At 59.3% G+C, this 137,513-nt stretch overlaps 2 protein-coding genes and 2 long non-coding RNA genes across 9 annotated transcripts; 3 read left to right on the plus strand and 1 right to left on the minus strand.

Moving 5' to 3' along the window:
- Positions 1–6,273: 6,273 nt before the first annotated feature.
- Positions 6,274–37,036, plus strand: INTS1 (integrator complex subunit 1). 6 transcript variants are annotated; one of them, XM_036932876.2, is made up of 47 exons: positions 6,276–6,594; positions 7,116–7,406; positions 9,678–9,874; positions 10,025–10,162; positions 10,464–10,623; positions 10,724–10,829; positions 10,941–11,127; positions 11,246–11,391; positions 11,484–11,625; positions 12,534–12,710; positions 13,623–13,731; positions 14,327–14,447; positions 14,871–14,948; positions 15,644–15,801; positions 16,205–16,301; positions 18,693–18,784; positions 19,000–19,060; positions 20,200–20,397; positions 20,671–20,800; positions 20,942–21,121; positions 21,199–21,348; positions 21,787–21,963; positions 22,046–22,150; positions 23,134–23,301; positions 23,377–23,488; positions 24,579–24,740; positions 25,337–25,483; positions 25,746–25,871; positions 26,103–26,227; positions 27,143–27,397; positions 28,056–28,215; positions 28,475–28,615; positions 28,974–29,145; positions 29,222–29,345; positions 29,984–30,114; positions 30,539–30,626; positions 30,719–30,942; positions 31,123–31,246; positions 31,971–32,104; positions 32,636–32,828; positions 33,400–33,527; positions 33,887–33,999; positions 34,795–34,908; positions 35,594–35,664; positions 36,150–36,241; positions 36,387–36,496; positions 36,609–37,036. In XM_036932876.2, exons 1-47 carry the CDS (start codon positions 6,537–6,539, stop codon positions 36,722–36,724), a joined length of 6,588 nt encoding a protein of 2,195 aa, XP_036788771.1. In that variant the 5' UTR covers positions 6,276–6,536; the 3' UTR covers positions 36,725–37,036. The 6 variants fall into 6 exon arrangements, with proteins under 6 accessions (XP_057343452.1, XP_036788771.1, XP_057343450.1 ...); XM_057487467.1 differs by having other exon boundaries at positions 27,212–27,397; XM_036932878.2 differs by having other exon boundaries at positions 25,773–25,871.
- Positions 37,037–46,470: 9,434 nt separating this feature from the next.
- MICALL2 (MICAL like 2) lies at positions 46,471–66,634 on the plus strand. Its single transcript, XM_057488005.1, has 17 exons — positions 46,471–46,711; positions 54,241–54,289; positions 56,026–56,167; positions 57,096–57,283; positions 58,017–58,120; positions 58,286–59,305; positions 60,447–60,688; positions 61,639–61,732; positions 62,511–62,662; positions 63,121–63,273; positions 64,019–64,083; positions 64,176–64,299; positions 64,394–64,484; positions 64,577–64,650; positions 65,382–65,496; positions 65,984–66,030; positions 66,402–66,634. The coding sequence occupies exons 1-17, from the start codon at positions 46,569–46,571 to the stop codon at positions 66,494–66,496; spliced, it is 2,898 nt and encodes a 965-aa protein (XP_057343988.1). The 5' UTR covers positions 46,471–46,568; the 3' UTR covers positions 66,497–66,634.
- Positions 66,635–80,664: 14,030 nt separating this feature from the next.
- LOC118936134 (uncharacterized) lies at positions 80,665–82,159 on the plus strand. Its single transcript, XR_005034139.2, has 3 exons — positions 80,665–81,000; positions 81,282–81,411; positions 81,551–82,159. It is a non-coding gene; the product is annotated as an uncharacterized LOC118936134 (long non-coding RNA).
- A 2,134-nt stretch (positions 82,160–84,293) lies between these two features.
- On the minus strand, positions 84,294–85,073 carry LOC130685163 (uncharacterized). The gene is made up of 2 exons (XR_008999539.1): positions 84,981–85,073; positions 84,294–84,474 (listed from the first exon to the last, which is right to left on the minus strand). It is a non-coding gene; the product is annotated as an uncharacterized LOC130685163 (long non-coding RNA).
- Positions 85,074–137,513: the final 52,440 nt, after the last annotated feature.

A 137,513-nucleotide genomic window follows, 5' to 3' on the forward strand; every position in this document is an offset into this window, starting at 1 on the left:
CCCTCCCCAGGTGTGCTCCCCCAGGTATGCCTCCCCCTCCAGATGCTCACCTCTCTCCCAGGTGCACAGGCCTCCCAGGAGCACTCCTCTCGTCGCGGGTTTTTCTTGATCAGGATGTGAGCATGATGGATCACATTGCTGGCGTTGGTGATGGGACAGTCTCCGGCCACTCTGCCCTTCCACAGCCTGAATGCAGGATGAGTGGTCCCTCCCTCTAGTCCTGTGGTCCGTTCCTCTGGCGACTGGCCCCCGTGCCGGCCCAGTCACCTCATTAGCATGGCCAAGAGGGGCTCCTGTCTCTCAGGGTGTTCTTGCCGCACTGTGTGACATGGGACAGCTTCTGCCAGGCCTTCTGTCTTAGAGCCTCCTGCCCGGGAGCCCCATGCTGGGCGTGAGGAAGCCCAGCATGCTCCTGCTGCCATCCCAGCCCACCGCCAGCCTCATGAACGAGCAGGAAGCTGTGGGATCCTCCCACCCAGGCACTCCTAGCCCCAGCTGCACGACAGACGCCCCACTAAGAGCCACCCAGCTGAGTCCAGGCCCCCCGACCGGGGGAGATCACAGAGAACAGGGTCAGTGAGCAACGTTGGCTGCAGTAATTGATGCCCTGACCTGTGTCAAAGCACTCGGCATGTGCTGGCCTTTCCTCAGCCTGGGAACATCACCTTGGACCAACCCGGCCTGGGAAAATCTGTTCCTGACCGTAATTTCTGTCCAAAAGTCAGGATGCACAATGTACTGTTTGTGGTGAAAACACCCCTTTTCCCTGAAACTCACCCCTGGGAACCGTGATTAGGTCACAGGTTGGAATTTCTGGGACATTTATTTATTTCTAAGAAAATTGCAAGAGGGTATTTTTCTAATTTCAAGCATGTGCTCTTTGCAGGAAATCTGAACAAGCCCAAACAAGGGGGAAAATGCCTTCATAGCCCCAGGCAGTGTTGGGGACGCTTGGATGCATGGAGCAGGGGGAGACAAGAGCCGTGAAATCGGGCTCTGCACCCCCACTCCCAGCCCTACCCGCCTCAGGGAAGCACAGGCCACCAGGCTAGCCAAAGGTGCTTACTCTGCCCCCAGAGGAAGCTGTGCATGGGAGGGGAGACCCCCCCCCATCCAGGTCCTGTTCAGTCTCATCCGCTGTTGGCTATTACCTCAGTCCACCCAGCTCCATGCCCTTGACGTCGGCCCTCTGCTCCCACTCCAGCTGCCTGGTCACCAAAAGAAAGCAAGCTTATACCCACTCCTCAGCCTCAGCCGTTCTGGGAGCATCCAGAACTGGGATGAGGAGCTGGTGGGAGTGTGGAGCTAGGCTCTGGGATTCTCAAACCATGTCCCCCAGACCCCAGGGTCCTAAGGCAGAGAGGCTCTGCCCTGCTCTTGAGGTGACACCACTGTTCTACCCTGTCTTTCAGAGGCATGGAAATCCCACCCGTATCAGCACATCAGGGTTGTGGGTACCCGCCCTTCTCCCCTGCCTCCATCCTGGAGCCCAGAGGTGGCAGGTGGATGCAGCCCCCCTGGGGCCTGGAAGCCTGGGTGCTGGGTTGGGAGGTCTCCAGAGTACAGGCTGCTGAGGCATGTGGCCTCAGCACTGATGGGCCTTTCAGAGCTGGGGCCCGACCCTGTCTGAGCAGAAAGGGACACAGAGCCAGCCCAGGGAGCAGGTTGTCAGATGGACAGCATCTTGCCTGTCAGATCATTGCTCAGCCCACCAAGGCCTGGAGGACGGACTCCCTCCGTGTGACAGCTTTTCCTCCTGGCGGTGTGTTTGGTAGAAAGCACCTGCACCCTGTTCTTTCTCCATTCTCCTGGACATCTGGGGTGCCAGCAAGGTGACTCAGAGCACACGGTCCCCTCCCTGCTAGGCAGGCTTCTGCTCCCCTGCTGCTTTCCCTTGTCAGGGGCTGGCTTCCTCATGGGCAGCCCATGCTATTTTCAGACAATTGTTGGAAGGCGCCTCTCCGGGTGTCCGCTCGCTGGCCGGTGTCTGCACAGCAGCGCCTCAGGTATCTGCTCCCAGAAGACGGCTTCAGGCCCAGGCTGCTGGGGCACCAGTCTTTCTGGGCCTGGTGATGAGACGTCTCTGTCTCCTGCCACTACCAGCCCAGTCACCTAGTGGCACCATGTCCAGATTCCAGTGCTGAATGCTCTGTGAGGGATGTTCACTGGCAGAGGGGGTTCCCCAGACCTGCACTTGAGCACTGGGGCATCACCAGCGCCCCCCTCAGGACATGGGCTCCCGAGTCCTTCTAACCATGGACTCTCGGCTTTGGGACTCAGTTGCAGGGCTGACATGGTTTTCAGCAAGAGTGAAGCAGCTTCTAAATTTAGTGACAGGGCAGCTGGGACGTGCCAGGCCCTGCAGGGTGCCCTGTGGCCACTGCGTGGAGCACATACATCACGTCACACTGCCCCCACCATGAGTGCTGGGAGGTGCCAGGCCTGGCTGGGGATGCTGGACCTGGGCAGAGAGACCTGGACCCCAGAGAAAAACCACCCACTGTGAGCCCAGCTTGGGGCCCAAGCCACATGGACACAGAGGACCTTAGACTGCACACAGCGACGGGCCTGCTCTCCTCTGTGTCCCCTCGGGGGCTAGGCTGGGCCAGGCCCTGCTCACCTCTGTCTCCACCTGTGTGCCCCCCCCAGCTCCTGGCATTGGTCTCTGCTTCAGGGACCTCCCTCCTTCCCTCCCACTGTGGTGCCACAGGGGGCCCAGGGGGTGCTCGTTCACCGTGGTCGCTGGGTCAGCGCCTGGGGGGAAGGCTCTCACTGTGGCTCTGAGGTCACCAAAGATGACTTGGGGTCAGAGGCCTGGGCTTGCCCACCTGCTCATCTCTCCAGCTTATAACTATGGGCACTTCCCTGTCTGGGACCTCCCCCAAGCCAGGCTGTCCACCCGTCCAGCCCAAGCTTGCTGAGTGTGGCATGAGGCCTGGATGCAACAGAGCTGCTGGCAGCCTATGTCAGGCAGGGAGGCAGGCCACTCGGGCAAGTGACAGGTCCTCGTGGGTGACCTCCTGAAGATGCCAGCCAGGTTCCATGGGGGCTGGGCCTGGTCACAGGCAAGGAGCACGTGGAGCAAAGGCAAATAAAGGGGAGGGGCACAGGGTCCTGGGTCCCTGACAGGCAGCCTCATGAGAGGTCCTGGGACAAGAGTCTGGCTCAACTTCTCAGGGAGAAGGCTGAGCTGCAGGACTGGTCCCCAGGGGGGTGGGCAGGTCGCACTGGGGTTGCACAGGTTGCGCAGGTGGGCAGGTTGCGCAGACCCTGCGGGCCTCAGGATAGGACTGCATAGCCTCCACGGGGACCCTCTGCATGGGCCTTATGTGGATCTCGAGATGAGGTCATCCTGGGTGACTGGAATCCACCGACAAGCAAGCAAGGAGGTAGATAGATGGATGGGCTGTGAGGAGGGACAGCAGGAAGGCAGCCACACAACCAGGGGCGCCAGCAGCGCCCAGCCGGCAGGGACAAGGATGCATCTCCCGCAGCCTTTGGAGGGAGCATGGGCCTGCTGACCCCTCTGGACTGGGAGGGCAGCCCTTGTTGGCCGGTGGCATTTGTTACAGCGTTCACGGAGCTGCACAGAGAGGTCTCCAGGAGGGCTGAGGGCCTGCATGGAATGCGGATTCCTGGGCCTGCCGACCCCAGATTTTAAAATCAGCCCTGCTGCCTACCCCACATCCTTGGGAGCACTTATTGTCTGGCTGAACTGGGTGACGTGGTCACTTTTCCCCTCTTGAGTCCATCAGAAAATATTCTCTGGACCCCTATTCTGGGCCTTCCCTGAGGACCTGGATGTGAGCCCTCCCTGATGCCCAAGAGCTCATACCTGAGGGAGCCCAGCCCTGGGGTCCCAGGAACCCCAGTGGGCAGGGGCTGAAGGGGACTGGGGGGACAAGGGATGCCTTCCAGGAGTCCTGTCCTTTGGCACACTGGGCTGCAGGCAGGCATAGCCTGAGCTCTCGGCTGAGTCTTGGTGGCTGGGTGACTGCGAGGCCACCTGCTCCAAGGCCCCTGGTCAGCTCTGCCCTGTGAGGGTCATGCCCAGCACCCAGGAGCCTAGGAACGAGGTCTGCATGCCTCCTCCCAGGCCTCAAAGCAGATGAGCGTGCACTGAAACAGGCGCAGAATGGCAGGGGTGGACAGGCTCTTGGCTCTGGCTGCAGGGACAGACCCAGACAGGGCTCAGATGCAGACAGGGCTCCCCCGGGTCTGCGGGCTGCGTGCTGGCAGGTTCCATGTCTGCTGAGCCCCCAGTTACTAGTTCACAGACCGGGGTCTTGCTGTGCCCCACGTGGTGCGGAGCCAGAGGGGAGGGGACAAGGAGAGGAGAGCGCGCTCCTGCCTCCTGCTATGGAGCACCAACCCCAGCATGAAGGCTCCACCCTCATAACCTAACCCCTCCCAAGGCCCCCAGCCCCATCCCCTGGGTCAGGCGCCCACATGTGGGCAGGGGCCCTCCTCAGTCACTGCAGGGCACCCTGATTTCCTCTCTCCATCCACCCACTGGGCTGCAGGCCCTCCTGCCCTCAGCCCTGCTGCCCCAAGGACTGGCCTCATCACTCCACAGGGCCCCACAGGCCAGTGGCTGGAGCTCTTCTCCGGCCTCCGTTTGCCTGGCTGACAGCTGATCGCAGCATGCTGCCAGCCTGCTCCTGCAGGAGCTACTGCTGAGCCTTGGTCTGGTGGAGGACCCCAGCTTTGAGGCTGTTGCTGCCACACTTGTGCCTGTGCAGGCCCCTGCCCTGGACTTGAGATGCCACCTGCTGGCAGCAGGTACTGGCCAGCTTCCTGGGGTTCTGGTTCCGAGCAACAGAAATGACCACAGCAAAGAGCAGCCACTGTGGGGTCTAGTGGGTGGGGGTTTTCTGATTTAAATCCTTACACTGAATCCCCCAAGGTGGCCCCACCCGCCACAACAGGGGCACGGCTCTGAGTGAGGCCCTCTCCCTGTGATGAAGGGGCTCCCTCCTGCCCACCTGTCCTACCAGTAGCTGCTCACAGAGGGACCCCAGATGGGGAGCTGCCCAGCCCCCCTCAGCCAGTGAGCCCCCTGCTCTGTCTGCCAAGACAGTTTCCTGGGTCCCAGAACATGATCATCAGGATGGGATACCTCCCATCGCTTGGGGAAGGTTCGTGGATTTGCCCACCGCCAGCCTGCAGGCACAGCGGGTCTAGCGCATCCCCATGGCCATGTTTTGTAGGTTTCCAAAACAGCATAAAACCTAAATGTGATTTATTCCTACCAGGAGGTTTAAAACATTTTAACAGTAAGGTATTAACAAAGGGCCACGTGGTACAAGCTGCTCAGGCTGAGAGTGGGTGGTGGGAATTGATAAGGGCCTGGCTATACCTGTTGGAGCTTTTTAAACTTACCAGTAAGATTAAGACAAAAACATAACTGGCTTAGGCGACGTTGGGGAAAGAATGTGAACCCTCTAGTACTCAGCCAATGAGGAACCAGGGGAGGGACTCGCGCACTAGGAGATAAATTATTGGCGCCAAATTCTCCAGGTGTGTCTGCTCACCAGACACCCGATCTTGCAAGACTGTCGTTAAAGCCTCACTCCGCTGTTCTCTTTGTCTCCGTGTCCACTTACTGAATTTGGACCAGTGAGTGTGTTTCTCAAACACCTGAGCCCCACTCCCTCCTTCTCCCTTAAAACTCGGCCCCTTCCCAGACTGTACTCGGCCCTGGACAACCTGTGTGGCCCGGCTCCAGCGAGGGCCGGCCTCGCGTACCTGTGACTGCTGCCCACTGGAGCACCTGGCCTGTGAAGCATGCTACGTCCTTGCATGCAGACGTGTCCCTTCATGCAGGGCCCGCCCCGCCTAACCCGGCCTGAAAGCGTGGGGCGGTGGGCCGGGGTGAGGGGGTGGGGTGGGGCGCCAAGGGGTCTCCTCCTGCTCCTGCCGGCTTCTGGCTCCCTCCTAGCTCCCTCCACGGGGACCCCAGGACCTGCCCTTCCACAGGTAAGAGGGAGAGCAGGACTCTGAAGGCCCCGCACTTGTGGATCAGACCCTCACACCACCCTTCCCAGCTGGTGTCCTTGGGCATGTCACTAGGAAACGTCGGCCTCATCTGCTGGACTGGGATGGCAGCCCACCTGTGCGGCGGTTTTAAACAAGAGCCATCGGCGGTTGCGCCCTACAGCCAGAGGGCGCTGCAGGCACCGAACAGGCGCCGCGGGCCCCTCTCGCCTGCTCCACCGCCTCCCTGATTTCCTTCCGGTTGTTCCGGAAGTTGGGGCTCCCAGGGCGGTGAGTTTGGCTTCTGGTTCCGGGGCGGCAGTGCGGCGGCGGTACACTGTTGCTAGCGGTGGGCGGTGAGAGGGTCGCGGTCGAGCGGCACCGCGCGTCACCCGCGGACCTGAGTAGGGGCTCACTCGGCCGCCGGCAGTCGCTCCGCCCTGCTGGCCTGGGCCCGTTCGCCCATTTCCCGCACGGTCCGGGCGAATGAATGAGCTTGCGAGGTGACGACGCGGCGCCAGCCCTTCTCAGTGACACCTGCGCAGCGCGGAGCAGCGGGGATGAACCGGGCCAAGCCGGCCGCCGTGCGCAGGCCCAGCGCCGCGGCCAAGCCTTCAGGTGCGCACCGCCCCCTGGGTCCCGGGCGACTCTGCGGGGACTCGGCTGCTGTTCGCAGGACGCTGCCTGCTCGTTTCGGACTGTGCATCCGAGGCAGCGGCAAGTAGCGGAAGGGGCCGGGCCAGGAGGCAAAGGGCCAGAGACCGGGGGCTGCCTGGCCTCAGGTCCGGCCTGGCCCTCCTCGCCGTGTGGCCGTGGCATGTTCCCTGCGCTGTGCGTCGTCTTCCTCGTCTGTAAAACTGGAGGAATAATGCTCTTCTCAGGAACTTGTTGAAGATTAAGTGAGCCAACACATACTTTAGAAGCGCCTGGTTTGTAGTAAGCGCCATGTGACCGTCAGCCGTGGTTGCCGGCATCCTTCCAGTCCGCCCCCCGCCCCACCCGTGGCCGTGCTGGGTGACTTGTTTCTTGCCTCCCTGACCTTTGTTGAATCCAATAGTGAGAGGCTGGAGTTAGTCTTTCACATCCTTCCACCCAGGCCGCGTGTAAAGGTGCACATTTCCCACCTCCCTCCTCTGCAGGGCACCCTCCACCAGGAGACTTCATTGCTCTGGGCTCAAAGGGTCAGGCCAGTGACTCCAAAACGACGTCCGCCTTGCTGAAGCCTGCCCCTTCCGGCCTGCCTTCGGAGCGCAAGCGGGATGCTGCGGCCGCTTTGGCCGGTGCCTCCGCCCTAACCGGCCTCACTAAGCGCCCCAAACTCTCCTCCACACCCCCGCTGAGTGCCCTGGGGCGCCTGGCTGAGGCCGCCGTCGCAGAAAAACGCGCTATCTCTCCTTCGATTAAAGAACCGTCTGTGGTCCCGATTGAAGGTAAAGTCTGGCCCTGGGCTTCCCAGAGCCTGCCTCCCCCACCAGGGGATTGGTAAGGGCGGCTTCCGCACACCATAGGCGGGCATTGGTTCTTTGGAGAACAGATGAGGGGGTCGTCTGTGAGCTTGTTCTTCAGAGCGCTTTTCACACAAGTGATACCCCCCACATTACACAGGTGCGGTTACCTGGCCTGCGCCTTTGAGCCCAGTGCGGGAGGGGAGGTGCTGATGTGGCAAGATGGCCCCCGTGGACCTGGGGCCCTGGTGTGCTGCTGCCATGTAACAGGAGCAGTTGTTGACACTGGCATGTCACCCCAGTGAGCCTCTCTGAGGTCAGAACGAGATGGTGCTCAGGGTCAGTGCCAGCGAAGCAGACCAGAGTGGTCACAAACTGGGAAGTGGGCTTTGGGTGTCCAGCGGCTTTGCCCCCCGTTTGTCTCTGCTTTTGGGGAGGGGCTGGCAGAGTGTCCAGGTGGACTGCCAGCGACTGTCCTTTGGAACTGGGCTGTTCCTGTGTTGTTTGAAGGGTTTGCTGAGCACCTCCTTTGTGACGGGCTCTGTTCTGAGCTATGGGGTTGGCGGTAACTGAGACGGAAGGATCCTTCTTCTCCTGGTGGGCATTCTCTGAGTCCTCTCTTTCCTGGGATGAGGAGGCTTGAGCCTCCATAAGCATTTCTCCCCAGTTACTAACACCATAGAGTTTACTTCCCTTCTTTTGTTTTTAGCTGAAAGGTAATCAACATTAAAGACAGTAATGAAAGATACAAAATTTATTCACAACCCTGCTTTTTGCAACAAAGCTGTTTAATTCTGCATGCATCTAAAATTGCCTTGCATTTCTGCATCACCTTCCCTTTGGTTATTTCTAGTGGCTCCAGGATATCTGTTAAATGTCAACTGGTCCCAGTTAAATGTCAACTGGTCCCAAATGTTGAGCACATGGGTATTCACATGACAGCATTGGGAAAGAGAAGGTACATCCAGGAATTGTAACGTGGAATGGAGCTTTGGAGGGTGGATAGATTTTGACAGGCAATTGAAGATGTTGAAGAAGCAGAGGCCTGTATCCTGGAGAAAGGGGCTGTGCTCGGAGGTTTGTGGGGGGAGGAGGCTTATGCCCCGATCAGGAGGCAGCGGGGAGCCGTGGAGGCATGTGGAGCAGAGGACATGGCTGGAGCTGTGCTTTGGGAGATGAGTCGGGCAGCAGCTGCCCCATGTACCTGGCCAAAATCAAGGCTTTTAGTTCAGGGGCCCTTGCCTGGCGGCTAGTGCTGGCAGAGGCCGACAGAACTCACAGGGCCATGATTTTCTCTGTTACTAGCTGTGGGCTTTTATTTTTTTAGCATCACCTCCTATAAAAAGGTGGTTGGGGAGATTCAATGAAGCATGGTTATGAGAAGGATGTTCTGAATGATAAAGTGCTTTGCAACTGTCTTTAGCAGAACAGAGAGGGTGCGTCAGCTGTTTGTAGCGTCTGGTGTTCAGTAATTCCAGACTGTCCATCCCCGGCACCTAGAGGGTGTTGGGTAAATGCTGTGGAGCCCTCCAGGCTCTGTGCAGGTCACTTAGAAACCAAGGGCAGTGCCTTCCCAGTGCTCAGATATTTAATAACAAGGCCCTAAAATCCTTTTGGGTCAAAGGTGTCGTAATGGAAATTAGAAAATGTCTAGAAATGAGTGATAAACAGATGCAGTGGGAGTACTGTGTGCCAGGGCACTTCCAAGAGGGGCACCACGAAGCTGGGCGAGCTGCTTGGGAGGGCAAGCTTAGGCTCCAGTCGAAGCAGGACAGCATACGGTGGAGCCAGAGCATGGGGAGGAAAGGGGACTAAAGAGAGGGTGGGAGTGAGCAGCATGGGGAAGGGCAGGGCCCACAGTGGGCACCAGGAGGGGGGCAGCGCGGTGGGCAGTGCCCGGAGGGACAGCCTCGGGCGCTGCAGTGGCAAAGGGAAGGCTAGGGATGCGCTTGTTAACTTGAAAACTTAGAAAAAGCTGACCAGTTTGTAGAAGGAAGTGCTGCGGGACCAGATATCTCCGGGGTAGTCCGGAGGTCTGGGGGTGACATGCCGTTCCTGCCTGTGGCCTGCCATTGTCTTGGTTGTTGCCAAGAGCCAGGGCAGGACCCATGGCTGTTGTCCTCCTTGGGGGCTGCTGCTACACACAGCCTGGGACCCATGCTTGCTGGGTTTCTGGTGGTGTGCTCTGCTGTCCTGTGGCTTTGTGGCCTCTGCTTGTGGCTGCCTGCTCTGACGGGCCCTGCCTGCCTGGGCCAGTTCCACCCACAGTGCTGCTGGATGAGATTGAAGCTGCTGAGCTGGAGGGCAATGATGACAGGATCGAGGGCGTGCTGTGTGGGGCAGTGAGGCAGCTGAAGGCCGCCCGGGCCAAGCCCGACAGCACCCTGTACCTGAGCCTCATGTACCTGGCCAAAATCAAGCCCAATATCTTCGCCACGGAGGGAGTCATTGAGGTGAGGGCCAGGGTTGCCTCCTCCGTCCTGGGATGGGTGGGCAGATCCTGGGCCCTGTCTTTGGCTTCTCCCTCCAGTTGCCTTCCAGAAGCACACTGGCTCTGCCTGCGTGCCCGTAGGCTCCCTGGCTACATGCATGGTCTCCTGCAGGCTCTGTGTGGCCTTCTGCGCCGGGACAACTCCATCAATTTCAAGGCCAAAGGGAACAGCCTAGTGTCCGTGCTGGCCTGTAACCTCCTCATGGCTGCCTATGAGGAGGACGAGAACTGGCCGGAGATCTTTGTTAAGGTGAGTTGTTGTTTCCTGGGAGGCTCAGAGCGGTCTGTCCCTTGGGGTGAGGAAGGCAGAGCACCACAGCAGAGGGGACAGCCCCTGGGCACCTGGAGGGAAAAGAGGAACTGAGAGGTGTCTCCAGAGGGCTATGCCTTTGGTGGCCCAGGCGCTGTCGGCACTGGTTGTTGGGGAGGTGCCCTTGGGAGCCCCACTCTGGGCAGCTGGGACAGGCCGGAAGTGCTCATCTAGCTCCTTCCCGTGGCCCAGCTGGGGATCTACCCGGCGGGATCTGGAGCACAGACTCTGTCACCCGCAGGTGTATATTGAAGATTCCCTAGGGGAGCGCATCTGGGTGGACAGCCCCCACTGTAAGACCTTCGTGGACAACATCCAGACGGCATTCAACACCAGGATGCCCCCTAAGAGCATGCTCCTACAGGGGGAGGCGGGGCGCAGCGGGGGGGACCTCAGCGCTGGTAAGGGATGCCAGGGGCCGGGCTGGGGTCCCCTTGCTCCCCAGAGCCTAGTGTTGTGGGGGTGTGGGTACTCACGGGACAGGTGGTGGGGTGTCCACAGGGAGCAGCCCCCACCCCTCCCTCACTGAGGAAGAGGACAGCCAGACAGAGCTCCTGATCGCAGAGGAGAAGCTCAGCCCTGAGCAGGAGGGCCAGCTCATGCCCAGGTAGGCGTGCAGTGTGGCACACAGCTGGCATGGCTGTGTGGCTGGGAGCAGGTGGGTGGGCCCCAGGAGGAGAGCCAGCCTGCCTTCCCTCTCCTTCCCCCGCTGGTCTAGGTATGATGACCTCACAGAGAGCGTGGAGGAGTATGTTCTCGACATGCTCCGGGACCAGCTCAACCGGCGTCAGCCCATCGATAATGTCTCACGGAATCTCCTGCGGCTCCTCACTTCCACCTGTGGGTACAAGGAGGTGCGGCTGATGGCGGTGCAGAGGCTGGAGATGTGGCTGCAAAACCCCAAGGTGAGGGCGGGGGTGCTGTGCCTGCAGTGTACTCGAGGGCCTCCTGGGTCCTGCTGTGCCAGGTCCTGCCGACCAGCCCTTAGCTGCCAGGCTGACAGGTCATCTGGGCTCCCTGCAGCTGACCAGGCCCGCCCAGGACCTGCTGATGTCTGTCTGCATGAACTGCAGCACGCATGGCTCTGAGGACATGGATGTCATTTCCCACCTGATCAAAATCCGCCTCAAGCCCAAAGTTCTCCTTAACCACTACATGCTCTGTGTCAGGTGCAGCCCAGGTGGGGAGTCTGGGGGATGGGGGGTGACATGGAGGAGGCCCTGGTCCGCATTAGTGCCCCATGTGCTCTGCTGGTGTTCAGGGAGCTGCTGAATGCGCATAAGGACAACCTGGGCACCACCATCAAGTTCGTGATCTTCAATGAGCTTTCCAATGCCCGGAACCCAAACAACATGCAGATCCTCTACACTGTGCTGCAGCACAGCTCAGAGCTGGCGCCCAAGGTGGGTAGTCCCTGTGGCACACACTGCGGGCTGGGTCAGGCCTGGGGCCCTCCCTGGGTTTGGGGTGCCCGGCTGGAGAGGAGTGTGGGGCGTCACTGCCCTGCGTGGCGTTTGGATGAAGTGGTGGGACAGTGCGTGCCTGGGGGGGGGGGTCCCTGGAGGGCGGAGGAGCTGTGCCTGATGGGCCTGAAACACTGGCAGTTCCAGAGCGGGTGCCCCCGTGCATGGGTGTCTCTCTCAGAAACTACAGCTACGTCTGCTCAGGAGGGAGCTGCAGTGGGCCCTGAAAGGCCCCTGTTTTCCCAGCTAGGCTGGCCCAGCCATCCTGAGGGGTGGCCCTCCTGCCACTGGCCTCCCAGCTTCGGAGTCCCTAGCGAGGGAGAGCTGAGAACAGTGCTCCCATTGCTGTCCACACAAGCTGGGCTGGTAGACGGGGTGCCTAGCAAACTCAGGACCAGTCCCAGTGGTTGGCCCTCTGACATCTTGTCCCCTGGCCTTTTAGGAGAGGTAGTGGTTTGGCTCTCTGACTTGAGGTGGGGCTGAGCCAACACATTCAACCCTGTGGCCTGGGTGCCCGGAATATAGCCGCTGCCCAACCCCCCAGCCAGTGTCTGTCAGTTCTGTCCCTTTGGTCAGTGAGGACCAGCTCCCTGCCAGCCAGTGCCAGGAGAGTGGAATGAGGTGTTGCCCTGCTGTCAGAGAGCTCAGGCTGTGGAGAGAGTGGTCACACCGCTGTCCGGGTGTAGCCAGCCCGTGAGTGGCCGGTTGCTCATACACCTGTGTGCCTGGGGTGCTTTGGGGAGGCTGGTGGGGTGCTTTCCCAGAGGGCTTCCTGCAAGGCCCAGTGAGGCCCTGATGGGTGGCCAGAGACGGTCCCAGCTGCTCCCTGCCTGGTCTCTCTGCCCCAGTTCCTGGCCATGGTGTTCCAGGACCTGCTGACCAACAAGGACGACTACTTGCGGGCCTCGCGGGCCCTGCTCCGGGAGATTATCAAGCAGACCAAGCACGAGATTGACTTCCAGGCCTTCTGCCTTGGGCTCATGCAAGAGCGCAGGGAGCCACAACACCTGGACATGGAGTTCAAGGTGCCACGGCCACCCTGGCCCCCCTCCCCAGCTGGTCCCACCCTTCAGCTGCCCATCCCCACCCTGGTCCCCCTCAGCCCCCATGCTGCACCCCACCTCTCCTGCTGTCCTAATCCCACCACCCCTTGGCTGCCTGCCCAGCCCCAGCTGCCCTTCAGCACCCCCCTCAGCCGCCCCAGCCCCTCTGCCATCCCCAACCTCGGCTGCCTTGCCCCCTGCCCCTGAGGTTCATGCAGGAGTGCAGGGAGCCACAGCACCTGGGCATGGAGTTCAAGGTGCTGCGGCCGCCCCCCAGCTGCCCCTCTGCCGCCCATTGCGCCCCTCTTAGCTTGCTGGGCTAAGTGGTTGGTGCCTGGTGTGGGCAGTGGCCAGTCCCAGAGGGTAGCTGGGCTCCCTCCAGAGCGAGGACTGAGGGGCAACTGGGCACCCCCAGGGAAGTGGGCCCCTGGCTGGGTGTGGAGGTGGGGCAGCACTGTAGCTGGTGGGGCTAGGGGAGCCGAGAGGCGGTGCAGGCAAGGAGCAGGGCCATACAGATGTGTGCGGGAGGGCAGGCATCTGCTCTGGGTAAGATTTTCTGCAGGGAGAGAGAGGGCTGGAAGGGGAATTGGGACAGATCCTCAGGGATCACAAGTGCCCTACGGACAGGTTGGCAGGTGGCACCGTACAGTTGTCCAAGTCTCAGGAAGATGGGCTTTGTTCAGCTTTCTTGGCTGAGCCTCCATCCTGTGGGACTTGCTGCCCCGGCTCTTGTCCCAAGACCTCCTCCTGCCCTGTTCTCTCCTGCCACAGTAGTCCCCGGGTGCTGTCAGACCTGGTGTCCTCCTGTGCAGCTGCTGGTCTGCTCAGGGCCTGAGTATAGCCTGGGGCAGCCCCTCTGGAGTGCAAACCTGCAGCGCCCGGCTCTGCTTACAGGAACGCTTTGTGGTACACGTCACAGATGTGCTGGCTGTGTCCATGATGCTGGGCATAACCGCCCAGGTGAAGGAGGCCGGCATCGCCTGGGACAAAGGAGAGAAGAAGAGTAAGGATCTGGAGTGCTGCTCAGGTGTCCTGGGGCAGGTGGCAGGGCCCTGGCTGGGTGGCAGGGGCATGTCCATGGCTGCAGGCCATCCCCCCAGGCCCAGGCAGTGCCCCAGAGATGGGGAGCTTCTGGAAGCTGCTGTTTCCTGTCCCCTTGGCCCCTTCTCTGCTTGGGTCATATGCTCACTCAAATTGTGGTGCCCCTCATGGCAGCATTTCAGGCTTATGGCCCTTCAGCCAAGGGTGGGTGGTGGAAGAAGGGAGATGGTGTTTGAATTAGCACACTGTGGTCCCTTACAAGTCCTGCTGGAAGGCCTGGTTGCAGAGGACATTCAAGCAAGGGCTGGAATGAAGTTGCTTTGAATTTGAGGGTTTAGCCTGCCCCGGCTTTCCTCCACCCTCGTGAGGGATGCCCTATGTTGCTGTCCCAGCTGGGTTGCGGGCCCCATGCATGTTTGTCCTCCATCATCCTTGTGCACAGGTGGGATGTCCTGAGCACCTCCCACTTGGGCTTGGGCTTGAGTTGGACCCGGAGAGGCACTTGCTTCCCCCGGGCTGCCGTGCAGACATGCAGGTGACCTGCTTGTTTCTTTCAGACTTGGAGGCGCTGCGCTCTTTTCAGAACCAGATAGCAGCGATCCAGCGGGATGCAGTGTGGTGGCTGCACACCGTGGTGCCATCTATCAGCAAGCTCGCACCGAAGGACTACGTGCACTGGTAGGGTGTCTGGGGGACAGGCGGCCGCTTCCCTGTGGCTTATGACAGTGAGTGGTGGGGCTCCCAAGTGGGAGCACGTCACCTTGGGTGTGGCTGCCGAGTGGCAGCCCCACAAGAGCCCATGCTGTGGGACATGGGGCCCCCTGTGGGTATCAGAGCCTCAGGCAGAGCCCTCCCTTTTGGGGGCAGAAGTGGGGGCACAGGGGGCTGGGGTTGAGGCTTTGTATATGTGCTCGGTCATTGGCCAGCCCTGGGCTGTGGGGACTTGCTGGAGGCTCTGCAGGAGGTGCCGGGAGGGCATCTGGATGCAAGCAGCCCCTGCCTCTGAGAGTACAGCTTCTAGTCTGTGGGAGATGGTCTCTTTTGGAACTAATACAGTGGAGAGGGTCGCCTGGGCCCCTGACGGCCTCTCTTCCCCCGCAGCCTCCACAAGGTGCTCTTCACGGAGCAGCCAGAGACCTACTATAAGTGGGACAATTGGCCCCCCGAGAGCGACCGCAAGTGAGTGCCTGTGCTGGGGCCTGGGGCGCGCCGTGCAGGTGGGGTCCTCCGCTCGTGAGGGTGGGCAGGGGCCCGCCTGGCGCTGCTTAGCTCTCCGTGCTCCCTTCCCTGTCCCAACACACAATGCTGTGCAGGCCATCCCACATGCCTTCTGTGAAGTTGCCTCCACTCCCGGGGTCCCCAGGCTCTCCCTCCCCGAGCTTTCAAGCAGCCGCATGCACATGCCTTCCGCCCTTGGCCAGCATTTGGCCCTGTGTCCCTGAGCCAGGGTCCCCTGCCCCTTGCCTTCTGAAGGGTCACTCCTGTCTGTCCCCACCCCTGGGCCTCTGCTGCTAGGTTCAGCCTGCTTGTCTCTTCGTGTCTTACTCACCTGTGCTCTGTGCCCTTCACATGCCACTGTTTGGTGGGTGGTGCGTTGTGACGGGTCTCTGCCCCCGGCCCTGAGCTCCCAAGCATGGAGCACCTTCTTGCATTCCTTTTCGGGATGGCTGAACCTCGTCTGAGGGGCCACAGGAGTGGATGACCACGGGTCAGGATGGGTGCTGCCCTCTGCCCAGTGCAGGACAGACTTGCAGCTGGGACATTCCCTGCACACAGGAGGTGACAGTCTCCGCCTTTGGCCTCAGCCCCACCCAGCAGGCCCCTCTGGGCTTGGGGTGGTCCTGTGAGCCCGGCTCCTCCCTCCCTGCCCACAGCTTCTTCCTTCGCCTCTGCTCAGAGGTGCCCATCCTGGAGGACACGCTGATGCGCATCCTGGTCATTGGGCTGTCCCGGGAGCTCCCGCTCGGCCCTGCAGACGCCATGGAGCTCGCTGACCACCTGGTGAAGCGAGCTGCAGCCGTGCAGGCAGATGGTAAGGGTCTTAGGGACCCATTGCCAGTCTCCCTGCCCCACAAAAGCTGTTTTGGCCCTGGCACATGCCTTTGGACCTGCCTCTCTGCCTCGGGCAGCATGTGTTTCCCCATCTGCTCATACCTGCATGTGGTGATACTGCTGTCCCTGACAGGCCTGTGGGCTCGCACACCCACCACATGCTTTGAGGTGAAAGCCTGTGTCAGTTTCCCCAGCCCTGCCCATGATGCTTGTTGCGGTTTGTCTGCACCTCTCTTGGCACAACTGTCAGCCTCCCACCCATCCTCCACTTCGGGAGAGTGAGGCCCCCCTATCACTGTCTGTCCATGCCTGGCTCCTCAGCCTGGACATCCAGCCAGTGAGTTGGAGCAGCTTCTAGAACCCGTGTGTGGCTCTCGTTTTAGATGTGGAAGTGCTGAAGGTGGAGCGGGTCCAGCTCATCGACGCCGTGCTGAACCTGTGCACGTACCACCACCCTGAGAACATCCAGCTGCCCCCTGGGTGAGAGCATAGCCCGGCTCCCCCTACCCTGCCGGGCCCTCCTGGTGGCCTGTCTAGGGACACCTGTGAGACTAAACCATGCTCCGCGAAGGAGCTGTTTTCTGCTGTCACCTGGGTTTTAGTGATACTCTTCCCTGCTCCCTCCTTTTCGGTGTCTTTTTCATAGATTCTTTATCTTCTGTGTTAATTAATGCCCACACTGTAGTTTGGAGACAACAGCATGTTTGTGTTCAGTTTTCTTAACTGCTTTACTGAGGTAAGTGCACATTCGTTTCACCCATTTAAAGCTGTGATTCCCTGTCTTGGTGAATTCACAGCGTTATGCAGTCACCACAGTCTGAATTAGGGCATTTTATGCTCCCAGAAAGACACTCACACTGGTTAGCTGTCACTCCTGCTGCCCTGGCAGCATGGATCTTCCGTCCGCCCTGCAGATCTGACCTTGGACGTGCCGTGGGCATAGACTTGCACAGCATGTGGCTTTTCACATCTGGCCTCTTGCTGAGCAGGTGTTCTCACAGTTCACAGAGGTGCAGCACATTCTGGACTCACTGGGTTTTGTGGCTGAATGGTGTCTTTTATATGGACACATCATGTTTGCTTCCTGGCTGATGCACATTTGGGTTGCTTCCACTATTGGGCTATCATTCCTGCTGCTGGAACACTCATGAGCAGTCTGGATAGACGCGTTTCAGCTCTCCTGAGTGGATGCCGTGAGCGGCAACTGCTCTGTCCTGCACTCCCAGCAGCAGCGCCCGGGGCCTGATTCCACCGCGTCCTGGCCAGCACCCCCTCTGCTCTTCACTGGAGCCACCTTTGTGAATGTACAGTGGCCGCTCGGCGAGCCTGGCTTTGCACTTCCCTCGTTGCCATCTCTCACGTGCTCACTGCCATTTGTACATTTTCACTGGAGAAACGTCTATTCAAGTTCTTTGCCCACTTCTAAGTTGGCTTTTTGAAGTCTTGTTGGATTTTCAGAGTTTTTTCTCTCTTCTGGGCACTACACCCTTCTCAGATCTGTGATCTTTGGATGTTTGCCCCACGGTTTGGCCTCTCATCACACTACAGTGTCCTTTGAGACATAGTCATTGACTTTGATAAAAGTCCAGTCCATCTGTTTTTCTCTCGTGTCTGTATTTTTTGTCAGATGTAAGAGACCACTGCTTAGTCCAGGACCACAAAGATTTACTCTTGTTTTCTCCTGAGAGTTCTGTAGTTTCGATGCTACGTGTACGTCTTTGAACTGTTTAATCTTTGTGTACAGAGTAAGGCAGATCCAAATTCTCTCCTCTGCGGGGATGTCCAGGTGTCCTGGCCCTGTCCTCCCTTTGAATTGTATTAGCCTCTCCTTGGTGGCCAGGCAGCAATGTGCAGGTGGGTCTCTGTGTGGACTCTTAGTTCTAGTCCAGTGCCTCTGGGTCTGTCCTGACACCATGATGGGACAACTCTCATCGCCGTGCATCTTGGCTGAGTCTGAAGTTGGGAAACGTGAGTCCCCCAGCTTTGTTCTTTTCCAAGATTGTTTTGGCTGTTTCAGGTTCTTACATTTTCATATGAATTTTAGGGGTCATCTTGTCAGTTTTCAGCAAACAGCCAGCTGGGGATTACATTGAACATGTAGATCAGTGTGGGAGTATTGCTGCATCTGCAGTGTGGGACCTTCAGCCCCTGACTGGGGGTGGGTGGGTCTCCTGTTCATTTAGACCTTTCATTTCTTTCAGCAACGTTTTGTAGTTTACACTGGATAAGTCTCACGCTTCTGTTAAGTTTACGCCTAACTGCTATTTTCTCTGAAGCTATTTGTCATATGGAATTTGTCTCTTCATTCTTCTGTGGGTTGCCAGTGTCCTCTGTGCTCAATCACTCATGCTGGGTAGCCGATCTCACACTTTCCAAGTGAGGATCTCAGTTTACCTTGTTCTGATAGCTATGTTCTGTTTCATAGAAAGAGTATTTTCGTCATAACTATACTGTATGTGGATTTTAAGTATCACTACGATTACATGTTGATGGGTACTGGGGTGGATTTCTGGTCTGATGGAAAGAATAGGAGCGTAACTAACCCTTATCAGCATGGGTTACTTTGATTAGCTCCATTCCTGTTTCATAGGCACAGAATGGTGAGGACGTGCCCAAGGGCTCAGAGCTGGTCCATGGCGGGCACTGACCCCACCCGGGCTCTGCGGCATGGTGGCTAAGGCAGGCACTCCTGGGGCACAGGTGTCACTGGAGGGGACAACAGGACAGAGGAACCGACGGCACAAACCTCTAAAGCAGGCTCCACATCAGTCACCACAGGATTGTCTCTGTGCTGTGGCTGCCTTGGCCGAGGCTGGTTCTTGTCACTGGCTTCAGCACAGTCGAAGCTAAGTCAGTGCCCTTGCATTTCAGGTACCAGCCTCCGAACCTCGCCATCTCAACCCTCTACTGGAAGGCCTGGCCCCTCCTGCTGGTCGTCGCTGCATTCAACCCAGAGAACATTGGTGAGCCCCCTCTTTCCAGCACATGGTTGTCTCAGCTGGAAGTCACTGCTTCCCTTGGGGTGTTTGGCTCATCGGGACCTGGAGTAGAGCCTGGCTGGGGCCTGGACGATGAGCCTGGAAGGAGCTGGGTTTTGGGCCTGGTGCTCCACGGGCTGGTGCTGGCCAGGCAGGAATGCTGTGTCCCAGCCACCACCTTCCGTCTCCTTGCTCCCTAGGCCTGGCCGCCTGGGAGGAGTACCCAACGCTGAAGATGCTCATGGAAATGGTGATGACCAAGTAAGTCAGCTCAAGCGCTGCTGGGGCCAGGACCCCGAACGGGTGGGCCGACTCTTGCTGTGCTGGGCAGCAGAGCTGACTCGAGTTTCCAGACTGCTCTGAAGGCCGCGTCCTCTGCCGGGCTGCCTCCCAGTGTCTTTTACTCACAGGCTTGGGTTTCTGAGCCTGAGTCTGAGGAGCTTTGTGCCCTGTGAAGAGGTTCCTGATGGGATTGGAGTGGGGCCCTGGAGCTCTGGGGCCCCTCATACTGCGATGGGGTACGGCTCAGGCTGATACCCATCATGCTAGGAGGGATACAGCGGGAGATTCAGGATCCAGAGGGCTCACCGAGTGTCAATGGTGGGTGCAGGGCAGCAACATGTGACCCACATCTGTGCACAGAGGGTGTGGGACTCACACCCAGTGGAGCACTGATGCCATGGCTGGCATGCCCACACCTTGCTGTGTGCCAGCAAAGCAGTGTTAGTGCCTATAAGGTGCCATGACGCTGTGACAGGAGCTGGGTCCCTCTGAACTGGCACAGCCTGAGCCATGGCGTGTGTGGATTTGGCATGTGGGAACCAGGCACACGTCCGGGCAAGGCTGTGGCAGTGGGAACCCAGCGTGAGTGGCTCGAGTCTGGAGACCCCGCTGCTCCTGTGGCTTCTCTGAAAGTCTGCCCTGTGGCTGACAGTGGACAGGCTTTGGGGCTCTCAGGACAGCCCTGAGACAAGTGGTGTCACGGGCAGATAGATTTGATCTTAGGGTATGGGCTTGTGCCTCCCACCAAAGCCATGGGAGCCTCTGGACGCCAGCCTGGGGGCGCCCTTGCCGTCTGGCATGTTGGAAAGGGATCTGTGGAGGTGGGCTGGAGGAGAGGCTGTCCTGTGCACAGCGGGGCAGGGTGCTGACCCTGTGGGGCTGGTTTTGGATGTCCTGCATGCTGTCTGCAGGAGAGCAGGTAGCAGCTGGGGGCTCTGTGAAGACAGGCCTGATGCAGTGTTGCTTATGGCCCCATTGGGGCTTCCTAGCTCCTCCCAGTGGAAGCCCTGTGCAGGGCAAGGGCCTGTGGGTGGGTGCTGACCCTCCCTGACCCCGCGTTGTCAGGGGGCAGTGGGCCTCTGACAGGCATGGAAACAAGTTCCCCTTTTGGCCCCCAGTAATTACTCCTACCCACCATGCACCCTGACGGATGAGGAGACACGGACAGAGATGATCAGTCGGGAGCTGCAGATTTCCCAGCGGGAGAAGCAGGAGATCCTGGCATTCGAGGGCCACCTGGCGGCTGCCTCTACCAAGCAGACCATCACTGAGAGCAGCAGCCTCCTCCTGTCTCAGCTCACCAGCCTGGACCCCCAGTAGGCACTGCACCCGAGCCCCCACTCACCAGCTCCAAACCATGGTGGTGGCCCAGCCCAGACTGTCAGGTGGTGGGGCAACAGGCAGGGTACACCCTGAGACATGCCCGGCCAGGCCACTGTCCCGGCTCTCTGTGGAGCCAGGCCCCAGGGGCAGCCACAGTGCCCACAGCGGGCAGGAGGGACTGCTCTCAGATGGGGCAGCGGCCCCCCACCCTCAGCGCCACTGTGCCTGAAGGCTTTCTGACACACTTGTGTCCCCTGGGCTTCCAGAGGACCCCCACGGCGGCCACCCCCCCACATCCTAGAGCAAGTGAAAGGCCTCAACCAGTCCCTCCGCTTGGGGCACCTGCTGTGTCGGAGCCGGAACCCCGACTTCCTCCTCAATATCATCCAGAGGCAGGTGAGCCCCCACAGCTCTGGGAGGGCGAGTCAGTGCAAGGGCAGGTGGGCACAGCACAGGCTCTCGGGCACATGGGCCGGGCAGGTGGGGACAGGGCTGCGTCAAGCTGGACGGAGCTGAGGGTGCCGTTGCCCTGCCCAGGCCTCTTCGCAGTCCATGCCCTGGCTGGCCGACCTGGTGCAGTCCAGCGAGGGCTCCCTGGACGTGCTGCCTGTACAGTGCCTGTGTGAGTTCCTGCTGCATGACGCCGCCGACGACTCCGCCTCTGGCGGCGAGGAAGAGGAGGGCGAGAGTAAGGAGCGGAAGGCCAGGAAGCGGCAGGTCAGTGCCCCCACCCACCAAGCCCCTGCAGGCCCACCCTGAGGCCTCTCCGCAACCCTGAGGCCCCCTCCCCGCAGAGGCAGCAGAAGCAGAGGCAGCTCCTGGGCCGCCTGCAGGACCTGCTGCTGGGCCCCAAAGCCGATGAGCAGACCACGTGTGAGGTGCTGGACTACTTCCTGCGGCGCCTCGGCTCCTCCCAGCTGGCTTCCAGGGTGCTGGCCATGAAGGTGAGGCTGGGGAGGGGCTGAGCTTTGTGGCCCTCAGCACTCTCACTTCCCGGCAGAGCTCTTGTGTAATTGAAGTGGTATGTCACCCACCTGGACGTGCAATCTAGCTGATCTTTGTGCACAGAGGAGATGACGCTGATGAACTCTGCTGGCCCCAGGGCCCTTTCTCGCTGGTCAGTGTTCCTCCCCGGGTACTGATGCCAACATCTGGGGGTGACTTGGCAGCTGTGTCTTTGAGCTACTTAACAGCAGTTTTGTAGACACTGGCTCAGGCTGCTGCTTCTGGAGCTCTGACCAGATGTGGTGTCAGTCAGCTGGGCAGCTCACATCCCACCCAGGGCTTGGAGGGACTGTAGCAGCCCCAGATTTGAGAGATCCGGGCATGCACTCTGGGCGAGGCACGTCTGGAGGTGGCCCAGCACATGCGTCTGCTTGCAGGGCTTGTCCCTGGTGCTCTCGGAGGGAAGCCTACGGGATGGGGACAAGGAGCCCCCAATGGAGGAGGACTCAGGGGACGCGGAGACGTTGCAGGGCTATCAGTGGCTGCTGCGAGACCTTCCCAGGCTGCCTCTGTTCGACAGTGTCAGGGCCACCACCGCCCTGGCACTGCAGCAGGTAGGGGGCTGGCTGCCGGGGGAGGGGCAGAGTGGCAGGAGCCAGCCTGGCACCAGGGAGTTACACAGCCCTCCTTCCCCAGGCCATCCACATGGAGACTGACCCGCAGACCATCAGCGCCTACCTGGTCTACTTGTCCCAGCACACGCCCGTGGAGGAGCAGGGCCAGCACAGTGACCTGGCCCTGGTGCGGGGCAGGGCCCCAGGGCAGCTCCCAGGCTAGGGCGTGGGCACGTTCTGCCCAGAGTGGGTGTCCAGGGCGTGAGGCCCAGGTGCCACTTGGTGCCAGAGCCGCCACAGCCTCGCTGCCTTCGTCACTGTCTGCCCTCGGCACTGGCCTGGGCTGAGGGAGGTGGGGTTTGGCCCCCTGGGAGGACTTGGTTGGGGGTGGGGAGTGTGCAGTGGGGCGGTCCTGCAGGCCAAGGATTCTCCGCAGCAAGGCCTCCACGCTGCCAGCCCCTCCAGGAAGGGCATGTGCCCTGCCCCTTCCTCTTTCTGGTCAGCTCTGCCGGCCTTGTGTTCCAGGGCTTGCTCTCAGCTCAGTGACCTGGTGCGGTTCCTGTGGGCCCGGGTCTTTGTGGAGTGGATGAGGGAATGGCAGCCAGCAGAGGTCCCCTGAGGGTGGGGTCCTTGCTGAGGGGCTGGGAGGAATAAAAGCTCACGCTGTGAGGCCTTGTTCTGAGCCTGGTCTGGTGGCAGCCTGGGGAATGGCATGTGGCCAGGAGCCCAGCATGATGGCCGCAGGTTTCAAGTAAATACAGCACCTGGTTGTTTGCAGACCCCATCCCTGAGGGCCGTGGCACCTGCACCCCTATTGCTCTTGGGGTGGCACAGCGTCTCCTTGTTGGCCCTCTCCGAGCTGGGCTGGTGGTTACAGGTGTGGCCACTGTCAGAGCCATGCATGCATCCTCCTGCTGCTGCCTCAGCCGTGGTTCTCTGGGGAGTCTGTACTTCCTCCCTGCTGCTCCCAGCCACATGGTGTCCCTGTGGCCCAGGGCACCCTGCACACAGGCCCTCCCTCTGTTGCTGGCACATCCAGCCTTGGAGCTGGTGGTGGCACAGGGTGCCCTGGGCACGGCCGTTGGCTCAGCGTGGAGGACGAGGGATGGAGGGGCTGGTGAGCATGCTCCCCCAGTACCTGTGCTCTGACAGAGGTGTCCCCACCCCCAGGATGTGGCCCGGCTCATCGTGGAGCGCTCCACCATCATGTCCCACCTCTTCTCGAAGCGCTCCTGCAGTGCCGAGTCAGATGCTGTGCTCGTGGCCCTGCTTTCCATCTTCTCCCGCTACGTGAGGCGCATGCGCAAGAGCAAGGAGGGGGAGGAAGTCTACAGCTGGGTAAGGTGTGGCCTGGTGCCCGGGTCCTGGCCCTCAGCACCCCGCAGCCTAGCCAGCCCTCTGCTTTCCCTGCAGTCAGAGTCACAGGACCAGGTTTTCCTCCGCTGGACCAGTGGGGAGACGGCCACCATGCACATCCTGGTGGTCCATGCCATGGTCATTCTCCTGACGCTGGGGCCGCCCCACAGTGAGTACCTGCTAGTGCAAGGAATGGCTCCCCCCACTGCAGCCCTGCCAGTGGCTTTGGGAAGGTCACCATCCCAGCTTGGTCTCTTGAGGAGTAGATAGTCTTTCCTTCCTGTGGAGAATTTTAGATGAAGCATGTAAGAATCTGTGTGGCACGGCAACACAGACCGTCAGCGCCTCAAATCGATAGGCCTGTGATTTTCGGTGATTTGTCCCAGCCCTGGCCCCATGCTGTCCTGTTGTCTGTGATGCCTGTGGGCAGTGCCTGCCCCTCCTTGCTCTCCCGGCCCAGCCAGGGAGACGCTTGGTCTCTGGAGGTGGAGGCACACATGGGGGGCTGCCCACGAAGGAGATGCTTGAGGGCCAGAGCCATGAGCCCCTGTTCTCTGCAGGCCTGGGGGCAGAGCCTCACCTTCCCATGGGCTGTGTCTGTAGCAGGGTGGCCCTCCCACTGGCTGAGCCCTCTTCGGCCTGGCAGCCTGCCTGCCCCCTTTCTGGCTGATGGCTGTGGACTCTACCATGTATCCATGTCCAGGAGTGGGAGGAAGGGCTGGGTCCCCTTGCTGGGACTGGGCCATGTGGGCTGTGCTGGAAAGGTGAGCCCTGTGGGAGGGCGGCTACAGGGCACGCCTTGGTGGGAGTGCCTCCAGGGCAGGATTCTGTGAGGAAGAGCAGGGAGGAGAAGCTGGCCTCACACGGGCCTGAGCCCACTGGGCTTCTGCGGACTTTGTGGAGCCTGCAAGTTGGAAGGTAACTGGTTTGGCCAAGTACAGACATGTACAGTGCAGGCCAAGGGTCACACACAGTCCCCTGGGGCCACCTGCCCAGCTCTTCAATCCTTCTGCTTCCTCACTGGCAAGCGGGTGGCACAGCGATGGGTTGGCCGTGTCGGCCCCACAGTCTTGGCATGCAGGGCACACTCTGTGCCGAGCTGCCCTGTCCTCCGGAGCCTCCGTCCTGCCTGTGAATTAAGGGCTCTGGTGCTTCCAGCCCGGCATTTGGGCTTTGGTGGGGCCAGGCCCCTCGGGTGGTGAGGTTCGGGAAGCTTCCCTGAGGTGCCCCAACTGCTTACCCCATCATCTCTCCCCAAGCTGATGATGGCGAGTTCCAGGCTCTGCTGGACATCTGGTTCCCGGAGAAGAAGCCTCTGCCCACGGCCTTCCTGGTGGACACCTCAGAGGAGGCTCTGCTGCTGCCCGACTGGCTGAAGCTGCGCATGATCCGCTCAGAGGTCCCTCGCCTGGTGGATGCTGGTGCGGGCACGGTGTGGGAGGGTGGCCAGGTGCCACTGGCTGTTGCAGATCAGTGAGGGCAGCTCAGGCTCCCTGATGGCTGTTCATGGGCATCGCGGTGTGCGTGGATGCTGTGCTGGACTTGATGGGGGGCAGCAGTGCCTACACTGACCCTGCCATGAGTTTATAGCCGGGTGGCAAGGCTGGGCAGTGCCAGAGAGGGCAGGGTGAGCGGTCTGGGAGGTGGGGGCAGGAGGGTGGGCCTCCTCGTTGGCCCTGCAGATGGAGTGGGATTAGATACTTGCAGGGAGGAAGGGTCCTGGGCACCTGCGTTGGGTGGAGGCTCTGTGCTGGGCAGCAGGGTTAGTGCAGGAAGGATGCATTCGGAGGAGCCAGGATTTACCATGAGCCACAGGGAGCCTTGGTGATTCTAGGAATGCTCAGAGCCCAGAGGGAGCTGAGCACACAGCCTGAGAGCAGGGCTGGAGCCGGTCATGTGCTGGGCATGTGGGAGCTGGTCTGAGGCCCGACCACCCTGTGGCCACCTGCCTGGGCGCTGGGGAAGCTGGAGGCAGGTCACACCGCTGCACATGCTCATGGTGTGCGGCCATCCCCAGCCCTGCAGGACCTGGAGCCACAGCAGCTGCTGCTCTTCGTGCAGTCCTTCGGTATCCCCGTGTCCAGCATGAGCAAGCTCCTCCAGTACCTGGACCAGGCAGTGGCCCATGACCCCCAGACCCTGGAGCAGAACATCATGGACAAAAGTAAGAGCCAGGGATCCTCGGTTGGCCGGCAGACCTGGGCCTATGTGCATGGCTGGACGGCTGGAGCTCCACAGGAAGGTTGAGGCTGGCTGATCAGGAGAGGCCAGTGCCCCCGACCCCAGCTCGGTTGTCCTACCCTCTGGGGGGTTCTGAGGATGGAGGGAGCGGCAGGAGAGGGCTCTGTCACTACCTGGGCCTTTGTGAAATGGTCTGGAAGGCTTGGCATATGGGGCCAGGACCATGTGCTTCCTGTTGGGCCCAGGTGCTGAGCCCCGGCTGTGGTCCACAGATTACATGGCTCACCTAGTGGAAGTTCAGCACGAGAGAGGAGCATCCGGAGGCCAGACGTTCCACTCCCTGCTCACAGCCTCCCTGCCCCCTCGGCGAGGTACCACCTGCCCCTGCTCAGAGAAGCCTTCCAGTCGGGTAGTGCTGGCCACTGGCCGGTGTTTGAGCCCCTTGTTAAAGACCCTGCCCTAATGCCTCAGTAGGCCTCAGCAGGCTGGAGGGTCCCTCTTGTGGCCGCTGAGCCGCCTCCTCCCTGCCTTGGTCTGTGCACTCCAGATCCCATAAATTAACTGGGAAGAGTTACCAGCTGCCCATGCTCCCTTTCCTGCAGACAGTGCAGAGGCGCCAAAGCCCAAGAGCAGCCCAGAGCAGCCTCCGGGCCAGGGCAGGATCCGGGCCGGAACTCAGGTGCGGGTGCTCAGCCCTGAGGACGACCTGGCCAGCATGTTCCTTCAGGTACTGCCTCCACTTCCAGGATGGGCGCCCAGGGCCTCCATTTCCCCCTCTGCCCAGAGTTAGGTGACCCTTGAGAGCTATGCAGCTTGCCTGTGCCTCAGTTTCTTCCTCTGCAAAGTCGGGCTTGGGGCAGTGCCCCTTGGTGGGTGATAAGACATGCTCCAAGTTGAGAGCAGAGCCCAGAGGTGCCATCATGCCCGCCACCACCTTGCTTTTTACCAGCCTGGCGGCAGCAGCCCAACCACAAGGGAACTGGCACTGTCGGCACCTGGGCCTGGCTGTGTGCTGTGCAGAGACAAACTGTGTGTGGCGGGTCCCCCACAAACAGCCTCCCACATTATCTTTGCCCTGCTGATCTGTGTGCTTTTCACACAGCTCGTGTGCCAGGCAGCCAGCCTGCTGGGGCCTGCGATTTCAACTCTGTTCCACCTTGCTGCTGCCGTACACGTGTGTGTGCGGGACTCTGCAGCCCTGGTGTTGCATCCACATGTGCTCTCCCCCTTCTCACACACAGTGGTATTCACTGCAGAGCTGGTGTGATGTCCTCCCAGGATGCATGCACACTTACCACACGGGCAGGCACACATGCTTTCTCAGACAGTTTCTCTAGGGTCTAGGCCCATGTTTGGGGAGGGGCTGCCCTCCATGCACTGGCTGCAGGCAGCACACACCCTTCAAGTGTAGAGGCCAAGATTTGCAGGGCTGTGGGCTCTCTGCTGTCTCCAGGGCCAGGGTCCCACACGCCCCTCTCCAGGGTTCCTGGTCGCTACCCCACCTCCCCTAGAGTGCAGTATGGGTGTGTGTGCACACTGGGGCCAGCTGCCCTGTGCAGGTCTCATGCCAGCAGAGATGGCAGAGAAGGCTGGGGCTTCACCATGCTGTGTGTCCTGACTGCTGCCTTGTGCTCTGCTCCAGATCTTCCCGCTGAGCCCCGGCCCGCGGTGGCAGAGCTCCAGTGCCCGCCCTGTTGCCCTTGCACTGCAGCAGGCCCTGGGCCAGGAGTTGGCGTGTGTCCGCCAGGGGAGTCCTGAGGTGACAGGTGTCACAGTGCGCCTCCTGCAGGCCATTGCCACCCTTCTTAGCTCCCCGCATGGCAGGGCCTTGGCTCTGGCCATGCACCGAAGCCACTTCCTCGCCTGCCCTCTAATGCGCCAACTTTGCCAGTACCAGGTGGGTGTATCTGTGGGTCCATCCTGCAGCAGAGTCCTGTGCCCCAGGGAGGCCACGCGGAGGAGGGGTTGCTCCCTGTGTACTGGAACGCAGGGCTCCACCTGGCCTGATGGGGCCCTCAATCCTCAGTCTGGTGCACTCTGAGCCCAGGGCTTCTGTGTGTGAGCCTCCCCCAGCCCCCCTCCTGACTGGGATTCCTGACACTGTCCTGGGGGCCTTGGTTTTGGCCTCTTAGTAAAGGGAGTACCCCTCCCATCCTTGGTGCTGGTGGTAGAGCCCCCACCTTTGCATCCAGAGTTTTCCAGGGAGCAGAGAGGGTGAAGGGTGTATGTGCCCAACACCTGGACTCATCAGTGCTGCTATGTCTGCCTTACCTGCTCAGGCCCGTGTGAGTGTGTTTTGTTACTGGAGGGGCACACGTGTGTTTCTTTGATACTTCTCCCCTGAACCATATGAAGATAGGTTGCAAACGAGAGGGTGTCTGGCCAGCTGTGGGGCCTGGGAGGATCTCTGGGAGGCCCCAGTGCTCCCAGGCACTGTCAAGCATGGCAGGTGTGGGATGTTCCCAGCTTGCAGGGCCTGTGGTCTGGTCCCGGCCCCACTCTGGCCGCTGGGCAGTCTGAGTGCGCATGGCCACGAGCTGCTGGTTGTCCCACAGCGCTGCGTGCCCCAGGACCCTGGCTTCTCATCGCTCTTCCTCAAAGTGCTCATGCAGATCCTGCAGTGGCTGGAGAGCCCCGCTGGGGAGGGTGGGCCTCTGCAGGCCCAGCTCAAGCTGTTTGCCGCCCAGTACTCGGCCCGGCGCAGGATCAGTGACGGTGAGGGACAGGAGCTCGCCAGCTCCTGCTCTGCCAGGGAGATGGCGGCCTTGCACAAGGGGTCTGTCGATTGTCAGTGGGGATATGGCCGAGCGGTTTGGTGGTTAGGGCAGTGGGGAGTGAAATAGGCTCCTGAGGGAGGACAGCAGCGTGCGTGGGACCTGAAGCCCGTGAATCGGCAGTTCAGGGACTGTCAGATGTGCTGGCAGGAGCTGGGGTAGCAGCCAGGCTGGCGGGTCACATGGACACTCCCTTGCAGTGCGGAGCGGTTTTGTGCACCTGGCAGAGGCTCTGGCGTTCCGCGGGGACTTGGAGGTGGTCAGTTCCACGGTCCGAGCCATTGTCGCCACCCTCAGGTCTGGGGAGGAGTGTGGCGTGGAACCCGAGCTCATCGGTGAAGGTACCTTAGGGCTCCAGGCTGTGAAGACCCCCAGCCTGGCTGCCTAGTCCTGCTGCCCCTCTCCTGGGTGTCCCAGAATGTGGCCTGGGGAGAACAAGCTGCAGGGCCCTGAAGCCTCCACCCAGCAGCATGGCCTTTGCCTGGGCTCTGCGTTTGGGGTTTCATGTACGTGGGGAGCCACACCAGTGACAGACTCACCCCTGTGACCTCCCACGACCCTCCTAGCCGCTCACACTGGCTGGTCCCAGTCTGGGCATGCCCGGGCCTCATCAGCCCCTGGCCTCAGGTGGCCTGGGGGCCCATGTGTCCTATCCCCAAGCTACAGCGATGTGGACCGCCCTTTCTGTGCCTCACACAGTGCTCCGGGGCCTGATCGAGGTGAGGTCGCCGCACCTGGAGGAGCTGCTGGCCGCACTCTTCTCTGCCCCCTCTGCCTTCCCAGCCTCACGGCCCACTGCAGTGGTGAGCTCGCTGCTGCTGCAAGAGAAGCAGGCATCCCCAGCTCCCGGGGAGCAGGACAGCAGCCACAGGTGCGCTGGCAGGGTGGTGGCCGGCCCGCTGAGTGGCCCTGACTGGCCTCTCTGAGCCCACCCACCTGCCCTGCAGCCTGGAGGCCGTGCAGCTGGGACCTTGCTCTGGGCTCCTTGTTGACTGGCTGGAGATGCTGGACCCTGAGGTGATCAACAGCTGCCCCAACCTGCAGCAGAGGCTCCTGTTCTCCCGCAGCAAGGTGGGCCTGAGCGTGGCGGGGCTCTCCCCTGCGTGGTGTTCACAGTGCAAGCGGCAACCCCCACCGCCGAAGCCATGTGTCTGCTAGCAACCCCAGCGGAGGGCACACTTCCTGTCGGTTCTGGCAGAATCCCTGGCCTGACTCTTCATCAGCTCCAGCGGGTCCCCCGCTCTCTCTGAGCCAGTCAAGGCTGGGACAGTTACAGGGACAACTGGCTATTAGAAGGGAGAGCAGAGTCCACCATCCTTGATGAGGGAGGGGTCTTCTGAGGAGCCCGAGCCCATGTGGGGCCCACAGCCCCTGCCCACGAACCCATGGTGTGTGAGAGCTGCCATCGCCTGCTTTCCATCCGTGGTGCCGCTGCAGCTTTTCTGGGGCCCCCTGGGCTCCAGGAGCTGGGGGAGGTTGTCTTGGTTTTGTTTACTTGTCTGCTCGCATGCATTCCCTATCTCTGAGGAGCTATTTCCACTCAGCACCTGTTCATCTGTGGAGCTCATAGCTGGCCCAGTGTCCACATAGCTGAGGCTGCTTCCCAGCCAGGAGCTGCAGGCCTTAGAACGGCCCGTCTCCTCTGCTTTCTGGTGGCCCGAGTACTGACTCTCTTCAACAGAGGCCATCCAAGTATCTTTCGTCCCCAGGGCAAAGGCCATCCTGGCCCCCAGGTGCCGTCTTTCCGACCTTACCTCCTGGCCCTCCTCACACACCAGTCCAACTGGTCCACGCTGCACCAGTGCGTTCGTATCCTCCTGGGAAAGAACCGTGAGCAGAGGTGAGCCCCCAGCCCCAGCAGGCCTGGCAGCTCCAGGCTCACCATGGGCACTGTGCTGGCTGCTGCCCCAGGTAGCTGAGTTCGGATGGCAGCATTGAGGGGACCTGCTCTGGGCGAAATGGGATGGCCCACTCTCCCCAGGCCATGTGAACGGTTGTTATCCACGCTGTGCTTCAGGGGTGCCAAGTGCCCCTCGGCATGGCCAACAAGCCTGGAGGGTGGCAGGGCCGATGTTAGTCTTGTCACCATGAGGTCAGGTGAGCAGGCTGGTCCATCTACCAATGGCTGCCCCAGGCCCTTCTCTGGTGAGCTCCCAGGGAGAGGTGCTGACGGCACCCGCCTGTCACAGGGAGCGCTCACCTGGCCTCTGCCCCACCTCCCTTTCACTCTGTGCACTCAGCCAGAGCCCCATGCTTCCTTCCAGGTTTGACCCTTCGGCCTCTCTGGACTTCCTGTGGGCCTGCATCCATGTGCCCCGTATTTGGCAGGGGAGGGACCAGCGCACCCCTCAGGCAGGTCTTGGGGGTTGCCTTGCCTCGCCGTATGGGTGCGTGTGTAAACCTGAGCCTGTCCCAGGCTGACAGGTGGGTGTGCCTGGTTGCAGAAGCAACGGGAGGAGTTGGCGCTGCGGGTCCAGGCCCCAGAACTCATTGGCCTGGTGGAGCTCATCCTGGCGGAGGCTGAGACCAAGAGCCAGGACGGGGTCACTGCCTGCAGCCTCCTCCAGGCTAGGCTGCCCTTGCTGCTCAGCTGCTGCCGTGGAGATGACGAAAGCGTCAGGAAGGTGACAGCGCACCTTACAGGCTGCATCCAGCAGTGGGGCGACAGGTGAGGGGGTGACGCGTGGGGTTTCCCGGGCCCACCCTGTGTCCTGCTGATGTGCCCAGAGGCTGCCCTCCAGTCAGAGTGCTGCCATGGGGAGCCCCAGCAGCGAGAGGCACCGTGGCCCTCTGCTCTGAGGAGCAGCTGCTGTGCTGGCCCCCAGCAGCCCCAACTGCTCTCTTCCAGTGTGCTGGGCAAGCGCTGCCGAGACCTGCTCACGCAGCTGTACTTGCAGTGGCCTGAGCTCCGCGTCCCTGTGCCCGAGGGCCTGCTGCACAGCGAAGGTGCCGCTAGTAGCAGCACCTGCAAGGTGAGGGGCTGGGGAGCCCAGGTGCTGCCGAGAGGGCTACTTCTGTGCTTTTGAGGTAGAAAGCCAAAGTAGGGAATGAAGAAATGCACTTTTCAGATTCAAAAATAGGAAACTGGCGAGCGGAGCTCTCTGCTGGGCATCTTTGGCTCAGTGTAGTTATTTCAGAATCTACGTGGGCAGCATATTTCTTTCTGTGGCTACATGGTGTTTCACTGTGAGGCTGGACCTGCCTGCTGGGAGGGAGGCACGGGGGTCGTGTGCAGCATGGGGCTGAGACAGGTGCCGCAGTGGGCGCTTGTGTGCAGGTCTGCGTGGCATCTGCCCACCTGGGCAGCCAGCGGTGGAGCACCGTCTGGCAGGCCTCGAGAGGACCTGCTGCCGGCCCCACTTCCCAGTACCACCGAGGGAAGTTGGTTTTCTCCAAGCCTTTCCTTCTGTCTGTTATTCTGCATGTTCTTCATTTAACAGCTGTCTTGGCCCATAGCCTTGAGGGCTTCTGTTGTATTTGTGCACGAGGTTGACTCCAGATGCCAGGTGTGCAGATTGTGTGGGAACTGGCCATGGTCTCTGCGTGACCAGGCCCTCAGGAATGGGGACCTCAGCCTCAGAGACCTGCACGTTGTCCCTGTGGAGCATTGTTGCAGTCCGCCGGGCAGTGGACTCAGTCTCCACGAGGCCGAGGGCTATAGATGGCCCAGGGCCTCTGACCCCCACCTTCCCTCAGCTGGACAGTCTAATCCACCGTTTCATCACCCTCCTCGCGGACACCAGCGACTCCCGGTCGTCTGAGAACCGAGTGGCTGATGCCAACATGGCCTGCCGGAAGCTGGCTGTGGCCCACCCCATCCTGCTGCTCAGGTACTGCCTGGCTGTGCTGCCTGGAGCCCGGGTGGCCTGATCATACCCCAGGGTACCACAGCACCCTTCCCAGCCCAGCCCCAGCGGACTTCATGGGTCCTCAGGTCCTGCTCACCCAGCCGCGTGTTTACAAATCGGTTGTGCAGCTTTTGCGGGGCTATGGTAGCTTTCCGGGACAGTTAGATCTTTGGCTTCTTCCTATCGAGCTGAGCTCAGGAGGAGGGCCAGGTAGGCCCCAGACGAGAGTGGGTCAGGCAAATCCCCACCTCGTCATAGACCCAGAGCCAGGTAAGATGGAAGAGGCCCCTTCGGTGCATCCTAGGACGGCAGCCTCAGCACATCTGGGGCCCGGACGTCAGGGCTGCAGCCCAGCCAGTGGGTGGCCATCAGCTCCCGGGGACAGGTGCAGAAGCCTGGGGAGCTCAGCCTGAATGCCTTTTGGAGCAGAGGGTCAAAGGTGCTGGTCTCAGGCCCCCAGTGGGCAGTCAGCAGCTCTGGGCAGAGGGCCATGAGTGCTCTCATCCTCTCCAGGCACCTGCCCATGATCGCTGCTCTGCTTCACGGCCGCACCCACCTCAACTTCCAGGAGTTCCGTCAGCAGAACCACCTGACCTTTTTCCTGCACGTGTTGGGCCTGCTGGAGCTGCTGCAGCCTCAGGTGTTTCAGAGCGAGCACCAGGGGGCGCTGTGGGACTGCCTGCGCTCCTTCCTGCACCTGCTGCTGGTGGGTGTGCCCGCTGCGGGGCCCACCCCTGGCCTGCACTCGCCTCCTGGCCCTAACTGGGGCTGGTGGGTCTGTCTCCCTTTCAGCCTGAGGCCCTCCATGAGGGCAGATGCAGCATGCGGGACCCTGCCGGGGAGCGGGACCCCACTGGGGAGCAGGGATCGACCTGCATTGCAGCTGGGCTGCCCACCAGTGGCTTCTGCCACATGCCTCAGGGCCAGCTCTGCCCCTGGGAGGCTCTGGCTCCTTCTGAGGCTAGGGAAGCCCACACTGGGGCTCAGTGGGAAGGGGTGCCCTCCATGCAGCTGCCCTGCCTCTGTCCATCCTGTAATCCCTTGTCACTCTTGTTGGGCGCCTGTCTACCTGGACGCTCACAAAGGACAAGGCCGTGTTTGACCCTTTAGAACCCTTAACATAGGCCTAGTGGCCAGCAGTAACCAATGGTAGTGGTGGTGCTGTGGGGGCCCTTTGTGAGGTGAGGCCCCCAGGGGAGCAGCGTGGGTGGGACGGGGTGGAGGGTGTCTGGCTGTCCCTCAGCTTGGAGTGTGGCGTGGCTTGACCTCTTTTGCAGAACTACAGGAAGTCCTCCCGCCACCTGGCACCCTTCATCAGCAAGTTCGTGCAGCTCACGCACAAGTATGTCACCTGCAATGCCCCAGCAGCCATCTCCTTCCTGCAGAAACACTCGGATGCGCTCCAGTGAGTGTGCTGCACGTGCGTTTGGCTGGTCCTCACAGGCTCCTGTCCGGCCGGGGTCAGCCTAGGGGCTGCAGGGAGGGTTGTGCAGAAGGCCACACGTGTGCTCAGGTCTGGAGCTCCCAAGGCAGGCTGGCCATCAGGAGTCAGTGCTACAGCCCGAGCCAGGGCCAGCTGGCGGTGGCTGCAGTGTCGTGGGCCTGTACATGGCAGTGCCATGGTCGGTGCTGGGCCTGCTCCGGGCTGTTCTGAGCTGACTGTGACCGCTGACCTCCTCCCACACCCGTGATGGCCCCAGCATCCTGCTGCCCCACCCCCCTTCCAGTCTGCAACATCTTATTCACAATCTCTGTTCTTCCCAGTGACCTGTCCTTCGACAGCAGTGACCTGGTGATGCTCAAGTCCCTCCTTGCAGGGCTGAGCCTTCCCAGCAGAGGCAGCAGGGCCGACCGAGGCCTGGACGAGGAGGGCGAGGGTGAGTGGGCCCCTGGGCTTCTGCTGGGAAGGGCTGCAGGCCTGGCGGTCCTTGGGACCAACCTGGTGTCCCATGGCATCACCCCAAGGTTTATAGCACACGTAGAGCACTAAGAGGTGCACTGGCCAGCATGGCCGAGCAGCACCCTGCCTTCTGCAGTAAGCCAGCCCAACCCCCTCTGCTCTCTGTTCTTGCTCTGCCTCCATCCTATGGACCCGGTAGTGATCTGGTGCCCACAGGCAGGGCTGCTGGGTGCTCAGCACACCCAGCTAGCCAGTGGGTGAAATAGTGAGTGAGCCGACTGACCCAGGTCCAGGTCAGTTGCCAGTCCCTTAACTGTTCGGCTGTCCGGTTTTGCCTGATCATGTATTTATTGAATGGGGTCCTAGCAGTCCCCAGATCGCTGGCCTGTACTGCCCCCCTGTTGTGTGTGGGGCCACGGTGTGCAGGTGAGCAGCTGGAGGGGAGACACGCCAGTCTCCAGGGGGGCTCCCAGGTAGCTCCCAGCAGGCTTGTGTCATCACATGGTTGAGCAGCCACTGTACCAGGTACTGTGCCCAGCAGGATGGTAACTGCATCTTCCAGACTTGTGCGTGATTGTGGGGCTTCTTAGCAAGGACAGCCCTGACTTAAACCCAGATCTGGGGCCTTGGTGCTGAGTGGGCAGGGCGTTCCCCTAGCAGAGGCCTGAGGCACAACTGCTCCCCTGGGCAGGCTGCTCCATGTCCCAGATGGGTCCCCCTGGAGTGGGCTGTCTTCGTCCTCAGCCCAACTGCACTGTTCCCTGTCTTCCAGACGAGAGCTCAGCTGGCTCCCTGCCTCTGGTCAGCGTCTCTCTCTTCACTCCTCTGACTGCAACTGAAATGGCCCCCTACATGAAGAGGCTTTCCCGGGGCCAGACTGTCGAGGGTGAGTTTGGGAGCCTGGTGCCCCAGGCCAGGTTGGCCCCTTGGTGGGCTCCATTCTTCCCTGTGAATGGGACACCTGAAGAAGGGAGGCCTGGCTCTGGGCTGGTGGGTGGCTGAGGGGCCTGGCGAAGTCGGGCTGTGGAGTACTTCATGGTGCCGGAGTACCTTGAAGAGGGGAGCCATCTGGGGGGTCATGTGGCTTTGGGATGCCTTCAGGGCAGCTGGGAACAGGAATCGGGGAGCATGGTATAGATGCAGATCACTGGTTCCCCAGATGTGCAGGAGGGTCTGGGTGGAGGGCGTGCCTCCGAAAGCTTTCTAGGCAACCAGTGTCTGCAGTTTGGGTCTGCTGGCCTGGTGGAACTGGGAAGCCACCAGAGTTCCTGGGGTCTCCATCCTGAGGTGCCAGTGGTCGGTTTAAGGGGACTTCAGGCCCTACCAAGCACTAAAGATGGTGTGGAAGGTTTCAGAAGGCACTGGCACCGGTGTTCTCATCCTCCATGCTGCTCTGGGAGAGCCTGGAGTCCCTCTGCCAGAGCCGGTGTGGAGGCTACACCTGGATAAGTCCTTGCCTGGGGAGTGTGGTGAGGGGCAGTGGGACCTCTCCTGCCCTGGGTTGCTGGGAGCACGTGCTCACCCAAGCCCAGCACTGTGGCCTGGCCCTCACATGGCCTCTGCCCTCCCAGATCTACTGGAGGTGCTGAGTGACATAGACGAGATGTCCCGGCGTAGGCCAGAGGTCCTGGGCTGCTTCTCGGTGAGTGCACGGGCTGTGGAGTGCGGCAGGTCCCAGCCGCCGGCCTTCTCACAGCAGTGCTGGGCTCCTGCCAGCACTTGGAGGACCCCGGGTGGATGAGAGGCTGGAATGGGTGGAGAGGCCCATGCAGGCCTTTGGCGGGAAGCCCACCCGTGCCCTCGTTCCCACTGGGGGCCTGCAGAGCCTTCAGTGGGCAGGCTGCAAAGCTGGGGGCAGCTTGTGTCTGGGCCCAACCCTACCGCAGGTGCTCATGGAGGGGCAGGGAGCCAAGGCAGGCCAACCCCTCAGCTCTGGGCTGGACTCACTGACAGTGTGTGCTTCCTGCCCATGGTCCTGAGGTCCAACACTGTCCAGCGACAGGGCTAAGGACCAGGGAAAAGTCCCTTGCCAGCCCTCCAGCCAACCCAAGGCCAAGAGCCTGAGGTCTGAGGTTCGAGTCCTCAACCGGGGTCACCCTGGTAACACCCCCACCCCGACCCTGGCAGACGAGCCTGCAGCGGCTGATGAGCTCCGAGGAGGAGGCCTGCCGTACCCTGGCCTTCACCCTGGCCCTGCGCTCCGTCCAGAATGACCCCAGGTGAGCCTGGCGCCGCCACCACCTACCTGGTGCCCTGGCCAGGCTTTCAGCTGTGCCTGTCCAGGGGCCCTAGGAGAGAGTCTGGGGCCCTTGGCCATCTTGGGCCCAGGGTGGAGGTGCCCACCTGAGCGCACGGCTCTTCCAGCATTGCAGCAGACTTCCTGCCCACGTTTATGTACTGCCTGGGCAGCCGGGACTTTGAGGTGGTACAGACGGCCCTCAGGAACCTTCCCGAGTACACCCTCCTCTGCCAAGGTGAGTCCTGTCCACCCTGCAACCCAGGGGACCTGGGGCCTCCAGGAGCCTTCGTGCCTGTGGGCGGGCTCTCGCCGCAGCTCAGGTACCACAGGTCCTCATCTGCCCCCAGAGCACGCGGCCGTGTTGCTGCACCGGGCCTTCCTCGTGGGCATGTATGGCCAGATGGACACCAGTGCCCAGATCTCCGAAGCCCTGAGGATCCTGCACATGGAGGCGGTGATGTGAGCCCGTTGACAGCTTCACCACGTGCCAGCCTGAGTCCCTCAGCAGGTGGGCTGGGCCCCAGGCCAAGCCCAGCCAGCGTCTGGTACCCTGGTAGCCTCCCCTGGGATGGGGACACCGAGCTGCCCCAGGGTAGGCAGGCACCACCCAGCCCATGGCCAGCAGCTGGGTGCAGGGTGGTGGGGAGGGGGCGCTGTCTGCCCTGGGGGCTGCCCTGCCTGCAAGTGACGGGTCTGTGGCCCAGCCTGGAGGAGGAGCTGTGATGTTGTGGCTGAGGGGCTGCTTTTCAATAAAATGTGCTGAACCTCTTGTGTGCTGGCTGCCTGGTGGTTCCCTCCCTTGAGACTGGGACTTGAGCAGTACCTGGGGCGGCGTGAGCCTGCCTCTCCCCGACAGGCCAGCCTGTTCCCTGTGGGCACATGGGTGTGACAGGTGTCCGTCTCGAGACAGGAGAACTCCTGCATGGATGTGCGTGGTCTCATCCCCTTCTCCCTGCTGTCCCCCCATTTTCCCTATAGGCAGAATGAGAAGGGAAGGGAGGTGACAGTCCCAGGGCTCCTCCCTGGCGGCCAAGTTCCCTGCCCACAGTCTCTGCCTCAAAGTAGCCATGAGGCCTCATCAAGCTACCGAGGGGTTCTGCCGCGGAGCAGCCCTTCAGGGCTCAGGCAGACCAGGCTCCCCTCCCAGCCCAAAGTGGCCATAGCCCTAAGACTCAGCTGTGGTTATCTCTGGCGCACCTCGGTGCACTCTAGGACGGGGCCTGAATAGTTCCCACCCACTACGAGTGGGGAGCGTCCCCAGCAAGCTCTGGTTGCTCATGTGAGTGGCTCTGCCCTACACTTGGCCGCGGGGACTGGGGCAGGGTTGGGGGACGGGGTTGGTGCCCAGGAATCAGCCTGCATGAGTACCTGGCCGCATGGATGTCTCCAGACCTGCTGTCTCACCTTTTAAGGTGGACAAGGCCCCAGAGGCACTCTGGCACAGAGTTCGAGCAGCAGACTCCTGTGTCCCTGGTGCTCCTGCCCTTCCAGAAGTCAGGTGCTGGCCACCCAGGCTCCAGTGCACCCCCCAAGCAGGCTCCCTCTATGCCCAGCCCTGCTTAGCTCAAGCCACCAGGGGGCGCTGTGTCCAAACTCTGGCTCAAGCCATCCTGATGGGCGGCTGGTGGCCTGGCTCTGGGAGCCTGTGTGGGGTGGGGAGAACAGGAGTCCTCTCCAAGTTCAAGAGGACAGGACTGTGCTCCCCACTCTCACCCCAGAGATCCAGTGATGGAAGCAGGGCCCTGCCCATGGCCTCCCCTCCCGGGAGATGCAGGGAAGCACCCTTCAATCTCCCCCACTGTGTGCAGTGGCCCAGGGCACCCCTCCCTCCCTGAGGCCTGCCTTTCCCAGGCTCTCTGGCTTTCACCACCCAGCCTTCCCAGCCCCTGGGCAATGCCCCTGGTGTCCAAGTCTGCCCATTGCTCATGTGCTGCCCCTCTCACCCTGCTGGCTTGAACTGCCTCACTGGGGTACATGGAACTGGCCTGATAGCCCCTCCAGGGTTCGACTCCTGGCCCCCACCCCACCCAGAGCAAGATAGGCCCACGCAGGCACCCTGTGGGCACCAAGCTGGCCACCAGGAACTGCCACAATTGGAGAGCCCCCTTTAGATCACATGCCTTAGGATTCCATGGTACCTCCCACCTGAGTTGGGTAACCACCGCGGGGGACAAGTGCTCTGAAGTGCTGCAGCCATACCTGGGCCTGCACCCAGCAGGTGAGTGCTGCTTTCCCACATTGGGGTTCAGGGTCCAGGAAGGACCAGGTTGGAGCATTTGGCTTCTTGACACTGGGTGTGAGGGCCCAGTGGGCAGAGACAGCCCCAGCAGGGAGCCCTAGGACCCCCAACGCCAGGGCTGAGCCCTAGGGAGCAGAGGCCAACCACATCCTGGGCCCTGTCCACCTGGGCCTGCCTCCCTCACCCATGTGTGAACAGCTGCTCCGGCACATTCTTCCCAGGTCAGGAGGGCAAGGGCCAGGGGAGTTCCAGCAGCCCCGAGGCCCGCCTTCACCCAGGTGGGCAAGGACACACCCTGGCAGGGGTCTGGGAGGCACGGCCCCACACGGAGCAATTAGCAGTGCCTACAAAGGCCACACTTGCCAGCCTGGGTGCCACAGCATTTGCGAGGGGCAGGCCACGGGTGAGTCGTTGAATGAGTGCCGAGTGCAAGGCTGGGCCTGCTTGGAGCAGCACAGGCTCCATCACCCCAGTGGGAGTGCCTGAGATGGCCTCTGTTGCCCTGAGCCCGGCCCTGGTACACTCTCTGTTTGATGCCAGGAGACAGTCTCAAGGAGGTGGACCCCAGGCCCCAGCTGGTACTCAGCACAGCTAAGGTGTAGATGTGGGGGCACCAGAGTCATAGTCTGCGCCTCTCATGCTGGCCATGCCTGCCCAGCCCTGGGCCTTGTGGTGTGTGGGGAGATGGGGCCCAGCAGTTGGGCAGGTGGGTGCCTCCCAGCCAAGGTGTAGACAAGGGAGCATGTAGTGTGGCCGAGTGAGCCCCATCGGTGTCCCCATACCTCTCGGTGTGAGATCTGGTACAGCATGAGTCAAGTCCCTGCTCTATGCCCCTACCAAGCTCCAGGCCTGAACTTAGAGCTTCCGCCCCCACAGGCCAGCTTCCCTGCCCGCACTGCCAGCTCCCACTCCTGAGCTCTGCTCCACATCCCCTCCACCCCAAGGCCAGGTGCCTGTTTCTTGCTGGTCACTCCCTGCCAGATTGGGGCTGCTGGGGGGACCTACGTGTGCTGAGCATGTGAGGGAGGGAATGAGGTCCAGTCTTCTAGAGCCCCAGCCCAGGGCCTGGGGAGGGAGCACACTGTGGCAGGACCTCGCCGTCAGCCCTTGAGCCTGGGCTCCCCCCTGGGGGCTCCCAGTCCTGGCTCAGAGCAGCCCGTGGCCTGCTGAGTCCCATGAAGTTGGCTGGGATCGTGGACTGGGTATGGAAAGGGAATCCTGGAGTGTCAGGAAGGTGATGAGGCGGGATGGGGGATGGAGCCCAGTGGGGTTCTAGCCCAGAGCCGGTGACCCTGGGCCTCGGAGCTCCCCTCTCTGGGCCTCATGTCTCTTGGTAAGGGGCTGCACTGCCCTGCTGACATGGATACTCAGGTCATGTGGGCTGAGGTGTCCCAGGTGAACACACTGGCGGGGTGGGCGGCTGGATGCGCTGGCCTGTCCCAGGTGGTGATGGGCATCCCGTCGTGCCGGTACAGCGCTGGCACACACCAGGCTGCAGGAGCCCTGCCATGACCCCTGGAGGACAGAGCCAGCTACAGGGCAGAGTGGGCAGCCCCACAGAAGACATGGGAGGCCTGTTTTGGTCCTGGACAGATCCATGGGTAGACCTGGAGTGCATGCAACAGGCGGCCTGTGGAGGCAAAGGTGTGCAGGTCTGAATGACGGTGCTGGTCCCAGCAGGGAAGGGGAGGATATGGATGGCCCAGTGGCCCTGGCTGTTACCCGTGCCCTGCATGCCCTCTCTGGTCGTCTCTGATTGCCTCAGCTCCTCACATGTGGCCAGCCCTCACAGAGCCATTGGACCCAGGGACCAGCTATGGGGAGGGGACACTCAACAGGACCCCTAAGCAGGGGTTCCTGCCCTTCTGGGATCATTTCCCAGTGGTGAGCTCTGGACAGCTGGGTGGCCCCAGGGGGATTCCCATGCAGGCCTGCAGGCCCCCTTCTCTCTGGGAGAGGGGAGGCCCGGCTGTTGCCAAGGCCAGGCAGCCTCTGGGCTTCCTTCACCAGGTGGGGAGGGGTGGGGACAGGTGAGGTATTGCCGTGGTGATGAGCTCACCTGCTTCTTACAGCCTCAGAAGAAACACCTGTCTTCATTTTCACTTCTGGGAAGGGGTAGGCCCTAACCTTCAAACAGGCCAGACTGCCTGCAGCCAGGCAGAGGGCTGAGAGAAGCACAGTCAGCCTGGGACCCTGGGGCCCTGGGTCTCCCCATGAGAGCTCCCCAGGGCTGGATGCCCACGTTCCCCCCAGGAGGCTTCTGTCCCCTTTGTGCCGATGAGGGCAAGAGGCTCTGAGTTGCCCTGAGATACACAGGGTGGAGCTGTTCCCTCTGACCTGGTTAGGCTGGGACAGGTGGAGGTGGAGTTATTTCAGGTGTCCCAGCAGAGTAGGTGTGGCCGAGGCCTGCTGGCCGCTGCCTTGATGAAGAAGGGCCTGTTAGGAACACTCGGGACCGCTGGCAGCTGGGAGTACAGTTCTCACTCAGAGTCCTCGGCAGTCCAGCCCAGGCTGGGCCCCCAAGGAACCGAAAGGTGGATTCTACAAGGCCCATGCCTGGGGAAGTTGGGAAGTACTGTTCAGAGAAAGTGGAATGTCAAGTGCATCTTGAAGGATGAATAGGAGTTTTCCAGGTGAGGACTCCATTCATCAGCCTGCAGTTGGGGGCACAGGGCTCTCATCTGCCATCGTGTGGGTGGTGAGCCCAGCCCTAGTTTCCTGATGGGGTGGTCCTGGGAAAAGGTCTGGCCTGGAGGGGACTGTGAGGCTTGGTGGGAGCAAGGGTGGGCCTGGCACAGTGGGGTTTGGTGGGTGTTTGTCTGGTGGATGGTCTGGTCCCAGCTGCCCCTGGTAGACAGCAAGCCCCAAGAGGAGGAGTTGTGGGGAGCCACTCCACCACCCAGGGAAGTTTGGTCCCCACCCAGCAGCCCAGGGTTATGTGGCCGCACAGGGAGAGGATCTGGGTTAGGGAGCAGCTGACCCTACCTGCTGGGTGTGCTTGGGCTGCTGCTGTCAGCCTCCTGAGGATGCCGAGTTGGCTGGGGTGCTGTGGGGAGGTGGCTGGGTCTCAAAGACCCCTCAGGCCCCTCAGCCCTGGTCAACACTAGAAGTGCCACATCAAGGGCCCACTGGCCAGAGTTTCAGCCAGGGGAGCCTTTGGGATAACAAAGTGCAGATGGAGGAGCTGAGGGGCCACCAGGTCAGAGGCCAGAGTGCAGGTCCCCCTCCCTGGGTTCCCCTTGGAGTCTTTGTATTCCACCTCTTGGAGGCCCCATTCTGCTCCCTTGAAGGCTGGGGCAGCCTCATCTGACTTCTCACTCCCAAGCTAGGGATGGGGAATACAAAATACAGATACGCCAGGGTCTGAGGCCAGCTTGGCACTCATTACCGTCTCCAAACATGTTTCCACATCTGTAAAATGGGCATGAAGGTAACATCAGAGTCTCGGAGTAGTGTCAGCACTGGCCCACACAAAGTGCTCAGTGAGGGGCAGCTGTCACCATGGCCTGTTTGTGTACAGGGGGGCTGTGATCTGGCCAAGGACACAGCCATCAGAGGTGGGACTGGGCTTCTGTCTGCCCTGGTCCTGCTGCCTGGCCACCCCCCAACTCCTCACACTGTTTATCAGGAACAGGTAGGGCTGGGCCCCCATTACAAGGGGTTTCTATAAATGGCATGAGGAGGATTAATAATGTATTTATAACACATCGTTGTCGTAGCTGAAAATGATCTATAAATGTGCAGTAAATGTTTTATAATGTTTTTGTAACCCGTTATAAATGATAAATGGCAGACTATAGATGCTGGATCAAATATTTATAACGCATTGTGTGCAACGTTGGGCCGCTACAGTTCAGGAAAGCCATTAATAATAAAGTGGATGGAAATGTAAAAGTTACCGACATGCCCAGCAAAGCCATTTATAATGAAATGTAAAATTTGGCTGTTGGAAGAAACCCATGAGTCCCAGCCGAAGCACCAGCCAGGTTCTCCTGGAGTCTGGGAGGAGCGGGGTCGTGAATTATTTGTGAGGTATTCAGACAAGAATGTATACTATCCATAGTGTGCCATATAAATATGCTATTAATATACCCGAGGCTGCATACATTATTCATCAGGCCTAATTAATTAATGGGTGGCCCCTCAAAATGGGGTGTCACTGCTTCCAGCTCCCTGCAGGGATGGCTGTCTGAGGGAGCCATTGGCAGACCTGGCCATGGCCTTGGAAATTGAGGGAGAAGACATTCCTTGGACATTCTGTGGTGAAGCCAGTGTGACCCCCATCCATCCTTCCTGTGTAGGTGTTGAGGGGACTGTTGTCCAGTCTGGGGGATTCTGCCCATGTCTCTGGCTACCGTGATGGGCTGGGCAGGGAGCTGAGTTTCCACAGGTCAGCCTTGGTGCCATCATCCCTAAATGCCCAGGGACCAGGGCCCCATCAATAGTGAGGATGAGGCTCAGAGAAGTGAGGAGGCCTCCTTAGGGTCGCAGGGCAGACCAGTGTCTGAGCGAGGATTCCAGCTTGGTGCACTGGTCAGGGCCTTTGTGTGAGCCAGGGCTCCCGGTTCTGTGCCATGCTCCTGCAGCAAGGGTTCTGCAGACAGGCTGGTTTGGGACCCCTGTGCCATGTGACCACTCCCTTCAGAGTCATGGTGTGAGGCAGGAAAGCAGCCTCTCAGAATCCTGCAGGACAGGCCGCATGGGCTGGGGCCCTCCCTTTATTCTCCACCCCCTTCCACTGCCACCCCACTGCTCTCCCTCTCCTGTTTCTCCCTCTGTGCCTCAGAGGCTCAAGGCACCACCAGGTCTGCTGTGTTTGGGCATGTGACCCTGATTCTGCTCCAGCTTGGTCCATCAGCCTCGGTCAAATAAGTTACTTGGGTTTGAACCCACCAGAGGAAGGATCTTCAGACCCCACCCCTCCACTGTGAGGCCTTCCTAAGGGCCCAGAAGACATCATGTTCTCCTGGAGCTAAGCCGATGAGCAGAGCTGGCTTTTTTGATGAAAATCAGTGATGCCTCCCTGGGTCCCCAGCACTGTCCCTGTCAGACTGACTCCAGGAAGAGCCCCTCCGTCATCTCAGAGGGCCAGAATATGTGCTGGAGCAGGAGGTGGGGGGATTGACACTGCCTGGCCTGGCCTGAACAGCCTGCCCTGGATGGGGCAGCCCCTCAGGCAGGGCCCTGGCCTGGGCCGACCTAGGCTCCATGGGCCCTCACCCTTTGGCAGGGCTGGGCTCCTCCATTCTAGTTCTGCCTGACTGACCAGCTGGTCTCCTCTCTGCTCAGGACCTCAGTTTCTTGAGCTGCAGGGCAAGTGGGGTCCACCCACTTTTAAAAGGGTTGTTATAGAGGCTGGAGTGGAGCCCGGCTGGGCCCTGCCCCTCCCCAATCCCTAAATCCCTCTGCTGCAGCCACGTGCCTTTCTTCATCCCTCAGTGCTCAGCTGTGCCTTCATTCCCACCACAGGGCCTTTGCATGTGTCTTCCTTCTGCCTGGGAAAGTCTCCCTTTCCTTTGACAAGTTGATCCCCACTTATCTTTCAGGTCTCCATTCTTAATGTTCCCTCCTCGGCCTTCTGGATGGCACTGCGGAGTGTCCCCTTGGAGTGCTGTCACATTTGTGTATGTGAATCAGTCAGGGTAAGAATACTGGCTGGCTGCCGGAACAAATATCCCAAAGTTCCAGCAACTGAGCCCAGTCCCCCTTTATTTCTCACTCACTCCACCTCCACCTGCGGCCTGTCACCTGGTAAGTCCTTGGCATCCAGGCAGCAAGCCAAGGAAGATGAAGAGTCTGGAGGTGTATACACCAACTTCATTGGCCAGAACTCAGCCACATGGCCCCACCTCCTGCAAGGGAGGTTGGCAGATTTGGTCCAGGCAGAGAAATGGAGTGCATAGGTCCTGGGGCAGGAATGTAGGTGTCCAGGGCAGTCATAGGAGGGGAAGAAGAGGAGGTACTGACTCAGGGGAGGGTTGGCTGGCCCCTTAAAAGAACTGCCTTCCTGTGTGTGTAGTGGGGGAGGATCTAGAGAAGGCGTTTGAGCAGGGGGTGGCATGCTCCCATTCCTGTTATTAAAGAGTTTGTGTTGAGAACAGGTGGCTGGGCAGAAAGAGAAATGCAAGCTTACACCAGGAGGTAGCCCTGGAGGTGGTTCCTGCCAGATCGGATGTGGGCAGTGAGAGGACAGGGCAGGAGCACCCCCAGGCTTGTGGCCCAAACATCTAGGAGGAAGGAGCGGCCATGGAGGACTGGTGGCTGGCTGTGGGTGGGGCTGACTTGGGGTCATGGAGGAGGGGGTGAGTGCAGGGGCAGAGGCTCTGAGGCCAGAAGGGGCAGTGCTGGGATGGGTGGGAAGGGCGAGGCCAGGGAGCAGCAAGGGCAGGTAGGGCTGGGAGGCATGATAAGGGGCCCGGACTTTATTCAGAGTGCCTCAGAGGCCAAGCAGGGAAGGGCTTGTCTGACTGGCTTTTCCAGAAGGATCCCTGGGCTGCTGCAGAGGAGTGTACTCTGGTGACCAGAGAGCAAGCAGTGGGAGAAGTGGGCAGGCCAGGGTGTCCTTGCTTGGGGGCCCTCGAGGGCAGCACAACATGCCGTGTGTGTGGTGCTGATGGGGACACCACCCCACATGCTGCCTCCTAGGTCACTGTCCCCAGAGGCCATGGGGTGGCTGGTAGGAGTGAGAGTGAAACAAATTCCTAATCATGGAGCTCCAGCCCTTGCTCCGCTGTTCCCTGCAAGGAAGGTGGGTTGCCAACCCTGTCTGCCTCTTGTTCACCCTGAGGCCCCACCACCACTGGTTGGTCTTTCCTCACTGGCTTTTCCAGTTCTCTGAACTGCTGCCCTGGGGGGTCAAGCAAACCCAGCTGGTTCCTGGTTCTGGGATCAGCCACCAGCCCGGATGAATGGCATGACATCGCCCTTCATCCTCTTGCTGGGAGCCCCCAGCAGGTCAGGACAGCGACCATCCCAGGTGACCCCTGCCTGTCTAGCCCCTGCTTGCATGTCCCCTGTGATGGGGAGCTCATTGCCTGCTCCCAGGTCTCACTCACTGTGGGCTGCTGGCCACTCCTCAGGCCCAGCTGCAAGAGAGAGCTGGGCGGCCCTGTGCTGGCTTTGGGCTGGGAGGCCTGCTCCAAGGGGGCATGGAGCAGCTGCCCTGTCACCTGCAGGGGCCACTTGTGGAAAGAGCCCTCCTTCCTAACAGTGGGCCTGTCTCCACAAGCCCAGGGGCCACGTGGCCAGGCAGGTCATCTCACATTTCTGGTCAGTGACTTTGGTCCATAGTCCAGAGGTACTTTTCCTTAATTACAGGTCACAGATGCTCCAAGTGGGAAACTGAGGAACAGGACAGATCACGACCCCGAGGGGGCTCCTGTCCTGGAAGTGGCCGGGGTGGACAGGCCCGAGGAGGAGAAGACCTGGGTGAGCACCCCCGTCCCCACCAGCTGGGCCACCCAGGAATAGCTCCCCTTCCCCAGCCTCAGTTGCCTGTTCAGTAAATGGGGAGGGTGGTCCCTGCCTTGACCAGTACACCCGCTAGCGTGGGAACCCAGATGGGAAAGTCCTTTGAAAACGCAGAAATACGAGAGGTGTTCTGGTCGTACTGGGGGTCCTGGGAGGTCGGCCTGGCTCCACCACTTCCTAGCTGCGTGACCCCGACAAGCCTCGGTTTCCCCGTCTGTAAAGTGGCCTTCTTTGCACGTCCCCAGGGTTGCGGGTGGGGGAGTAGCGGGGAGGCGTTGAAATGAAAGGAACTCCCGAAGCCGCCCTGGGAACCGGAGGACCGGAGGACCGGACACCGCTCATTCCTCGGGCTGCGGCAGGAGGGACCGAGGTGGGTGTGGGCGGGGCGGAGTCTGTCGGGGGCGGGGGGGAGGGCTCGGCGTGCGCGGTGTGGGGGCGGGGCCAGGCGGGGCGGGACCTGTCTGCGGAGGGGCGGGGCCTGTCCGGCGGCCGGCTCGCCCTCGGGCTCACTGCCTGGCTTCGCTGTGCGGCTGCGGCAGCTCGGCCCCGGGCGCTCGGCTTCGCGGCCCCGGCTCCTGCCCGGGCGCGCGCACTTCGCATGGCGGCTATCAAGGCGCTGCAGCAGTGGTGCCGGCAGCAGTGCGAGGGCTACCGGGACGTGAACATCACCAACATGACCACGTCGTTCCGCGACGGGCTGGCCTTCTGCGCCATCCTGCACCGCCACCGGCCCGACCTCATGTGAGTAACCTCCGCCCCGGCCGCTCCTCAGGGGGGCCGCCCGCCCAGCCGCGCTGCCCGACCGGGACGTGTGCTGCCCGCCGTTTAGTCACTCTGTGACTCAGGCCGGCGCGCGGGGCCTCTGCTATCGCCTCCCACCCTCCCTTCCGGGCTGTCTGAGCCCCTCGCTGCCTGGGACTCGCCCCCTGATGGGTGGGGGTCTCGCTGGGCTTCAGGCGTGGTACTGGCCCTCTCCTGCCTGGAGGGCCCCTTAAGAATGAGGGCCGGGGGCGCGAGGGAGGGGCCGACTCAGAACTGCAAGAGCAGACCCCCGGGTCTTGTGGGCCAGGCCTCCACACCCTAGGGCCATGGGGGGCGAGATGGTGGCTGCGCCCCTTCCCTGGGAGCCAAGGGGAGGGGACCGGTCGTCTCCCCGCAGGAGGGTCTTAGAGTCGCGGCGGGTGGCTGATCCTGCCTTGTTGCCGGATCTTGTCCCCACCTGGACCTGCCCCTTTGGTTATTCACTCAGCAAACACTGGTTGACGGGGACCCAGCTTTCTGGACAGAGCTTTACGCAGTCAGGCCCAGGCCCCTGCCTCAGCGGCCTAGGTAAAGCTGCAGGGCAGAGTGCCTGGCTGGGTGGGTGGTGGCTCAGAAAGGCTGTCTTCCGGACTCCAGCTGCCGCTCAGGTGCCTTCGGGAAACAGTGTGATATTTAAAAACGTTCTCCTGGGAAGCCAGGGGTGGGGTGAGTGTGCATTTGCTAGAGAGGTCTTGTTGTACAGATGGGGAAACTGAGGCCCAGGGGGAGACACCCTTGTTCAGAACGCAGAGCACACCAGGCAGAGCCAGAGCTGGCACTTGGGGCTCCTCCCCTGCACCCAGGTGTCCTCTGAACTCCCAGGGACTGGCCCCAAGCACCACTCTCTACAGGGAAGCTAGTCTTGAGAAAGAGGCCTGCACATATTTCCTCCTGCTGCCCAAGGTTGTGAAATGCATCTGTGGAGCCTCGAGGGGGTCCCCATGTGGCATTTAGGCTGCAGTCTCTGCTCCCTGCCCAGAGATGTGCCTTGGTTGCCTTGGAGGCAGAAGGCGTTGGGCAGAATGTAATTTTGTGAGCGGGCCTGGGACAGGAGGCTGGCAGGCTGCACCCCAGAGTGCATGCAGGGTCCCAGGTAAAGCTGGTGGGACCAGCCCCGGAGCCTGCACTGGGCCAGCGTGAGAAGTCAGCAACTGGAGGGCAAGTTGGTGTGGCTGTCTGCCCACCCATCAGCCTTGGGATGTCAGCATGGGGGTAACTGGAGATCTGGGGCCTTGCCGAGACCTGGGAGCTTCTATCTGCTTCCGGCTGTGCTGGGTTAGAGGCCTGGGTGTGCATGCATGTGCCTGTCCCAGCACGCATTGCCTGAGGGGGAACACTGGCATGCACATGTGGGTGTGTCCAAGTGCTGGCAGAAACAGAGGTCATATAGCTGTTCGTTTAACTGTTACTGAGCGCCTGCCCTGTGCTCGGTGTGATGCTGCATGCTGTGTCTGATGGCCTTGACCCCTGCCTCAGGGAGTGACGTGTGGTCACAGGGACAGACAGTGAACAGGTGAGTAAAAGCTCAAGGTAGCTCCAGAGAGTGGTGAGGGCTGGGGCAGAGAGGAAGTGGAGGCCACCCACCCAGTTAGTTACATGTGAACATCAACTTTTCTTACTGCCAACTTGGTTATTGTCCACTTGCCCTGCTGGACTTTCAGCTCCAGAGGGGTAAGGATGTCTAACTGCTTTGTACGCTGCTGTGTCTGCAGTACTTGGAACCATGTCTGGCACACAGCAGGGCTCGGTGTTGGACAGCTATAGATAAGGGCATGCCCTTGGAGCTCAATAGATATGATAGGAGTTCGGTCGGTTTCACTGCAAGGTGGGGAGGAGGCCATGTGACCCCAGAGGTGGAGATTGGAGTAATGGGGACATAAGCTGAGGAATGCCTGGAGCCTCCAGAAGCTGGGAGGGACAAGGAACAGAATCTCCCCAAAGCTTCCAGAGATTCTTGGCTGATACCTTGAACTTGACTCCTGGCCTCCAGAACTGAGAGGGGACATGTCTCTGTTTTAGGCTGCCGGTTGTTCAGCACAGCAGTCTTGGAAAGATAGCACACATTTGATGTACAGTGGGATGTAGTAGACGCTCCAGACCCTGGCTGATGGGACGCCGTGAGTGTAATTGGGAGTGTGTGCTAGGCAGTGTGGGCACATGTGTGTCCACCTGCCCCAGCCTTTTGTCCTGCCTGTGTTCTGTGTCAAGCACCCCTCCCCTCCCTCTGGTCCCTGCAGTGCATCTGGGGAAGTTGGGGCTGATAGGGTCTTACTGCAAAGCCCTGTGGCTCCCCCACCCCTGCAGGGGGGCAGGAAGGGAAAGAAGCACAGGGTGAAAGGCAGGTGCAGGGTGCTGTCCTCTCATGGCCCCGAGGTCAGACTTGGAGTGAGACCCACCCCCACACCGCCTGACCTGTGAAGCCTGCCTGTTGGGTAGCAGGAAAGTGAACATCCTGTCTCCTGACTTGGCCACCAGGAAGTCCTTCCCTTTGCTTCATACCAGTCCTTCCTGCTGCATGTGAGCTGTTTCCTGGTGGCCCTCCTCCGACAGCAGCTGTGAAGGAGCTGGGCTTGGCCTGGAGCCAGCCAGGTGAGGGCTGGCAGCTGCGACGCTAACTCTGGGTTCTGTCTCTGCGTGCCCTGGTCTGGGAGTTCACCTGTGACCTGCTTTGGTGGCCCCTCGGGGACCTGGGTGAATCCTCTGCAGGCCAGGAGACAGGCTCACCTAGTGAGGCTCCTGGCCTCTCCAGCTGGTTGGCCCCGCCTGCCACTGCTGTCAATTTTCTGTAGGAATCTTGAGGGGGCCACCTGTTTCCCCAGTGACACCACATCAGCTGAGCAGCCAGGTTATAGTAAGAACACCCCGAACAGCCAGGCCCCTGCCTCCTGGGACCTGTCAGGGCTGGAGCGTGTGGCCGCACTCTTTCCTTCCGCCTGACCAGGAGGGCCTGAGGCCGCCAGGGGCCAGGAGGCGAGGGGTTGGCAGGCGCCCTTCCCGGCAGCAGGCAGAAGCCTTGGTTTTCTTGGGATTCCGCCCCAGGGGTGTTTAAGGAAGGAGGGCCAAAGCAACGAAGGCTGGGCCGTTTGTGGGGGCCTGGGGTTGAGGGCAAGGTGTCAGAAGTGGGGTCTACTGAGCCTCCCCACCCCTGTCCTGCAGGTCCCTCCAGGCCCCTCAGCTTGGGAAGCTGATGTCAGGGCTGCGGCCAGAGCAGGGGGCAGTTCCCTAGCATAGCAGGGCTCCCTGAGGTGTGACCTTTGTGGGGGGCCAGGGGGCTCCCCCAGGAAGCCCCCAGCATGAAGCTCGGACGCAGCACCGCTTCCCTTTCTGGGCCAGAGCAGGGGGTGGGCTGGGCCGAGCAGCCTGCCTTGGGGCAGCAGGAAGCCGCCTGGGGACAGAGGCCTTCTGTTCTCTGGCCTGAGGGCCTGCTGCCCAGGCCCCTGCTGTGCCTTCCAGGCAGACTCTCCAGGAGTGGGGGTAGGGACTGCCAGCCCAACTCCTTGGGACAACCCATCCCAGCACCCTGTGATGTTCCCCTCAGGCCACCATGGGAGGCCCAGGGCTGTCCTGGCCGGGCCTGCTCCAGGTCCGGGGTGGGGGGCAGGGTCTGCTGTAGCCTGGCAGCCAAGGTGGAGGTGTCCCAGTAGCCCACCAGGTTCAAGAAGGTGGGGGCCCTGGGACCTGGCTTTGTGCCTGCCTAGGACCCTCCTCTGCCTCGGCCTCAGTGTCCACTCAAGGCCCTTCCTCACTGGCCGTCTTTCACCCCTGCCTCAGTGCCTCTTGCCCTTGCCCCATTCTCCACTTCTGGCCTCTCCCCCTTGTTTCTGCCCCTCTCTCCTCTGTCGGTCTCTGTCTCTCCCCCTCCGCCGCTGCTCCCCTTCCCTTCGGGATTAACTCCAGATGTGCTGGAGATGCCTGGAAAAGCCTTTTCCTTCAGCCCCCTCCCAGCCCTAGTCCACCCCCGCACCCCGCCCCCCCACCATCGTGGAGCACTTGGTTCTAGGAAGTAAACAGCATGAGGTCAGCTCTCCAGGAATTTGGAAGGGGGTACACATTCCCAAGGGCCGCAGAAGGCTGGGGGCAGGGGGTCGGCTGGCTTGACCCTCTGAGGTCACTGGCTGTGGGCAGTGTGGCCAGCGGGGAGGGCAGTGTCCCAGGCTCTTTCGCCTGGGTCAGGCTAGGCTGGCACATGCTGGTGTGGGGCAGCGATGGGCAGACCACTGACCCAGTGAGTGCCTTTGTGCAGCTGTTGTTGAAAGAATAAATGAATGCCACAAAAGTCCCTACTCACCGGGCAGTGGGCACGCTAATTCCTCAGCATTTGTAGAGCACCACTGTGTGCCTGGCTCCATGTCAGGTGCTTGGGGTCATAACAGAATGTAACTGACTGAACGACAGAACTGGAGGAGAGAGATGCCCCAACTTGGGGTCCCCGCTAACCCCGCAGCCCGCAGGCTCTCTGCTGAGGGTGGTAAGCTCATGCATTCTGGTCCTGCAAGGCCTTGACACAGACTGGCCACCTCCCCCAGGGTCAGCCACCTCCCCAAGGGTCAGCCAAAGCCAGGCTGTCAGTATGCTAGGCTTACCAAAGGGCGGAAAATGGGGTGACCTGGGTCACTGAAAAGCATGGCCTCATGGTTTAGTACAGGCCCTGCTGGGTGTGGGTAGGGGGCTCCTTCTGGGGCTGTGGGGGGGGTCTGCTCTAGGCTTTGGCCCTGGGCTTGTAGACAGTGTCCCCCTCCACATGCATCCCTGCCTCCAAATGTCCTTTTGTATAAGGATACCATCTGTTTTGGGTTAGGGCCATCTTAATGGCCTCACGTTAGCTTGAGTCTCTCTGTAAAGACCGGTTTACAAGTAAGGTCACTCCTATGCTCCCCAGGTCAGGACTCCACCAGTTCTTTTTTTGGGGGATGGGGGGGCCGTATCCCACCAGGGGTCCTATCCCCCTGCCCTGCTGGCAAAAGGCTGGCATATTGGACTTCCTGAGAGGGATGGGCAGGGCCTCTGTTTGGTGCTCTGAAGGGATTTGTGAAGTAGCCTCGATCGTGCAGTGGGGGGAGCGTGGCGGGTGGGGACCCACGGAGTGCCTCTGTGAAGGGCCTGACAGGGTGTCAGAGATGGGAAAGGGGGTTCTGGGCATAGGGACCAGTGCGAGCCAACGTCCTGAGGCCAGGAGGGGGGCCAGTCATTGGGGAACTGGTCCAGGGGGGGTGCAGTGGCTGGGACTGGCAAGGTGGGGCCTTGAGGGCCCAGGGAGGCAGTGTGGATGGGTCCTGGGGGTGGTGGTCCCTGAGCCAGGGGAAGGGTAGTTCTGCAGCCACTGACCTGACACCGTGGATCCTGCCAGGAGTGTTGGCACCACTGTCACAGGCCTGGTCCACCTGGAGTTCTGGCTCTGGGTCTGGAGGAGGAGAGGGCCCTAGGGCGGGCCCCTGATCCACAGTGGAACAATGGCAGGGGTGGGCCCCCTTCTGCTTGTTTGGAGACCAAACAGAGCATGCTCTCTGCCCTCCTGGCACAGGGCATCTTACCGAGGACATGGCTGTTCCGGCCAGTGATCTGGGGCAGGTCTGGAGAAGAGATGAACTTTCAAAGGGGTGGGGGTGGGGTGGGGGTGGGGTGGGGCCCCTGGCACTGAGGACAGAGGGGCTGGCGGGCTGAGAGACCCCTGGGGTGTCGGACGGAGACCAGCCAGGCACATGCCCATGGGTGTTGCTGGGGTAAGCCCAGGGTGCAAGGGGTTGGCTGGCCATGCTGACGCCCTTCCTGCTCCTTCTGGTCCTTTGTCCACCTGCAACAAAGCTGCCCACGTCTTGTCCTGTGCTCAAAAGCACGCTGTGTGCTCGTGGGTGGTCTAAGCATCTGGAACACGTTACCTGGGAGGTGGTCCAAGCGGAAATGGTGAGGTTTCCCTGAGAACTGGGCAGGTTGATGGACGACAGGGCTGGAGGTGGACGGGGCCTCCTGGAGGGGGTGAGCAGACCACAGGCATGACCCGTTCCCACTCCCCTGTGTGGCCCCTCCCTGCCCACTCCATTTCCTCATTTGTGCAATAGGCCGCCCAGGGTCAGGGTAGCAGGTCTGTGTGTGAGGGCTCAGAGCCAGGCTGCAGGGTCTTGCCCCTCGCTGCCCCCCCCACCTCTGACTGAGACCTGCTGCCCCTCGTGGCTGCTGAGGCCGGGGCCATCAAATTCACCATCAGGAGCTGCTCAGACAGGGATACTGGGTCAGCCTGTGTGAGCCGGGACACGGCTCTCAGCCTGAGCCGTCTCCTGTGCTGTGAAGCTTCCCAAACAATCCAGTTCATGACAAAGGGCCGAAGCTGTCTTCAGGACCCCACAGCCAGTGATGAGAACAGACAGACAGATCCATATTTAACCAGCCCTCCTGGAAATGTCAGCCCGTGTCAGCCAGTGTCCCACCTGCCGGGGTCCGGCTGTGTTTTCGCTGGGAGTGTCCTTTGGGGTGCCTGTGTTCCGTGTGTGCATGGCTTCCCTGGGCCAGCCTGGGGCTGGTGCAGGCTTCTCTTTCCTTTGGGAATGATCTCTGTGCCCTGTGCCCCTGCAGGAAAGCTGCAGTCCAGGAGGCCTGGGGTCTCTGCCCCTGGGATGTCCTATACCCCTGTGGTCCAGGGTGTATGTGGGCCTGGAGCTCTGATAGTCTCAGCTCTGAGGTCTGCCCCCCACCCCAAGAAGAGGCTGGGCACCTGGTGCCCCACTCTGGAATGAGAATGCTGTATTGAGGCCTGGCTGCTGGGCATGGCTTGGCTTTGGCCGTGTCTCCCTGCTGTGTGACCCCAGGCAAGTCACTGGGGTCCTCTGGGGGCCTCAGGCTCCTCGTCCAGGGTTTGGATGTGGATAGCATCTGCAGGTGTGGGTGTATGTTTGTGAGGAGCCGAGAAGGGCACTGCTTGAGGGGTTCTGGGTGCACAACGGGAGGAGGCAGGGTCCTGGCCAGTGGGCAGCATGGAGCTCCCGCACATTGGCCCTGGGAGCCTCTTGTGACCCACTGTCTTCTTAGCCTGAGCCCTCTCTCATGCTGTGAAGCTTCCCAAACAGTCAGGGACATCAGCCTCCCGTGACCCACCAGGCCCATGAGCTTCTCAGGGTTTGGAAGCAGCCACTCGGAACTGTGCCTCTACTGGGCTGCCCACGCTGGTGCTTTGCTCTCTGGGCCTGCGCCCAGCCACCTCTGGCTGGGGAGGGGCAGTGGGAAGGGCCCAGCTCCCGCAGGGCCCAGAGGTGAGGGCTGTGGCTTCAGGGCTGACTGTGCTGGCCGTGCCCAGGTGACCCGAGGGCTGGGCAGCTTCGCCAAGCCAAGAGCAGGGCCAGAGCCCTGGGTGCCCAGCCTGCCTTCCTTGGGCTGCCATGCGACCTCCATCCCACTGGACAGCGTGACCTCTGAGGCCCTCCAGCCCCACCCTTCTTGGATGCTGAGCTGCTTTAGACACGCGTGTTTTTTCTTTCCAGAAACTTCAGCACTCTCAGGAAGGAGAACGTTTATGAGAACAACAAACTGGTGAGTGCTCCGTTCCTGCCTCAAAGCTAGCTCAGCTGGGTCTGCCCACGCCCCAGCCCACGTCCAGGGGACCGTCTGCTAGGGCCCTGACTGGCTGGAGCCATCCTCAGAGCAGCCTTGGGAGTTGTGCCATGGCAGATGTGCCCCACAGCCGCTCCACAGCCTGGTGACCCCAACTCCTGCTCTCCTCTTTCTCTGCACAGGTGTCAGGGGGCAGAGAGTGGCTGGGACTCCTGCCCAAGGGACAGCAGTTTTCAGAGGTGGCTCTGGGAGATCAGGACCTCGGGTGGGTCTTGGAATGGGCCACTGGCCCTTCCCTGCCCTGTGGGGCCAGCTGCCCCTGCCCTGCCTGCTCAGCCCTGATGCCAGGCTGGCCTGGTTCAAGTCCTGCTGCCCAGCATGTTTCCATGATGCTGGATGAGCTCCGTTAGCACAGGTGCTGGTGCACAGAAAGGCGGACGCAGCCCTGTCCTGGACCAGCCGTCTAGTGGGGAACAGACAGCATAGGCCCTGCTCAGCATGCGGGCACGTGAATTTAAACTTAGGGTGAAATGAAATGACACATCACTCCACAGCTGCACTGGCCACATTTCACACCCTCACTAGCCACACATGGACAGCTCGGAATAGAGCACATCGGTCGTCACAAGAGCTCTGACTGCGCGAATGAGCACATGAAGCAGTGGGGGCAGGGGGTGCCGGAGGCCCCACCAGGGGAGGCCTGGCCAGTAGCGGTGCAGGTGGACATGGGAGAGGGTGTGCCTGGTGGGGGTCCTGCTGGGCAGGCAGCTGGGTCTGGAGGGCACCTGGCCAGGAGGAGGAGCAGAGCAGGGAGGCAGGGGCAGGCAGCTGGGGGGAACCTGGCTTCTGTGAAGGGTGCTGTGCTGAGAGCCACTCCTGGCCCCTGGGACCTGTGGAGAGTGTGGGGGTGACGAGGGGTCAGCAATGGGGCTCAGGTTCTGGACGTCTTTCAAGGAGGCAGTTGGAGACCTTTGGTCTGATTGGTGGGACAGTCGCTGCCATGGGCTGCAGGTCTGGGAGACCTAGGAGTCCCATTTTGGACAGATGAAGATTAGGGTGTCACTGTCAGATACCCATGTGGGGGGCAGGCAGGCAGTTTAGGGAAGTCAGCAGAGATTGGGAGCCATCAGGTGAGGTGGGTAGTGGAGGGGAGTGAGGAGGGACAGAGCCCCACATCCCACTGTGCTGGCAGGCAAAGGGTTGGGGGGAGGGTTGGGGTCTCCACCCCCTGCCCTCGTTGCCCAGTGCACATCCCTGTCTCAGCCTGGAAGCTGCTTACCCCTGGCTCTGGCTCCCAGGACATAGGCATCCTTGGGGAGGGCCACCCTGTGGGGAAAGCTGCTCCAGACCACATAAGGTTAGGTGTAGGGGTGTGGGGGTGCTCCAGGGGGACCTGAGAGAAATATGGGACCAAAGGCCCTATAGCAAACAGCCCAAGACAGGGCAGGGTCCCCTTGGGTCCCAGCACGGCCCTGCTGCTGTTTTCTGGAGCCCACCGGGACCACTCCCAGCCTCTCCGATCCTGCAGGGTCAGGGTGTGACCTCCTTTGCACAGACTGGTAAACTGAGGCCCAGGCGATCACCAAGGCCGAGCAGATACCTTCCTGGGCTCTGAGCGGTTTCTTGTCCCTGGCCCCTCTGGGAGGAGCTGGTGGCCCGGCCCTGGAGAGAAGGGGCCTCTCATCCTACCCCTGCTGACCACCCCCCTCTGCCAGGCTTTCCATGTGGCCGAGGAGCAGTTGGGCATCCCAGCCCTGCTGGATGCTGAGGACATGGTGGCCCTGAAGGTGCCCGACCGGCTGAGCATCCTGACCTATGTGTCTCAGTACTACAACTATTTCCACGGACGCTCCCCCAGTGAGTCCAGGGCTGGGAGCCAGGCATTTGCCATGCCACCTGGAGTCCCCCAGCCATGCTGTGGCCCCCCACACTCCCAGCATGTCTCCTGCCCTGCCTGTCACCTGCTCCCTTCCAGGGGCTGCCCCTTCCTCTGGGCCCAGGCCCAGCCCCATGGCTCAGCACCCAGCATTGCCAGATGGGTAGGCCTTTGACTTGTGGAGTGGGCAGGGAGGCGTTTCTGTGGCCACTGTCTGGAGCTCCCAGCACTGCAGCCTCTACCCAGGGGTCCATGCCAGCCTCCAGCCCCCTCTGCCGTCTGCCCCCTGAACAGCTGCCCCAGCCCCGCCCCTCCTGCCTCTCTGGCCTCAGTCGCTTGTGCACCCCTGGGGGTGCCCACAGCTCTCGCTCAGGTGGCTTGGCAGACCCCGTGTGGGCTCCCAGGCCTGTCCAGATGCCCCCTCCCCAGTTTGGTCCTGACCTCGGGCCTGCAGTGGGGCCTCTGGCAGGGCAGGGCTGGGCAGGGCAGCCCAGAGGTTTTATTCTAGCTTCTTTGTGCACCATGGCTCGGCACCCTTCCTCCCTCCCCCCACATTCCTCTCCAGGCCTTAGAAATCCCCGGAATTGCTGTGGGCACAAGGCCAGCCCCGCCTTTATATTCCCACTTGTGGAGACACAGAAAAGTCCCTTTTCCCTGACCTCAGATGGGGGTTCAGAGCAGGACGGGAGGGGCGCAGGGGAGGCCGGGCCTGCCGGGAACTCACTTGCTGCTTACTCTGTTGCCCCTCCCTGGCCCCCCTGACAGCAGGAGCTGCCCTCCCACCCGGCTCCAGGCCCCGTGCTGGGCTCTGGACCTCTAGGGAACCAAGACCAGGGGTGACCCCGGGTGTTTTCAGAGCCAGTGCACAGGGCTGGCCTGGGTCCCCTGACCTTGTGTGTCTCCTACCAGTTGGGGGCATGGCTGGTGTGAAGAGGCCCCCATCAGACTCCGAAGAGGAACCGTCTGGGAAGAAGGCCCTGCCCCAGCCGGCCAGGCCCTCGCCCACCCCGGCCCGGGGGCAGCCACTGTCTCCAGTCAGCACAAACCCCACTGTCCAGCAGAAGGATAGGGGTGCAGAGGGCCACACACTGAAGGCTGTAAGCCCCCAGCCCTGCCCTCCCCCTGGTTCTTGGGTTTCCATCAGCTCAGAGCAGGGCTTGCAGGCCAGAGTGGGACCCCTAAACCACAGGGCCTAGGATGGGGTGGGGGTCCCTTCGGGTCCTGGGCATGGCCTCTACTGCTGTTTATCAAGGCCTACCGGGACAGGCTTTCTGAGCTTTTCTAACCCTGCAGGGTTGGAATATGACGCCATTGTACAGACGGGTAAACTGAGGCCCAGGGAGGTTGCACAGGCCAGGAAGACCTTTCTGGGCTCCACATGGGTTTCCTGCCTCCAGGTGGGGCCAGGGAAGAAGGCTGGTATGTGCTTTACTCCCAGGCCAGCCCTGCAAGCTGAGGGGGGGTATCCCCACTTTTCCAAGAAGGTGGAGACTGAGGACTGGGTGCTAGCCTGTGGGTGGGTACCCCCTGCTGTCCCCAGGTGGTCATGCCAGGCTCCAGGAGCTGTAGCCACACATGACTCCTGGACTCTGGGAACTGGGTTGATTTCTGTGCCTCTGGGAGGGAACAGCAGGTGATGGAGTCTTCCCCTGGCCCCCTGAGACCCTGAGTCAGCCCCCAGCCCCTTCCCTTGGAGCCCAGCCACCCTGTGGGCCCGTTCCCAGCTCTGTAGCACAGATCTTACCCACAGAAGGCAGCCATGGGGGCTGGGCAGATGACGTGTCCCGGCCCCTGGTGGGGCTGAGAAGTGTCGATGGGCTCTCCCCACAGGGCCAGGCCTCAGCAAGCAGCGCCTGTGGGGTGTGCGGCCAGCACGTGCATCTCGTGCAGAGGCACCTGGCCGCAGGGACCCTATACCACCGGAGCTGCTTCAGGTGGGTCCCAACCGGCACGAGCGCCTGCTGGGTGTCAGTGCCCCAGCGAGGTCCTCGGTGGCCTGTGACTTCCATGAGTCCAGGCCCACACACGTGGACGTGGGAACACATAGTGCACGCTCCTGGGAAGCCCTGGTGCTCCCTCACGGGCCCTCTGCCCCCCAGGTGTAAGCAGTGCTCCAGCACGCTGCAGCCAGGCGCCTACCGGGCCACCGAGGAGCCGGGCGTCTTCATCTGTTCCAGCCACCACCCCACAGCTGCCTCTGCAAACCCCACATCACCAGGCCTGGCCCCCAGGGGACCAGGGGCCATCCCCACAGACTCCCAGCCCCCCAGTGCCCCACGGGAGCCGCAGAAGGTGAATGGGCAGAGACATGCAGGATCAAAGGACAGCCCAGAGGCCTGGGTGCCTGCGGTGAGCCACTCAGCTGCCAAAGGCCGCCTTCCAGCTGCAACAGGCCCTGCGGCCAGCACCCCCGCACACACCCACATGGGAAACCCCGCCTGGCCCAGGCTCCCAGCAGGCCCTGTGGGTGGCAAAACCGGCACCTGCGTTAACAACAGCTCCCCAGCACGGTGGGCGTCCCCAGCACAGGACACGGCGGCAGTCAGTCCCCATCCCGCCATGACCCCGAGTGCCCTGGACCCTCGCCCCACCATGCCACAAGGCCGGGTGACCCCCCGAGGGGCAGACCCCCAGGTCAAGCTCTGTTGGAGCCCAGCATCTCCGAGTCCAGCGGCTGCCCCAGCCTGGACTCCGTCGGCCACTAGGACACAGCAGGCCCGGGAGAGGTTCTTCCAGATGCCTGGAGCTGCCACCAGCCCTGGCCAGGCACCCGCTCCAGCCGGTGTGCCCTCTCGGGACCGCAGCAGGGAGCAGGCGCTGAGCTTCCTGCAGAAGGCCCTCCCGGCGCTTGGGGAAGCTGGTGCTCAGGTGCCTGGCAGGTGGGTGGGGAGTAGGGGCTGCAGGGCGGCCTCTGCCTGGCTGGGTGACGGTGTGCTGTGCTGCCCCCAGCCTCAGTTTCCTCTTTTAGGGAACAGGGAGAATGAAATGGGACCCAGAGTGCCTGGTCAGGGGGAGGGGCACAGTCATTCTGTGAGGCCACCTTTGCCCACTCGGGGACTGCCATCAGCACGCAGTCCTGTCTGGAGGTCCTCCAGGCTGAGGTCTTGTCGGCAGGTCTGACTCCAGCCACCCCTGCCCACATCCCAGTGCCTGTCCAGTGGACACAGAGCAGACTGACAGGGTGAAGGAGGGCCACCGTGTCAGTGTCCTGGGGCTGCCAGGCACAGCTCCACAGCCCAGGGGCACACAGACATTTACTCCCTCTTGGTTCTGGAGGCTGGAAGTCAGGGTGTGGTCAGGGACACCCTCCCAGGGCTCTAGGGGGCTCCTTCCACCTCTCCCAGCTCCTGGAGACCTCGGGGGTCCCTTGGCTTGTGGTCCCATCACAAGCCCTCCCTCCATCTTCCTTCCGTTGCCACTGGCCAGCTCCTCCCTGTGTCTCTGGGTCCCCCCCTTCTCTGTCTCTTACAGGGACATCTGTCATTGGTTTAGGGCCACCCTAATCAGGGTGACCTCATCTTAGCTTGGTCATGCCTGCAAAAACCCTATTTCCAAATAAGGTCACACTCCGAGCTTCCTAGTGGACATGGGTTTGGGGGGACACCTCTCGCCTCACTGCAGTCTAGTGTGTAAGGAGGCCCCACAGCTGGCTGGCTGGCAGTGCTGTGCCTACCTTATGTACCCCTTATTTTGGGGGAGCATTCCTGGCTCAGAGCGGCTCCATCCCCATGGGAGAGCAAGCCTGCACTGCCCTCCAGTGCTGGGGTGTCCTGGGTGCCTGGGGGCCCCCTCGGGAGGTCTTCTGGGGGTGTCTGGCTGGGACAGGGCCTGACTCCTGGGAACCCAACCTGGTCCCCACAGGAGCAGCAGGGGGAGAGGAGGATTGCATGGTAGGGGGTCCAGTGGAGGAGCTGCTGTGGTCTAGGGAGAGTGTCCCCACCCTGGGCCCACTGGGTGCTGGCTGGCCCGTGGCTCTGGCCAGGTAGGTGGAGGGAGGGCGTGGGGTGCAGACTTACCTGCACACTGTGTGTGGGGTGTCCTGGGTTTTTAAATCTCTGCCCACACCGGAGTTGAACACGAGGGTGAGATATCAGGCACTGACCAGGGCCAGAGGTGGGCACCTTGGAGGGCTGTCCCTCTCCCTTAGGAGGATGGCATCGGGAACCAGCTACCAGGGGAGGCCGAGGGGCTTCCGCCTGATCCATACTGGGAGGGGCTTCTGGATTCGCTCGTGCCCTGATGCCTGACTTTCACCCGCAGGCCTCCCCAAACCAGGACTGAGGGGCCGCGAGCCAGTCCATCAGCCAAGCTGTTGCCGTTGGCATTTCCCCGAGCCCTTAGCCCCCCTGCAAGGACTGAGCTGCCGGCCCCCCTAACTGTGGGTACCAACTCAGGGGCATCCACGCCACCCCAGGCAGGCAGGAAGAACTCACCCATGTCCTCAGTGGCTGTCAGGGAAGATGCTGGCTCCAGGCTGCAGCCGGAGGCCCCACTGGCAAAGGGTAAGTGAGAGCCCCTTTGTGGGGGGCCAGGGGGATTATGGAGTCTGCAGCCCCATGGTGTTGCAGTGCCCAGGCTCCTGCTGGTGGAGCACTCTGCTGCCCCGGCCTGCGGTTCTGGGCCATTGGCTGTTTCTCAGTCTGGCTCTGGGGACCCTGCCCCCGGGGCCTGCTGTCGCGGCCACACTGCCTTGGAGCTTCTCCCTGCCCAGGCTGCCTGGCTCCTGAGGGCGGCAGGTCCCTTAGGGCTATGCTCGCTCTGCCCCCTGCCCCAGCCTGCACTTGCCAGGTGCTCTGTGGCCCATCCCTCTGTGTCAGTGTCCTTGGTGATAGTTACTGCTCTCTGGCATGTCCCCATCTCAGTATCCCCTTCTCCTGGGGCTTTGACCCTCTGTTCCTGCATGTGTCTGTCCTTACTTCCCTGTCCTGACTGTGAGCTGCTTGCCCTGAGGGTGGCTGTTTCGTGGCCTCATGCTTCCGGGGCTGTCTGGTTCGCATTCTCTGGGCACCCAGGTGTCTCCTAGGGGTGGCGTTCCTGAGCTGGGCTCAGAGAACACCTCACAAAGCATCCCTCCTTTCCATGGGCTGAGTCCCTACAAGAAATCCACTCTGCTCTGCACCGGGAGGCCTGCAGACAGGCTGCCATGGCTCATCCATTCATCAAACAGAGGCATGGACAGTCAGGGTCCACGGGGCTCACCCAGCCACACCCTCCCCCATTTGGCAGCAGGGAAGATTGAGGCCAGGGAGGGAGGTGATTGCTCCAGGCACACACAGCACAAGTGGCCTGGCTGGGTGTCCTGGCCCAGCTCCTAACCAGAGCTCCCAGCCAGAGCTGGGCTGGTTGTGGGGTGTCTGGGCAGGACGGCAGCTGGAAGAAGTCCAGCCTTCCCAGGAGACCCCCTACTCCTGCGGAAACCCCTCATGGGACCTGCCTCCCTGCCTCCACCCAGGCCTGAGTGCCAGCCCCCGGGAAGGCCAGGAGGACGGGCCGGCAGGATGGAGGGCCCGCCTGAAGCCTGTGGAGCAGAAGAGCCCAGCCGAGAGGTGAGGGGGTTGTTCTGGGGGGCTCAGGCTGCCTGGGCCCACCCCGGGTTTGTGCTCATGGGAGCTGAGCAGAGCATATGCCTGGGGCTAGCACAGGCCCTGCACACAGGGTGCTCAGCAGATGCCGGCAGGGGCCTGGCAGATCACACGGACTGGCGGCTGCTCCCCAATCAGGGACGTGTGCACACCTGCTTGTATGTGCCAGCCACGCTAGCAGAGCCAGCTCATACCTGCCTGTGACGTGGCCACGTGCCCATCGTGTAACTGGAAACTGGGAGGGTGGCCGTGTGGGGAGGGTCCCTCAGGGCCCCTGGGATCCTCAGGCCACTGAACTGGCCTCAGTGGCCAAGGAGGTGAGAGCCCATAGGCTGGAGCGTGCCCACCAGGCTGGACCCCCACCCTCATGGTGGCTTCAAGGCAGGGGCAGCTCCCCACAGAAAACCGGATAGGATCAGAGGGAGAGAGGCTCTGTGGCCTAACCACACTAGCCTCCTGGTCTCTGGCCCACTGGGCAGCGGGGCTGTGCATACTTGGGGGCCTGAACACAGGCTGAGTGTCTGCCCACGTGTGAACCTGAGCACATGCCCACACCATGGAGGCGGGTGCATGCATAAACTTGCACCTGTGCTCCAGGGGTGTCACGGATTGTCAGGGATGTGGGCCCCGGGTGCACCATGAGGTCCTCCTATTCTTCAGTTGGTGTGCTTCCCTCAGGCCTGTCTGCACAGGGCCATGGGGGCAGCCTGACCCTCCCCTGGCTGACCTGCCTTCCCTACAGGGCCCTGGGCCTGAAGGAGCCACGGGTCCCCAGAGAGCAGAGGGCAGGCAACACACCCCAGAAGGCCTTGAGAAGCTCTGAAGAGGGCATCCGCATCACCCTGACTCCTCTGCAGCCAGACAGGACACTGAGCCCCAGGCCCAGCCCCTCAGGTATTGCTGGGCAGATGCTGAGGGGCTCCGGGTGCCCACCTGGCCCAGCCCAGCCAGGAAACACAGGTCTGGGCGGGCTCTTCCTCTGGGGGCAGCTATCTGGGCATGCAGGGATGGTGGCCCTGCTCAACTGATAGCCCTGGTGACAGTGTGGGCATGCACCAGTTTTGTGTGTACATGTGTCTTCCCAGAACACTCAGCTGCTCCTGGGCCCATGTCCAGCCCCATGTCACTTCCTGTGTGACCTTGAGCAGCCCACCAGCCCACTGGGCCCATTCCTCTGCCCCGACCATGCTGTTTTAAGGGTCAGGATTCTGCCCTCCATGGGTGGGCATGGGCAACAGGGCTGGAGAGCTGACCCCTGTGTTGACTGGGGAGGGCCTGTGGTGTCTGTGTTGGGTGGGCCCCGCCCCACCCGGGCCTGCTGCCTTAACCCTGCTCTGTCTTCTGCCCACCAGCAGCCTCATCCCCCTCCCCGTCGTGCCACCGCAGGAAGCTGGCCGTCCCTGATAGCCTGACCAGCTCTGGAGACTGGCTAACACCCAAGCCATCTGGGCAGGAAGCCCCAGCCCGGAGCTGGGAGGAGAAGCCCCCTGCTCAGGGCAAACCAGGTCAGCTCAAAGATGCCCACCCCTGTGTCTGGGGTGAAGAGCGCTCTGCAGAGGGGAAGGCATCTGGTGGGGACTCGGGGGTGACTAGGAGCTCAGTGGTCCCAGAATGGGGGGAAAGGTATGCCGGAGGAGCATCGGCCCTACATACACTTGGAGCGGGGCCAGGAGGCCTGGAGGACCCACAGGGAGGGCTGGGAGGCCTGGAGGACCCACAGGGAGGGCCGGGAGGCCTGGAGGACCCTCAGGGAGGGCCGGGAGGCCTGGAGGACCCTCAGGGAGGGCCGGGAGGCCTGGAGGACCCACAGGGAGGGCCGGGAGGCCTGGAGGACCCTCAGGGAGGGCCGGGAGGCCTGGAGGACCCTCAGGGAGGGCCGGGAGGCCTGGAGGACCCTCAGGGAGGGCCGGGAGGCCTGGAGGACCCACAGGGAGGGCCGGGAGGCCTGCACAGAGGCCCTGGCTCCTCCTAGTGCCTGGGTCACAGATAGCTGGACAGTGGGGCATCTGCTCTGGGCAGCCTGCAGATGAAGGCCAGGGTGCTGGGTGGGTGTCCGGTGCTGCTGACTCGGAGGAGGGCAGGGCCAGGGGTCATGGGGATGGGGCCGGGGTCTGTCTGTGGGCTCTCCCACTTTGGGCACCAGCCAGGTGCTGCCGGGGAAGCCTGGAGGCAGGGGCACCCCAAGGAGGCGGGGCTGGGTTGTCAGGCTTGGGGCCCCTGGTCCAGGAGGCTCCACTTGCCCTTTTCCAGGGAGGCCCTTGGGCTCAGCCAGTGTCCCTGCTTCCCCTGGCCAGGCAGCAGCTGCTCCAGTCACGGTGAGTAGGCTAGGGAGTCGCCGGGCGCGGAGCTCCACCCCCTGGGGCGTGGCCAGCACCCACACCACCCCTCACCACCGCCCTGTCTCCAGCGGCACCCCGACTTCGTGCCCCCTGAGGAGATCCAGAGGGAGGTGCAGAACATCGAGAGGCAGCTGGACTCCCTGGAGCTCCGGGGCGTGGAGCTGGAGAAGCGCCTGCGGGCCGCCGAGGGGGGTGAGCCATGACCCCCACCCCCAGGCCCCGCCTGAGCCCTGACCTCAGCCAGCCTGGCCCTTAGCACGCCTGATACGGCTGTCCTGTTCTGCAGATGCCTCCGAGGACGCCCTCATGGTGGACTGGTTCCGGCTCATCTACGAGAAGCAGCTGCTGCTCCGGCTGGAGTCGGAGCTGATGTACAGGTGGGCCCTGCACGCCGACCCCCTCAGCAGGCTGGGTCAGGTCTAGGGGCGGCCAGTGGGCCTGGCCTCACACGCCTGCATCTCCTCGGCAGGGCCAGGGACCAGCGCCTGGAGGAGCAGCAGCTGGACATCGCAGGGGAGCTGCGCCAGCTGATGGCCAAGCCTGGTGTGCCAGCCTGCCCATGGGGAGCGCAGGCTGGTGGGGGAGGGGGTTCCAGCCCCAGGAGTGGGCATGGGCGCCGGCTTGCTGAGGCCTCTCTGAGGCTGCCTGCAGTGGGCACCCTGGAGAAGCCAGGGTATGGGTGGTGGCATGGCCCACTCTGGAGCCTGGGGTGGGCTCTTAGCTCCTCCACTTCCTGGCTATGTCATCAGCCTAGTCACTCCACCTCTCTGGGTCTGGGTTCATGCCCTGCAAAGTGGGGACAATACCCTCTCCCGCCACCTCAGTGGCTGTGAGCATTGCAGGGTTGATAGGCGCAGGGCCGGGTGGTGAGTGCTGGTGAGTGAGGGGGGCTGTGGGTGATGCAGCTGAGCACCCTGGGAGGGGGCGGGATGGCCCCCACTGCCCCTCCTTGTTGTGGGTGGGGGCAGCAGTACCTAGGCCTCCATTTGCACATCTTTGCAACAGGCAGATTTCGTGAGGGTGGGTGAGGTGGTCTGGCAAGGGCTGGCGGTCCTCAGCGTCTGAACAGCTCTCCTGTACCCAACCCTCTGTTCACTCGCCCATTCAGCCACTCAGGGAATGGCAGCCCAACGCCCACTGCAGGCCAGCAGACGCCCCAGACGGCCCTGGGGCCCTGCCTCCTCCAGTGGAGGAGCTGAGCCTCGGGGTGTGGGGACCCTTCCCTGAGCAGGGTGGCCCGGCAGGCTCCTGCTGATGGCGGGCTGTCCCCACAGAGGGTCTGAAGTCACCCCAGGACAGGCGGCGGGAGCAGGAGCTGCTGAACCAGTATGTGAGCACCGTGAACCACCGCAGCGACATCGTGGACTCCCTGGATGAGGACCGGCTCAGGTGTGGGTGGGGTGGGGCTGTCCCTCTGCTCAGAGCCCTCCCCAGCTGGCCTGCAGGGTGGATGAGACCCACCGTGTGCCTTTAGCCCCAGCAGCCTGTCCCGCTCTGGACCCTCAGGGTCAGCCCTGGCTGATGGACCTTTTTGAAATGATGGATGGTTCTAGAAACCGTCATTCCCTGTGACAGTCACACGTGGCTTGCAGGCACTTGCAACATGGCCTGTGCAACAGACAGGATTTTATGTTCTGTTTTTGAGTTACACGTAGCCACGTGTGTCTCCTGGTGCCGCACTGGGCTGCCAGCTTTGTGACCCTTCCCACAGAGCTGTCCTGTCCCCATGTTTAGATAAGGGACCTGCCCAGCAGAGAGAGGGCGGGGACCCAGGTGTCAGCTTGGCTCAGGGCCCAGGTATAAGAAGGACCAATACGGACCTGTGCACCGCCCCCGAGGCAGGCTGCCCCTCACGGCCACACCGTTCCTGTTTCAGGGAGCTGGAGGAAGACGAGATGCTGCAAAACATGATCCAGAATCTGGGTAACTGGGGGAGCTGGCCGGCGCTGGAGGGCTTGGGGCTCCTGAGGCAGAGGGAGCTGGGGCCTTTGTGGCTGCTCCAGCCCCAGAACAGGAAGGATCTCCCTGGGGGGCAAACTCCTTGTCACTCAAGGGAGCTGAGAAGTGCGGGGGACCGTGTCAGGGTGAGGGCCGTGCCTGGCAGGACCTTGCCCTCCAGGGGTGCCCAGTCTGGTGGATGCCCTGAAAGCAAACCCATGGGGCAGGCGGAGGGCTTCTTCCAGCCTGGCCTGCAGGATCTGGGACCCCAGGGGTGCTCTGAGGGGACAGGAAGGGCATTCCTGTGAGGGCTGTGGCCGAGAGGCGGGCAGTGTCCTGAGTGCCCATTTCCCCAGCCCTACAGAGAAGCAGCGGGGATGCGAGAAAGAAGCCCAGGTTCCGCCTGCCCAGGATCTGGTCCCTGAAGAGCAAAGGCGGGCTTCCTGAGTGAGCGGCCTGGCCCGGCTTCAGGACCCTCGCCGTGGCCTCAGCAGGGTGTGCACCGGGAGGGCGGGGCTGCGGGCAGCAGGAACTTGCAGCGCCCTCCCTGTGGGGTCTCAGCAGCCTCAATAAAGAGACTGACTGCAGAGCTGGGTCCCCTTTCCCATTCGCCCACGGGCTCCTGGGTGGCCAGGCGCCTGGCCCAGAGGTCTCAGCTGACCTCCCAGTCTGCACCATGTGAATGTGCTGTGGCCTTGAGCAGGTACTGACCCTCTCCGGGCCTGGCCCAGGCCCTCTGATTTGGGCATTTTAGTGGCTTCCTGAGCTGGCTGTGGGGACAGGGCCAGGTCTATGCAAGGTGCACTCAGAGCTGGCACCCCAGGAGCTCCAAGCTCAAGATCTGTAACCCTGGCCTTTGGGGAGGGGCTGGCTGGGCCCTGGAATGGAGGAGTATAATGGCTGAGCCCCTGGTGCCCAGCAAGGGAGTGGGCTTGCCGCCCTCCCTGACTTCTGGGGACACAGTTGGGGTGGAGAAGGAAGGGGGGCAGCGCCTCCTGGCAGCACAGACCTGGGTCCTCGCCCAGTGCTGCCCCTACTCCAAGGTAACCTGGAGAACCAGTTCCCCTTCGGGCCTCAGTGTCCCTGTATGTGTGAGGGGTGGGCTGTGGCTGTGTCTTCCTGTGCTGTCTTGAGCCACTGTGGGAGCCCATCAAGGTGGTGCCAGTGCACCCACATCACTTGTGGGGTACCAACCCCCAGCTGGTACCAGGCAGGATGAGACCCTGTGGGTCCCAGCCAGGACTGAGCCGGAGACCCAGCTAAGTGCCTGGGGTCCCATGGAGGTCTTACCACATTTGCTGCCGGAGAGTCCCAGTCAGGGCTCTGGGGACTTGGGGTCAGGGTGTGAGATGGGGCAGAAGGGGCTTCAGTCACAGAGCTGCTCAGCTCCGGCCTTGGGCCAGCGCACCACCCCTCTGAGCCTTTGGGGACCAGTGGGCTGCATGTGATGTGAGGCTGGACCAGCACTGTTGGAGGGGCTCAGAGACCCCTGATTGCCCTCGGGTCACAGCAGGCCCCCCACAAGGCTGGAGAGGAGGCTGGTGGACAGGTAATGAGCAGACAATACGCTCAGTGAGGCCTGGGCCATGCAGAGACTTGGCCAGCTGAGCAGCTGGGCCTCATTGCTCCGCGCTGGGTGCCATGAGTGACTCTGAGCAGAGGTGCTAGGTGAGGCCTGTGTGTTAGGAGGGTGGGGGCGGCTGTCACAGGGCCTGTCTGGCACTCTGGCCTTGAGACCTGGGCCGCACGCTGCTCTCAGAGGCGCGCCCCACCCTGGATTGCAGCAGTGTGGCCTCGTCACCACCAGGGGGAGGCAGAAGGCCACCCAGCGGAGATGGGGCAGCTGGGAGCCTGGAGCTCCATTTACTGACAAGGAAACAGGCTCAGAGAGGCCATGCAACTCCCTGAAACCACACAGCAGGTTGGCTGGGGACTGGCCCCACCTCCAGGTAATCCTGGGACCCCTGGGTGAGCTAGAGTGTATTCGGGATCTTTGATACAGGGCAGGGAAGGGTTCCAGAGGGGATTCACGCCAGTGGTTGGGGGGCTCATGTACACCCTGAGGGGGCCTCGGGCTGTGTGGCCAGGGTAGTTTGGGGCCTCAGTACCCAGAGCATGGTGTGGACAGTGGAAGTGAGCTCTCTGTGCGTGCATCCCCTCTGCCCAGCAGGCCCCTAGCCCTACCGAGTGTGTATTGTAGACCTCAATGCACTGCCTCCTGCGGACGGGGACCTCCCTCCCCTTGGGGGTGCCTCAGCTCCACTCACCCACTAGTCTAGAGCTCCCACTCCAGGGCTCTCCCACCCTGGGCTCCCACCCTGCCTCCCACCCTGCCTCCCTGGGGACCCTCCAGCAGGGGCCGCTGCCCAGGTGGCTGTGGCTAGTCTGGCGGGCCTGCCTGTCTGCCCGTCACCCTCCCATCCCAGGGTGGAGCTTCAGCTTCTGCACTAACGAGGGGTCCCAGGTGGGCTGGAGACACTGGTGAAGATGGATGGCGTGAACGCTGGCCCGTTGCGTTGTTCATACAGAGTATCACACCCACGCCTTTAATCTGCAGACAGCCTGACACCTCACAAAGTACATCAGGATGTGATCCAATTGAAGCTGCAATATTGAGAACATTTTATCACAAATTGAAATTATATCGTATTCCTTTTTTCTTAAATTAAAAAGCTAAAACCTTTTCGTTTGCTCTCACACGGTTGTGTAAAACTTAATCAGTGGTTTTAACAACATTATATTTCCACATGGGCCATTTCTATTCTCATTTATCTACAAGGGAGAACTTTCTGGAAAGGGGTGATGGGGTTTGTGAGTGGAGACTTCGGGCCCTGGGGCTGGTGTGAGCCTGGTGGACATGCCTCCTCCACATGTGTGGGTGGCTGGGGCGGGGTCCAAGGCTCCAAAAGGACAGACAGTGGGGTCAGTGTCTGTGTCCCAGTAGGTGGGGATGGGTATTGGGGGTTTCTGAGTGTCCTGGGGCAGCTGGGACCCAGCACAAAGGTTGGGGGCTTCAAAAGACCAATGCTACCCCCTCCCAGCTCTGTCAGGCTGAGCCCCAGGGGTCTCAGGTCTAGGCTTTCCTCAAGGGCTCTAGGGAGGGTCCTGCCTGCCTCCTACAGCTTCTAGTGGCTGCCAGGATCCTGGCCACTCCTTGGCTTGTGGCCACATCCCTCCATCTCCACCTCCGTTCTCATGAGCTTTGCCCCGCTTGTCTGTGTCCAGTTTCCCGTTGTTATAAGGACACTAGGCCCTGGAAAGTGGCCCGTGGCCTGCCCAACTCCAGTGTGACCTCATCCTAACCCATTACGTCTGCCAAGTCCCTGCTTCCTAATAAGGCTATGTTCACAGGTTCCAAGGGTTAGGGCTTCAGCACATCTTTTTGGAGACATGACTCACCCCCTCATGGGGTAATCAGCGGGCTCACCAAGGCCAAATGTCTCATGTCAGGCATGGGACCCACCTGAGCGCCGCCCTGACAGGTGAGCCAAAGATGCTGTAAGATTCAGTCGTTCGCTCAGGGCTGGTGGGGGAGTCCAGCGGCGAGGGCAGCCTATGTCCACAGCTGCGCTCTGGCCAGGCTGTTGCAGGGTGAGGGGCAGCTGCCCAGCCACATACCCAGGGACCTGTTTCTACCCTCTGCCCCTACAGCCTTCCCGCCTACCTTTGTTGCAACCCAACTGCCACTCACTTCCAGGGCCCTGGGGGTGCATCATGGCAAATAGCTGCTATTCCACATTTTGTTCAGATGCCCCCCAAAACCGTGGTCTTAGGAAAGAAGCCCCCTGCCCAACCCTAGAGAATGAATCATTCTCAGTACAAGCCAATCATGGCCATTCTCATCCCTGATGTAGGAACCACTAGGAGGGCATACCTTTGCTGGATGTCATACCCACCTGGGATGTGTGGTGCTGCAGCAGCCACTCTGTGACCATGAAGGGGAATATGGCACCATTGTCAAAGATGGCAGGGCAGAAACATTGAAGATACCTGGGCCTTTGATGACATCATTGACCCACTGAATCTGCCAGTCCTAAAACTCCCTTTTTCTGGATTTCTTGTCTTACAATATGTGAGGTTCCATAAGGCTTCCCTAACAAAGTACCACAAACTTTGTGGCCTAAAACAACAGAAATACATTTCTCACAGCTCTGGAAGCTAGAAGTCAAATCAAGGTGTCAGCAGGGCTGCTTCTGAGGCTGTGAGGGAGAGTCTGCCCCAGGCCTGTCCCCCTACTTCTGGTGGCTGCAGGTTGTCCTTACTGTGCCTGGGGCTAGTGCTGGGCCACTCCATTGTGACATGGCCCTTCTATCTGTGTGCATATCTGTGTCCAAATGCCCCTTTTAAATAAAGACACTGGTCATATTGGATTAGGACCCACTCTAATGGCATCTAAACTTGATCATCTGCAAAGAACCTATTTCCAAATAAAGTCACATTCTGAGGTTCTGGGTGGACATGAAGCTTTGGGGGACACCATTCAACCCAGTACACGGGATAATAATCCCTCTTTGTTTAAGCTTTCGCTTAGGTTTTCTGGTATTTGTAGATCAAAGTGTCCTAACTGACAGGGAATTTGACTCCAGGACTGGAGGAGAGAGAAGTAACATAAACTCAGATGCGGAACTCTGTGAGCAGCACGGGGAAGAGGGCCCCGCCTTCCTGGTGAGGTTGGTCACCATGATGGATGCACGTAAGATTAGGTCCAGCTGTTCCCGGAGTACCTTGGGCCCCAGACCATGAATTCATCAAGGCCGGGAAAATAGGAAAATATTCAGAACATCAGCATTAGTTGACGACTGCTGTGGCTTTCAGTAAAGTCTTACAAGAGAGATGAATCTGGGATGAAGGTAGCCAATCTGAAAATGAGAGGAAGGAAATTAGAGATTTGCTGAAAACATTTCTGTCTAAAGCAGACATCTAAACTGATCAAGCATTCCATGAGTTGAAGCTTTGCTGTGATGGGAAAGCCAATTCTTACATCGAAGCTAAAGCTCTTGTTAGTCATGGAAGTTTCTAGGCCTCCCTGCAAACATCCCACTGATACAAAAATTCGATTGTGTAAAAGACACCACTCCCATCTTTGCTGGGTGCCACGGTGGGACTTGGGACTCATGGCGCTGCAGCAGCCAGCTTGTGGCCATGACGGAAGATAGGCTGCCAAGCAGAGCCTGGAGGAGCAGAAACAGGGAAGGTTCCTGGGCATTTGTTCATGTCCTGCTGTTGCTGAGCCCTGAATGAGCCAATCTAGAACCTTACATGAAGACTTCTTGTTCTGAGGGACAATACCCCAGGGTTGCTGGGACTCCAACTTGCATGTTCTGACAGCCTAGTGGACGCCCATCTGTGTGGTGCAGCCCCATCTCCTCGCCCATCAGTGCTCCCACCAGGTGAGCTCCTTGGGGGAAGGACCCCCGCCTGACCACAGATCACACCCCCGAGCCACCGCCAGGTGTGCGGTCTCCTGCTCTGCCTCTCCCACGGGGTCTGTGGTGCGGCCTTGAGCAGAGACCTGGCTGCCTGTCAGGAGAACGGGCAGCAGTGACAGGGACACGTCGTCTTGCACTGTGTAGGGGGTTGGCTTTGTAGGCAGAAGGTGCTCAGGCAGCGGGCAGATGGCTGGTTCAGGGCATGTGCCTGCAGGGTGGCTCCGGCAGGCCGTGGGGCCCTGGGTGGGCAGCCCCTTGGTGGGCAAGGTGTGTGAGCAGGGGCTCCCCTCTCCTCTGGTTCCAGGTCACTGGGGGTGGGCAGCAGCGCCATGGGAGCACAGCTGGGAGAGCCCAGCCTGTGCCCTCCCACAGCCTCCCTGTCCTCTGAGCTGTGGGGGCAGCCCGGCTGGCTCCTACCTGATCTGACCACTGCAGAAGGCCAAGGAGTCGCCAGGGCCACTTTGCCCCGTGGGCTTGGATGAGGCGCTGGGAGGGGTCCCCTCCTCCCCCAGCTCTTAGGCTGACCTTCCTGTGACCCCTGGCCAGAGCTCTCTGGCAGGGAAGGGGCGGGGTGGGTGTGTGTGGGGGCAGGGAGGAGACGGAAAGGTGTCACTGCAGGCAGGGGAGGGGAAGGAGGGGAGGAGGGGGCCAGGGAGGAGCCCAAGGGGGAGAGGAGGTGGGGGCCAGCTAGCCAGCAGCGCTTGGCGGGGCTCCAGACAGCAGCCAGGTAGCCGGCTGCACGCCTCCCTCCCCTGGAAGTGGGGGGCCCCCCCGGGGACCCCCATGTCACATGACCCATCAGCTGACAAAACAGGATGACTCAGCCGGCAGCTGTCGGCCCCCTGAAATAATGACAAAAACAATTAGCAATCCAAGCAGTAGCCTTTCCTTAATTATCTCCTCCGAGTTTAATTAACTAGCTAAATTATCAGCAGTAATGTAGGCATTAATTATGTCAAATTACAGTGTAAAACTCACAAAGTGTGGAAAATGTCAATTCAGCTTGGCTCACCTGCCAAGCGGGGGTGGCGAGCATGTGGGTACCTGCACTCGAACCTTTGGGCACTCGGCCACGTGGGGCTGCCAGGCCGGGTAGCCTGGGGCAGGGGCAGGGGCAGCGTCGGGCCGGAAGGCACGGGGTCGGGCACGCTGGGCCCTGTGGCACCACCAGGGCGATGGGGACGCGCTGGCTGGGACCGAGGGAGGGAAGGGAGCCTGCTCCCGGACCAGATGGCCAAGATGCTGAATTATTAAACTATGAATATTAATACAAATCAGACACAAAAGAGGTAATAATTTTGCTGCCCTACAGAAATAATTAACATAATTTTGATAAATTACATGATAAGAGAATTTCAAAATTGAGGTAGATTTATCTTAATTAATATCTAGGACCAGCTCTGAAAGGTAAATTGTTCCTTGGGGGTAGGGGCAGGGTGAGGCTGGGGTGGGATGTGGCCCCCACTCAGGATTCTTTTTGTCACAAGGCTGGAGGGACAGGGTGGGCAGATGTGGGGACCTGGTGTGGCCCAGGTGCACGGAGCATCTTCGGTGAGGGACAGGCCCTCTCTGTGCCTCAGTTTCCCTTTCTCAAAGCCCCATTGGCTGGCCTGGTTGGCCTCACAGGGCCTTCAGCTCTGATTGGCGTTTTGGCCACATTCTCCCACCAAAACCCTGTGTCATGCACGTGGGACACCTGCCCACCAGGTGAGCCACACACGTGGCTCCCTATCTGTACACACCTGGCCAAGGAGGCAGGAGACCCACGAGCCAGTCCCAGCTGCTCGCCGCACGCTTCCAAAGAGGAGAGCCAAACCTTACGCTCTCCAGGCCTCTGTTTCCTTTGGTACGATGGGAGTTGCGCTGTGCACACTCTGAAGATGGCTGCTGCCCGCCTGGTCCCACGCCTTGTCCACCCCCACCTCCCTGCCAGTCGCATGGCATATGGTGGGGGGACAGTCACCAACCAGAGGGTCCCCTGAAGATGGTGGGCGAGCCTGGTGCAGTTGGTGCCCAGGACACCTAGAGTCTCCCAACCCCGCCAATCCTCAGATTAGCAGCCTGGTCGTTCGTGGCCTGGCACCCTGGGTGTCCCATGGGGCCTGTCACCAGGAGGCCAGGGGTTAGTAGCTGCCCCTCAATCTGCTCTAGCAAGGCTGGCCAATCTGCTGCTTTCAAACCTGTGTGCGCCTCAGGGCCTTGGCACTGGCTCTTGCTCTCCTGGGATGCTCTGCCTCTGGAGTAATCCTTGGCTCCCTCTCCTCCTTGAGGTCCCCACACTATCCATCCCACCCTCTCCCTCCTTGTTCTTCCTCATCCTGACCACCTGCAGCCAGTCCACTGTGTGCCTGCGTATAGCCAGCTTCCCCAAAGGAACGCAAGCCCCATCATGTCTGGGATACATCTGTTTGCTGCTGTACCCCCAGGCGTGGCACATAGTAGGAGCTTGTAATATTTTGCTGAACTAATTAATCAATTGGTCGATTGATTTATAACGTTCCTTCATGTTATGTATGTATCATCACATTTAGCCACAGTGCCAGCACACACTGTGTGCAGAAAGTCACATCGCATTTCACGTCCTGTGACATGTGCTGACCTCATTGACATAATGGCTGCCACACACCCACCTTGCCAGCCCTCCTGCCATGCAGCACATACCTTTGCACATGCCGCATGAGCTCCACACCATACTTACACAGTGGAGATGACACCCTTCGCCTGTCAGCATGCTGCATGGCACAGACTGTGTCACATACATGTATTACTATGCATTAGGCTGTGACTCCTGGTACAGGACACCCACGGGTCACACACTTGCCTCATCACACCCTACATGTGCTTTCCAAGTAGGGGAGGCCTGGCCAGCTGCCCACAGGCCCGGCTCAGGGCCAGGGTCCCCCCAGCCCTGGTGTGTGCACACTTGGGATCACCTGTGTGTGCACATGCACATGTGGTCACGCATGTGGGTTTTTGTGCATGTGAACATATGTGCATATGTGAACTTTGCTAAGACATATTGAGAGAAATGACAGCTGTCCCTGACTCCATCTGAGAGGCTTCTGCTCTCTGGGCCTTGGTTTCCTGTGCTGGAGCCCAGACTGTGGGTCCACCCCCAGCAGCCAGCGGAGCAGGCATGATGCACATGGTCCCACCATCAGGGTGTGCCTCTCTGAGGGTGGAGCACACCTGGCCTAGCAACAGGTGCTAAGGCCGTGGGGCAGATTCTCCAGGTGGAGGCCAGGGTGGCCAGATGGAGTCCGTGAGCAGAGGGAAGGCCCAAGGGTGGGGAAGTAACAGGGTTCTGACAATTTATCCCAAACCTGGCTGGGCCTGAGGCTGGCCCTTGGCCTTTATAATACTTGTTAGGTGGAAACCAAGCCCTGGAGGCCATTGGCAGAGAATCCTGGTGTTGGAGACAGACACTCCGGACTCCAGTCCACACCCCTCCTTACTGGGCAGCCTCTGTTTCCACATCTCTGAAATAGGGAATGATGCCTGCCTCACAGGTGGCCCCTGGCTCTGGCTCTGTGAACCACACTGATGATGTCTATTGAGGTGACCGCACTGGGGGGCTGGGACCCGTGACTTCCTCCCAACGCTGGAGCCCTGAGAGCTGCAGGCTGAGGGCCAGAACCGGGTGGAGGGGAAGGCACAGGTGCTGTGTGACATCAGGGGAGGGGGCCTTGTCAGTGCTGTGGGCTGGGTTCAGAATTTGGGATCCTATCCTAAGGGCTCCAGGGACCCTTTGTGGGTGGTGTCAGGGCAGGGTGTGACATTCTAGACCTGGGTTTGTTTTTGTCTTAAATGTTTACTATGAGGCACATCAAACACACAGGAAAGTAATACAGCAGATGCCCACTGACCCACCGCCAAGATTAAACAGATGCGAACATTTCCCCATATTTTAATTGGACCCCTTGTATGTGATCCCTTTTTAGTATAAGCTTTTTATTTTAGAGCAGTTTGGGTTTACAGACATGCGCAGAGAAGTCGGAGAGTGGCCGCAGGTGGCCGGCAGAACTGTCTGCTGCCCGGGCGTGTCTGCTCCTGGCCCTCCAGCCCTGCCCCGCATCAGACACCCCCTGTCCCCTTAATCTCTCTCCTTTGCTCCAGAATCCCACCCAGGATCCCGGACGATATTTCTCCAGCCTGTCTCCTTGGGCGCCTCTGCCCTGTGGCCTCCGGCTTTCGAAGGCCTTGGTAGTTTTGAGGAGTGTGGGGTATTTTGCAAAATGCCCCTCTATTTGGGTTTGTCTGGGGTTTTCCTTCCGGTAGGACTGGGGTTCAGGGTTTGGGAGGAAGATTCCATCATCAGATTTGGGTTTTGAGAATGAGTCTGGCCGCCTGGGGAGGTGGCTGGAGGGGCAGCAGGAGACGGATGGGTGGGGAGCAGCGGCAGCGACAGGGTGCTGTAGGGCCGGCCGGGAGGGGTGCAGGAGAGGGGTTGGGGTGGCTGGAGGACAATGAAGGGAGGGCAGGCAGGGGTCAGGTTTAGAACTCACAGGGGGGTGAGGAGCGGGGCCAGGAGCACCCCCATTTCTGGAGTGGATGCCTGGGTGGGTGGTGAGCTGCTGACAGAGCTGGGAGCCGGAGGGGGGCTCGGGGAGGGCCTGGGGGTTAACTCCTTGGCCTCATCTCTCCATGCCCTGCTCCTGAGCCCCCTGGGTGTGGACCAGGTTGCAAGGGGGCTCTGGAGAGCCAGTAGAGCAGGTGGTCCCCCAGCACTGAGGCCTGGCATGCAGGCTGAGGAGAGGAGGTGGGCACCTGGGGCAGGACGTCTGGGGGCTCTGAGGGCCTGTGTACTGCTGTGTGCCGGCCCCACCTGCGCCCACCCAGGCCAGGCATGTGCCTCCATGAGGAAAGGTCCTGAGTTCACTGAGAGCTTGCTGTGCGACCCTGCACCAGTCACTCCCCACCTCATGCCTCAGTTTCCTTGTCTATAAAATGGGGTTCCTAGCAGGCCTTACAGGAACCCATCTCCACAATGAAACGAGGGGTGTTAGCAGAGCATGGACCCTCCCTTAGATTCAGTTTCTCTGCTCATCCCTCCCTTCCCCCCACCATCTGTTCTATCTATCCACCTACCCACCCACCCACCCATCCAACAGCCACAAGGGAAGTTTGTAGGGTTATATTGGCTGCCTAGCATCTGAACATACAAAAGCAGTTACCTGACTTAGCCTGACAGATGCGCCTGAGGTCAGTAGGGGGGCAGGTGTGATCCTGGGCACACCTGGGCGTGTCTGTGTGCGTTGTGGGGGAATCAGGCAAATGGTTGCAGCCTGGAGGGATATCACAGTCAGTTCTGAGCCTCTTGGTCTCAGGCCTCCTTGCCCTGAGCAGGCTGGGGGTTGAACTGTGGGGGGATCTGACACCCTTCCCCACCCAAGGATGGAGGAAAGCAGGTCCCTGACCCCTCTGCTTTTGCTATTATCTGGGTCCCAAGAGACCTGCACGTGTGCATCTGCGTGGGGGTGTGAGTGGGCAAAAGGGGCTTCATGTGCCACGTGCTGGGTGACAGCAGGTCAGGGTGCCAGTCCACCCACAGTGTGTCTAGCCTGCAGCAGCCTTCAGAGGCTCCCCGGATCTGCCTCAGACTTAGGCGGCCTGTTTGTAAAATGGATTGAGGGCCTGGCTGTGCCACTCTCTGGGGAGAGGAGCCAAATTCCAAGCGTCTGTGAAGTGTCTGGACTTCCTTCTGCCAGGCGCCCGAGTCAGCACCTGGGCCAGGCCAGGTTTGAGACTGGGGGACCCCTGGGCCTGAGGATGGGCTGTAGTGACCCATTTGCAGCCCTGCTTACCGTGGACTTGTAGGCTGCAGGTCTGTTCCCATCACGAATCCATGGCCTCTCTGAGCCTCCATCTGCCCATCTGTAAAATGGGGCAGGTGAGGGTGCTCTGGCCTGGCCCCACACTGGCCACAGGGAGGGATGGACAGCAGCAACGTGGCATCCAGCACTGCACACACAGCAGGGCCTCCTGAGACCGGTTGTGGTCAGACTGGGCTTCATCTGCCCTGTGCTTCAGGCCGTAGCCAGCCTGGGGTGTCAGCCCATTTTCCAGCTAGGGCTCAGAGAGGTGAAGCAACTTGTCCAAGGCCACACACCCAGAGGCACAGCTGGGGTGTGATGACGCCTGAGTGACAGGGTAGCTGGTGGATGGGTGGCTGGGACCACAAGGATCTGGGGCTGGGAGAGGAGGTGGGGCAGAAGGACGGGGCCGAGGTCACACTTGTCAGAGACACTGCTGAGCCAGGCCAGCTGCTGCCCCCTCCTCTTCCCACCCCCAGGTGCGGCTGAGTTCAGGGCTTGCCATGTGCTTGTCCGGCCCTCTAGCTGGGCTGGCACCCAGGCTGATGCCATCTGACCCTGGCAGCCCCCAGCGCTCCAAGATGCCTATCAAGTGGGACACTGGAGGGGACAAGGGTGGGGGACTGGGCCACAGCTGGAGATGCGGGCAGTGGGGGACATAGGTGCTCAAACTTCCCACCAGTGACAGCCATGGCCAGCAGGGACCCCATGGGGCTGGGCAGGATCACAGACCCCGGCACCTGGATCCCTGCATCAGCTCACCCCTTCACGGGTCTAGAGGCAGGGACAGAATCTGAGCACATATCTATTCTAGCCCTTGCCCCTGGTACAGAGGGGAAACTGAGTCCCATTGAGGGTCAAGAACGTGCTGAAAGCTCATGAGGTGCAGCTGCAAGGCGGACTCCTGCCTCGCCATCCTGCCTGGGAGGTGACCCTCACCCACCCCACTCCTGACTATTTGCTTTGCTCTGAAATGCTGACAGTCCCCGCCCTCTGCCCCACACCGCTGCCAAGGCAGGTGCCATGCTTGTCCACGTCTGTCCTAGATCTGGCCCGCCTCTGCAGCTCTCGTGAATGGGACGCCCACGCACCTGTTGCAAAGGGCGCGCAGGTACTTGAAGGTCACTGTTACAGTGGCACACACATCTCAGTGTCCTGGCCGTTGTCGAGCGCACTCTGTGCCCAGCTCTGCCCCTGGGCCGCGGGGCCCGGGCGCGTGACCTTGCTGCCCAGGACTCGGTGTCCTCTCCTGTAGAGATGGCCACTTGGCAGGATAATGGTACCCACGATGAGCTCAGTGCTCTGCAGGCGCGCGCTTCATCTGCCGCGGGGACCCCTAAAGCCGAGACCCGCTGCCTGCCTTTCCCAGGTGCCTTCGGGTGGGGGTCTCGGCCGGCCTCCCAGGCCACGCCCCTCAGCGGGCGGGGCCTGGACCTGATGGGGCGGGGCCTCGGGCAGGCGCCCCTACCCCGCACTCTGCGTGCGGATCGGCGCGGCCGGCAGGTGGCGCTGCAGCGTTTCCAACCGTGCGCGGGGCAGGCGCTGGGTTGTACAACAGGACGGGGTACGCGGCTATTCCGTCCGCACCCAGGACACTTGGGCACACGGCACAGGCCTTTCAGTCCTCTGTCACCCTGGTTCCCTTACCCGGAGCCCTGCTGTCTGCAGGTCTTTGCTCTCCTCCAACCTGCAGCCCGTTCTGCTGGAGCCTCTGTCCAAGCCGGCCCTTAGAAGACCAGGCTTCTTTTTTTTCTATCCCGGGCACTCAGGGTCGGGTCCAGTCCCCTCCCAAACTTGCAATGCAGGTGGGAGAGTGAAGCCCAGGACACATCCCTCCAACCTGGAGCCAGTGCCTCTCTTTGGCAGCACTGGCAGGCGCAGGCCAGCAGGCCCAGAGCGGGGTGGGGGTGGAACGGCATTGTCGGCGCCCACGCACACTGCAGGGCACCCCCACAGGTCGGGCAGACCCTGGAGCTATGACAGCAGGGGCAGGGGTGATGGCGGCTCAATGCAGTTGCACCTCCTGGGTGCAGGCCGGGGCAGGAGCTGACGGACAGATCCCATTACTGGGAATCCTGTCCCCCGGAACAGAAGTACATACAGGGGTTCTGTTATCTCCTAGGGGAGTAACTGAGGGCGGAGAGAGGCAGGCACTTGCTCTGGTCACCCATGGCTGAGGCGGTAGGACACTTACTCCCCTGGCCTTGACCTCTTGGCCCTGTCCAATCTTAAGTGACTCCTTTAAAAGGGGGTCCAGGCCTTAGCCTGTGGGGTTAGGAAAGGCCCAGCTCTGCCCCCAGCCTACTATGTGTCCTGGCCAAGCCAGACCTCTCTGGGCCTCAGTTTTCTCATCTGTGCAGGAGGGATGACAGTGTTCACCTGGGTTGCCCTGGAGGATGGACTGCAGGCTGTGTGAGACCAGGTAGAGCACCTGGATGGGACTTACCGGAGGTTGACCCACTCAAGGTAACCCGACGTCTCCAGTCAACACGCACTCCTCACAGGCGCCCCCCACCTGTGCAATGGTGCAGCTGTGCCCCACTCTGGGCGGTCGTAGGGGGGCAGGGCACGGGAGGGGAGGGGCTGTTGAGACCGGAGTGCTTGCCTGGGCCTGGCTCCCGTGTGGGTGTGCGCAAAAATACACACAGGAAATCGCTGCTGTGATAAACATCCCCAGCGAAGATTCCGATGCCGCCCGCACATGGGGCACACGCAGCGTCCCGGCAGAAAAGAACAGCAGTGTTCCCGCCCGCCGCGAATCCTCTACACGTGCGTGTATCTGTGCAGGTCAACAGCCGGCACTGCCGGCTCCACAGAGTTGTTTGAACACCGCGGATACACTGAGAACACGCCTTAATTAGATCCTGCAGAACCCTGACACACAAACAAAAGATATTAATATCAAGCCGCGCGGCATCAGTTGCGGTTTACACAGATCAGAGAACATTTTGGGTGCAAAGAGGTGGTGTGTGCGACAGCTTGTTACTTTATGAGTTGGGGATGTGGACAAGTGACAGACCTGTGAGGGCCTTGAGGGGCTGGGGAGAGTGGGAGGTGGTCAGGAGGTGGGGGGCAGGTGGCCAGGAGCGGGAGGGAAAGGTGACCAGGAAGGGGAGAAGGAGGTGGCCAGGAGGGGGAGGGGTGGTGGCCAGGAGGGAGGGGGAGGGTGGTGGCCAGGAGGGGGAGGGTGTGGTCACCAGGTGGGGGTGGGGAGGTGGCCAGCGGGGGAGGGAGTGGAGGCCAGGAGGGGGAGGGTATGGTGGCCAGGAGGTGAGGGGAGGTGGCCAGGATGGGCGTGTAGGGTGAGAGCCCAGGCCCAGGCCAGGAGCCAGCAGGGCCTGGCCCATTGGGGGAGGGAGGGCCCCGGCACAGGCCGGTGGTGTCACTAGCACTGCTTTCACTACCATATCATTGGGGTGACGCTTACAGGACCAAGGCTGGCACTGGCCCTTCCCCTGCGCCATCTCCTGTCTGCTCTGAGGTCACTCAGAGAGCCGAGTTAGGCTCAGGGCTCCCAAGCACGGGGTCAATTTCTTTGTACTTTATTACCTAAAACTTAAACTTTATTGAGATGTAATTCATGTAGGCTGTGGGCAGAATCATGTCCCCCAGGCTATGCTGCAGCCCTGGAGTCTGGCTCCTGTGGATGTGACCTTGTTTGGAAATGGGGCCTTTACAGAGCTACAAGGAGGCGTCCTTGGGTGCAGATGGAGGTGAGACAGGAGAGACAGGGGATGGGGGGAGGGCCCCCGCCAAGGACCACCGAGGACTGTGGCCCCACCAGGAGCCTGTCGGGCCAGGAAGGCCCCCACCCCCACCCCCGAGAGAGCGGTTGGAGGTGGGCAGCCCATTCTCTCTGGGACTGGACCTCTAGCTTCAGAAAACATCATCACCCCAAATACTAACCCCGTTCCCATGGGCATTCGCTCCCCGTTTCCTCCCAAACTGCAGCCTTCTGTGTCTGCGTGATTTCTCTGTTCTCTGTATTTCATAGACGTGGGATCACACACCAGGACACGTGTTCTTTGTGTCTGGCTTCTTTCACTGTGCAGAACATCTTCCGGGTTCGTCCACGTTGGCGCACATGTCGCCGCATCATTCCTCTGGCTGAGTAGTATTCCAAGGTGTGGAGGCGCCCTTCGTGCTTATCCATCAGCTGAGGGATGACAGGGTCCTGTCCACTTATGGCTCACAAGTGAGGAATGCAGCTGTGCGTGTGCGCATGCAGATCTTCCCGTGAACTTTTGCTTTCACTGTTCCCAGGAATACCCCTCCAAGAGCTTGTAACATCTTTAAAAAGAAAGAATGCAGGACCTGGCAGAAAGCTGCCACCAGCAGTGCAAAGGGGTGAGTGGAAAAGCGGCTTCCCTTTCTCCGCAGAACCCAGGCCGCTGTTCTTGTGGCTGCTGCATCCCTTTCTGGGTATCCAAAAGTGCTCTATAGTTGCATGGGGAGTAAAGCCAATCTCTCCCTTTCCCCCACACGACAGCATTGTTACAAGTGGTGTCCTGCATCTTGCTGGTTTAGCCCTGGTGGCCTGGCCATCCTCTAGGCTGGCATGTAGGCTGCACCGTCCCTCTTCAGCCGTGTGAGGTTGTGCCTGCCATGCGGTCTGCCAGGCCGGTGTGGGGTGTTGGGGGCGTCCACTGTTGTGTACGACATGCAGGGTGTTTGGGCACCTCTTGGCTCCAGCGCTTAAGTTCCCAAGGTGCATGTGTCAGGGTAAGGGTGTGTGCCAGCTCAGAGCTGAGCCCCTAACCTAAGCACTGCAGAGAGGGAAACTGAGGCCTGGAGGGGGCAGGACTGTTCAGAGAGCTCTGTGGCAGATACAACCTCCTGAAGCCGACACAGATCTGGAGCCGGCCTTACATCCACCCCACACCCAGCCCACCAGCCAGCTGCTTCCTCTCTCTCCCAGCCGGAAGCTGCAGCTCTGAGGCCCGGTGACCTCAAGCAGGTGGCATCCCTCTGGGCTCAGTGTCCCCAGTGACTCTGGTATTAGCAAAGTGGGCTGAGAACCTTCAGGGGCACTCAGGGCTCTCCCAGGCGGCACACTGTTTTACTCACATTTTCTGTGTTTCTGATGCTCTGACCGCTGGGCCTCCCTGCCCCTGCAGGACAGCACCCCCCAGGTAGCCTAGTCCTGGAGCGGTAAGCCACTTGCCGTTAGGAGTCAGCTTTTCCAAGGCACACCGCCAGCACAGAGCCACCTGCCCCCCTCACCTGGGGCTGGCACTCAGGCCCTCATCACCCAGACAACCGGGAATGGCCCCTCTGGCCCAGGCTCCTGAAACGATTCAGACTGGCTAGCCCTAAGTCTCCATCCCTTGGCCCCCAACACCTGCCTCCTGACCCACCCTGTCCTCCCCGTGTGGCCCTGTGTGTGCCACCTCCTGTCCAGCGGCTGTAAGTGCAGCACAGACTTCTTCAGATCTGTCCTTCATGCACTGTGTGTGTGTCTTCCATACCCGATGAGAAGGAAACCCTGTGCACTGGGCACCTGCACTCCAGGCCAACAGGACAGTGCAGTGTGACTGGGGATCGAGCCCTCTGAGCAGGCCCTGCCAGGCTTTATCACCTTGAAACCTCCTGCTAGCCCTTGGGGCAGAGGCTGTCACAGATGGAAAACTGAGGCTCAGAGAGGCTAGGCAGCTTGTTTGAGGTCACACAGCATGCCAGCAGTGCAGCAGCATGTGCACCCCACCAGGGATGGACTTCAGAGCCCCCGGCCCCCAGGGTGAGGTGTCTGTGGGGTCCAGAGGGCCTCGGGACTGGGGAGGGTGGCCCCCTTGATGGCATGGGGAGATTTATGTTTAGAAGAAACTGCCTCTGATGGATTCAATTATATGTAATTTATATAATGGCTGCTGGAGTTTCCAGCCAAAAAATAATACTACTGATCGCATGACTTTCCTTCCAAGGCCCAGGAGACAAATTAAAAGCACGTAAAGTGCGGTCCTAATTGGCGAGGGCTGCAGCCTGGCAGCCTCCAGGTGCGCACAGACACGGCAGCAAACCCCCATGCCCGCCCGCACCCACCCCTCCTGCAGCCACACACCTGGCGTGGGCAGGGCCTGAGGCCGCCTGTGTGCCCTGTGGCTCTCCAGTCCACAGAATCCCTAGCTCACCTGCCGGCCCTGTCCCAGAGGATGGAGACAGAGGGTTGGCCTGGGTGGCAGCCGCTCAGCCCCCCACTGGAGGACACGTGGGGCTGCCCGTCCACCCTGCAGTACCACCCCCAGCGGCCTCTGGGCCTCAGTCCGCTCCGGGAGTGAAAGCTCACTGGAACCCTTCCCTGAGCAAAACAATCCTTTTCTTCCTGCTGGGAAATAAAATCCTGTGGCAACATCCAAAGACACTGCCTGATTCAAGCACAGGCCCTGCTTCCCTCGCCCCACCTCTCCCCAGCCTGGAATTTGGGCGTGTGGCTTGGGTGGCCTTGCATGGCAGCCGGGGCTGAATACCCAGAGCCTTTTCCTTCCTCAAAAGTACAGCTGGTGATTGACTCCATTTTGCAGGTCTGAAAATAGAGGCCTGATGGGGTTGAGGGCTGGCCCTGGCATTCTGGGGGTGGGGTTGGGGGCAGGTCCCTATAACTCCAGGCTGGGGGCTGATCAGTGGCCACCATCTCCACAAGGCAGTGTGCAGCACGGTGTGCTCACATGGCCTGGGTGGCGTGGCTCTGATAGGCAGGAGGAGCCGTGCCCTAGGGTCCCACCAGCTGTCCCCGTGGCTCCTCAGGCAGCCGGCTCCCACTGCCCCCACACCTCAGTCTTGCATCCTGCCCCCAGGGCCCCCTGGGGGACAGGACGCTCCGGGGCTCCCCAGGGTGCTGTGCCTACTCATTAGTGCACCTGTCACGGTGCACAGCTCTGCGAGGGCGGGGTGCCCAGGGCCCGGGGCCCACCTTGTGGGGCCCAGCCAGTGGCCAGTGGCGTAAGGAGGCACTACCACCTTTGGAACAGGGTGGAAGTGGGTATATTTAAATGAATCAGTAAGCTGAAGATCAGACGGATGAGCATTCATGTGAAAGGCAGTCAAGGGGTCCTGGGCAGGGCAAGGGGCATGGGCTGGCCTGTGTGTGGTGCCGGGTGCTCTGCCTGCCCCATGCGGAGAGCCTCGTCAGGAGGCTGGCCCGGGGGGCCAAGTCCATCAGCGTCCTCCTCTCCCCAGTCAACCACCCGGACCTGCAAGGATGAGAAAGCCCTCCTCAAGCTCTGCAAGGAGAGTGGGTGGGCAATGGGCAGGGGTCCAGGCCCACGGGAGCCGCTGCTCCAGGGCCTGTCTCTGCCACCGACGGGTTTGGCACATAGCTCTGGGCTGCTTCTGGTGCCTGGGCTCTGGGACAGGGGCCCAGTCAGGCCACTGTGTCCCCCCATTTTACAGACGGGCCTGCCGAGGTGCAGGCCTCCCAGAGATGGTGCAGTCTGGGCCAAGGAGTTGCTTTGGGGATCCTGCCAGTCCTGGATCCTGGACCCACACACTGAGGGGTGGGGCCATCCTCAGACCACAGGGTGGCAGGACCCTCCCAGGCCACCTCTGCTTCCTCCCTCAACTCCTCTGTTCACGGCCCCTCCCGCCTGGTGCCCTGCGCCTGGGCTCAGCCCCCTTGCCCACCACACCCTCCTTCCTTGGCCCCCTCCCATCCTCACCCTTCTCCCGTCTCTAGCTGCAATTACAGCTAATCAGATACCTGAGCCACTTGTGAAGCCATTAACGGCTCTCCCTGCCCTGTGGGAAATCAGCCGGCTGGACAATTAGCTTTTTAGTTGCAACTCAGATTCTGATGCAAGCAATAAACAACTCAGAGCTCCCGCTCTCTCCTCCCAGCTCCTCATTCTCCACCCCCACTCCGCCCTCCCCTTTCTGCCTCTCCCTTCCTGCCCCACAAGGGTCTAGAGTGCTGCAGCTGGCCCCTCTCCCCTCCGGCCCGGCCCGGCCACTGGACACTGTCTGCAGCCCACAGATCCCTCATGCTCTGGACGCCTGAGCCTCGGACAAGCCAAGCCCCCTGCAGCTCCATCTCAGGTTTAGAACAACCAGGTGGTTGGTGCGGCGGCGATCAGTGCCATTTTGGGGGGACCTGCAGCCCCCAAACCCCCAGGCTGACCCAGGCGAAATCCTCCCCACCTGTCGAATTTCTGGCGGGTGTGTGCGTGTGCACACACGCCTGCTTGTAATTAAGCAGTTAATTGCGCTGGGTTCTTGATTAGCTTTGGGGGATGGCAATGTTCTAGCGAGATGAGGTGTTGTGTACAGTTCAGAATCATTTAGAGAAATCGGAGCTAATTTCGCTGTCTCTGCTTATTACTGCATTAATTTAATTTGGGCTGCTTTTAGCTCATTAACACATCTAATTAATTCGTTGACATCACTATTAAGATGTCTCTTTGAAATTGGCGTCTCCAGATAATCAGGATGGAGAGGCTGACACATCAGCACGGAGCTGGCTGGGAATGCGGGAAGGGGAGGGAGCCGGCTAATGAATTTCCCATCCGAATCGGCGGAGGACCGCGGGAGGAGGGGAGCCGAGACAAAGGAAGGGGGAGCCCGAGAGCTCCCGCAGCTGGCCGGCTCTTAAATATTGAATCGGTTATGAAAATAAACAGACCTGGCGAGTGCCAAAGTACAGCCACCGGTCCGCTCGCTTCCTGGTGGACACCAGGGCAGTGCTGGCCAGGCCAGTGCCAGGGTCAGCTTGAACGGAGGCTGCTGGGCCTGACTGCTGGGCCGGGAGTGCAGTGCAGGGGCAAGCCTGCCATGGGGGCTGGACCCGGTGTGACCCCTCATTGACAGATGGGGGGCTGAGGCCCTGAGCTGGAGCAGGTCCCCAGGGCCACAGCGGGGCTTGGTGACTTTCCACTGAGAACAGGGACAGCCCAGGTGCATGCTGGGGAGTGGCCACATCCCAGGTGACTGGCCGGGCACCTAGAGGTCCCCACTGCCCACACTTAACATCCCTTCTGTCTCCTGGGGGCCCTGTTAGGTGCGTGTGAAAGCTATGGCCTGCTGACCCTCCAGGGCAGGCAGGATCGGCTGTGGGAGGGCAGGGACTGCAATGTGGGTGTGGCTGGTGGGTTCTGAGCTTGACCTCTGCCAGGGTGGGGCCTCCTGGGCAGCCCTCACTCCCCATTCCAGGCTTGTAACCTGCCACCTCACTCACTTCTGGAAACATCTTCCTTTCCTTATCTTGGGCAGATTAAATTTACCAGTGTTTCAAAGAGTGCTCTCAGATGTCATTTCCTCCAGAAAGACCGCTGGATTTCCCCTTTGACTCTGGGGCCCAGCAGGTGCCATGTCAGGGCACTGACAGGCCACATCCTCCTTGTATGCAGCAAAGCAAAGATGTGTTTGTCACCTTAAGAACAAACTCAGAGACAGCTCGATTCCACTGGGCCAAATCCACTAGACCAAACATTTGCTGATTCATTCAACAAACATTTATTAAGACCCTACAGTGTATCAGTCCCTGTGTCAAGAACTGGGGCAGATAAAAACAAGATTCTCTAGTGCACACAGCTTCCTGGGAAGACTAACACACCTCTGTCCCATTTGTTTGGAGGCCTACTGGAAAATAAGGGGATGTCCAGGGGACCTGGGTCACACAGGCTGTGGGCCTCCCCGCCTCTTGGGTTGCCCCAGGGATGCCATCAAGGAGGGGGTGAGTCCTGAGCTGGGCTTCAAAGGATGAATAGAAGTTTGTCTGATGTCATGTCAGAAGCATATGCAAAGTGCACAGCTGGTGCTCGATCAATACTAGTCTGCCCCTGGAAACGGCTGGCACTGAATGGGGCAGCCGTGTACACCGGCCACTCTGCTGCCCGCGGGGTCTGGGTGAGGACGTTGCTCGGACACAGAGCTGTGCTCCAGGCCCAAGGCACTGACAGGCCTCCCTACCCCACCTGCCTCCACCAGGAGGGGAATGGAGGGGCCCGGCCCGTCTGTGGAACTTCCCCTGGGCTGCTTTGCGCCTGGCCCCCACTGAAGATGACAGACTGAGGGCTGCGTCAGTGTCCAGGGGCTGCCGTAACAGAGAACCTCCAGCTGGGTGGCTGAGAACAGCAGAATTCTAGGGGCAGAAAGTCTGAGCACAGGTGTGGGCAGGCATGGCTCCTTCTGGAGATTCTGTGCCCGGCCTCTCTGTGCTGCTGGGGTGCTGGCAATCCTTGGTTCTCCATAGCTTGTGGGAGCACCACTCTGACCTCTGTCCTCTTCCCATGGTGCTCTTCCTGTGTGCCTGTCTGCACTGAAGGCTCCCTTTTTACAAGGACACTGGTCCTACTGAATTAGGAGCTGACCCTCGTCCAGAGTGACCTCATCTTAACTATACCTTGGCAATGACTCTATTTCCAAAGAGTCACATTCAGAAGTGCTGGGAGTTAGGACTTCAACATATGAGTTTGGGGCAGAGGCATGATTCAGCCGCTAACTGCCTGGGAGGGACAGGGTCTTGTCCACATCTAACTGGCAGTTTTACTTCCTGGCCACAGACCCTAGACCCAGACGGCCAGCTGGCTGCTCCCAAGGGTGTCCCCACAGCCTGGTCCTCTTCCAACAAGCTTTAGCTCAGCCAGTAGGCCTGCCACCCCTCCTTCCACAGCCCTCCAGGACTGCCCCTTGCCCCCATGTCCAGTCCCATCCTCTGGAGACCCCATCCCTAAGCATGTCCCAAATCGCCCCCTTCTTCCCTCCCTGCTGTCTCGGCTGGACGGCAGTTACAGCCGCTGTGCTGGGGTGTACCAGGGCCCAGCCCTTGCGCATCAGTTATCAACTGTAACAACCACCCCTAAACTTACTGGCTTCGAACAACAACAGACACTTCTTTTGCCCTTGCATGTGTGATTTGGGTGGAGCTCTGAGGGGTGACTCTGCAGGGAGCTGGACTGCCCAGTCCAGGTCGGCTTATCCATAGGGCTGTGTCTGGCAGCCCTGCTGGACCAGGGCTGCGGGTCTGGTTCTCTACGTGGGGCTTCCCCACAGCGCGGCAGCTGGGTCCCCAGGGAACCCGGCGTTCTTACTGTCTGCCCTTGGAAGCTGCTGCTGCGGCTGGCTGAGGTCTGCCCACGTTCAAGGAGAGGGAACGTGGATCCTATTCCTTGACAAGGACGTTACTGGAAGAACATGTGGGATGGCGGCCAACCTTGGGAAACAGAGTCCACTGTTCTGGTAGGAAGGAAATACACGTTCTATAAACAAAGAAATATGAATTGTATAATTTGGTGCTTCTGCATATGCATTAAACGGCCATATATTTGCATTTGAAACTGGCATTGCAGAATATAAATGTAATCAGTAAATATCATGCTAATAATCTAAGTTTTTAATTTTTCTTTTTACTCTGAATGACATTAAGGATGAAATTAAAACTGCTATGGTGCCAAGACCATTCAACAGGGAAAGGGTCATCTTTCCAACAGTGATGCTGGGAATACGGGGGCATCTATATGCAGACAAAGGCAGTCAGACCCCTGCCTCACACCATTTACAAAAATCAACTCAAAATAGATCAAAGACCTAAACATAACAGTGAAACTATAAAACTCTTTCTAGAAGGAAACATAGAGGGAAAACATTGTGGCATTAGATTTGGAAGAGATTTCTTGGATATGACACTAAAATCAAAGGCAAAAAAGAAAAAAGTAGATAAATTGGATTTTGTCAAAATTAAAAACTGTGAACTAAAGGACACTATTAATAGAGTGAGAGGAACCCACAGAATGGGAGAAAATATTTGACAGTATGCCATATAACGAGTCATAAGAAATACATATTTGGTCATTCATGTGACCAAATATATATTCCCCAGGTGTATGTGATCTTCACCCACAGTTCCTGAAAACACCACTGAGCCTTAGAGGTGAGCCGGGCATCTTGTCATGTTAATGAGAGACTTTTGGACCCCACCCAAGGGCGGGGGCTGGAGGTTGGATCAGCCAATGGCCTTTGATTTAATCAATCATGACTGTGCAATGAAGCCCCCCCAAAATCCCGAGAAGTGTCTCCTGGATCCTGCTTCTCTGTGGGAGAGCTTCCATGCGTGGGGAACCAAAAAGCGTCCACGTGCCCCTGAGCCCGGCCCCGAGCTCCACGAGGACAGAAGCTCCTTGCCCTCCGCGTTTCTTCATCTGGCTGTTAACTTGTATCCTTTATAAACTGGTAAAGAGTTTCCCTGAGTTCTGTGAGCCGCTCTAGCAAATTCATTGAGCCCAAGGGGGAGGTCGTGGGAACCTCTAGTCTGGAGCTGGCAGGTCAGAAGTACAGGTAACTGCCTGGGGCTTGGCGTCTGGAGCGGGGAGTGGAGGGCAGTCTTGTGGGATGGAGCCTTTGACCTGGGGAATCTGGTGCTGGCTCTGGGCTGATAGCTTCAGAATTAAGTTGAGCTCTCAGACACCCTGCTGGTGTTGGAGAATTGCTTGGTGTGTTGTGGGGAGACCCTCCGACCCTGCCAAACACACACACACACACACACACACACACACACACACACACACACACGCTCTGGAGATGGGTTTGGGGGCCTGAAAGGAGTTATATTGCTGGGTACACGATTGCTGTATGAAAAAATGCATGCTAAGAGGCCAACATCCAGAATATGTAAAAAACTATAACTCAGAAACAAAAATCCCACCCAAGTCCAAAATGGGCAAGGGACTTGAATAGACATTTCTCCAAAGAAAATATAGGAGTGGCCGACAAGCACACGAAAAGCTGCTGAGCACCACTGATCATCAGGGAGAAGCAAGCCAAGACCACAGCCAGACACCAGGTCACACCGCCCAGGATGGCTATTCTAATAAACAAACAAGGCAGGAAATAACAAGGGCTGTAACTGGACCCTTGCTGGTGGGAACAGGAAGGGGTTCAGCCACTGTGCAAAACAAAACAATATGGTGGTTCCTCAAAAAATTAATTGTAGGAACCCCATGGGACCCAGTGGTTCCACTCCTGGCACCCAAAAGAAATGAAAGTAGGTCTTGAAGAGATGGTTTGCACAGCAGTGCTCTTCACAGGAGCTGAAAGATGGGGGCAGCCAGAGAGTCCATCGGCGGACGAATGCATGAGCATAAGGTGTTCCATCGCATGATGGAGTATCACTCAGCCTGAGAAAGGAAGGAGATTCTGGCCCCTGCTCCAGCATGGATGGATACTGAGGACACGATCCTCAGTGACACGAGCCAGTCACAGGAGGACACACACCGTGATCCATTCGTATGAAGCCCCTGGGGGAGTCACATCCACAGGGACAGACAGTGGGTGGTGGTGGCCATGGGCTGGGGGGTGGAGGGATGCTCAGTGGGGACAGAGGGTCCGTGTGGGGAGAAGAACAGGCCTAGAGATGATGGAGGGGCTGCTGCACAGTAACTTGAATGTGCTTAATGCCCCTGAGCTGGAATGAGAATGGCTGAGATGGTAACTTCTGTAATGTGTATCTTACCACAAAAAAAAAATGATTTTAAATCTCTTAGAATTGTAGTGAGCATTTCTGACAAGTTAGGAGAGACCGTGGAAGAAGTGGAGAAGCCTTATATTTTCTTATCTCCAAGGGCTCCTTTTACTGCTTACTGAACAAGAGCCCTGTGTTTTCATTGCGCTCTGGGCCCCGTAGGCTATGTGGCGGGGCCTGGGTCCTGGGGAACAGTTCTGGAGACGCTCGTCCCCTGTGATCCACAGTGGGGCTTAAGGGTTTCGGGAAACCCTGTGAGTAATGGAGAATGTTAGCCTGCTCCAGGACAGCCTGCCCCAGCCGACCCCCCGCTAACGGCCCGTCTCCCCCCCGATGCCTTGTGGGATTTTCTCCCTTCTTTCCTGCCTCTCTTGTAAATCCCATTTATGCCTTTGTTCCTTGACTCAGTTTACCAACCATCTCCCTCACATGTGAGAGATACAAGCGATGAAATGTCACAGAGGTGTCCATTGACATGCTGGGAGGCCAGCTGCCTTGGGAGGAAGGTGCTGGGGACAGGAGGGGAGGCTGTTCTGGTTGGCCGTGGCTCCTGTGGCCTCAGGCCCCTGCCATGGCAACTGTAGGGGTCCCCTGTGAGAATGTGCCCCCTGGGGCCCTGTTTGTTGTGGGGAGTTGAGGACAAGCCCCATGTGGGGCAGTCACAGCACCCCCCCACTTCCACCTCTTACAACAGCCTACTGAGATGCAGCTCTCAATCACTGCCACCCTCTCAGGTGCGTGATGCAATGTTCAGTGCATTCAGAGTCTAGCGACCGTCACCACGTCTGATGTCAGAGCATCTGTGTCACTCTGAAAATAAACCCTGCCACATGTCAGCAGTCACTGCCCATTTGCCCCAGCCCCCACCCCAGCCCCAGGCCCCACAGATTTGCTTCCCATCTCTATGGGCTTGCCTCTGCTGGACACGTCATATCAGAGGGGCCCCACAGTAAGTGCCTTTGGTGTCTGGCCTCTTTCCCTGAGCATGACATTTGTGCCATGTGTCAGGACCTCCTACCTTTTCAGGGCCAAGTAATACTCTGCCGTGTGGATGGGTGGCATCGTATTTTAAACATTCATCAGTTGATAGATATCTGGTCATTGTCCCTTTTCAGCTATTACAATGCCAGGAACATTCACATACAAAGTTCTGTGTGGATGTGGTTTCAATTCAGTCCAAACCTAGGAGTGGACTTGTTGGCCCTGTGGTAAGTCCATGTTTGACATTTTGAGGGGCTGCTGGACTGTTTTCCAGAGCAGCTCTGTCATTTCACATTCCCGCCAGCACTGAATGAGGGATCCTCTTTCTCCACATCCTTGCCAACCCCTGTTAATATCTTTTTGATTCTAGGTATCTCAGTGATGGGGGAAATCATGCCTCATTGAGGTTCCCATTCACATTCCCCAGGTGCCTTAACTAATGGTTGCTGTCTCCATTCCAAGCCATTTCTATAGCAACGTGGCTGAATCTGACAAAGTGAAGGTGTTGGTTCAACTTTACACTCTCATCCAAAAAGCTGATTGTGCACTTAGGCATTTGTGTATATTTTTGTAAGCCCACACTGATTTGTAAAGACCCCAGTGAAGACAGCCCTAAATCGTGGGCACCTGTGGGAACTCTTGGTTGACTTAGGATGCAGTGTTGACCAAATTCATCATCAGGGAAGGACTCCTAGTAAACCTTGACAGCAGCTGTCAGCCGGGGCAGCCAGGAACAGCGAAAGGAGGCTGTTCCTCCGCAAACCCTCTGATTAACACACGCCAGTGGATGTTTTCTGGGAGCATAGCATACATCCCAGGAGGTACCTGGATTGCAGGTATACAGCCCAGTGGATCCACCCTGAGCGGCTCTGCCTGACACGCCCCGTGTCCCTCCCCTGTGAGGCTGATCTCAGCGTTGTGCCTGTAGGACCCACCCACTGGTGGTGGCCTGCCCCCAACCCCCGTTGCTGGATGGCGTCCTTTGGTGAATGTGCCCTGTTTTATCTGTCTGTGCCCCTGCCCGACTGTTTCCCGCTCTGGTTATTCTGAAAACCTCTCACAGAGCCATTTGTTTCTTTGGGGTGCATATTGAGACCCTTCTCTTTTAAAATCTCAGACTTTGTGTCAATGGTAGCTATTCAACACTTAGGGGAACTGAAAAGTGTCAGTGTGGAGGCCCAGACCCCGGGCCTAGAGATGGGCTTCTGGGGTGACCTGGGCGGTCTAGGAAGTCAGTGCTGCAGCCTGCGCCGGTGGGGCTGGCCCTGAGTGGGGGCCAGAAACAGCCAAGGGGGACAGGGCACTGCCCTGACAGGGCTCTCCCCGCCCCTCCCCTCCCCTGCTCCTTGGTGGTCCTGGGCCTCTGGCAGATGCCCTCCCAAGCAGGTCACAGCCGGGGCCCGGACCCAGACAGAGGGGGCCTCGGGGGCCTGCTCCGGGGGCCTGGGCCTCTGCCTCACTGGCCCTGTGGCTTCGGCAGGGCTGCAGGCTGGTGCTCACCGCACAGTGACCAAGCAGAGCTCTGGGCCCCTCTGTCCTCTTCACTGGCTTGGGGGTCCCACCGCTCAGGAAGAGTGTTCCGCTTCCATTAACCGGATTCTGGGAGGCACACTGGAAACGGGCTCCTTAGCTCTTCATTAGACACTTCGGTTTAATAAAACCTCCCGGGGATCGGCACCTGAGCGTGTGGGTGGGGAGCAAACAGCTGCGTCAATTAGCCGCTCTCTCCGGGCGTTCCCAGGAGGCAAGGGCCCTGGAAGGAGCACGTCCTGCAATCAGACTCCAAACCCCGCCGGGTCGAGCACCCGCTATCAGCACCCCCATTGATCAGACTGTCGCTGGCTGCCACAAACAGCCTTCCTGGGTCATTAATAACCTAGGCTGCGATAGAACTGGTCTCTGTGAGAAGGCATGGAGAACATGACCACTAAGGCAGACCCCATCCCTGCTGGATGCTGGGGCTGGAACAGCATCCCCCTTCCTGCCTCTGCCCCTGGTCTTCCAGGACGGGGAGGCTCCTGATGGCCTCAGCCTGCCCTGTCCTTGCAGACCGTGGTTGGCATGCCTGGGCACAGCTTCCAAAGCTTGGGGCTGTGTCCACCCCTCTCTGGCCTCCCTTCACCCACTGTTCTCACCTTTCAGCCTCGCTGCTCTTCCAGCTGGAGTGCCTCCTCCACTCCCTCCCACAACCAGACACCCCACCTGGAGAGAAAAAAGGAAGGCTCCATCCCCCTCTTGCTGTGTGACCTTGAGCAAGGCCCCTGTGGCAAGGGTCCCCCATGATCTCCTCCCAGTGAGTGTGGGTGGGAACAGCGGCTCATGGCTCAGGTGAGGGGTGCCCCTCCCCAGGTCAGGTGTGTCCTGTAAGATTGTTACCCTTGAGGGCTGGCTCTGGAGATGTTCGTCCTTGCTGGCTTTGAAGAAGCACTCTGCCATGGTGCCTGCTCTGCGGGCGGCCTCTAGGACTTGCAAGCAGGTTCAGCACCAGGGCCAGGGCCCCATCCCTGCAGCTGCAAGGAGATGCCCGCTGCCCACGACCTGGGTGAGCCAGAAGCAGCCTTCCCCGGTTGAGCCTGCAGATGAGAATGCAGCCCAGCACCAAGCTGCGGCCCTGAGGCCCTGAGCAGACCACCCAGCTGAGCTGAGCCGGACGCCTGGCCCACAGAAACTGTGACGTCACACATATGCATCTTCTCGAGTCACTATGTTCGTATGTTGTGCAGTAGAAAATCAGCACACTCCTGTCTCTGAGCAAGCCTTTTCTTTCCTCTCACCTGTAAAATGTGTGGATCTGCAGTGTCTGTACCTGTTAATGGTCCTTTCTGTCCAGATCCATCTTGGATGCCACGTCCTGGAGGAAGTCTTCCTGGATTGCCCCCACCCTCAGGGAGTTAGGGTTCCTTGAGGGCAGGGCCAGGCCTGAGCTACTCCTGTACCTCTGGGGTCCAGCCCTTGGCACATAATGGGTTTGGGAACGATTGTTGGGGAACTGGCTGCAGGCCTTGGGTCTGAACGGCCTTCTCTAAAGTCCCAGCTCTTGACTGCAAAAGGGTGGGAGATTGGGATTCTCTCAGCATTTGACCCCCTGCAGGGCCACCCTGCCATCTTGGGGCCACCTTCTTGGTGTCACAGACCCCTCTAGCCTGCTGCAGTCAGCACAGACCTGGAATGTTCCACGCCCTGGTGTTCCTTGGGTCACAGGGAGGGTGGAGGTGGCCCCAGGTCCATCCTGGCCGCTGCCTGCTGTCCCCCGGGCTGGCGGGTGTCTCATGTGCTCCTCCTCTGGCCACTGTCCCTCCAGGCCATTTTGCCCAAGGGTGGACTCCAGCCCCTCTTAGAAGACCCCCAACTCCAGGCCTGGCTGCATGCTGGCCTGGGAGGCCCAGGGGGAGTGGGCGTGTCAGGAAGAGCTCACACTGGGCCTGGCATTGCCCTCGGCACACAGCAGGGCCCACCAGCCACACCCATTTCAGGCACCTTCTCCTGAGCCCCCTCCCCGGTCACCATGGTGCCAGAACCCCTGGTGCACTTCCCCTGAATTCAGGCTCTGTGCAGACTCCCTGGAGGATGACCGATCTCCCCCCATCCCCCATCCTGGTCCAGCAACTGCTGGTGGCTCAGAGAAGTTGGCTTTGATGTCACCAGGGAGGGAATCTCCTTCTGTGCCTCCAGGCCTGTCTGGGCTTCCTCTGCCATTGAGATGGCTGAGCTTTCCTCTGAACTGTGGAGCAGCGCATGTCTGCAATGGGGCAGGAAGATGACAAACCTCCACAGGGCCCATCAGGAGCCCCACTACTCCCCGCTGGTCCCAGCCCTGCCTTCCAGGGCTCCTGGGAATGAGTCACATGCACCTGCCCTCGGATGAAGGAAAGCATGGTGTACCCACCTTACCTCAGACCCGAGTCCTGCTCACGTGGCCACTTCCGGGCCTCCAACACCAGGAGCATCATCTGGCCCAGGGGCCACACTGTGTTGCCTTCATGTTGCTTTTACCATTCTTTGTGTCCCCTCAAACTGCAGAGACCCCGGGATATGAGTGACCTGTGCCTGCCAGCATCCCACCCTGCTCTGGTGCGGCGGAGTGGGCGTAGCCAGCTGGGAGGAGAATCTGTAGGGCCCAGACCTCAGCCAGCCCAGCTGCCCTCCCCTCAGCCCATGTCGGGCCTGCCCCCAGGCCCTGGCTCGCAGCAGGGCAGCCTGACTCCATCCCATGCGGAAGGCGTAGCTGGTTTTGGAACACTGGCACCATGGAGCATGTGAGGGGCCTGGTTACAGTGGCTGTGGTCAGGGGAGGCGCAAACACTTGGTGACATTGGGGAGGAAGTGGAGTGCTGGCGGTGCCTGTCAGCTCACCTTTCCAGGTTCTGCAGATGGGGCAATGGAGGCCAGAGAAGTCGCCCCAGGCTCACCACCGCTGGAGCAGACCTCTTGGGGACTGCATGCCCTGGCTGGTTGTGGGGGCGCACGCCTGTGAAGCCCCAGGGGAGAGAAACAGGTAAGGTGGCCAGGCGGCTCCAGTGGCCCTCAGCTCCCGGCCCTTCCACCTTCGTGACACCCCTCCCAGATGAGCCAGACTGGCCTGTGGGCAGCAGAGTCCAAGGGACTTCTGACACAGGCCACCAAAAACATGGGGCTTCCATGCTGGTCTTTGGGTCCTTGGATCTGGGGGGCAGCCGCCATGCCATGAGGCCCCTCAGCAGCCTCTGGGGAGGCTCATGTGGGAGGAGCGGGGTCCTGGCCACAGTGGCACTGACGTGTGAGCTGCCCTGGAAGTGGGTCTTCTTCCCAGTAGAGCCTTCAGGTGACACAAGGTGACACAGCCCGGCTGGCTCCTGCCGCAGCCATGGGACAGACCTGAGCTGGAATCCCTCGTCAGGCCTCTCCCCAATTCCTGATCCCAGAAACGTTCTGCAGTAATCATCATCACACTCATTTCAAGACACTCATTTGGGGAGCTGTTTGCTCTGCAGTGACAGATGAGCAGACACCAGAGCCTAACAGGCCCATGTCACTGCTAGCAATGTGGCCAAGTCAGGAGGAGCATTTTTTTTTAACAGTTGAAAACCTAGGCTCAGAGAAGTTGAGTGGCTTTACCTAAGACACACAGCAGGGCCAAGATTTAACTCTGATCTGCCTGGCCCCAAAGTGCAGGCTGTCCTCTGCCCCTCCCTCACCCAGAGGACTTGGGGCCACGAGCCACGGTCTCATCTCCCCTAATAACATCGAGCGGAGGGAAATTTCAATCCAATAATAGAAAGCTGCAATAACCATTATAATTAATTTATACAAAAGACGTTATAAAATTAAACTCTGCGCATTCCAATCCCATCCACAAGGCATGCCTGCTTCCCAGTTAAGCTATGGGGCCTCATGAAGACAGACGGGGAAGAGGTATTTCAATATTTCTTATGATTTTATATTTTCTCTAATATCTCTCATGCTAATTTCATTATGCAACACAGTCGGCACGGTGATGTAATTATTGAAAAGTAATTTTGCAATAAATGGATTTAAATGTGTTGGAGTCTGTTGTAAATTCAATCTCATGGTGAGGGTGGCAGGCACATGCGGGTGGTGGTGGGGAGGCCAGGCCCTGGGGGTATCGGAGAGGTCCTGCCTGGCCCCAGTTGGAAATGTCCTTATGCCTGCTGGCGACAGGCAGGGGTTCTGAATTCCTGATGGCAGGGCCAGCCCCATGCCACCACAGCCAAGGCCCCACCTGGGCCCAAGCTGCCCTCATGTCTCTGTGATGCCCAGACCTCTGTGTGGTCCCTGTCCATGGCCCCTTCTCAGCAGCCTCCCACGGCAGACAGTGGATCCCTGCCCCCACCCCTCCACCCTTACTGAAGACCCCAGAATAAAATACTCTGCCTGGTCGCATGTCCCGGCCCACCCCCTCCTTTGATCTGCTCTGAGCTGAGTGCCACTCTGGTCCCATGAGCTGTTCTCTGCTGGGCGCCTCCGAGCACATTCCTAGCCACTGGGACACACACTTTGAGAGCCCTTCCATGCTTTGAGTCCACTTAGTATTCACTGTGAGTCTCTTGGCCTCTGCCCTGCAGGCCTCCCTCCCCATTTATAAAGCACCTGGCATGCCAGGCCACCCCTGAGGTGCTCCCTGGCTAGTGAGGGCCGGTACTTTGTGCATCAAATAAATGACAACATTTATCTGTTGTGATAAAGCAAGGAGACAGTGGAGCTGAGGGCTGGGGGTGGGAGCGAGCCTAGCAGCAGACAGGGCCATGCTGCGGATGGGGGCAGCCGTGGAAAAGCCTGGTCTGTGGGAAGGAAGGTGAAAGCAGTTCTCTGACTTGACCTCCTCCTCCTTCAGGGAGACCTCCTTGACTGATTCAGACCACAGGAAGGGGAGCCTTAAGCAGAGATGCCACAGGGAGGCGAGGATGGGAAGGGAGGCCATTGTGGTGCCTGGGCTCAGCGTGTGCAGAGCCGGGGTCAAGCTCGGGCGCGCTGCCCTCTCTGGGTCTGGCATCCTCACCTACAAAGTGGGGACAGAAGGACACCATGTGGGTGAAGCGTGGCCTGTAGACAGAAGGTGCTCCATGAAGGTCCTGCTTGCCCCGTGATACACGGGAGAAACGACACGTCCAGTTGCTGCCGCTCACCCACGCGGCACCCGCCCTACACAAATGCTTCCCAGGAGCCGTCCTGACGGGCCACACACCCGCATCCTCGCAGTGCGCCCGTGCGAACCATTGGCGGGACCCTTGGAGTCACTCAGCTGAGCCAGTTGGGGTGGAGGTGCCCTGGGTCTGGCTGCGGTCAAGGGCCTCCCTGCCACCCCATTTCCATCCCCAGCCGGGCCTGGACTCCTCCCATGTGGTGGTGGTTGGGGCGGGGGTTGTGGGGAGGCTCCTTGGTCACGTGGCCCCACACAGGTGCAGCCCACTCACCGCCCCCAGCCCCCAGCCTCCACCTCCTCAGGGGCAAAGGGAGGAGGAGGCCCAGCTGTTCCCCGGTCACTTCTGGAACTCTCTATGCCCAGCCTGGCACCACAGCCCTGTCACAGGCCAGGCCCAGTCTGCAGTTTGTTCAGAGATGTGCGAATTGGCAGCTCATTGATTATTAATGAAGTGCTAATTGCTCTTCCCAACCAGTTTTGGTGCATATGCATCTGCGGCTGTTTGTATAGTATTGCATTTTGGGATTTACCAGAGGAGAGCTTCTGCAGGGTCTGGGACGTGGGGCACCAGATGGGACGGGGCACAGGGTACTTTACAGTTGGCAAAGCTGGTCACTCTGTTCCAAACCAGATGAGAGCAGAGCTGGGGTCTGTGCCCCCGACTGTTTCACAGGTGAGTAGCTGAAGGCCCCCTGGGAATCACCCTTTGCCCCTGGGCTGGCAGGGCCAACAGAAGGGCCTTTAACAGGCTGGACATGTGGGCCACTGGGGTCGGACACTCCTGTGGCCAGGCCAGGTGCTCCCCAGGGCCTCTACTGGACTCCAGTGCACATCCAGCCACCGGCCTGGGTGCACCTGGAGAGGAGGGCTGGTTCCGCCAGGCAGGTCTGTCCTGGCCTCTGGGGCCAATTGGCGTGGCCCCGGTGTGATCACCCGGCTTTGGCGCGATCAGGATGGCGGTTGCCCTAGTTGCACCAGGCTGTTGCTGGGCAACGGAGCCAAGGGACGTCCAGCTGGCCCGACGGGGATCTGGGGACCTGCTCCCTGGGACCAGAACCATTATCCGGAGAGTAGAGGCTGAGCAAGAAGCCTCTGCAGGCTGGAGAGGCAGGGAGTCACAGGCGGCCACGCTACCGAGTCCCCTGCCTCCTGGGAGCAGCACCCACTCCCATTGGGATGGCACACGCCTCCCACCCTGCTCTGAGAGGGGCTGTCACGGTCCTCAGGCCCTCCAGGGCCCGGGGAGTGGTGTGACAGGGGCTTCTGAAGGGGATGGTCTGAGCACAGGCTGGGACGCGGGGCCCTCAGGCAGGAGGCTGAGGTGGAAAATGCAATTCTAGGATTTGGGGATATGGGCTGGGCCCTGAGCAGTCCCTGCCTGGGCATGGGGGTTGGGCGGGGTCTGGGCGGGCCTGCGCTCTGGACGTCACCTGTCACCCACTCCTCCTGCCTGGCTGGGAGCCCAGGGCTTGGGGCCCCGTGGGACAATCTGTGCTGTGTTCACACCACTGTGAGGAAGGCTCTGTGCAGGCCCTGGGGCAGGCAGGCCCCTTCCATCCCTGCGTGTAAACCAACAAATAGGGCCTTACCATTGAATGTCAACAGAATGTTTGCCATGAGTCTGTGAGGTGCGGACCCTGAGACCCCAATCACGTGGCTCAACACAGCAGCCCAACCACGGGAGAGTCTGGGGGTTGAGGGATGGAGAGCAGGAGGGTCCCCACACAGCCCAGCTGGTTCCTGGAGGGTGGCTGGAGGGACTGGCTGGGGTCTGGGCCAGCTCTCCAGTCTGTGTAGTGGGGTGGAGCTGTCTGGCTCCTGCAGCCTTGGTAACGGCCTGGATGCTTCTGGGCACAGGCAGCCTCGGGGCCCAGGGACCCCATCCTTCACCTTCTGTGTCCTAGCAATGTCCTAGCTCTGTGGCAGGACCCTCTTGGTCCAGTCTGGCTGGGTGTGGCCTCCCTGTCGGCAAGGGCCATGCCCAGGGTACCTGCTGCCAGGTTGCCATAGGCCCCATCCACGAGTGTCCATGAGTCACCTCACAGGGTGGCAGCAGCAGGGCCTGGGGTGCTGAGGACCCACTGGTGAGCCACCTGCCCTCCGGCTGCTCCCAGTGGCCCAGGCACAGGAAACCATCCATCCAGAGCCTTGGTTTCCCTGTCTGAAAAGGGGGTGATGACTGCTCACATGGCTGGGCTGCTGGGGGGAGGGGAGGTGGTGCATGTGTACACATGCGTGTGCACATGTGAAGTGCCTGACACTGTAGGCCGGTGTCCGAAGCTGGGGACTGTGCTTATGGAAGGAACAGGGGGCTCAGGGCATCCAGGGGACCCCACCCACTAGGTGTCAGACACACAGGGATTCAAACATGGGGGTGAAGAGGGTCAGGGGCAGAGACAGACAGAGGGCCTCTGTCCCACTGGGTGTCAGGTGCCTGTCGTCTCTGCTCAGCCGTCCCTGTGTTGCGGCATGACCAGCCCGGACACGCCCAGCTTGGGGCCCTGCTGAAGGCCTGGCAGGATTTTGGAGGCAGGAACCTCATGGGCTGCCGTGGTGCTCGGGAGGGTGGACGACGTGCGTGGCACCAGGGCCAGGATGATGGTGGGTGGGCAGGGCATGCTCCCAGCACCCAGATTGGCGAGCTTAGTCCAATATTTTAAATACTCAAAATTAATACACAAAGCCCACACAAATCAGATATCCAGATGCTAAATAAAGCCAGGAAGCATGTTTCCAATGTTTCTTTTTGGCCTCTGGCTCCAGTGTGGCCGCATTTGCCTTTGACCTGGAAGTTTGGGGTCCCACCCTGGAGGCAGCAGGTGCTGGGGGCCTTCAGGCAGCAAGAGCCCCTTCCCCAGCTCGGCTTGCCGGGGGAGGGCAGAGCCCAGGTGGGGCACCTGTGGGCAGCAGGCCACAGCCGTCTGAGGGAGGGATGCAGTGGGGCCTCAGGGAGGGAGACTGTGGTCCTGGGGTGGATGGTGGGACAAGAGGCCTGCTGGGGGTGGGGAGAGTGAGCCCTAAGGACCCTCCTCAGCCAGGGGCCCTAAGGCCTCCGCGATGCCTCTCTAAAGAGGACCTCGAACCAGGCCTTCCTGGCAGGGCCCCGAGTCTGGCAGGAAACACCTGCCTTTCCGCCGTTGGTGCTCTTGCCTGTTCCAGAATGTGCCGTGGTGGGGTCCTGGGGTGTCTGCAGCGGCAACCAGCTCCTATACATTACCTAGGTGTGTGCTTTGCCCTTGCCTGGGGACACTCCCGTCCCCACACCAGCACGTGGGTCGCTGCCTGTTCCTGCCGCTGTGGATGGCGCAGCTGACGCACTTGGGGCCACATCCTAGGTGCGCTCTGAGGACCAATGCATGCTCTGGGATTGCCGCGGCTGGCCCCTGGGTGCTCCGTGACCTAAGCCTCCTGGTGGCGACCACAGCCAGGGCTCCTCCCAGGTTCCGGCTGTTCTGGGTGTCGTGCGACCCCCCACTCTGGCTGTGAGATCCGTCTTGCCTGACAGGAGGGCTGCAGAGGCAGCTTTCTTGGGGGCGCTGTTTACCAGGTGCCTGCCCCTCCATCTCATCACTTCTGCAGTCAGAAAAAATAGTTTGTACAGCCGTTGAGAGGGTGGGGTGCACAGGGCAGAAAGAGGGAGGAAGGTAGGGGCTCGGGAGGGAAGCTGGGGCGGTGGGTTTGGGGCCACATGGCCTTTCTGCTTCTCCAGGGTGACCCCAAGTCCTCAGACCCCCATCAAATCCTTATGATGGGACCTCTATGGTCACTGGGGGTTGCAGCTGTTAGAGGTCTCGGAGACACTCCGAGCCTGGGCATAGGCAGCCGCCCCTTCCCCATGCCTGTTACACCTGCCTGCCCCCTCCAGGAAGGCTGCATCTGGGCACACCTGGCACTGAACCAGGGCCGTTTGCAAGGGGCAGGTTTGCAGGTAGAGGTGGGGGTGGGCAGTGGCAGGAACATGTCCAGCCCAGAACAATAGGAAAGCTGGAGAACCGGGTCTGGAGCAGATGTACCGGTGTCCTCCGAGCATTTGTGCCCTCTGCTCCTCTGTCTGCCCTGCCGATGCTCTAGGGCTCCCCCATCCCATTATCAGCCTGTCTGTCACGCTGAGCTTTCTGAGAGGTGGAAGGGGGTGTTCTTGGGGGGCCAGGTGGGGGTGGGGAGTGGCGACACACGTGTTTTAAATACAATGCATACAAAAATGTAATAAATATTTAATTTTATTTTATTAAATACCAAATTGGTGATGGCTGACACTTTATTAAAGTGTCAAAGTGAGTGTTCGTACACTCTAATTACTTATTCTAGCAAAGCGAGGAGGCTGCGCAGCGGGCGGGTGGGGCACGCAGGGCTGCGTGGCGGCGAGGGGAACGCGCCCCCCGTTAAGTCACACCTATTAAACTATTATTTGCACCTAGAGGCATCTCATTAATACCTCGACCAGCAGCTTCGCACTGCCTCTGCGGGCTGACCTGGGCTCCCAGGGAAGAGGCGGCTCCCACACTCACCCCGGCACAGCCTCCAGACCAGCAGAGCCTATAAAATTAATAACGGCTCTCCCACCTAATTGAATTCCTGACAAATGGAGAGCTCTGCTGCTGTGGGATCGGTGTGTCCTGGGATTCTGGGCTGGTCCCGGGCCCCTGTGAGCGCCCGCAGCAGGGTGCAGCGCTCCAACAGGGGCGGCCCCAAACCTGCTTTCTGACTTCTCCAGACTCGCTGTTTGGAGACGTTTCTGCTTCCACCCTGGGCCCACCTTTGAGAGTGACCTGTCCCCCCACAGCCCCACTTGCCCTGTCTCGCGAGAGCTCAGGGCTGCCCTGCTGGGCCCCCTCTCTGCACCGCTCTGGGCCTGTTTGGGAAGGCCTCAAACCACCAGCCTTTCAGGACGCCCAGCAAGAACCTGCCTGCTCTCTATCCATCTGTCATCCGCCTGTCCATCCATCCATTTATCTATCTACCATTCCATCTGTCTGTCTGTCTGTCGTCTATCTAATTTATCCTCTTTCTGACTGTAACAGTGACACATGTTCATTGTAAAAATTGTAAAATTCCCAAGTACGCAAGAGAAATTAAAGCTTCCCCTGCAGACCCTGGTAGTGTGTTGTGGGGCATGTGTGTTATGAAGCTGTGTCAAATCAAGGCCAGCTCCATCTGCTTGCAGCATTCTGGACCACTGAGATCCAGGGCGGTGGCTGAATGAAGGCCCCAGAGACGGCTGAACGCCCAGAACGTGTGCACAGGCCACCTTACACAGCAGAAGGTACCATGCAGCTGAAGTGAGGCTGTTGAGAGGACCCAGGTGGGCGTCATGTATCCCAACGGTCCTCATGAGACAGGTGGTCAGCGGGGAAGGAGATGCTGCACTGCCGGCTTCGGGGCTGGAGAAGCAGCCACGAGCCAGGAATGCTGGCCCCCTGTGGGAGCAGGAGGAGGCAGCACCAGATTCTCCCCGAGCGCCTCTGCAAGGAGCCAGCCCTCCGGAGCTGCTGTAGACTGATGTCTGGAACCGCAAGAAATCAGGCTTGTGTGGTTCTGAGTTGCTAAGTTTGGGGTGGTTTGTTACAGATGCAGTTAGGGAATTGATACACTCGGCTTGGCCGGAAAGGCAGCCACTCACCCAGAGATTTCTGCTGCGGCCACAGGTTGGAGGGGAGGGCTTGTTTGCCTGTTTCCATCACCCATCTATGAGGTTTCTTTTGAGTGAGTGGTTCTGGGGCATTAAACACAATCACATTGTTGTGTGAACATCCTCACCGTCTCCAGAACTTTCCATCTTCCCAAACTGAAACTGTCCCCATCAACGTCAGCTCCCCATTGCCCTCCCCCAGCCCCTGTGCTTACTGTCTTAGGGGCCCTGAGCCTGCACACCCCGCCGACGCCCGCCCTCCAGAAAGGCTGTTCCCAGTTACCACCCAAGAGTGCGCGCCCCGTAGCTCTTCCCCGTGCGATCTGTCATTTTTAAATGTTGCCAGAATGACAGGCAACATTGGTGTGCTGTTCTTTCCATGCACAGTTCCCTGATTATTCAAAAAATAAGAGTTCTAGAGAATAAGGAGACAGGGGCCAGGAAATCTGGGGAGGCCAGAGCCTGGAGGTGTCCTGGCCAACTTCGGCTGAGTCAGGGACGGGGTGGGGGTAGGGACGGGGCTGGCTCAGTGTCCCACCACCTCCGGCATAGCCTCCTCTTGGGGCCTCCTGAGGTGCAGGCCAAGGGGCTTCAGGGAGGGCGGGCTGCGTGCGGGGGTGAGCAGGATGTGGGTGCAGCGCCATCTGGGTGGACCACTGGGTGACCTCTAAGTTAGCCTCTCTCTGCCCTTCATTCATTTCCACCTTCATCCATTTATGGAACATTTCCTGAGTCCCCACTGTGCGCCAGGCCTGCGCTCAGCATTGTTTCTGTCCTCACGGAGCTTGTGGTCCAGTCAGGGAGCACACGGGAGCCAAGCAGACGGGTCATGACACCCATTAGAACCAGAGATCTGGGCAAGCAGGAGCCCTGTTGCCCTCTGTACAGCCTCACCAGGCAAGGAGCCTGCATGTTCCACCAGGGGAAAGGCATCCTCATCGGCTCCTGTCCTAGAGGGGAGCAAAAATCACCATCTTATAATTACAGCAACTCTTAAAGGTACTTCCCCAGCCCCAAGTTAAAACCATAAAGTGCTGGGTCAGTGAAGTCACTTAAAGAGAAGCAGCACCAGCTGGAGAACCAGAGGTGATCATGTGGTAGCAAACGCCCAGGAGAGAATTCTAGTTTCTTCCGACGACAGGGTGGTAGGCAGGCCTTTTGGAGCCTTCCCAACCCTGAGAGGGCCAAACCAGGAGATTCCAGGGACAGGGAAGTGGCTTTTGCAAGAAACCTGACCCACCCTGATTTTTTTTATTGTGGCAAAATATACCAATGTAAAATGTACCATCTTAGCCATTCTCAGTCTAGTGCAGGGGCATTAAGCGCATTCACATCATGCAGCAGCCCCTCCCTCATCTCCAGGCCTGTCCACCTCCCCACACTGACCCTCTGTCCCTACCGAGCATCCCTCCACCCCCCAACCCCTGGCACCCACCACCCACTGTCCCTGTGACCAGGTCCCCAGGGGCCTCCCAGGAGTGGGTCACGGTGTGTGTCCCCCAGTGACAGGCTTATGTCACTGAGCATCGTGTCCTCAGGGTCCGTCCATGCCAGAGCCACTGCCAGAATCCCCTTCCTTTCTCAGGCTAAGTGATGTTCCATTGTGTGGATGGACCCATTCGGCTTATACTTGGGTTGCCTCCATGTTTTAGCTCTTGTAAATTCAGCTGTTCTGAACATAGTTGTACAAACATCTCTTCAAAACCCTATTCTTAATTCTTAGGTGTATATCCAGGACTGGAATTGCTGGATCATACTGTCATAAGTCTGTTTGGTTTCTCAAGGAGCCTCCACACTTTTCCACAGCAGCTGCACCAGTTTACATTCCTGCTCTCAGTGACGAGGCCTCCAGTTTCACCAACCCCAAGCCAACACCTGTTTTCTGGTCTTTTGGCAGCAGCTCCACTCGTGGGTGTGAGGTCTCACAGTTTTGATTAAGAACACCTGGCTTAATTCTGGGTCCTGGTGCATCCTACCCTCTCTGTGGCTTGGAACACCCCCAGTTGGCCTGTCAGAGCATTTCCTTTTCTTCCTTCCTGGGGCCCAGGGAGACCAGGCTCCCTGGCAGTTAGAGGCAGCCACGTGACTGAGATGTGGCTCAGTGAGGCAGTGCCTCCAGACTTGGCCCTTGAGCCTCCCCTGGGAGGGGTCCTCCTCTCTCTCTCATTCCCTGTCAGCCAGTGGGCAGATCCCGTGGATTCCAAAACCTCAGGGGACAGTGGACCCCAAGACGGGGGAGCCCAGGTCCCTGAATCACCCAAGGTGTAGATGATGTCCAAACACCTACTTGGACTCTACATAAGCAAGCAACAGACTTTGATTTTAAGTCATTGGCCTTTAATGGGGGGTTATTCATCATAGCAGCTAGCATTATTTATCCCAACTAATATAAAAGATAGTGACAGAATCTATTTCATGGGTTGCTGTACAGATTCAGTGAGCTAGTCTTCACTTTGTACATTCTAAGCTCTGGTTAAATGTCCACTGTCATTTCAATAGCCTGTGGTCCTTCCCTTTCCCTGTGTCTGCTGTCCTGCCCAACATTCACACATCCACACTTAGGAATGCTGTTTATGGACAATAAACCCTTTGAACTTAGGGCGATAGGTTGCTGGTGATAGAAAACTCAGTTCAAACTGGCTTAGGCAGAAGAAGGAATCTATTATTTCACTTAAGCGAAAATCCAAAGATCTACCAGCTTTAGGGACAGCTTGATCCAGGTGTTCATAAGATGTCATTAAGACCTGGTCTCTTTCCATCTCTCAGTTCTGATGTTTTTCTGTGTTGGCATGTTTCTCAGCCCCCCTTGATGGGAAGATGGTTACTGTGGATCCAGACCAGAATTGGGTCATGTGATCATCCCTAAACCAGGTCTGGCTCATCCCACACTGCCTAGTGCTTAGCACAGAGCCCAAACTCCTCTGAACCTCAGTTTCTTCATCTGTAAAATGGGGATAATAATAATACCACCACCACATTGTCATGAGGACGCCTGATGACTGGTACACAGGAGATATTGAACCAATGCTGTTTCCTGCCTCCTCAGGTTTGACTGTGTGGGGCTGGCACAAGCCTGGCATTTATTTCTCTCTCAGTACCTCCTAGTTCCTAAGGAATGACTCCAGCACCAGTAGTCCCTAGCATATAGTAAGAACTCAACAAATGTGTGTAAATCAATGTGTGTGGTGTGTGTGGTTCCAGAGGCCAGTGCTGGAAACCATGGGGCAGGGAGCTTGCTGATAGGGAGGAAGATCCATTCAAAATAAGAATGTATTTTCTAACTCTTTGAGATGCCCAGAGACAGAGTGGGCTGCCCCTGGGGGGTAGTGACTCCCCATCAATGGGATCATTCAAGCGGAGGCCAGTGTCACCTCCAAGTCCTCCTACTACGTCTCTGTATCTCCACCGCTCTGCAGGGGGTGGGCAGTTCCAGCATGGACCAAGCTAGCTGCTGGCTTGTTGGGCTGGGCCCCCAAGTCCAGGCCAGAGCAGAGTGAGGCTGCCTAGGACAGACAGACCCATGTCTGTGCCCAGACATCCACATGAGGGCCAAGCAAGATGGCTGGGTCGCACGGTGGGCGCTGCTGGCTGTGGCAGGCTGGGCCATGGTGCGCTCAGACAAGGGCTGTTTGGGAATCCTTTGTGCAAACCTCCTGGGGAAAACTCTTCCAGCATCTTCCCTGGAACACGTCTCTCTGCTGACTCCTTCCTTCTCCTCCCTCTGCACCTGTCCATCTAACTTCTCTTTGGGCCTGTCCCTGTGTGTCCTGGTTTCTGCCTGTCATGGCCATTTGTCTCTGCTTCTGGGGCCCTGTCTGTGGGTCTCTGTCCCCGGGAAGAGGGGGTGGACAGGGTATGTGGGGGCCAGGAGCTAACAGTTGAGTTGTTTGCCACGTCCCCTCTGCTATTCCCAACTTTGAAGTTGGATATGTGGGGGAGGGTCTTCCGGATCTATTCCCAGAGCCCCCAAGGACCCTTCTTCCCACACTGGGGAGCAGGTGCAGTGGGAAGTGTCCAGAAAGCCAGGCAGTGTCTGGACCCCTCTGGAAGCCCCTGGGGGTCCCCATTCCTGCCTCCCTACCCTGCTGCATGGGCCTCACCCTGCTGGCGGACAAGTGACCAGACTGCAGCTCGGAGAGGGGTAGTGATGGCGAGTGTCCCGGCTGGGCCCCCGCAAGCCCTGTGCCGGCGGTGTCCCCGCACCCGCTGGGCCTCAGGGTCCCTGCCCAGAGATGGGCTGCGCTGCCGTCCCGCGCCGGCAGGGGGCGCTCGCCACTCAAGCCGGGAGGCGCGGCTTCCATCAGCGTCCAGGCCTCCGCTCTGTGCCCTCCGGGGTTCACCGCCCAGGCTGTGCACCTGGGCCCCGGGCCTGGGGACTGTGGGGTGAGAGGCTTCCGGAGGGCTGGGGGAGAAAGGGTCTGTGGGAGAGCTATTGGGAGGGAGGAGGGTCTGGGGGCTGTGGGCAGCGGACTTGGGGGCAGGGTCCGTGGGCTAGTGGCTGCGGACCAGGGCTACCGCCCCCAGAGCGAGTGCAGGGTGGTCGTTAAGACCCTGGCCTCCCCCGCCCCACGCCACCTGGCCTCCTTTCTCTTGGGTCCCCCAGAAGGAGGCGGGCGATTCCATCTGCCACTCCACCCCAACCCCTTACCCCGTATTGATTTTGGGTTGATTTTATTCCATGATGTGCTTCCCCCGAGGACCCCCCAGACAGGCAAGGCATGAACGAGTAAATAAGAGCCCACACTCACCCCCAGGCATGGGCTGTGGCCTACTCGGTGGGCTGGGCGCCCTTGCATGAGCCTTGCCAGGCCTGGCCTGGGCCCGGTGTGGGAGAGGGTTGCAGACTGCCTATGGGGAGCTCACACAGGGTGGCTCCGTGGAGCTGGACCCTGGAGGGCCTGGGAGTGGGGCTGCTCTTGTGTCCCACATGTGGTCCTGGTATGTGTCAGGCAGGATCCTCAGAATACCTGCAAGAGGTTTGAGGGTCCGGGTGCAGAGCTGAGCTTTGCTACAGAGGCTGTGTGCCCCTGGGCAGGTCACATGCCCTCTCTGGCCCCAGGAAAGGAGTGGGTAGGAGATGAGGCCTGGGGCTCTTCCAGCTGAGGCCTCAGCCTTCCTGCTGCAGTTTAGCACAGCTGTGCTCCTTTCCCAGGGGCAGGATGGAGGCCCAGGGGATGAGGGCAAATGAAAACAAACGAATCCACACCCCGAGCCAGGCACCCTCTCTGCCTTGCTCTCCCTGCTGGCCTCCACCCCCTCTTGAATTCCTCCAGAGCTGGTGCAGTCAGTGCAAGTGGACGGAACCCTGGGGGCTGTGCAGGGCCCAGACAGTACCTCCCACAAGCCCTCACAGACCTGTGCCCACTGGACACTTGGCTGCTGCCATGAGGCAGAAGCACGAGCCCAGCCACCCCGAGGGCAAGGCAGCGGGGCCACGGAGGAGCAGGCCCCCACCTTGGGCCGCCTTCTCACAGGCTGTCATACTGAGCCCACCCAGTGGCCTTGCTGCGTCAGAGTGCACCACTCCCCACCCCGTGATTTACGAGGGCTGCAACTGTGTTGTCTTCTTGGAAAGCAATTTGGGGATGGGAGCTTTGATTGTGGAATCTGGTGTCTGGGAACTTCTCCTTGGAGAATAATCCCCAAACAACGCACAGCCTCCAGCGCAGAGATGTTCAGCGCAGTGTTTACACCACAAGGAGTGTGCCTGGCAGGAGGCCTTCAGGACCTGTGTCCTGTGAACTGGTGGCAGCCCCTGGGCGGCTGGTGCTAGGAAGAGGGTGCACAAAGGAACCCACACAGTGGGCTCAGTGTGGGGGCCATGTAGACGGCCCTGGCAGAGCCTGGCCAGGAGCAGCGGGGCAGAAGTGTCCCCGAGGCCGGCCGCAGGGGGCTTTCCCACCCTCTTTGCTCTACAGCATGTACCGTGTTGATCACAGGAGACGTCATTTCCGCAGCAAATTATTTAAAACCCCATTTGTATACTGAAGTATTTATGAGTGAAATGATATGGTGTCTGGGATTTGTTTTAAAACTCACTCCAGATGTATTCATGCATTACTCGTGCAATTAACAGGGAAGTTTAACAAAACCCCTCCACGTGTGTTTGGGAGGGTCTGTGCAGGCCTCTGCAGGAGTGGGGGCAGAATCCGCAGCTGGCATGGTGCAGGTCCTGAGAAGGGCAGGCTGGGCCCTGCATCGGTCAAGGAGCTCGACCTTCTGGGGGGCGGTCGTCCTCCCAGATCCCTGGGGTGGGATCTCGATGAAGGCACTTGGATGCTGCGGCAGAGAAGAAAGGGGGCTGGTGTGAGGGGCTCTGGGGCCAGTGTCCTGCCCTGCAAGGAGGTGCCCTGGGCTTTCTGGGCCTTGGAGATCCTGGCACACTGGACAGAAGGGAAATGGACCTGAGCAGAGACAGGATTGTGTCTGGGCTCCAGTCCCAGGGTGGCGTGGTGCTCAGGTGGTGTGGGGCCCTGGGCCGGGAGGCAGGCAGGATGCCGCAGGATGGCTCAGCTCCCTCAGGACCGCGAAGGCTTGTTTACGCGGCTGCCGCCCTGGAGACACCCTTCTGGCTGATGGCAGCCCTGGGTTTAGGGGCCCCGCACTGTCTATCCCTGTAGGAGCAGCTTCCTGGCTGAATGGGGACAGCAGTGTGGGGTCTCCACACAGCTTCCAGCTGGGGGTGCCTGCACCCAGATCTTCTGAACCCCCACTCCTCCCCACAGAGCAGGGCAGCCGGCTGGGTCACCAACCCAGCTCTGCACCTGGACAGTAATTTCACCCTCCTGGCCTCAGTGTCTTTGTGTGTAAAACAGGTGGAGGGGGATGACCAAGTGAACATGCACATGCACTGAGAGCCACACCTGTGTTGTGAGGCCGTGCAGGTGTACTGCCAGGGCTAACGAGGCTCACGTGGGGAAACCATGTCTCAGGGGTCAGGGATCCCCTCACCCTCTGCCAGACCAGGCTTGGAGCCCAGAAACCCAGTGCCCTGCTTGTCCCTGCCAAGCCCCCTCTGTTGGGCCAGGCTCAGGGCCCCTCCGTCCGTGGGGACTTTGCTGCCCTGCGTCCCTGCCAGGGGCCTGTCTAGTCAGGATTTCAATCCGTGCAGCCAGGGCAGAGGGTGCTGGTTGGAGACATGGCTCTGGGTTCCAATTTCTAGCCCAGTCACATCTCTCTGTGTGACCTGCACCTCGGGTCCCATCCTAGCTGCCTTGTAGGGCCCAGAGAACCTCTAGGAGCCGTGGCGCCATGGCACGAGGAAGCCCAACCAGCGCTGTGCAGGCGTCTTGGCCAACAGGCCCAATGAAGCAGATGACAGCCTGCAGGACCCCAGAGGGAAGACGCCTCCAGAAGGCAGTCCTCCAGCTTTCAAGGCTGCCAGCTGAGTCCCTGACATTGTGGAGCAGAGGTGAGCCGGCCCCTCAGTGCCTTGTCCCAACCCCCACCGGCAGGATTCGAGAAGGTGATAAACTGTGGTTGCTTTAAGTTTCTAGTGTCTTGACATGTGGCAGTCAATGTGGGTCTCATCCTCCCGCTGAGCTTTTTCTCACATTACTACCACATAAAATCACCCTGTGGGTCTGCCCCATAGAATGCTCACTCTTGGATGCTGCTGCAGAGAAGAAAGGGGGCTGGTGTGAGGGGCTCCGGGGCCAGTGTCCTGCCCTGCAAGGAGGTGCCCTGGGCTTCTCTGGGCCTCGGAGATCCCGGCCCACAGGACGAGCCCAGCCACCCTGAGGGCAAGGCAGCAAGGCCACGGAGGAGCAGGCCCCCACCTTGGGCCACCTTCTCACAGGCTGTCACGCTGAGCCCACCCAGTGGCCTTGCTGCGTCAGAATGTACCACTCCCCACCCCGTGATTTAGGAGGGCTGCAACTGTGTTGTTTTCTTGGAAAGCAATTTGGGGATGGGAGCTTTGATTGTGGAATCTGGCTGTGCATGGTGCAGGGCTGTTCCATTTAGGGCTCTGCCCTTGATTCCAGATGCAAATGCCAGTGAAACAGCGCCAGCGGCCTTGGCTGGGACAGGGTGGGGCCCAGGCACAAGGGCACCCACTGGGGAGGATGCTGCTACACACGGGCCAGGACCTCTGGGGAAGGCCAGGAGGCGGGGTGGGCCGGTGTCCATTCTGCAGAACTGAACTGCCGCCCGAGGGCTGCCAGAGGAGACCCAGGCAGGCCCAAGGCAAGGCCCAGCAGGACTGGGTCAGGTGTGGGGCACCCCAGGGGAGCCTGAGCTCCCAAGCTGTCTGCCTGCCACCGCTGAGGAGTCAATTAAGCCTCTGAAGCCCCTCCTCCAGGGTTCCAGGCCTGTCTTCCTAACCCCACACTGGCCGGTCTTGCCCCAGGCAGCCCAGCCTGGGAAGAGTTAAGTGCTGGCCTCCCCCAAGTGACAGGTGGGCCTGATCCCCCGAATCCTCTTTTAATTATTTTGTTCTGGTGGAGGCAATGCCTGCTGCCTGCCTGCAGCCACCCTTATTGGTATGCACTGCCTGGGCCCCTGCGGACAGCCCACCCAGCAAGGCAATAAGTGAGAGTCCTCCCTCACCTTGCAGACCCCACGTCCTGCCTGGCCATGCCAGCAGGCAGTGTACGCTGGCAGAGATGCCGTATAAACAGCAGGCCACAGTGGGGGCCGAGGCTGGCCCCCAGCTGCCCGCTACTGTGACTGAGCTCCGAGCCAGGGCGGTGGGGTTGGGGGTGCCTGACAGCCCAGAGGGTGGGAGACAGCCTGGGGGAGAAGACCCACCATCCAGAAGCAGATGCTGAGGTCCCGGGCGGGAGCCGTAGAGTCCAGTGGGCCACAGAACCCAGCCAGGGCTGCACTCTCTTCCTCAGGATTCACTGGGGAGGAGAGTCTCCCCAACTTTTTCAGAGCTTGGCATAGTCCTGAGCCTCCAGGAAGGGAAGAGGCTGGACCAGCAGGCGGCCTCCTGTGGGCCACCTCCCTCTCCTTTCACTACGGCCACGTGACTGCCATGTGTGGGGGAAGGGGCCTATCCCCCATGTCCCCTCACTCACCCTGCCCTCTTGGCTTCCCTCTCACCTCAGGCTAGCTCAGTGCCTCATGGCCACGTGGGCGTTGCTCAGCACCGGCTCAGGGCTCCTTGGTAAGAGGGTGCTAGTTGCCGACCAGCCAGCCCCAGCCCTTCCCTTACAGTCCCCGGCCCCTCTACTGCCGAGGCCCAGCCTCCACCCCAACGGGGGCACCCTGCTTCCTCGCAACGGTCTCAGTGCAGCTGGGGTGTCCCCATCCTGCACCCTCAGGCTGGGCAGCCCCTGCTATTCCTCTCCAGGGAGGAGTCTGCCTTGGGGTCTTGGGTGCCTGACTGCCAGGCCCCAGACCCTCCCCAACTTTCCTCAGAGGCTTGAGCAAATCGGGCTCTTGAGAACTTCTGTGCCATCTCAGGGGTCCAGGCTGGAGACGTTGCCCAGCACGTCATGTGTGATCTGCACACACCATAATCATATATGATCATGTGATATAGGGGAGGGGCACAGGCTTGCTTAATGGGACAGAGTGTCAGTGTGGGAGGATAGAAAGTTCTGGACACACAAGGTGGGGATGCTGCCCAGCAACCTGAGTGCACTTGATGGCCCTGATCTGCACACTGAAAAAGGTAGTAAATTGTATGTTTTTATCACTTAAGAAAACACATACATGCACACACATGCACACACATGTAAAATGGACTTCTCGTAATTTTCGAGGTGGCACCCATCTGCAGGTACCCTGTGAGCATCCGCCTGAGCCCAGCCCGGGGATGATGCAGGAGTGTGGTCCAGCATCTGAGGGCCAAGACCTGTGTCTGCCCACAGACAGGAGCCCAAGTGAGGGACACAGGCTCCTGGGGCTGGCAGGCCAGCCTTCGGGTGGCCCAAGGGACCTAACATTCCAGGGTATCCCAGACCTACGCGTGGAGGCCAGAATCGGTGAAGGGTATTCAGGGAAACTGCATGGGTGACCTCTTTGGAAGGGGCCCTGTGGAGCCCCCAGGAGGGGAGGCTGGGGGACTTCTCAGGAAACACCCACTCTGTGAGGAGACCCTGGAGAGGCCAAATGGGAGGCCGTGTGTGGAGCTGGCCCATTCTCATGGATCCTAATTCATTAATGAGAGGACTCAGGCTTGCCTTATTTCCCATTACTATTTGAATGGATTGAATTTTTTAATCTTATAATAAAGTGACAATTTCCATTTCCCCCAGCAATTCATTTCCACAAAATGACCAGGGTCACGACCCACTTTGCAAAAACCAGCACTCTGTGATTAAATCAAATATCTGTAAGGCACATTCGAGTGGGGAGGTTGCTCTAAACAGCCTGGCTGTGGGCCCCCACCACCCTGCCCTGGCAGCGCCAGGCAGACGGTGGCAGGGCCTTGGCCATGGGCTGCAGTGGCCACTCCAGGCCAGGCGGCTGCCCCTCTGCTGGGCCGGCCTCCTTGGTGTCCACCTCCGGCATCCCGCAGGGGACCTTGCAAGAGACTACTCCAGCCTCAGCACCAGCTGTGTGACCTCGGACAGGTCCCCGGCCTCTCTGGGCCTGTTTCTCCTTCTCTAAAATGGTAATAGTGCCTCCTTCCTAGGGTGGATGAACATGTGAAGCATTGACTGCTCAGTTTTGTTGATTATTCCATTTATTGTCCTGTCTGGGCCCTGCATGCAATTTTCTGTGGGGCTGGGTCTCAGGGAGCTCCTGCCTTCTGCTGGCTTCCTCCTGCAGTCCCAGCAGACATGGGGGTGGGGGAGTGCATTGGGTCCCTTCCCCTCTGGGACATGGCCATGGGGAGAAGCCAGGCCCCTCTCCCTGGCAGGGCCACCTGGAGGCCTGCAAGCAAGCTCCACTCAGGGGAGCCCAGGACCCTCCCCAGGTGGGCAAGCTTTTGTGAGCAGTGTGGTATCCTGCTGAGTACCACCCTTGCTGTTAACCAGAAATTGATATGGACAGTGCCAAGGTGTGGCTGCAGCAGTCATCACTTCGTGGCCCTATTTTGTTAGTAATTCTAATCCTCAGCATTTTGCTGTTGTTATTGCCTGTAATCCTCACACCCACCCAGAAAGGCAAGCAGTGCCATCCTGTTCCACAGAAGGATGCCGAGGGGGCACAGAGAGGCCACGGTCAGCCAGTGGTGGAGGCTGGCTCCAGCCTGCTCCTTCTCCACCTGCTCCCTGGGACACACTCCGCGGCTGCGAATGAGCCTCCCAGAGCGAACCCCAGGTGAGTGCTGCTCCCGGGGTGGGGGTGCACCCCCACATCACAGCTGCACAGGGATGCAGAGCTCTCTCCCTGCACTGTACCAAGGCTCTGGGCCCCCGAGGGACTATGTGGAGCAGAGTCTCATTCTCGGGGCTGCTCTCTGAATGCCTGTTGACCCCGGCACATGGTCATGCTCCCCACCACCTGACAGCCTGGACCTCCCATGCCAGCCCTGAGCCCCGAGTCACGCCTGTGTGGTGAGAACGACCTGCTGGGGTCTGTATACAGTCATCACACCCCAAACTGTGCCCTAGCTGCTTGACAGATGAGTAAGGAAGCCCCCATTGTAGGTGTGTGCAGGGCAGCTCCGGGCTCCGTGCACAGGAGGCCCAGCATGGGAGTCAGCGGAATCCACTGGCCATGTCCACGTGCTGGAGCAGGCAGCCTGGAGCCCCAGAGAGAATGGAGGTCCTGAGGGGGCCCACCCTGTGCTGCCCCGCATCTCATCCAGGGGTGCCCCAGACAGCAGCTCCTCTGGTGTTTAGGGACAAGGTTTGAGGGAGGCCTGGGCTTTGTTTTGGGACAGAAGCCACAGCAGTGGGTCTTAACGGGCTCCCAGGAAGCCCTGGCCATCAGCCCACTCATTTGGCAAACATTTCCCGACTCCTGCTCCAGCTGAACCTGGGAGCCAGGAACTGTGCGGGGACAAGGCACTGAGGCTGCCCCAGGCTCACCACTGTCCCCACGCGGAGCAGGGCACTCAGCAGAGGGAGTTCCTGGGAGGGCCGCTGTCTGGGCCTTCTGGGCCAGGGACACATCGGGACTGGGCCAGGGGACTCGGTGTCCTCTGTGTCCAAGGTCTGATGGCCAGAAGGGGGCCCGTCGGGGCTGCCCAGCCAGGCCCTGCAGCTAGGGTGCCCCATCTTCTGGGGACCCTGCTCTCTCCTCCCCACACCTGGTATTCAGTGGCTGATGGCCATGGCCTGCCAGGGATGGCACAGAAGGGCCAAGTGGCCTGCCTGCCACTCTCGTGGGCTGTGGTGCTTCTTGGTCTCAGTGTTGAACAGACCCTCAGAGGGCTTGGGTTGTCTCCGTGGGACAGAAGAGTAAATTAAGGTGCGGTGGGTGGGGTGAGGTGGCTTCCTCAGGCCACAGGCCCGAGGGGCAGAGGTGGGCTTGAACACGGGTCAGCTGAGCACTCGCCCGGTCACCTGACTTTCCCTGGCCAGCCACCTGAGGTCACCGCCCGTGAGGCTGGCCTGCGCGCCTTACATCCCCACAAAGCCCTGCCCTTAATTAGGGCAAAGCCGCTGGTCTGGTGGCTGCTGGATGCTGGCGATTAGAGCTGGGCCACCACTGGAGGGTGCAGGTGCTGAGGGCACCTGGCATTGCACAGGGTCCATGGGGGCACTACCAGTACAGGAGGCTGCTGGTCCCTGGCACTGGTGGAGGGGTGGGCTGGGTCTGTGGCCTTGAGCTGTAACAAAACAAGGACACCTGTCAGCCTGACCCCCCGGGCCAGAGCCTGAGCAAGGGGTTGGGGTCTGGTTCTGGGTTTCTCAGCCCTCACACCAGGTCAGTGACTGGGAGATGCCCCTGCTGGTCAAGGCCGGGTGGGTCCTGGCTCTTTGCCTCAGTTTCCTCCCCAGTCCCATCCAGAAATGTTCAGGAGCCTCTGCCCGTGGAGGTGTGGGGCCAGGTCACCCCAGCAGGATACTGGGGTCATGCACACGAGTTCCATCTCTGGCTCTGTTCACCTCCTGGGGCCTCAGTTTCTTCACCTGTAGAATGGGACAACCCAGCTCACACCGAGGCTCCCAGAGAGAAGAGAGAGAATGCCTGGAGAGGAGCAGGCACTCTGGGAATGCAAGGCAGTTGGCAGGGCAAAAGATGGGTGGGGGGCATGGTCGGGGGCTGCCTTGGGCAGAGGGCTGAGGACTCTGGGGAGCACTGACAGCTGTGGATGGCTGCTCCCCATGGGAGGGGGCCCCTCGGGGTCCCACCCCCACCCATCTTCCCTGGCCTGCTCCTGCAGGCCCCTCCCCAGCTAAGTATGGGAATTAGGTGGTTTACAAATGCCACGTCTCCATTTGGTCAAGCAGGTGGGCAAGGGGAGGGTGGTGGGTGCCTGTTGCCCACCAAAGCACCAGACTTTGCACTGGGAGTGCTGGGGAGGCATGGGAGTTTTGAGCAGGAGAGGAGCTTGGTTGAGTTTGTCTTTAAGAACCGTCCTGGGAAGGTGACTGGGGCAAGGACCTCTCAGGGATTGAGGGGGGTGCTGGGCTGGCTGGGGTCCCCGGCCAGAGAAGGGTCGGAGCTGCCAGGTGCTGAGGCCGTGAGGGAGAGGACAGGGCTGCACTCCTGGATGGAGGGGTCCTGCGCTCGTCAGGCAGCAGTGGGGGGCCTGGGGGGCCATGGGCCACGGCTGTGTCCGTGGGGCCCCTTCCTGCCCCGAGGGTGGGTGCTCCAGCAGCGTGGGGGTGAGGAGGCTGGGAAGGCCTGCAGTGAGCGGCTGCTGGGGAGCAGGGCTGCCAGGCCCCAGGGCCTCGTGGGGATCCCTGGGTGGTCATCCCAGAGCCATGGAAATCACTGCCAAGGGGCTTGGCTGGGGGTGACATGTCAGACTCATGCATAGAAAGTTCCCTCTGCTGCTGGGATGGATTTGAAGGTCCAGAACCGCCATAGGGGCACCAAGGTGGAGCCAGGGACTCTTGAGATAAACTGGGGCCATCAGACTTCGGACGAGGTGGCTGGGCGCTCTGCCGGGAGGAGCAGGTTTGGAGAGATCGCACAGAGCTGCAAGGCTGGGTGAGAGTCTGTGCAATGCCGTGAATCGGCAGCCCTTCCCCACCCTGCCTCTCGCCAGAGCTGCCCATGCCCCAGGTAACACTGTCCACTGGTAATTCTCCTGATCCCTTTATCCTGTGCTTTAATAAATAATTTATCTGAATTATTCACATGGAAATTTCAACATTATTAAAAATTAACCAACTTAAATGAGTCCATGGTAAATAGCTGGGGTGGCTCTTTGAGGGTGGGGAGCTGCACACAGAGCAGGGAGCAGCCCCTGGCGAACGTGACAGGACAGCAGGTGCAGAGAGGGGAGCAGGGCAGGGGAGCCAGGTTGGCGGGGGTGGGGCAGGGGGGCTTGAGGAGGCAGCCTTGGGGGCAGCACATCATCCCCTGCAGGCTGGGCCACCTAGGCAAAGTGTCTGCGCCCCTCTGGGCCTTTGGTCTGAAGGGAATGATCCGTCCTTGCTCCAAGGACTGCAGAGGGGACCTTGAGAGCACTTAATGGGAGCCAAGGGGTCCGATTCCCGTCAGGAAGGTGGGAGTGTGCTTGCTGCCTGGCTGGGCTGTCCTGGCTATGGGCGCCCGCAGCACTGCGGACCCCCTCACCCGGCCAGCTGCGGGGGCAGCTCACGGAGCCCGCCTGGGAGACTCCTCCCGCTGCCTGCACTGGCACCATCCTCACCCCTGATCCCAGTGTCCCCAAGTCCCAGCTGAGGAGGCGCAGAGAAGGGGAGTGACAAGTGGGCACAGAGCCTGGTGTCCGCCCCCCCCTCCTCCCCCACTGCTCTCTCCTGGGCCCAGAGCCCGAGGAATGCAACCAGCTCTCAGGACAGAGTTTGGGGCCATCCCAAACAACATCCCACAGGCTTTTGGTAGAAACTGACTTGCTGATTCTAGAATTCATGTGGAAATGCGAAGGGTCTAGAACAGCCAAAATAACTTTGAAGAAGAACAAAGTTGGAGGCCTGACACCACCTGATTTTAAGATGCATTATAAAGCTACAGTGATAAAGACAGTGTAGAATTAATGTAGGAACAAGTAAGCAGATCATTGGGAAAGGAGAAAGGGCCCAGAAACAGACCCACATACATAGATGGGCAACCGATTTTTGACAAAAGTGCAAAGGCAATTTGGGGTGAAAGGATGGTCTTTCAGCAAATGGCACTGAAACAATTAGCTGTCCATGTGTAAAAAAAAAGGCCTTAGGTCTGTGCCTCACACCACATGTAAGATTTAATTCAAAATGGATCTTAGACCTAAAAGTAAACCCAAAGCTGTAAAGCTTCTAGAAGAAAACAGAATAACATCTTTGCATCCTTGGGGTAGGCAAAGATTTCCTAGATAAGACACCAAAAGTATGATCCATAAAATAAAATTATGATAAATTAGACTTTATGAAAATTAAAACTTCTGCTCTTTGAAAGACACTAAGAGAATGAAATGATGAGCCAAACATTTGCAAATCACACATCTGAAGAGTGTATCGCCATATATAAAGAGCTCTCAAAACTCAACAAGAAAACATTAAAAACATTCAAAAGTGTATAAAACATTTCAACAGACAGTTCTCCAAAGAAGATACACAGATGACAAATAAATACACTAAAAGGTGCTCAACCTCCTTTGTCTTCAGGGAATCGCAGCACCACAGTAGCCACACTGTATACATGGCTGAATTAATAAGATCGGCCAGAGCAAATGTTGGTGGGATGTGGAAGGAATGGAAGTCTTGTACCCTGATGGCAGGCATTGAAAATGGCACAATGGCTTTGGAAAACAATCTGGCACTTCTTAAAAGTGTTAAATATATGCCTTGCAACCCGGCCATCCCACTCCTAAGTGTTTACCCAAGAGAAAGAAAAGCATACATCCACACAGAGTCTTGTACACAAATGTTCATAATAACTTTGTGATAGCCCCCAAAATGGGAAGCACCTGCCAACAGGTGAATGGAGAAGCAGCTGTGGTATATTCCATGGAATACCACTCATCCACAAGAAGAGCCCGCTGCTGGTGTATGCAATGACATGGATGAACAGAACAAGTATCTTGAATGAAATAAGCCTTAACCTAAAGAGGTACACATTGCATGATTCTGTTTATATGAAATTATAGAAAGTGCAAACTAGTCTGTAGTGACAAAACAGGTGAGCGGCCACCTGCGGCCTCAGGGAGAGGATGCGGCAGGCGGGAAGGGCGTTACAGAAGGGCAGGGGAATCTGTCAGCACGACGGATGTGTTCTTTATCTTGACTGGGGTGGTGGTTCTGCTGGTGTATACAGTAGTCAAAAGTTGTCATGGGTCAATGACATGTCAGTGAAGCTGTCAGAAAACAAAGAATTAAAAATGTGCAGATTTGGGTTCAGCCAGCCTGGGATGGAGACTCCGCATTGTAACCAGCCCCGGGTGGTGCTGAGGCCCACCCAGGAGCACACTGAGTGATGAGGGACTCATCTGCAGGCCTCATTCAGGCTTTGCCAATCACCCTAGCGTCCTGTATTGAACCAGCTCCCCACCCTAATCCAGTCCACGCCGTGGAAGTCTCTGGATGTGAAGCCCTTTGGTCTCCCCAGCCGGGAGTCTTCAGCCTCTCCTCGTCTTCCTTGAAATCAGCATTTTCCAAGTCCAGCAGGTCATTAGTAGAAGCCCCGCTTGGTTCTCTGCCGCCCAGTCTGGGAGAGGTGCCACAGGGCATCTGTGAGGCGTGTGCCCAGTGCCAAGCACTGGGGCCACAGCGGGTCGGTTAGGCCCATCCAGGCTGTGTCAGCTTTGATGAGCTGTGGACAGTTGGAGTCCGTGTGACCATCTCCTTCCCCTCCCACTGGACAGTTGAAGCATCTACCCATGATTCTTCCTCCAATCAGCTCTATGGTGGTGGCCATCGGTCTGTTCTCCAATCCCGTTATTCTCCCTGTGTCTGCTGTCCTTCTGGAAGCCACCCCACCCCACCTTTACTCACAAGTCTTTGGCCGTGACCGTGGCCTTTCACCCATGCTGGGCTCCACCAGACGGGGTGCCCAGATGCTCTGCATGAGGCCAGCGTGGGCTCTTCCTCACAGGGCCTCGGTTCTGACTCTCGGAGTGCCAGCCAAGGGCTCTCGCTTGTGGGACCCCCTTGTAAGCTGGGATCTTCTCGGGGGTCTCAGGCCCATCTCCTGCCCTAGCAGCCACCTCAGGGCCTGGCATGCAGTAGGGCTCTTGCAGTGGGTGGGAGGGCGCTGCATGTAGAGCCCTGGCTCCAGGGGAGGGGGAGAGGGTGGTGGCCAGGCTGGCTGCCAGAGCCCTCGTGGCCAGGCCAGTGGTCGCCCCTGGCAAAGCCTCTGATAAAGTTCCCCGACCCTGGCCCCCACGCCTGTGGCCCTAATACACAGACATTCCCTTCTCAAAATGTAACACTCCCCTGCAGTGGCTGTCACAGGCACGATGTGATGCCAGTGGTGTGAGGGGCTCCTGGGGCCTCTTCTCGGTGCCCAGAGGTCCCAGCTCCCCTCCCCAGAAATCCTGAACCCAGGCAGAAAGGAGGCAGGGCTAGAAGGTGGGGGGTCAGGTGGGGATGGCAGTGACCCAGGAGGGACCTTGGCCACTGGTGGGGAGGCTGTTAGGGCTTCTGTTCCTGCACCACCTGCAGAGTATCAATGGGCAAGATTCCCCCTCTGGGGAGTCAGAGCAGGGGGTGCCCACCCTTCTGGAACTTACAAAGGAGGCTGAGCTGGATGGCAGGGCCACAAAGCCATGACGGGAACCCCACCAGTCTGTTGTGCATGCACCAGGCCCAGGGCTTGGGGCTCTGCAGGCACAGGGCATCTGATGCCACATGGCGCCCACTAGAGCCCACACGGCAACATCGTCGTCCATGCTTCATGGGTGGGGACGTGAGGCTCTGAGAGGCACCGTGCCTGGGGCAGGGCCGGAGGGCAGCCAGGTGGGAGGTGCGGAGCTCACAGAACTTTCTGGGGCAAAGGGGGCGCCCTGCACCAGCGCTGGTCAACAGAGATACTGTGTGAGCCAAGGTGTCACTTTAGAGATGGTGGATGCATTCAAGGAGCCAAAGGAAAGGGGTAACGTGAGTGTCTGTAATACACTGTATTCACACCATGTTCCAGGCGCTGCCACTCACCACACGATCACTGTGGAAGCCGTGATGTGAGATTCCTTGTTTCCCAGACTGTCTTGTGAGCAGGTGCTTGGCACACTTGGTTTGGACCAGCCACTTCTCCAGCGCTCAGTGGCCCCATGGCTTGTGGCCGCTGTACTGCATGGCGAGAGCCGCCCCCTCTTGACTGAGGTGGCGCATCTCAAGTGTATTCAGCCATTGAAACGCACCCCGCTGTATGCTTAAAATGGGAGCATTTTATCGCATATAAATTTTACTTCAAGACAATTGATTAATCATAAAATTAAATAAAATGGATTGATTTTGATAGATTAAACAGAAAACTGATTGAATTGTAAGACCCGGGCCTGCTGCTCAGAGGCAGGTGGGCAAGGAGCGCCGCCGAGAGCAGGCGGCGGCACGGTGGGGTAGAGGCTGAGCACGCGGAGGGAGGATTTAATTAAACTGGCCCAGCCACACGCTCCCGGAGCAGGAGGCCAGGCGTCCGGCCGGCTGGGCCCGCGGGAGGAGGGGCTGCTGCTTAACCTGCGGCAGGCCGGCTTTGAGTTAATAAAATCACATCCAAGGATGACCTCAGAGCCTCTCCTCCACTCTCCTGAAGGCCACGCGAGCCCCTCATAAAAGGTTATTAAGGAAAGTAAATAACTTGGCCATGGGGGGCTTCCCGGCAGAGGCATCCCGGCCCTGGGGGAGGGGTATCTGGCCACTTAATTAATGAAGAAGGGAAGGGGCTGGTGGGCGGGGGCTGTCGGAACCCTGCCTGGGAACCTGGCTTGGAAATGGAGGTTAGAATTGTGGTTTTGGGCAAACTCGGGGCTCCCAAGGCAGCAGGAGGGCCCCTTAGAGTCTGGGTCCTAGAGGACCCCCTGGGGCTGGGGGCGGACTCCCTTATCCCTGTGCGGGTCTGGGGGCTGCCCCGAGTGACGTGTAGGGCTGCAGACAGAGCTTGTACCTTATCTGGGCCTCCGTCTGCTCATCTGTCAGTGGTGAGGGGTCACACAGGGACCCATGACAGGCCCAGCCCAGTGCCGGACTCAGCGCACAGTGGATGCCGCCACTGCTCCGGAGAACGCTCTGCAAGCTGTAAAGGGTGGTGGGCGTGTGGAGATCAACAGCTGCAGCCCCCATGATGCCTGGTGGACCCCCGGAGCCTTGGAGTTGAGCTGCTCTCTGCTTGGGCAGAAGTGGGCGCCCAGGGGCCCCGCTGATGCCGGCTCAGAGCAGTTGATGGCCGTGCGTCCCAGGCCTCCATGATTTGGCCGCTCTGCCTCCCCGGCTGCTGAGCTTGGGTATTCTCCACGGCAGGCCTGGAGCAGACTGGCCCAGAGACTCTGGTTGCCATGGAGCTGTCACGGTCTTCCCCGAAGCTACCTCCTGTGGCGGTTTTAAAGTATGTGCACAGGAAGGTGGGCACTCGGTACCCTCCCCTTGAGTGTGGGCTGGACTTGGCGACCTGCTTCTAATGAAGAGAATGTGCAAAAGAGAGGGTGTGTGGATTTCGAACTAGGTCATGAGAGGCGCCCCCACCCCACTCTCTCTGGGGAGCCAGGCGCCATGTGGTGAGGAAGCTCAAGCGGCCCCCCAGTGGCCCCTTGGGGGCACGAGGCCCCTGCCGACAGCCATGGGAAGGGGAGCCCCCGGCCCACAAGCCCTCCTGCAATGTAGCCCCAGCCCACGTCTTGATGAGAGACCCCAAGCCAGGACCTCCTGCGAGCAGCTCTTGAATGCCTGACTCACAGAAATTGTGAGATAATAAATGTGTGTTGTTTTAAGCTGCTTAGTTTGGGGTAATTTGTTATTGGACAATAATCAACTAATTTTGGAGAAACTAATTCTCCCTGATTATTCTCTACCCTAAACCTCACTTTCTCTCCAGCCTCCACCACCAGATGATATTTTTTTAACCCCCTTGTAGAAACAAACCAACACCAGGTTTTTTAAATGTGTGAGTAAAAAGAAAAAAAAGGCTCTAATATTTAGGAACACGTTTAACAAAATAAATGCAAAACTTGCATTCTGAAAACTATAAAACATTGTTGAAGGATATTTGAGAAGATCTAGATGAATGGAGACACACTCCATGTTCATGGATTGGAAAACTTAAGGCAGCTAAGATGTCCCTACTCTCTAATTTCCACAAATTCAAGACAATCTTTATCAAAATACTGGCTGACTTTTTTTTTCTTTTTGGGAATGAACAAGTTGATCTTAAAATTCATATGAAATTGCAAGGGGCCCAGAAGAGCCAAAACAATCTTTAAAAAGAACAAAAGGGGAGCACTCACTTGTCTTGATTTTAAAACTTACTAAGAGCTACTGTATTCAGAGCACAGGGCCACTGGCATAAAGTTAGACATACAGAACAAACGACTAGAACTGGGAGTAGAAACGAGCCCCTTCCCTTATCGTCCTTTATCACTGGCAAGGGTGCCAAGCCCATTCAGTGGGGAAAGGGGAGGCTTTTCAACACACTGGGCTGGGACAACCAGACATCCTCATGCAAAGGAAGGAAATGGGGTCCCTAACCAAGCCATGCGGGAAAAATGAACTCACATTGTATCGAAACCTCCACGTAACATCTAAAACCATAAAACTCTCAGAAGAGAACATAGGCGTGAACCTTCAAGGCTTTGGGTTACAGTGGCTTCTTAGCTGTGACACCAAATGCCACTGAAGAAAAAACAGACATGTTGGATGTCACCAATTCTGCAACTTTTGTCTTTCAAAGGACAGCACAAAGAGAGTGAAAAGGCAACAACCTACAGAATGGGAGATCTCTGCAGACCATCTATCTGATAAGGCACTCGAACCTAGAAAATAGAACAAGACAAATAATCCGATTTTTAAAATTCACAAAGGGTCTGCATAGGCATTTCTCCAAAGACATACGAATGGCCCGTAAGCATACGGATGGCTCATTAGCGGATGGCTGATGACAGTCCCACATCAGGGCGCCACCTCATGCCCCGAGGGTGGCTAATATCATCAATATGAATGCTAGCAAGTGTTGGCGAGGCTGTGGACCAGCTGGGATGCTCGCGCATGGTGTTAGGAATGGGACGTGGTTCAGCCGCTGTGGAGAACAGTCTGGCAGGTCCTCAAATCATTGATCATAGAGCCGTCCCGTGACCCAGAGACCCTATGCCTAGACGCACATGCCCAGAAGAAAGGCAGTTCCGCGCCACCCGCCTTCAGTCAGCTTCCTTCTCGCCGTCCCCATGAGGTGGCTGCAGACTCCAGGCTCAGGGCAAGGGCAGGACTCCCTTGTCCATGCATTGATTCTAGACTGGGGCATGTGGGCTGGAACCCCAGCCCCCCTGTTCCCTGGGCAGATGTGCCTGAGGGCCCAGGCAGTGCTGGGGGCACTACCACCTCAGTGTGCAGCGCCGGGGCCCACCCCGCAGACTCTGCCCCAGGGAATGTGATGTGGTGTGAGGATGGACACCAGGGGTGTGTAACAGGGTACAAGCACCCCACTGCTTCCGCCACCTGGGGTTGGGGCTGGGGGACAGGGGGGTACAGAGCAGGGAAACCTCGCCTCATCAAGCAGCCAGCCTCTGCTCAACACTGCTGTGTGCCTGCCCTGTGCCTGCTCCAACACCAAGAATCATCTGAGACACAGAGCAGGCCTGTGAACAGGAAGCAGGATTGTCCAGTGGGGAAACCGAGGCTCGGAGAGGGGAAGGGCCTTGTTTGAGAGTTGGGGAAGCGTCTGGACCTAGACCTGGCTTGGCTGGACCCCAGGGTCCTCAGCTGACATCACCATCTCTCCACACACAGACCCCTTCCAGTCCAAGAATGGCAGGAGGAGCTGGGGGCTGTGCAAAGTCCTGTCAGCCTCTTCTGGGGGGACAAGCAGATGGAGCAAGGCTCTGGCTGTCTGGGCTCCACCCAGACTCACCCACTTGCTGACTGCAGGTCCCTGGGCCCCTGGGTCTCTGGCCCCAACTTCCTTACCTATAAATGGGAGCTACCACCCACATGCTTACTGCAAGGCACCACAGTGCAGCCCCACAGCCAGTTCCAGGCCAGCACTCGGAGCTGCTACTGTGTCTTCCTCCTGCCCCCCACCTCGGATCCAGAGGTTCTCCTGGCAGCTACCAGGAAGTCATGATGAGAGCTGTGGGATGGGCCCTCTTGGGGACTGGGGGCCATCAACCTCTCAGGCCCAGCAAGGCTCCTCCCAGAGCAGGCAACTTCGCCTCTGAATTAATCTGATTTTTAAGCACAATTAAAGAGGTAATCAGGGTCAGCAGTGCCTTTCAAACACAGTTTAGCACAAAATCCTAATGCAGGAATTACACAAATGGATATTGTCAATAGAATGGATTCCCACCAATCGCACTAAACCAGGTTGCACAGGGCTGTGCCGACGAGCGGCGAGGGCTAATCCCGGGCACCTGGCGGAAGCAGGCGGCCAGCAGGGCTGGCGGGGCTCCTGCTCCACATTCATTACAGGGAGCTCGCACCACGTTTCAGAGAATTCATTAGGGAAGGAAAACAGTAAAATTTGAAGTTATTTGTAAACCTGACAGGGAAAACATGCATCATTTTGTGGAAGGAAATATGTCGATTCCAGACGGAGCCGATGTGGGGGTGCAGAGGATGTGGGGGCTGGGGGGGCCCCCATTGTCTGGAGGCTGCAAGGCCGGCCACAGGCACCCCTAGGAGCAGCCTTGGGGCACTGGCCCAGCCTTCCCTACCCTGTACCCTCTCAGGTCTGTTGTGCGGGAATCAGGTGGTGCCAGGGCCCCCCGGTGAGAAGGGGGTCATGGTGCAGTTTCCACAGAGCTCACAGGGGGCCATGGGGGCCCAGGTGGGGCAGGAGCCCAGAGAGGGTGGGGCCTTGCCCACAGTCACACAGGACAGAGGCAAAGCCCGGGGAGGCATGCTCCTCCTGGGGTGTTCACGGGCGGAGCAGGGGCTGGCCAGGGGTGAGCTGACAGAGGCTGGGGTAGAGCAGCCCTGGCTACATTGTCATGCAATCAGCAGCCTCACGTCCCCTCTGCCCTCACCTCCAGGCAGCAGGGCCTGCAACTGAGAAATCGCTGGCTCCCAGTGCCCTCCCTGCCTGGCTCTGCCTTCCTGCTTCCTGAGCCCTCATCTGGGCTGGCCTCATCCAGGCTGCCCAGAGTGGAGCCCTGCCCCAGCCACAAGCCCAGCCCCTCAGGCCCCTTGCGAGTGTCTCCCACGGACGCCAAAGCTGAGGCCCTCCACGCACCTCCTTCCTCCTCACACCTGGTTGAGATCTCCTCTGTCTGCACCTCCAGACCCTGAATGCCAGGAGGGCCATCTATTTTGTTCACTGTACCCCTAAGGTGTGGGCTCCATAAGCATGGGCTGAGCCTGCGCTCATGGGGAGACCCCAACTGTGGACGTGCTGTGAGCCCCACCTGCATCTTCCTGCCCTCCGTGTGAGGGAGGGGTGCCCCCCCCCATAGATGCTGCTCCTGGCCCCGGGCCGCACTGTGGGAACGGGGAGCCTGCAGAAGCCCCCTACCCTTGGTCCAGCTAGTTGGCTGCTAGGGCGGCCCCGAGGGGAGCTGACTGCCCCTGGCCAAGAACCAGCTGAGTTGGTCTGGGGCTCAGGGGAGGTGTATGTGTAGGGTGGAGCCAGACAGCGACCCTGTGCCGGCCCCAGAGCGTGAGCCTGCACCCAAGCACCCCTGTGCCCAGCATGAGAAGCATGTGGGAGGGAAAGGGCCACTGCTGCACACCTCAAGAAGCTTCTGGGACGAAGGGAGCAGGCTGGGGGTGGAAGGCGGACGAGGGGTGGGCTGGATGCCTGCACTAGGCACCCTCCTGCTGGTCCAGTGGGGCGCCCTCACCCCAGGAAGCATCAGGGCTGCAGAGGGGATGTAGTTTCCAGGCAGCTGGGGGTAGGACAAAACTTGGCAGGAGCTGTGCAGGGGCCAGAAGGGGGCAGCAGGGGACACAGGGTGCGGGTGGGAGTCATGACAGGCCACCCCAGCTGTTGGCAAGGGCACAGGCCTGCGGGCTGGGGGTCCTGGCTGAGCCTGTCAGTGGGTGGGACTGTTGCCTTGCAGCCGGGGCCGCCCAGGCCCTGGGCTCTTCAGGAAGGCTGACTGGGGGTGGTGCCCCTCTTAAGCTCATCTGCTCCCAGGCTGGGCCTGGGCCTGGCCGTGGGAACGGGCAGGCGCTAAAGTTGCCCCTTCCGGCCCAGAGTCAGAGGTTAATGGAGGCAGTGGGGTGGGGAGGAGAGACATGGAGGGGGCCTGGCTAGGAGGAGCCCCGTCTCTTCCGGCGGGACAGAATGAGGACAGATCAAAGCCAGGGGTTTATGAGCCTTGGTGGGGTGGCCGGAACAGACTGGGGTTGGGCTTGGGCCTGGTGCTGGGATCCCAAGACCTCTGGCCCTGCAGGGCTGGGCTGGGGGTGAGCATGGATGCTTATGATATTCACAGCAGCCTCGCAGGTGCGGGCTCTCACCCCGCTGGTTAGATGGGGAAACTGAGATTCAGGGGCAGATGACTCACCCAAGGCCACACAGCTGGCCAGTGGCCAAGCCAGAATCTGACCTAGGCCTGGACGAGGCTCTCTGCAGCCCGGCCGTGGCTGCGAAGTGTTCTGTCAGTGGGCAGATGGCCCCAGGGGCTATGGTGGGGACACTGGGGCTCTCAGGGCTGGAGTAGGAGGACAGCATCCACTGTGCAATTCCTGCAGGGGTGGGAGAGTGAGTGGGCCTGCCTTCCCAGCACCCCTGCCTGGGGACCACAAGCAGGCCCAGATCCCTGTGGGTCACAAGGCAGAGGCAGTTGGTCATGTCTCTGCAGGGGCACCCTCCTCTCCGTGCCCTGCTAGGTCTGTCTGTCTCTTCCCATCTCTGGCTCATCTTCTCCTCCTGTCTCTGTGTCCATCCCTCTGCCCCCAGCTCCTCTCCACGTGAGCCTCCTGGAGCCATGTTTTTCCCACTGGGCATCAAGCTCTTCCCTTCTAGGTCCCTTGGGGTCCCAGCCCTGAAGGTCTGGGTTACGCAGTGTGTGGACGCTGGAAGCTGCCCCATGTCCCTGCCCACCCCCTACCCCTCTGGCCTGGTTGCCCACCCTCCACTTTGTCCACATGCTGCCTAGTCAGGGAGAGAGGTGATAGGGAGGCAGACCCCAGCCCACCTTGGGTGCTTGGCAGACCAATCCTCTGCCCAGAATAAGCCCTCCAGGAGCTCGCCTGTCCCCCCACGGAGGCCCAGACCCCAAGCGGGCATCCAGAGCAGGCTTCGCATGTCCCCTCCTGCTTCTTCTGCTCCTGCCCCACCAAGCTGCACCTCTCGTACCTCTGAGCCATGTCCTGTGTGAGCTCTATGGGTGTGTCCTCCGCAGGACTGCTCTCCTTCAGCATATGAGCCCAGCTCCTCCTGCAAGGCCTGGTGCCTTCACCACCTTCTCCAGAGGAAGGTCATGGCTGGGCTGGAAGGTTCTGCAGGCCCCCAGGTCTGCGTGCTGACTGGGATGCTTGTTGCATTATTAAGCAGGGTCTCCAGGACCCTCTGCACCCACCCCATGTGGGTCAGGCCTGGAAGGGAAGGCCCTGTCTTCCCAAGGGTCTAGCTCAGCCCTGCTGGGTACTGCTGTGTGACTCAGGCTGAGCACTTGACCTCTCTGAACACGTGGTCACTCTGTGGTGGTCATTCAATGCTATTCACAGCCCTTCTGCTGTGGCTGTCAAAATCATTGCTACTTTATGGCTGGGGAAACTGAGTCTCTGAGCAAGGAGACCATTCTCCCTCCTGTCCTCCCCTGCCAGGGGCCACCCACCAGTGCTTTCCAAGGGTGGATTTTAATTAAGCCAGCTTGTAATTACCTTGCTGCATCCCTACTTAATAAAACTCAGGGGACTTTAAATTTTTTGCCTTATTTAAAAATTTCATCACTGCCTGCCAACATGGGGGAGAGGCCCTCTAGTCAGCTGTGTGCCTGGCTCTGAGCTCAGGGGGCTCTTAGGGGCCAGCTGGAAGACAGGGGCACCAGACATCCCCTAGCTGGCCCATCCTGGGTGTCCCCAGACACCAGATTGTCCAGCTGGGTAGTATCTCCCCAAGAACACCCCCCAGGGTTTCGGGTCCCCTCCTGCACCCCTACAAGCCCTGCCCACCTCTGGGGGACATGCTCCAAAGTCTGTTTGACTTTTCAGTGGAGACACAGCACATGCAAAGGCCCAGGGGTTCTCTGGGAGTGGACGACAGGGTGCTCAGGGAGGGTGGGGACGTGCCAGGATGTGGCAGCAACAGTGGGCAGGGCCCATGCACTGGGCCACACATGGAGGTGGCTTGGGCTACCCTGAGTCTGCCAGCTCTAGCTTTCACTCCCCACTGGGTTTTGCCAAGGACCTACTATGTGCTCAGGTTGCTTTCTGTGCTGGTGTGGGTCCACGCTCCACACACTGCTGGGCTATTGGGCTTGTGCAGCTTTTAAGAAGGTGGAATCTTACCAAATTGAAAGACCAGGAGCGTTCACATAAAGTACCTCTTCTGGCTCCTTGTAAAACCCAGGCAGAACTCAGGCAACAGAGCTGGCTCTGCGGGGCGGCTGCCGGGTGTGGGCATCCAGGTTGGCACTTGGCCCCACAGCACTTTCCTTGCCAGTGTGGCCCTGCTTGGCTGGCCCCCAGCCTCTCCTGGGGCCTTCCCACCACCGGCTGTCTCCTCCTAGGCTGTCCCCCGTGGCCCTCTCCCATGCTACCCGGTACCCTTGCCTTTCTCCACCCCCCAAATCCTGGGCTCCCCATGAGCCATCCCCAGAGCATCAGGGAGCCTGACCTAGAAGCAGTGGTGAGGGGGACTCAGGGGACCGGTTGCTGTCCCCCAGCTCAGGCTAAGAGGCCTTGGCAGGGCCGCCCCAAGCTCAGCCTCAGACTTAGTGCAACCAGGGTGGGGATGCCCCATTCTTGGCCTGGGTGGGGGCTGATGGAGGAGGTGGGGTTGGGAGATGGGCTGGTTCAAGTGGCCCCAGGAGCCAGGGTGCACCTGTACTTCGCTGTCTGTCCCAGCCATGCTGACAGGTTGACGTAGCAGGTTAATAAGCTTTCCCTTCTTCCTAAAGGCTAATTAAATATAAATCGGCCTGGTGAGGTCAGCAGAAATCACTTGGTGGTGGCAGAGTGAGATGTGTTTAATTAATTCTCCCGCAGAGGATCTTGCCGGGGGGCTCCATGCACCCTGCCCCCTGGCTCCCCAAAGCCCTCCTCTCTCACATCACCCAGAGGTGTACAGTGGGGGTGCATACCTGCTCACCACCGGCTGGCCCCTCCCAGGCTGTTCCCCGTGGCCTTCGTCCACACCATCTGGCACCTTGCCTTTCTGCCATGGGACACCTGCTCTGGGGCCCAGGAGAGCTGCATGAAGCCAGGGACTATGGCCCCCACTGCAACTGGGGCTTAGCCATGGCCCAGACACAGGCAGTGGGGTCCCCAGGTCAGTGCAGAGGGAGTCAGGCCTCCCCACCCCTGATGGAGATGGGCTTGATGTCAGAGCCAGGGCACTGAGGGGTCATCTGGTCAACCCCAAGCCTATTTATGGAGTACACACCTGAAGCCCAGATGGGGGTGTTGGCCAACTGGGCCAGGGTAGGAAAGAGGCTGCAGCCAGCTGCTCTGATGTTGCCCAGGCCTTGAACTTGAGACCACAGTGCATAGGACAATGGTGGGGCCCCAGCAGTGGCCTGCAAGGTGGGGGCCCCAGGCAGAGACCTACAATGTCCAAGTGGGTCCTGGGCCCAGGACTGGAAATGTGACAGGTGGCCAGACCCTTCCCTGACTGTCAGCTTTGGGCCAGGCTGTGGGACGATGGACCTCCCCAGGGGCACAGCCCCAATTGGTCTCAGGCACACCTCTGGGAGGGGTGGGAGCCCTGCCTCTGGCTCTTGGCTCCAGTCCATGCTAATTTTTTATTTATTTGAAAGGGGTACTGGAAGTGGTTTCAAAGTGAGTCTGAAGTAATTAGGAGCCCTGCTGATGGATCGCACTGGAGGGACGTGGGGATTATTTATTACCCAGTCACTTGCTGGAAAGGTTAGAGGCTGAGAAGTAATTATTTTTCCTTTCTCTCTCCTCCCACACCCATCGTCTCTGTCGGGAGGGGGCATTTTGCAGGGAAGAGCAGTTTGGAGAGCTAGGACCATGCCCCCTCTTCTGCGCTGCCCCAGGGAGCCTATTCCAGGAAGTTCTGGAGGTCACGGGAGCCTGAGGGGCCCACCCAATCCATCTCCTGCTCTTTTGTTTTTTCTCTTGTGTGGTAAGGCACTAACTTGCTGTGTTCTCAGCCCTGTGTGGGGGTCTGGGCCCCCCAAGGCACAGAGTGGAGCTGTATAGATACCCAGGGGGAAGTGCCCAGGCAGGTGGCACAGCAGGTGCAAAGGTCTTGGGGTGAGAAATGAGCTGGCAGCATGCAGGGCTGGGCAGAGGGTTGGGACAGGAGAGGGGATTCACAGAGGCCTGGCTGTGTCAGGCCACATTAGGGGCTCTGGGCTTTATTCCAGGTGTTCTGAGAAGCTCTTGTAGGATTGTCAGTGGGGAACATGGACCCATCCAGAGCTCACCTGCCCCAGCCCTACACTTATCCAAACCTTGCTCTTGCCTCCTTCTCTCCTGTAGCCACATTTCTCCTTCAGGTTGCTGCCAGGTGCAGTGATGGTTGGGTAGGAAGCTGGCAGTAGCCAGGGGCAGAAAGCCCTGATTGATGGACTTAAACAGAAGAGGTAATTTTTTGCCTTCTAGAGCTGAACTGTCTGGGGTAGACTCTAGCTTCAGGCATGGCTTGATCCAGGGCCCAAATGCTATCACCAGGGTCAGTATCTGGGCACTGATTTCTCTGCAATGGTGGTTCCACCCTCAAGCTTTAAAAGCTGTCTGAGGATTTCCATTTCCATCCAAGATAAAGTAACAAAGACTAGATTTATCTTCCCATCTGAAACAACTATTTAAAAAAAGCAGACATAATATAAGAAACAATTTTCAAGATGATATCAGGCAGCGAGGGACAGAGATTCCTCAGAGATGGGGGATAAGTGAGGTGAGTCCTGCCATTGAGGGAATTTCCAGAACATGAGGCAGAAACAGGGAGCCCAGGTGTATGTAGCCTGGCAATGCCTGGCATCCAGTCAAGAATTATCAGGCATTAAAAGGAGCAGAAAAGCATGACCCACAATGAGGAGAATACTTGATTAATTAGAACTGACTCAGAACTGACACATGTGTTAGAATGAGAAGACAAGGACACTAAATCACTGAATACAACTACACTCTAGATGCTTAAAAAGTTAAGTGAAGACATGGAAGGTATGAAAAAAATAAAAGACCCAAGGTGGACTTTCAGACTTGAAAACTATATCTAAGATGAACAATACATTAGATGGTATTAACAATAATTAGTCATGGTAGAAGAAAAGATTAGTAAACTCAAAAACATAGTAATAGAGCTATCCAGAATGAAAAACAAAGAATTTAAAAAAATCTTTTTAAATCAATTTCCTGTGAGACAACTTCCAGTGGCCTAATATATGTGTAACTGGAGTCCCTGAAGGAAGGTGGAGAGAGAAAAACTACTTGAAAAACTTTGGCTGGAAATTTACCAAATTTGATGAAAAGTATAAACTCATAGATAAAAGTTCAACATACTTCAAGTTTAAGAAACATGAAGAAAACTACAAGGCACATCATAATCAAGTTGCTCAAAACCTGTAATAAAGAGAAAATCTCAAAAGTAGTCAGAGAAAAAAAGACATCTCCAAAGGAATAAAGATGAGAATGACATCAGATATCTCCTGGAAATAAGGCAAGAAGGCAGTGGAACAAGGTCTTTAAAGTACTGAAAAAGACATCAATCTAGAATTCTATACCCAGCACAAATATCTTTCATGACTAAAGATGACTAAAGATGTTATCAGAAAACTAAAACTGAAAGAATTCATCACCAGCAGAGCTGTCCTACAAGAGATGTTAAAGGAAGTGTGTAATGTATATAAATGTTGAATCACTGTTGTACACCTGAAACTAATATAATATTATATGTCAACTATACTTCTAAACTTCAAAAGAAAAGCATCATCAATATGCATGGAGATCATTCCACCATTTAAGGGGGAAAAAGTGAATCTACACAAGCAATGAAAAACACTGGAAATAGTAACTACATGGAGAAATATGTGATATTTTTCTCTTTATCTAAATCCATTTAAATGATAATTAACTATTTGAGCAAAAATAATCACCATATATTGTAGCATTTATACCACATGTATAAGCAAACCCTATGACAGCAATAGCATAAGTGCCATGAGAGGAAGTATGGAAGTAATTGTGCAGCAGCAGCTGGAAGCTTCCTACACTGATAAACTGTCCAAGAAATTCTATCAGTGCCAGTGCTCTTGTTGTGCTATTGCATTTCAGTTCTGCAAGATGTCACCATTGAGGGAAATGGGTAAGGGGCAGGCCGTATTATTTCCTATGACTGCATGAGAATCTACCATTATCTCTAAATTAAAAGTTAAATTAAAAATTTTTAATTAAAAAATCAATAAAAATGAGTGGAAAAAGCCATGATGAACAAAATATCTAGGTTTTAAGTAAAGATAGGATCTGGAGGGAAAAGCTTTCTGAGAGAGTGAAAACCCAGGCCCTTCCTTCTTCCCAGCCACATCCTTATAACGTAAAGTTCTGAGAACAAGGGACACCTTTCTGATGTTCTATTTCTACTTCTGTAAAATGAACATAAAGATACCTTCTTCAAAGATGGTTGATGTCTGCACACTGGGATATTACTCAGCCATACAAAGGGACGAGGTGCTGACACCTGCTACTACACAATGAGCCTCGAGGACATGTTGCTCAGGGAGAGAAGCCAGGCATGGACGGCTGTATGCTGTCTGATTCCACTTACACGAAATGTCCGAAGGAGGCACACGCGCAGGCAGAATGCAGCTCGGGGGCTGCTAGGGGCTGGGAGAGGGGTGGGAGGTGGCAGGGTCTCCTCTGGGAGACCTACATATGGGTCCCAAAAAGTTTGGGAACTACATATGGGTGGTGGTTGCACACTGTAAATGCAAATTAAATGCCACCAAATGGTTCAGTTGAAAATGGTTAGTGGTTCATTTTATGTTATATGTATTTTACCTCCATTTAAAAAAAGTTCAGGAGAATTCAACCAAATGGGGCAACATCTGTGAAGACCACAGCAGGCCGGGAGGAAGCTGGGAGCACCAGCGGCAGAGATTGATAGCCTCCAACCGTTCCTCTGGCCGCTCAGGCTCTCAGTCTCTGTTCCCCACAATATCCCATCAGTGGGTATTATTTTACCCCCATTTGCCAGATGAGCAAATGCAGCATAGAGAGGGTGTGTGGCTTGCCCAAGGCCACACAGTGGGGCTGGGATCCCAGCCCAGACCCCCATTCTGGGCCAGCTCTCTCTGTGCATACTCCACAAGGCCACTGTTTGCACTTTGAGGGCCAGGGCCTTTTGGTGTGAGCCTGAGCCGCCACAGCATGGCAGACTCAGCATAGCTCTGCTGGGGAACGTGTGGTCCCTGAGGGCTGATGCAACGTCCGGTAAGGAGGTAGTGAGGAGGCTGCTCTCCCAGGACTGGTGCACTGAGCACTGGTACATGTGGGCTGCGCAGTGCGTGGGGAGACGGGCAAGGAGGGCTGTGGCCTCAGAGGAGACATTCACCTTCCCTCTCTGGTCTCCCACCCCAATCAGCAGAAGCAGGACAAAGCCAGCCATTCCCTGGGGTCAGGGTATGGAGGGGTGCATGGTGGTCCCATCTCTTAGCTGGGTGTCTACTTGGGACTTGGGGCTCCTGCAACCCCACTCCAGCTTCCTTATAGAGGGTCTTTTCAAATTACAGCATTTTTCATTGCCCTCCTTAAGCCTCCTCAAAGCCCCACAGCTCTCAGCACACAGTCCAGTGCCTCCACTGCAAGGCTGTGCACGTCACCTGTTGCCCCAGCTCATCTCAGACCTACCCTTCCCATTCAGCACAGCCCAAGGGTGGCCTGCCTTCCCTCCTGCCTCAGGGACTTGGCACTGGCAGTTCCACTCACTGGGATACTTTTCCCTCCCTTCTCCATCTGGCTGCCTCTGTCCCCTCCTTCAGGCCCCGGCTCAGTGTTGGGGAGCCCACCTGTGCCCCTGGTTCCACTTGCTCCATGAAGACCCTCTGTCAGAGTGTCCCAAGGAAGCCCAAGTGGGTGGAGTCAGGTCTGGGTTGCTTGCTGATGTGGCCAGGCCCCAGCCCCAGAGTCTGGCTTGGGAGGACACAGAAGGACCGACTGGAGGATGTCAACTGGTGAGGCCGTGCATGCACCGGGGCAGCCAGTGAGGTTTGTGGCACAGCAGGGCGTGTGACATATGGGACTGGGCCTCCATGGGGCTGACAATCCTGAGCCTCCAGAGCTTCCCCAACTGAGGGCCAACCGCCTGGTGGAATGGAGGAGGGGTCAAAGGGGTGGCCTGCCTCCACTCCAGGCTGCTTGGCTCCTCTGGCCTCAGTTTCCCTTTCTGTAGAATGGGCACATTTTCACCTTCTCCTTGCAGGGCATGTGTGTGGGAGGAGCTACGATGGGCCCATCCCCACCTGTGGCTGAGTCCTGGCCGCTGGAATCCCAGCCGCAGGCTCGCGGGGGGTGAGGAGGGCTGAACAAGGGGGACAGGGCCTCCTTTGGCTGCAGGGAGACGCAGGGCAGCCAGGGTGGGGCCATCCGTCTGTCAGTCTGCGGAATGGCCTGCCCAGCCAGGGCTGGCAGGCGGCTCCAGGGTGCACAGCTGTTTGCTGGGCCTCATCGTGCACCAAACACGGTAACTGTTTAACGATTGAGCCACACTAATGAATATTGGGCCAGATATTTCCGAGGCCTGTTCCGACTGATTACTTGGAGAGCTGAGTACGTCTCCCAATTACCCAGGCAATTAAGCGACTAATTAAACACTTACCCTCCGCTTCATAAACAGGCACGAGCGGGCGGGAGCCGGAGCTGACTCGGGCCTGCAGAGTGCCTGCTGGCAGAGCCCCAGTGCTCGCCCCAGGACCTCAGCCGCCCTGTGGGCAGGCCTGCTGGTGGTCGGTGAGCAGGAGGACTGGCAGCTGGTCAAGCAGTCCAGCCTTCTCCACCTATCGATTGCCCAGCTTCCAGAAGCCCTGGTCTGCCCTGGCCCAGAGGGCCTGTCCTGCTGACCATGGGCATCCTGGTCCTGCCCCTGGCCCTGACCACTGCCTGCCGGACACCTCTCCTCCCCCAGGCCCACATTCTGCCGCTGTGGCCAAGGCTGTTCCTGTCTGCTCACAGGAGCAGAGCCAGCAGAGCCCAGCCTCTGCCTCCAGTCCCCACTCCAGCCAGAGTGATTTTTCTGGAAAATCCATCTGACTGTGTCAGGTGGTTTAGAACAAGGCCCCAGTTGTTCTGGTATTCCTCTCACGGAC

This window comes from Manis pentadactyla, chromosome 10 (assembly GCF_030020395.1).
Source record: "Manis pentadactyla isolate mManPen7 chromosome 10, mManPen7.hap1, whole genome shotgun sequence".
NCBI lineage: Eukaryota > Metazoa > Chordata > Mammalia > Pholidota > Manidae > Manis > Manis pentadactyla.

Excerpts from the sequence above, each read along its gene's own strand:
- INTS1 (XM_036932876.2), top strand. The coding sequence starts at position 6,537 with ATGAACCGGGCCAAGCCGGCCGCCGTGCGCAGGCCCAGCGCCGCGGCC. Across the intron at positions 9,875-10,024 it reads CCACGGAGGGAGTCATTGAG|GCTCTGTGTGGCCTTCTGCG; the intron begins GTGAGGGCCAGG and ends GGTCTCCTGCAG. Across the intron at positions 25,872-26,102 it reads CTCCCTGCCCCCTCGGCGAG|ACAGTGCAGAGGCGCCAAAG; the intron begins GTACCACCTGCC and ends CCTTTCCTGCAG.
- MICALL2 (XM_057488005.1), top strand. The coding sequence starts at position 46,569 with ATGGCGGCTATCAAGGCGCTGCAGCAGTGGTGCCGGCAGCAGTGCGAG. Across the intron at positions 60,689-61,638 it reads GGAGGCCCCACTGGCAAAGG|GCCTGAGTGCCAGCCCCCGG; the intron begins GTAAGTGAGAGC and ends GCCTCCACCCAG. Across the intron at positions 63,274-64,018 it reads CCCTGCTCAGGGCAAACCAG|GGAGGCCCTTGGGCTCAGCC; the intron begins GTCAGCTCAAAG and ends GCCCTTTTCCAG.